Consider the following 140,536-nt stretch of genomic DNA (forward strand, 5'->3'; position numbering starts at 1 on the left):
TTTAACCACTACACCACCAGGCCAGCCCCTAGAGTGTGTACCTTTTATAAACACATCTGTATCTGTGCACCTCCACATCCCACTTTTACTAACAACACCCCATTTTCATTTAGGGAAGCCCCCTGCCTCCACTGCCTTCAGTCTTTTGGGGACAGCTAATGAAGTTGCCTTGCCCTCCTCCAGCCAAGGGGTGGGCTCAGGACCCAAACTAAGTGAGCCAGACTGTCCTCCCCGGGAATTTGACTCTAGCTTCAGTGTCTCAAGAATAGAAGATGAATTGGTACAGCTGAATACCAATGTTGATGCCCTAAGACACTGTGTATTAGTTTCTAAAACATTAGTCTGGAGTGTGACGATAACAACAGTGATATGATGTGAGCTAGGCGCCCTTATCATCCTCATCCCTGTCATCATTAAAGTCACCTGCACCTGGCAGCTCTGATGTGCCAGCTCCTGAACTAGGTGCTTAAGTTGCCCAGGTTCCTTGTGCATCATTTCTTCATCTGTAAAATGGTAATTACCTTGTCCTAACTTCTTCCAGAGTTTTTGTAACGATAGATAATGGTCTTAAGAGCTTTGAGCCAAATAAAGAGTTACCCAAGTGTTTGTTAAAAGTGTGGTTCTCTGGGTATAGATGTAGGGAAATCATGGGAGGGTCTGATGCATGACCCAGTGTCTGGCCCCGGTTCACAAGCTGTGTGACTCCAGGCAAGACACTTAAACTCTCTGGGCTTTCAACTAAAGTGAGATTGAGTTAGACACATCTCTTTCCAGTTTTACCATTTCCTAATCTATTTTCATGTCCCTTCCACTTTTCCTGACACCTATCCCCTCCCACTTCTATGAACACATCCCAGAAAACTCACTAGCCTTGACCCTGCTGGCCTTGTACCCAACTCATTTCTTCTTTCCCCAGCATCTCACCTGACTGGGAAGTTGCCCTGGGTGAGCAGTCCCATAGCTTCCTGTACTAAGTCTCTGGCAAAGCACTTTACTGGAATCATGTAACCCTGTCCTCCACTAGGAGACCATCAGCCCTAATGGCGCAAAGACCATGTCCATCTTGTTTACCACTGTATCCCCAGTGCCTAGTACACAGCTAGGCACACAGGAGGTGCTCCATAAGGACTTACTGTTTGAATGAGTATCCCAAATCTGTTTTATTTGTCATTTCTGGAAACCCACAGTTATTAGTTATCTAATGCTGCATTAGATACAGCTTACTGGCTTAAAACAACAATGATCACTTCTTATGTCTCAAACTCTGTGGGAGAGAAATTCAGACCGGGCACAGTGAGGTTGGCAGTCCCTGCTCCACGTCGGGGATCTCAGCTGGAAGACTCAAGGGCTGGGGGCCAGAATCGTCTCAGTTCACCACCTGCCTGGTGATGGATGCTGGCTGTCAGCTGGGAGCCTAACTGGACATCAGCCAGAACACCTCACGCCACTTCTCCACGTGGCTTGGGCTTCCTCACAGCATACTGGCTGGGTTCCCAGGGTGCGTGTGCTGAGAGAGTAAGAATGAGACAGGAGGAATGTCTCCTTTTTATGACCTGGTCTTAAGAGGTACATTGCATCACTTCTGCCACATTCTATTCATGTGAAGCCAGTCACTTAGTTCAGCCCACATTCAAGGGGAGGGGAATTAGATCCATCTTTTGAAAGAAGTGATAAAGAGCTTGAAAACATATTTTAGAACCACCACCACAACTTAAGTAGCACAAGAGGCAAAGTGCAGGGTCAAAGCTAAGTGTCTGAAGAAGCAAAGTTTCAGTTCAAATTACTAGCTGTGTGAGCTTGGGGAAATCACTCTCTGAGACTCGGTTTCCCCAGCTATACCACGAGCAGGTTGCAGCTGTTGGTCCCCGGTGATTTTTACACGCTTGGCATCTTCCTGCCTATGTGAACATAAGAAGATCCCCTCTTAACCAGCTTTCTTAAAGTCCTGTGACTTCCCATCACTGATCACCCCTGATTTCTGACCCTGGAGGCAGCAACAGGCTGCTACTGAAGCTCCAGGGACCTAGGAAGTTCAGACACCTAGGACTTTAAGGAACAGACAAGAAACCACTGAGGACCTGGGGATTCTCCAAGGCTTCTCTGACCCAGCCCAGGTGTGGAAACTTCAGCTTGTCAGACAAAGGGAAGTTGAGAAACGCAGCAATCACAGATCTAAGGAATCTGAGTCTGCCGGCCAGGGCCCAGGAATCTGCATCTACTCCACCAGGCTGTTATTCCCACTAACTCCCGGTGGCAGAGTGGGAGGAGTCTTAAAGCACACAGGCTGTGTCTCGTTTTAGTGGTTCTTCGCTTCTGCTCCCCCTGTTCGCAGCTTTCCCGCGTTTCTGCTCTGTGGAGGGAGAGGAGGGTGCGCTGGGTCCCCGCAGTCCTGTGCCCGCGCACAACAATGGCTCGTACTGTCACCTTCTTTTGGATGGGCTAACCCTTCCAACCATCGCCTCCCACTCCCCTGAGTTGTGGTCCCAAGACCTTGGGACACAGCATCCTCCCTGCAGGGGGCGCGGGACGGGGTCTCCCAGAGCCGGGTCCGGAGGCCAACTAGGTGCGAAGCCTGCGCACCCCGCTCCGAGTGGTGCAGGTGGAATAGGGTGACTTTTAACCCTTTCACTTCTAGCGGTAGTGACCCTAACCCCCCCCCCCCCCCCCCCAGATAACCTCCTTTAAGGAGTTCCTGTGCCAGGAGGACTCTGCGCTTACCCAGTGAGACAACCTAGGCTGATGGATGGGGGAAACTGAGGCTCACAAAGGGAAGTGATCTGTTAGATGTCCCACAGGAAAACAGACGCTGAATCCGGTCTAGAATCCCGGTCTTCCAGGTCAGTGCTCTCACTTCTACACCAGGACCCCTGCTAGGTACTCCCCTTAGGAAATTCCCGACCGCGGGCCTTCCGAGACCGGAATCTCCGTGGAGTTTGCGCTCTGGGTGGCACGTCGTAAACTTCCTCCGCAGCTCCGCACCGGCTGCGGGGCGCGCTGAGAGAGGGGTAAGCGGGGAGCGAAAGCCCACTCGCATCCTAGAGATAACTTGGGGCGGAGGGATGGCCTCGGGAGGCGGACGACCGGGCGGGAAGGCGCTGGCCCTTTAAGGGGGGGACGGAGCGCATGCGCGGCGCGGGCCGGAGTCGAGCCGGGTGGGCGGCAGGCGAGCTGGGGACGCGGCCGGCGGCAGCTGGGCCCTAGGGCAGGAGTGGCCGCGGCGGCCCGAGCCTCCCCGAGCTGCGGAGCCTTGACCTGCGCGTGGACCCCGCGCTCCGCGGGCTGCTCTCCGGGGACTAGCGCCGCTGGCGCTCGCCGAGGCTTTGTCACTCGCCTCCAGCTTCCCCGGCGGGCCGTGGCTGCGCGAGCCTCTGGGCTTGCCCTCCCCCGCCCGCGGATCTCTCCTCCACCCCTTAGCCGGGGCAGCGGTTCCCACCCCCGAGCAGCCGCGGAGCATCCTTCGCTCGCCCTGGCCGCGCCACCGCCCATGCTGCAGCCAGTTGGGGGCGGCGACCCCGCGGTCGGAGCCCGCCGCTCGGTGAGCTCAGCCTGGCCCCCGCGCGCCGCCCGAGTCGGCCCCGCTGAGCCCCGGGCCCCGCAGCGGGACCCGCGCCCCGCGATGGCTCGGGTGGCGCAGCGCGGCGCCGGGTGCCCGCCGTCCGCCCGCTGAGACGCGCCCGGCTGGGGACCCGAGGGGCCTGGGCGCTCCCCGCCGAGCCCTTCCCCCTTCTGGGAGCTCCGCGGCTGCTTCCCGGGGGCGAGGGGCCGGGGGGCTGAGACAAAGCCCACTTTGTGCGGGGAGCTGACCGCGGGCGTGGAATGTGCGCGTCGGCGCGCGCCCCCTCCCCGCGCCCCGCTAGCGGCGGGTCTTGGCTCCCGGACTCATCACCTCGGAGAATTCGCACCCCCTCGCCGCCCTCCCGTCCTGGGGTCCCGGCTCGGAGCTGAGGGGGCCTGGAGTCACTTCGGTGCCCCCCAGAGCACGCGCAGGTGTGAACGTGCGATATTTTGTAGAGGAATTTGTTCTCTCCAAAACTGGAACCTGGGGCATCCGTGCCTTGACCCTTTCTGTGGCCGCAGGTCTGAGCTGTCTGGCCTCAGTTTCCCTGACTTTTCTCCTCTCTGCCAGTGCAGACTGCTGCCCGTTATTGTTCTCGCTGTCAAATGGGGATGCTTTGTGAAGGCTGCCAAGTTCGGGGGTGTTCTCTTTATCCCGTTTTTCAAACAGAACGAGGCTTCTAAGGCTGACTCCGGACAACCAACCCCCCCCACACACACCCCCCCCCCCAACCTCGTTGAGGCACTGATTTTTTTTCTTATCTAGTAGTAGTTTATTGTACTGGAGCCACGCCCTGGTTTCTTAAAGGCGCCGTGCACTCTTTTGGCCATGTGTTGTCTCTGCAGCTGGTGTGTGGGAGGCCTCCTGTGAGCCACCTACTTTTTCCTGCCTCCTGATACATTCTCCTGCCCCCGTCAAGAATTTGGGGATGCCAGGGGGGAAGAAGGTGGTCGGGGGTGGCGGCAGCAGCAGTGCTGCCCCCACTGCCCCTGCGGCCCCCTCTGGGGTCAGGCGCTTGGACACCAGCGAGGGGGCCTCAGCCCAGAGAGACGATGAGCCAGAGGAGGAAGGAGAAGAGGACCTGCGAGATGGAGGCATCCCCTTCTTTGTCAACCGGGGTGGGCTGCCCGTGGATGAGGCCACCTGGGAAAGGATGTGGAAGCACGTGGCCAAGATCCACCCCGATGGAGAGAAGGTGGCCCAGCGGATCCGTGGGGCCACAGACCTGCCCAAGGTGAGGGGTTTGGGGGGTGAGGGGTGGGGATATCTAGGGTTTTCCTGCCCTTGGGACTGGGAGAGTAAAGCCATATTTTCCTTGGGGAGGTAGGGGACCAGTGGCACGGTAGGGTTTAAAATTACAGACAGATTGTACCTGTCCAGAAGAACTTTCTCTCAGCTGCCATTGAGGTTGTTCTGTGAGGTCCTCATGCCCTGTTTCCAGGAGGCTCCCCTCCATCTCTTTTAAAATGCCCACGTTTATGGGCAGAGCAGCAGATTAACATGTACAGCACATGAGTGTGGCTTGATATCTTATTTGCTAAACCAGAGGCCTGTGGGCAGAGAGGTAATGCATGACTAAGGAGGATCCAGGGCTTCTGATGTGGAGAAAGTATGCTCATGTGTTACCTCGCTGAATTCTGCAATAGCCTTGTGAAGTAGGTGCTGCCTGGGACCCCACGTTAGAGATGGGTAAGAGGAAAACTCAAGTCGGAACTCCGGGCCCCCCAGCCAGTGAGTGACAGAGCTGAGACTCAGCCCCAGGTCTTCAGGTTCCAGGTCCTCTGCTCTCCTGGACACTAGATCAGGGCAGTTAGAAGAGAGCCTGTGGAGAGGGGTACAGTTGAATTACTTTGCTGTGTATGCCTGGATCTCCTCCATGACGGCTCTCCTGCAGCTGTGACACCCCGGAAGGCCAAGGCTGTGTCTCATTCATCTTTGTCTTTCCGAGGCCTCCTGTGTGCCTGGCACAGATCAGGCACTTACATGTATTTGCGGAATGAAAGGCCGCTTGAGACATCCTGTGCTGTACAGCGCTATGTGGAAATACATGCCCGACTTTTTAACATTATGGTTGAGACTGACGAATCACTCTCAGATGCCGTGGCCTGAAATCCCCAAAGAAAAGCCCTTTGGACAGAGGTCAGAGTCCAGTGCTTAGTCGTAGCTGCTCAGGAGAGCACGGAGGTGGCCAGGGAGAGTGGCAATTAATGTGGATTAGACAAGTGGCTTGTTTCGTTTTTACCAAGTTATTGGTAGAGCCATCAGAAATTGCCTTCTGGGAAGAGAGAATTCAAAGGTTGAAGGTTGAGCGACAGCCTAATGTTTCCAGGGGAAATAAAGTGTGGACTGATTTTGAATGGCTACGTAATTGCCCTCTGTACTTAGAATTTATTTAGCTAATTTATTTATTCCGTTATGGTTGGACATTGTTTCCAATAATTTATTCTTAAAATGAACACTGTGGTCAACATTCTAAAACATAAATTTGGGAGTCCATCTCTGATTCTTTCCTTGGGATAAATTCCTGGAAGAGAAAGTATTGTGTCAAAGACTATGACCGTTGGTTCGGATCACCTCCTATCTATGTGACCTTGGCGGTTCCCTTCAACGTTTTTGAGCCACAGTTTCTCCTCTGTGAAATGGGCTTGACTGTGGTGAAGGGTAAACGAGAGACTATGTGTTCAAGCATTTGACAAACTAAAGCTTCAAACCAATACTGGTTATTGGATGTTCAATACTTGTCTTCATGTCCTTCATTGGGAAAGGAGGCTAGATTGCACTCAGAGCATGTCTAAGGCCAGAGCCACACGCTTCTCCCACATGAGCAAGTTGGTGTTTAGCAGATGGCTCTCCAGCCAGCTCGCTTATGTCTATATCAGGCTATGGAAGAGTGTGAATGCTTCCCAGCAGAACTGTCACCACTCCTGCAGACTGAAAAGATCAGTGAGCTCATTAGTGACTGGTCTGTAATGTCATCTTCAACCTTCTTGTATAGGAAAGACATCAGTGAAGGAACGAAGCTGTTGTCGGGGTGGGGCGGGGGGTGTCAGGATTGACAGGAGTGTGGTAGTGTGAAAGGAAGCTTGTGAGAGGCTTGGGAAAATTTGGAATTTCCCCTCCTCAAACCACGGGGAAAAGTGTTGCAGAGGGAAAACCCACCCAAGTCTGTGTGGGGTTCCTCCTTGACCTTGGCCCAGAGTAGAAAGGAGCCCTAGAGTCTAGGAGGAGCAGAGGAGTCGGGCATACATCAGTGGTTGGATGCCAGAATGCCAGCAGCAGAGTGGATGGACCCCTGGGCTGGCCCCTCCCTGAGGGCCTGTGCCCTTGGAGCTGGTGCAGAGGCATTCTCAACAGAGGTCACACCGTGGTGGGCCCAAGAGATGTTTGGGGATGGCATAATGCTTTAAAAGACAACTTGAGCCACAATTTAAAATTAGGAGATTTTACATAAAGATCTAGACTTTTGGCAACTTTTCAGAAAATGAGCGAGGTGGGAACAGAGATTCTGCGATCCCACATGGCAGCTGGCGCTGGGAACTGGTTACCCCTCCCCCAGTTGGCCGTAGTCCCCCCACTGCCTCTCAGCCTGCCCTCCCTGTTTATTGACCTGCCCGGCCCTGCAGGTGCTTCAGTCTGGGACCCCTGCCATGTACTGTGATAAAAAGAGAGAGCTCAGAAGTCCAATCCACCATGTTCACGTCCTGGTTCTCCCACAACTGCTTCTGTGAGGGAGGCGTGCAACCTCCTTGTGCCTCAGTTTCCTCAGCTGTAAAATGGGGGTGGTAGCAATACTCACTTCCCAGGGTTGTTGGGAGGAGTTGGTGAAGTAAAGCACGTGAAACAGGTGAGCGTGTAATACCAAGCCAGCAAGGAGTGAGGGTGCAGCAGACCACCCCCTGGGCACTTCCGGGCAGCGTCTTTGAGTGGATGATGACCAGATACTAAAGGGCAGCAGTTTCCAAAAGGATCCCAGATCCAGGAACGGTGTGTGCTCCTTCGTAAGAATCTCTCCTTGGTGTCTCAAGCTGCCGCGACCTTTAAAAGCTCCGTGGCCACTCCTCCCAGGCCTGGCTGCCAAAGGTCTTCTGACTGTGGCGCTGGCCACTGAGCTCCTGCAGAATGCGAATTTGGACATTTCCTCCAAAAAGGCCACATCACTGGGGTCAGCATGTGCTGACCGATCTCTGGCACACACTGGAATAACGGTGACAGTGAGCAGGAGTTGAGCCTTTGCTGTGTGCCAGGCCCTCGACGTGGCAGCGCGTCGCCTCTGCTCTGAGGTTGGTTCTGGTATGGTACCCCTTTTACAGGTGAGGTGTCCGAGGCATGGAGATGTTAAGGATGTTGATGCCAGACAGCACATGGCAGGTTGGGGATTTAGATGGCTATGGTCAGGTTCCAGTGCCAGCTGTGTCAGCCTCTAGGCTGTCTTGCTTCTTGCCCGCATGTTCAGCTGTCCCACCTCCCCCAAGCCTCCTTTTTGAGCTAGACTGAACAGGCTCCACCAGGGAGGATGTCAGGACTTTAGGGGGTTCCTGGAGCAAGGATAACCCTTGGCCTTGGTATGGAGGAGGGTTGTCCCTGAAGAGATCTGGGTAGCCGGCATCCCTCACCCGCGTGGCACCCCACATAATCCCACTCCTCAGCCGTGAGGAAGTATTTCTTGGCTCCTGGTTTGGGGGCGGGGGGACAGATCCAGGCTCCCAGTCCTAAAGTGAGCCTGGTCAGTTGGACATACAGAGTCTTATTTGTTTTGAGCGAATGTGTGTGTGCTTGTGCGAACATTCAGAAGAAAGATATTGGCGCTGTCTGCCGGGGTTACAGGAGTTGCCACGAGTCACGGAGCTGCCAGACTGCTCCTTCCAGCGAAGCCTCGGTGGTGGCGGCCTTTAAGGCCCTGCTTGTGAATCCCTGGTCTTTTCTGACCTTTTGGAGCCATTTCCTTCTCCCAGAGCAGCTAGTTCCTTGCTCCTCTGTCTGGATGGCAGGTGCCAGTGCCCTCGTGGGTACTTCCCGGGCCTGGCCCAGACCTGGCTCTGGTGAGCTTCAGCGGAGGACTCTCAGACGACTCCTTGTTTGCGGTGTCTCAAGGGAGGGTGTACTTAGTGTCTGTCCCAAGCTCCTGGGAGTCCCTGGGTGCCCTCTCCTCAGAAGTGATGACCCGCCTGCCTCTCAGGGACCTTCCACCTGAGGAGGTCGGGTCCATGCTGTTTAGTAAATTTGGAAGTAATTCCTCTAACTCTGCTCCCCACCCCCCACCCCCATATCCTTGACCCAGGGAGGCGAGGCCAGGCCCTCAGAGAGTTCTGGAGCCCATCTGGCACAGGCTGGTCAGGCAGGAAGAGGGAGAACCCCCCATCCCGGGGGTTTTATCCCCCCGGTGGCTATGAGTGGTGGCACCAGTTGGGACAGTGATGTGATGTGAAAGAGGAAATAGCTTCCTCCAGACAGAGGTGTCAGCTGCTGGGGACTGCCCAGGCAGGAAGGAAGGGACCAAGGAGGGAGGGAGAGGAAGTCCACGCAGCGCTCTCGCTCCCAGACCAGGCCTTCCGTCCTGCCTTTCCACCCTTTGGAAGAGTACGCATCTGTTAGAGGCTGTCCTGTGCCCCTGCCCTCAGCAGCACCCCAGACACGAGTGTGTGTGATCATGGGTGTGTCACCTCCCCCCATGTCAGAGCCCCACCCCCTGTATCCATGTTATTGAAAAGGCTGTGCCCTGTGGGCTCGGCATCACTACAGGGCGAGCCTCCCCCACCCCAGCCCTACCCCGAGTTCACAGGGGCTCCTGCTGTTCCCAGTCCCGTCACACACACCCCTGCCCATGCAGACTGAGACTCGGCAGCTCCAGCCTGCTGGGTGGGCTCCGTGTGGGCTGGGGGGCTGGGCAGAGGTCTGGGGGGCAGAGGGTGAGACCTCTGCATGTGAAGAGCCTGAGGCCACCCACAGCTGGCAGTGCCGATGGCCAAAAGGGAGCTCAGAGGGGTGGGCCTTATCTCTAGGAATCTGGTTCTTCTGCCCAAAGAAGTATGTTCTGTAATCCCAGAGGACCCTAGTTGATGCTTCGCTTGGCGGCCTCAGCCTCACTGACTTATTGCAGCCAGTCTGCCAGGATTTGGTCTCCCCTGGTCAGAGACGGGGCCCTGCGGCCTGGGCTCAGCACCTGTGCGTGGTCCCTTTCCTGGAGACTGCCTAATGGCTGAGGGCACAGCCTCGGGGTCTGTGGCTTCTGACCTGACCCCAGCAACCTGGCAGCCCATGGCTTGTCAGTTCCCAGCCACCAGGAGGTGCCTGCCTGACACCCTGTCCCTCTTCCTGGGCCAGGCGCTGTGAGGACAGCTTACAGGCGTGGAGTGGCAGGAAAGGGAGGTATTGAAGGGGACCCGGGCTCCTGTGCCTCCGTGAAACCCCTCAGAGCAGCTTGGCTGTGGCAAGTAGATCCACAGCAAGACCTGTCCCAAAGCTTGTCCCTCTAGCCTGCTCGCACTGGCTTATTCCTCGACAGTTCACAGTGGAGCCTAGAAGGCCTCGTCAGTATTCCAGGATACGGGGTGGGTGACACCTCTTGCCACAGGTGTGGCCACCCCTCGAGGAAGGGCTCCCCCAGCCCAGGGCAGGGCCCTGAGAGGAGAGGACACTGGGTCAACCGGTTTTGACCCAGCATTTGAACCAGAGTGAACCTTACACCCAAATGAACTTAACCCCCACGTTAACATTCTTGTTAAGCTTTGAAGTTAATGAATATTTAAAATTCCAAACAGTTGGTGAGTCAACCTGTGTTTTTCTAAAATTATTAAAGCAGCATAAAATTGGACCATCAACATAAGCTGCAAATTAGGAACAGCTATCAAATGCCAGGAGGGAGAGGAGTGGCCTTGGTCGGGGCCTGAAGGAGCCTCTGGAAGGGGCTGCGGAGGAGAGAGGCTTAGGGTACGAGGGAGCAGGGAGGCCCTCTCTGGGGCGTGGCTCTCTGGGGGCTCGTGTCAGTGTCCTCCCTCTGTGACCAGAGCTCTCTGTCCCTCCCCAGATCCCCATACCGACTGTGCCTACGTTCCAGCCCTCCACACCCGTCCCTGAGCGCCTGGAAGCCGTGCAGCGCTACATCAGGGAGCTGCAGTATCCTCCTGGTCCAAGGTCAAGGCCGCTGGCGTGGGGCTGGCGTGCGGGTCCAAAGGCCGAGCAGGCTTGTTCTCAGACAGGGCTGGGGAGGTGTCAGCAGCACAGCCTCCATCCACACCACAGCAGCGCCGTCCACACATCATCTCCACGCCCTGGAGTTGTGCACATGCAGCCCGTGCCTGCCCTGGGTGTCAGAGGGACTTTATCTGATGAGTGCCAGACCCACTCTCTGCGCCTGCCTCCTCCTCCTCTGTGGGATGGGGTGAATGTCTCCTGAGCCACCCTCTGGTGGATGGCCAAGTCTGGACCTGCCAGCCCACACGTCCTCTGCCGTCCATCCAGCCCCAGCAGAGGGAGAGAGGGAAAGCTCCTTCGGGGCTGTTTAAAAACTAGTTTTAAAGGTGGGGTGGGGTGGATGGAGGAGAAAAAGGATTTTATGCTCCAGGAGGTAATTTCCACGTCTTGGAATGGTCTCCCAGTTCCTTGCGGTTTTCTTCCCTGGCAGGAGCCAGTGGCCCAGTGTGGAAATAGCTGGACTCCCCTGAGCCTCGGTCTCCCCCGTGTCCCTGCTCTGAGCCCCTCTACCCCCTGTGCCCTGCATGGAGCTCTGTGTCCTGGGTTCCCTCCCCCAGCCCTTCTAGCTGCAGATGAGGCAGAAGTAGAAGGACCAGGCATGCGTCCTGAGCGGGAGAAAAGCCAGGCTGTTAACTGAAAATCAGGTCCAGCCCTTCCCTTTGCCAGTAGGGAAATCGTGTCCCGAAGAGGGGAGGCGGTTGGCCCAGGAGCAGCAGCCAGCAGTTTAGCTGAGCTAGTCCCCCACCCCAGCCTTCTCCTCTCAGTCCATGTTGCTTCTCAGCTGGTTGAAAGAGAGCTGTCCACAGGTCAGCCTCTTTCCCGGCCCTGGCTGGCCTGGCTGCCTGCTCCACAGCTCCCTACCTAGGAGAGGAGGCCAGGAGAGGGCAAGAGTGGAAGATAAAAAGGATGAAAGAGAAGGACAGAGGGGCCATGTGGGGTGAGGAGAAGCTCACATGCTGTGACCGCCTCTCCCCTCCAGACCATCAGGACTTGAGCATCCTCCAGGGTGCCTTGCGGGAAGCACTTGGTGGGGTCTTCACCCAGCCTGCACCCCTGGGAGTGCTGGGCCCTAGAATCTGGAGGATGGGTCGGGGCAGAGGGACGTGCATCTTCCAGACCAAGCCGGGAGGCCCTTAACCCACACCTGCAGGTACAATCACACAGGGACACAGTTCTTTGAAATTAAGAAGAGCAGACCTCTGACAGGGTAAGTGCGTGGGGCACCCTGTCCCTTTGCACCGAGGCTGACAGTGCCCCCCGGCTAGTGGAGCCCCTCGGGAGCCTGGGGTGGAAGCCTGGGAGGCAGGCAGGGACTCTCCCCAGGGATGCCAGCCAGTGGGGGCAAGTACCACCATGGGCCCCTAAGAATGTCATAAAGAGGGAACTCTGGCTGAGATGACAACCAAGGCTCCCTTGATGAAAAGGAAACCCCAACATCCATGCAGAGCTACAGTGGTGACCACAGCCCCCCAGCTTGCCTTGGTGCTGGTGGAGGGTGGTCCTAGGTAGATTGTCCATAGGTGACCCTTGGATCATTTTTTTTAATTGAAGTGTAATTGACATAGAATATTATATTAGTTTCAGGTATACAGTGTAATGGTTTGATATTTGTATATATTGTGAAATGATCATCGCAATAAGTCTAGTTAACATCCGTCACCATACATAGTTACAATTTTTTTTTCTTGTGATGAGGACTTTTAAGATCTATTCTCCTGGCAAGTGTCAAATATGCAATACAGTATTACTAACTATAGTTACCATGCTATACGTTACATTCCATGACTTCTTTATTTTATAACTGGAAATTCTTATCTTTTGACCCCCTTCACCCATGTGGATTTTTTTTTTTTTTTGCTGAGAGGTGGGCCTACCTGGAGAGAGCCCTTGCCGCTTGCCTCCACTCCCTGCACCTGCCTGGGCTCCCCCCATTGCAGGGAGCCTGTGCCATACCCCGCTTGCCTTACTGGGCTCTTCTCGTCATTTAGGACAAGGCCCAGTGTCTAAGCAGCAGGGACCCCACTGGAGAGCACACTGCATCTCTCACTTCCTATTCCACCACCCAAGTTAGACCCCTGGCTGGATTCACCCCAGAGAAGTCCCGAGGGCCAAAGAGAGTGAAGAGTGAATGTTACAGCTACGTCTGGGGGCTCAGCCCGGAGCCGCCCACAGGCTTAACACCTGGTGCTTTAAAAATTAATGTGAATTTTACGTCTTGTTCCACACGCAATCTTTCCATGTTCACTGTCTCATGAAAAATTTTTAAATGGTTTATTAGCTAAATTACTTAATTACCCCCTCGCCAAGCCCCTGGGTGGAATCCAGCCTCTCTAACCCCAAAGCTTTGCTCCTGTTGTCCTGTGGCTGCTGTGTTCTGGGGGCCCAGCTCCAGCCTCAGTGGGAGGGAGGAGTCCAGCACCTGCCTGGGCAAAGCCAGTGGCCAGGCTGCCTTCCCAGGCCGGGGGGCACCATTTGGTGAGAAAGGAGGAACCAGGCCTCAGGGAAAGGCTGTCCTAAAGTGGCCTGAATTCCAAGTTCAGGAGCAGGCTGGGGAGTCACCAGGCTACCACTTGTCCAGGCCCTGGGCAGCAGGCCAGCGGTGGGGGAGCAGTTGCAATCAATTACAAGCTCTTTGGAGAAGCCGTGGTTGGGTCAGGCGTGTCCACTGAGCTCTGGAAGGGATGAGGTCAATGCTGAGATCCTCAGCATCCTTGGTATGCTCTCCCGCTGGGCCGCATCACCATCACAGAAGGCCCCAGCCCAGTGTCATAGGACCTGCCTGTGACTGCATGACCCCCTTCCATGCGCCCCTCCCCCCAAGGTCTTCGGAGCAGGAGCCTGGGATGGGAGGAGGAAGTGTGAGGAAGGAAGGGACGAGGGGAAAGGGCCTCCTTCCTTATCTTCACTGGCTGCCTCTTCTCTGCCCGCCTCCCCCAGGCTCCCGATGGACCTAGGGGGAGGGGAAAGAGGTGCTGGGCCTGAGCTGAGGCAGCTTGGAAGGCAAGGGGGCCTCTGTCCTTCTAGCATTTCCAGTCTACCCTGCCCCAACTTCTGACACCCCCAGAGAAAGGGGCTGGAGGCTCCGTCCTCATGGCTCCGCCTCCCTTCCCCCCAGGCTGATGGACCTGGCCAAGGAAATGACCAAAGAGGCCCTGCCAATCAAATGCCTGGAAGCCGTGATCCTGGGAATGTATCCTTTCTCGGGTCTGGGAGGGGGGCCCCGGCTTGCTCCTGGAAGAGGAAGGCTGAGTGGGCTCCGGGGCCCTCCCAGCCCCCTCTCCCAGTAGTCAGGAACTTGGCCCCAAAGCGAAGGAGCTTAAGGGGGCTTCGTCCCCCAGGCCTCAGTTGCTACCTTTCCAGGCAGCTCTTTGTTGAGTCTCGTGGACACAGCAACCCTGTTCTCTGATCAGGGCACATTGCCTCACAAAGGCTGTTGTGCCATTGCCAGGAACCAAACGGTCTGGGAGAAGCAGGTTGAAGGCCCAGATGTTGGCGGTTCTCCGACGCATTGATTTGTGGAGAGAGTGGATGGGATCTTTGAGACACAACTGCCTTTCAAACAAACAAGCAAAAACCAAGCAGGGTTTCTCGGTCACCCCCCCCAAAGGGCAGAACTGGGGCGTATAGCTGGGTCACCAGGGTACTAGGTGGGACAGACAAGCTCCCTAGAGAGGGCCCCCCAGTGTCCATAGTCACAGCAGGGGGAGGAGGCAGGTGTTTATGGCCAGTTCCGTCCTAATTGGCCCATGCCTGAGCCCTGCCCTGTTGTTAAAACTATTTTATTATAGGAAATTTTAAATGTGTACAAACATAGAACAATGTAATGCATCCCAAGTGCCCATCGCTCAGCTTCACCAGTTACCAATTCAAGGCCAATCTTGTGTCATCCCTGCCCACCCTTCACTGCTCCCTCTTTCTCATAGCCCTACTGGCTTGTAACTATTCTGTCTGCCACCCTTAGTGGAGGTGCCTGGCTGGGTACAGCAGAGCAGGGCAAGGGGGAGGGCGTCTAACAGAGCAAGGACTGTGCTCCCTAGGAGCTAGGACAGGTAGGAGGAGAAGATAATGGTCCAAGGTGACAAGCAGCTTCCCCAAGGAGCACTGTGATCCGAGGGGCACTCCCCTCTCCCCTCCCCCATAGACATACCTGCCTTAAGTTATCCAAAGGGGCTGTGGGGGGAGGGTCTATTCCCCCTCCCCCAGAGGTCCTGAGAGCTAACCCCGCTGTGACAGTTGGGCAGGCCCATTTCCAAGGACCTGACAAGCATTTCCCTGCCTACGGGTTCTTTGCTGGGAGGAGCATGAGGCCGGGCCCACGCGAATGCGTCCTTCAGGGCCACACACCAAAGTGGGGCTCCTGCCCACATTGTTGGAGGGAAGCTCTGCTCCCCTCCTCCCAGAGCACACTGAGAAGCTGGTCCAGGCAGGATCACATGGTCCCAGAGGCCCTTCAGAAGTTACCTGGTGACTTGTGGGCAGGAAGAAAAGGGCAGCCCCTGTCTAGGCGAGGGGTCCCTCCCCGGTGTCCCCGCAGCACTGCCACAGCTCCCTGGGTCGCTGCACACATGGTGGGCGCTGTACTGAATTTGTCCCCATGTCTCTCCTGGCTGCCCCCTGTGCCTCTGCCTCCTCGTCTCTGTGTCCGCGGCCACTTGCAGGGAGTCGGGCCCAGGAGCGTTAGAATGCATTTGGTGCTGAAGGGAGCACGCTGGAGTGGCTGAGAGCACAGAGTATCTGGACCTGAATCCTACCTCTGGTGCCAACTCCCTGTGCGACCCCGAGCAAGTTCCTTAGCATCCTTAGCATCTCGGAGTCGTCCTCTGCAAAAGGAGATGATGGCAGTGCCTGTCTCATGAGGTTGTTAGGACAACTGAAGGAACGGTGCCTGTCGCACACTTGGCATGGTATCTGTCCGTGGGACCTGCTCCAAGCTTTTATCTGTTCATCTCCTTCTACTCATTCATTCCAGAAGAGTTTTACTGAGTAACTAGGATGTGCTAACCCTGTCCTGGGCCCCAGAGCTACAGCACAGAGCATGACAGACAAGGTCCCTGCACCTCAGAAGTTTACATTCTAGCAGGGGAAACAGAAAATAAGCAAGCAAACAAAGAAATAAGTAAAACAAGGACACACTGTGGTGAGTGTGCTGTGGGGGAAATAAAGAGCAGAGCGCACTCGCCTGAGAAAGGGAGGCCAGTGAGGACAGCCAAGCCTGAGGCGTGAGAAGGAGCCGGCCATGTGCAGGTGGGGCACAGCCCCGGGGGCCCAGGGAAGAGCTAGTGCAGAGGGGCCTTGGTGCAAGGAGAGACTGAACAAGCGGGGTGGGCGGGGTGAGAGCTTGCAGTGGGCAGCGGGGCCGGGTGGTGTTGGCCTCCCAGACCGTGCAAATGACCTTGGTTTTATTCGAAGGGCAGTGTGTGTGTGTATGGAGGGGTGGGCAGTGAGAGAGAGCAGAATTGTCTGCATCTGGGAGGAAACATGTGCCAGAGGAGAAAGAAAACTGTGAGAGAGAGTGTCAGAGAGAATGTGGGGTGAGGAGGATGGGCGTGTGACTGGCAGGAGGAGGCCTGTGTGGGGTCCACAGGCCTCGCTCATCCTTCCTTCAGCGACAAGGACTCTGGAAAGCCCTGCAGTTTGGGGTGAGGGACTGCCGTTTATTATTTTGTGAACCCTGCTTCACATTATGGCAGCGGCCTCTAAGCTCTGAGAGCCAGATCCATAGAGATTCAGTTCCTCGCTAGACGACAGGAATATGGCGATAAGTGAGACTCGCGCAGGGCCCCTCCCACAGCATCGCGCTCCGGGTGGGCTGGGGGGTGTGCCAGTCCTGCTCCTGTCTGTCTGCTGGTTCCCGTGCCTCTCCCTGGCCGTGTCCTTAGCTGGGGTGCATGGCCAGTTACCTCACCAACAGCATGCCCACCCTGGAACGCTTCCCCATCAGCTTCAAGACCTACTTCTCAGGGAACTACTTCCGCCACATCGTGCTGGGGGTGAACTTCGGGGGCCGCTACGGCGCCCTGGGCATGAGCCGGCGCGAGGACCTGATGTACAAGCCGCCGGCCTTCCGCACGCTCAGCGAGCTCGTGCTGGACTACGAGGCCGCCTACGGCCGCTGCTGGCACGTGCTGAAGAAGGTCAAGCTGGGCCAGTGTGTGTCCCACGACCCGCACAGCGTGGAGCAGATCGAGTGGAAGCACTCGGTCCTGGACGTAGAGAGGCTGGGCCGCGAGGACTTTCGCAAGGAGCTGGAGCGGCACGCCCGCGACATGCGGCTCAAGGTCAGTGTGGGCCCCCGCGCCACCCACGGGCATGCAGGCCCCGGGCCAGGCTGTGGAAATGGAGGGGCTGCTGCTTTCTGGTGCTCCCGTTTTCCAGGGTGTGCTGCCCCCACCCCCCGCAGAGGTGATGTGAGGAGCAAGGGAGGTGACCCGTGTCAAGTTTACACCGTGTCGGGCTTTACTCAGTGGTCCTTACTGTCGGGAGGGTCCCCTCACGTGGGCAGCCAGGGCAGGCTCCGGAAGGAGGCAGCAGGTGAGCTGGGTTTGGGTGGACGGCAGGTCTTGGGCATGTGGAGAAGGGCAGAGGTGCGACAGTGCCCGGGTGGAGGGGACTGAGAGTGAAGACTGGTTGGTGGGAGAGAATGGCCTGCCTTGAGGGAGTGCTGGGTGGTATGGTGAGTAGCTTCCACCACCTGGCTCTTGACCCCCCCAACACTCAACATCCAGTGAAGGGCTAGGAGGAGGTCAGAAATGGAGGAAAGTCAGACCATGGGCATAGAATGGGGGTGGTTGTCCCCTCTCCCTCCTTCCCAGCCACGATGCCCAGGTCAGGAGGGGCTGTTGTACCTGGAGCAGGAGGGCTGAGCTGCTGTGGAGTTTGCCCCTGAGCCAAACAGTGGGCAGAATCTTGGTCTCTCCCTGGGCCCCTGGACTGGGGGGGGCCTACTGGGCCCCTCCTGGGAGTTGAGCCCCTCCCCATCACTCATTCACTGCTCACTCTGCGCTCCCAGCAGCCTGGTGCTGCAACCGCGACCGTGGTACTGTCACGTCCATTGCTGCTCCCCACGGCCCTGGAGGCCGGCGGGCAGTAGGTGGGAGCTCCATTTTCAGGGTGGGAAACTGAGGTGCAGGGAGCCCAGAGGCTTCCTCACAGGCGGTGAGGAGATTGGACTGGAGATCAGTCTCCGGATGGGGAACCCAGGCATGTTACAGGTGCCTGTGGTGCCCCAGCACGGGGTCAGAGCTAGGGCCGCCCAACCCCGCCAGCTCCCAGGCCACAACCTTGTGGGGTGACAGCACTTTCCCCCCAGGCAGAAACCAGCTGCAGGCGACCTTGTCGCTTTCTGGGGCTGGTCCTCCCCTGCGTCGCTCTGGCTGCCCAGCACGCTGGTCCTGCTGTTCAAGGCTTAGTGTATCTTCAAGGGAGCTGGTTGGGTCGAGAGTTGGAGCCAATAGTTACCTCGTCCTTAGTGCTGTGATTCCCAATCTATTCGGTGCTAAGGACTCCCCATGTTGTTTGTTCTCTCCAGCACCCCCGTGGTGTACCCCGTGTTTTGAAAATGCAGGTCAAGCTGGCAGTGCCGTATAAGGATGATTCATTTGCTCTTCTCGCTTGTACTTAATCAGACACGCAGCCACCAGTCTGAGCTTCTGATTGGCCCGAGATCACCAGTGTCACCCTTGGGGCTGGTAGGAGGATCCCAGCCCAAAGCTCAGACACGGCTGCTTCCCCAGGTGGCACATCTACCCGGCATGGGGAAATGGCCCTTTCCTCAAAGGCGTCATACAGTCGCATGAGAGCACGGTGCCTTGCCCACGGCCACGCTGTTTCAGGGGCCTGGGGAGATTGGGCAGCCCCACTGAGGAGCCACTGCCCTGGCTGCTTAGGGCCTGGGAGACAGGTTTGGGAAGACCCAGAGACAGGATCCAGTGTTGCTCCCTTGAGGCTTTCTGGGTCTTGCTCAGGGCGGCTGCCAGGCTTGTGGCTCCGGCAGGGTGGGACGGGCTCTGGGGCCACCCTGAGTGAGTCTTTGTTTCTTCCTTCCCACCAAGATTGGCAAAGGGACCGGCCCTCCCTCCCCAACCAAGGACCGGAAGAAGGACGTGTCCTCCCCCCAGCGGGGCCAGTCCAGCCCCCACCGCAGGAACAGCCGCAGCGAAAGGCGGTAAGGGACGGGCCGTGCCTCGGGGACCCAGAAAAGGCTTTTCCTTTCCTCTGATCTCCTGGGTCCCCCACTCTTCTCTGTCCCACCCTTCCCTTTCTTCCCCTATCGGAGGGAGGTGATTTGGGATGGGGGGTTTGGTGTGGTGACACCTCTCGCCCCAGCAGCAATGCAGTCCCATTTCCCCAGAGAAGATTCTCCCTGGGCCACCGGTTCCCCTGGGGCCAGAGCAAGAGGGCCATGCAGCAGTCTGAGGCAGCTTCTGTGGCAGGGAGGGGAGAGGGGTGGGCCCTGCCAGTGAGTGAGTTCTCCCAGGAGTATCGCTGGGAAAGGTTTAACATCAGGTAGCGGCTGGTGGATGGCTTTGAACGTAACTTTTCCCGTTACAAGTCTGTGGGTTTTGCTTAAATCTAGATAGCCAGAGCAGCCCCTTAAAATTGCCAGGCCACCTCCTCTGATTTGTCTCCCGCGTGTCCAACTGGCTCTTTCTTTGAATATCGCCGTCATTCATGGGGTACCCCTCTGGAATGGTTAAGGGGCACCGGGCATGCCTCCCATACCCGGCATCATTGACGCTGATCCGGAGGCTTTTGTGGAGAACAGGTTCCCCTTGGAGAGATTTACAGGTTAAGCTGTTGCAGCCGACTGTGGCCAGGTTCGCTGACCTCCGGGGAGGGGCAGGACCCTGTAAGACAGTGCAGGGGCTACACTCAGGACAGCACAGGCAGGTTGGGGGTTCCAGCAGACATGCTTCCACGTGGACTTTATGGCTGCATTTGGGGCACCTTGGAGAATGGTGGGGAGAAGGCACCAGGGGCAGCCGCCGCTTGCTCTCTCCTCCCTGCCTCCCTGACGGATGACTCACGCCTTCCCCATCCTCTGCTCTCTCCTCCCTGCAGGCCTTCGGGTGACAAGAAGCCTTCCGAGCCCAAAGCCATGCCAGACCTCAACGGGTACCAGATCCGAGTGTGAGGCGGGTGGCAGCGCCCCGGCCTCGCACACCTCTGCGGGCCAGGATCCACCTGCCAGAACCGGCCTCGGTCACTCATGGGGAGGGGGGCAGGTGATGGGCGGGGCAAGGGGCAGCAGGAAGAGCGTGTCCGAGCTCAGCCACCCAGGCTGCTGCCCCTCCCGCTGGGCCAGGCCCCCTAACTTTGGGCCGAGAGGCAGTTAGTGTTGTATTTGGAGGTTTTAACTCAACAACTGAAGTTTAAGGTATTTGGGAAAAACTTAAAATGAATGGATCTGCCAGTGGCTGGAAGGCTAATGCTTAGGAGATCTAAGTGCCATGGGGCTCAGCAAGGAGGGGTTACTGGCTCTGCTGGTGCCCCTGCCCCTGGCGTCCCTCTGGGATTTGGCTCCATCCTATCTACGGGAAACCTCCCAGCCCCACTGGTCCTGTGGCGGGACGGTGGTGCGCGGGGGGAGGGACGGAAGTGTTTTTTCAGTTATTCCTGCCCTGGCAGGATCTTGACCCAGGGAAAGGGAACCAGGGTAGGAATCACACTAGGAAAGGTCGCTGTGGCCCATATCTAGAGCTTGGCACAGGCCACACCTGCCCCAAGAGTGGGAGCCCCTGGCCCTGGAGAGCCCCATGGACGGTGTATGGGGGCCGACACTGCCTATTGGCACAGCCCCGTGCTGGGGTGGGTTGTGGGCGAGCCCAGGAGCGAACCACAGGGGACGAGTTCCCGGGCCCCTGCTTGTCTCCTTGTTCAGCCCAGCTCTGCCTGTTGCTGAAGCCGGGGGCTCCCTGCAGAGGGGCTGAGCTTTGCTGAGGGCCCAGAGTTGCGCTGGGCTCAGAATGACTGTGGGGACTGAGCAGACCTGGGGGGTTCAGGAACCATGGCTGCGGATGGGGTGGGACACTCAGGCCTGGGTCTGGCCCCCGGCAGCCCCCGGGGTGGACACTGCTGCTCCCCTCTTTCTCTTACCTCAGCACTGGCTGGGGAAATGAAGACCAGACCAGGATGCTTGTGCCCCGGGCCCGCCTGCTCTCATCTGGCGGCCTGTCTGGGTTTGGGGGTCCTCGGGATGGTCAGGGGAAAACCTAAACAGCTGGAGTCTGCACAGCCTGCACGTCAGGCATGAGATAGCTGGTAGGCAAGTGAGAATTTGTAGAGAAAGGTTGGCTGGGGGAACGTTCTGGTGGCTCAAGCAACAAGGAGGTGTGTAGAGCAAGGGTGCAGTGTGGCCATGGAGGAGGGGCAGAGCCAGAGAGCTGGGGGGTGTAAGTGAGAAAAGGATGTGGGGGAGAGTTTAGAATCAGGCTGCCTTGGGGATTAGTGAGTTCCCTATTACTGGAAGTATTCAAGCAAAGACTAGATGGCTCCTTGTCAGAGGTCTGTAGAGGGGATTCAGGTTATGGAAGGGTAGCTGGATGAGATGACTGTTAGGTTTCTTTTTACTGAGAGGCAGGGGCAGCTGGCTGTAAGGCTGCAGGGTCCTGGGGCCTGGAAGAGGGAAGATCAGAACTAGAGTTGTCAACTCAAATGCCTACAGGGCCAGGTGATTAAAAGGAGAGCTGCAGGGCTGGGTGGGAACTGTGGCCAACTAAGGAGGGCATACCCCGTAAAGTGGCTGCTGCTGCTCAGCTTTCTCAGAGCGCAGGCCCTGCCTTGCCAGACTGTCTGATATTTTTCAGAGGCCAGAACTCCGAATTTTTACGTGAAATACCTGATTTTGAAATGTTGGCAGTCGGTTCAGAAAATTTAAAAACCCAACATGAAAGAGAATGCCAATTTGTAATCTCTGAAGGAGAGCGAGCTTGTGCTGGGGAGAAGTCCACAGAGATACTTAGAGATGGCTGTGAAAGTTCTAGGCCTCCTGGAGCAGCCTGGGCCGGAGCAGCTTCCACGTCACCGAGGCCCCTCCCAGAGTGGGCAGCTGCCCGTGTTCATCCTGCTCACTCTCCCTGCAGACCAGAGACAGATCAGAGACCCCCTGCGGCTGCTGTGTCAGCAGAGGGAGGGGAGCAGAATAGAGAGAGTGCGGGCCTCAGCCTGGCAGGGCGATGGAGGGTGCCTGAGAATCAGAGAAGGAGGGAGGGAGGGACAGGATGCCTGTGCTGATGTGAGTGCCTGTCAGGGAAGGCACCAGGGGCTGGCAGCTCTTCCAACCAGCAGCTCTTGGCCTAGAGCCAGGCCCAGGAGCAAGGCCAGCTGGTCAGTCCCTTGCCTCGCCAACTTCCTAATGGGGTCAGTGGGCCCTGGGGAGGTGCCCGACCTTCCCCAGTGCCACACCCCGGCCAGACCAATCTGAGGGGCATTGTGACCCCTGATTCACCATCCCATCCCATCCCAGCTTTCGGGGAGCACAGATGGTGGTCCCTGTCTTTCCACATTCGCCTGAGGCAGAGATGGCTCACTTTGGGAGGCATGAGGCTGAAAACGAGGCCTTTTCTGGGTCTGAAAGTGGGTGCTCCCTGTGGGCTGTTCGTAGGCAGGGGAATGGCCCCAGATGCCCCTGTGCACAACAGTGCTTGAGGTGAAGAGGTGTGCGAGGGAGCTGGGGTCAGGGAGCTGGGGAAGCTGCTCCTGTGGGGGAGCCCAGAAGCCTCTGACCCACAGGCTCCTTCCCGGAGTCTTGGGGAGGAGGAAGCCGAATGAAGCCCCGTACCCTACTGTGTCTGCCAGCAAGGGAGCTGATGACCCCACACGCATAAGCCCCTAGCACTCCCCTTCCTAGCGGAGACCTCGGCCTGTGGGGACCACCACAGGAGACAGTGGTGCTTTTTAGTTTATTTTTAACTGTTTCTCATATGTAGCAACCTCTCCTCCCCACGCGGGCGGGCGTGTTTACACGGGCTCTGCTCCCTGGGGCTGCCTGGCTGCAGAGTTTCCGGGGACGCAGAGGCAGGGACTTTGGGGCCTTAGTCACCATCACCTCATCTCACTTCCCGTGAGGGACAGGGGCTCGCTCCCCCACCCCCTACCCCGCTCAGGACTGCCTTCTAGCACTCAGCCAGGCCCCTCTGCTCGTGGGGTGGGGGCTGCCGGCTGAGGAGGGGCCAAGGTGAGGTCAGAGGAAGCGGCTTGAGGGTGGGTCGCATGGGGGTGATCACGTGGTCTCCCCAAAGCCTGGCTCCTGTGCTGAGGGCTGGGTCAGAACACTGGGAAGCTGGGTAAGAGAGCCTTCCCACCCACCTGACTGCCGGTCCTCTCCCTCCCATGGCCTCAGCACATTGTCACGTCCCCTCACCCATCACGCCAGCCGCCCCATCCTTCCTGGGCGTGGCCAAGGGGGGATAGCAGCAGCCCCCGGCCCAAGGGCGAGATGATGAAGCCTAGGGCTCTGAGCAGAAGAAAGAGCCTGAGGTTGGCCTTATCTGGTTTCCAGCCCTCTCTGTCATCTCATGCCCCACCCCTTCCAGCTTCGACTTGACTTCCTGGCTCTGGGACAGTCTGATTCTGGCCAGTAGTGTGCCCAGAGGCCTGTGTGCCCCTGTGCGCCTGGTTCTCTGCTGGGATGTTTTCTGGTTTAGCTGTGTTGCATCCCCAGGCCCACCCTCTGGCTTCAGAATGCAGGGCCGTGCGAGCTGGGCCTGCATATTGACTGTGTTCTTTGTGCAAGAGCTCGACTGTGTTGAAATCCCCACGTCCCTGTTCCCACTGAGAACCGGGTGTGAAGGGCAGGGAGAGGAGTGTGCGTTGGGAGGCAGGAGGTCTGTTCCAGGCCAGGCAGCACTGCCCAGTGCTAGCTGCCAGTCCGTCAGGATTGACCCCTTGCCCCGTCTTGGTGCTCCGGAGTCCGAGTTTCCCTTCTTAAAGCCTGATGAGAGACGCAGCCAGTGTGTTTGTCCCGGAGACCTGGTGATGGCGCCGCCCCCTCCCTTAACTTTGTGTTGGGCTGCGTGTGGTCCTAGGCTTTGTTCTTCTCATATCAGTATTGCCCTCCCCTTTCACTTTTACACTTCGTCTCATTCCTGTTCTCACTTTCCCCTGAAATGAATAAAGTGCCCCCAGCTCCGCTGTGTGCGCTGGGCGGAAACCACTGCATACGTGTAAGCCTCGTCTCCTTTCTTCTGGAAGCTGGGGCTGGAGCCCGGCCCACTGGTAGCTCTAGGAAGAACGTGACCAGAGGTGAGGGGAGCCCCAAACCAGCCAACAGAAAACCTCGCAGCCCCCGCAGTCGCAATGAAGCTTCTGGGGCCCCAGACTGTCACCCTCAGCCTGCCGAAGCCGCTGAGCTCTTGTTAATCCTGATCTGGAGATCCTTCCTGCTGGCTGTAAATGAACCCCTTCTCCCTCACATAGCCAGCTTGGCTGGAGGCCGGAGTCTGCTCCCAGGATGCATTCCAGAGCCCTGCTCTTCCTGTCCTAGTCCCCAGCAGTCCATCGGGAACAGAGGAGGAAGGGTGAGTGTTCTCTTGGGAGATGAGGTTGTTTCGGGAAACCATAGCAACGAGGATCTGAAATCTCATCTCAGTGGCCAGTGCGGGATCTATGGTGCTTAAAAGCTACAGCTTTGGAAAACACTTCTGGTTCCCGTCACCCCTCCCTCTGCATCATCCCTCCGGCTCTGGACGTCTTCCCGTGCTTTAAGATGAGGCCAAACAGTTGCATCCAGACTTGCACAGAGATATCTTTCAGGTCCCACAGCACTTTTCACTTTTGTCCCCTCCTCCCCATTTCTCTGCTCTCCTTTCATTCAGCTTAAAACTTCTAAGGGAGATAGGATATTTCCTACTTCTCATCATGGCCATAAAGTCCTGACCAGAAGTGTCATTTAGCACAAGACCCCTCATTTTCAGTAGCGTGGTGGTGAGACAGGGTTACTGGAGAGAGGAGAGGCCGTCCTTTGGAATCCACATCTTGGGCTGTCCCCCATCAAAGAGAGAGAGTTTTATTACTTACGAGCTCATTTAAATCCAGTTTAAATAATACCAGAAAAGGGTCTTGCACTAAAGGTAACCAGAATTGGTGAATATCTTGGATTGTAAGCCCTTACACAGAGGCACTGTTATAATTCACACGTTCAAGTCCAGCTAAAATACCAAGTAAAGGGCCTCTTGGTGGCGTTCAGTGAGGTGGGCTCGTACATGGTGGCCCTGGACTGCTCGTGCAAACGAGGGCGGGGTAAGTGCCGGGCGAGAGTCTGCCATGAGTCAGGCAGGCTCATCATGGACACTGCTTGGCCAGTTTCTTAGCACTGACACAGAGGTAAGTGTCATTGTGGACTCCTGGGAGGATCAGAGCCCAAGTTACTGGGGGCGGCTTAGTTCATTTTCTGCCACTCCATTTCTTTCAGGCTAACGGCATGTGCCTGCCTGCTTTAGGCGTGTGACTGATTTGGGTGGGACCTTTGGATGGAGGTGGCACTTTGCAGAGGCCTGAACGTGCAAAGGTTGAAGCTCTGCCACCCCCATCTGCCAGGATCTGACATCTTGACCGCTACCGTGGAGGGCAGTGGTGACAAGAAGCGGTGGTCACATCAAAGGCCGAGCTGCCTGGCCCAGATGCGGGCTGCTGAGGGTTTGCCAGGGGGCGAAGGGACCAGCTGCTGAGGCCCGGCAGGTGGCGGAGATGGGCCACCTTAGGTCAGCTGGAGAGGCAGCTCTGGAGGCCAGCCTACATGGGAGCGTGCACACGCTCCAACCCCCAGGCAGAAAGGACTTGCTTGGGGGAAAAACAAAACCTCCAAGAATTTAAGAGGAGAGACTCCATTCTCTCCGCAGCTGTGAGGCGTCGGGCCTTAGGGGCACAGGAGCTGAGCGGATGGGCAGAAGGCAGAGTTCCCTTTAAAAAGTGAAATTCACATTCTCCTAAGGCAAGGGAGATCTGCACCCCACCTGGTTGGCCCCTGCCTGGAACGGCTGTGTTTTGCCCATTTGCTCAGCAGGGGAGGGAAAAGGAGAGGAGCGGTGCACCTGCACCAGGAGGAGTCTGGAAGCGGAGGGCCGCAGGTCAGCTCGCTGGCCTAGTGGAAACTAGAGGTGGGCCACTCCTACTCCGGGAGCAGAGGAGTGACGCTTTGCATTACGTAACCAATCAAAAGCAACCCTCTCATTAGCAGCTACTCCAGGGCAAGAACTGGAGAGAGAAAGAGTTTAAACACAGAAGCGGGCAGCACCCAGCTCTCGCTTCCCTTCTTGGTCGCCAGCTGAAAGCTGCGTCCACGCTCCCTTTCCCAGGCCCACCCCGCGTGTGTCCGCCTTACAAGACATTCTGTCTCTCCTGCTCTTGGAAAGGAGCTTGAGGTGGAGGAAATAAAGCAAAGGAGATTCTCAACTCACCTAGTTGGGATTTCTGTTCCCTGAGACGTGAGGGTACTGTGTGAACGCCTGCACTGCCACCTCATAGTGCTACTGGCCACTGATAATGGAAGCACCGTGCAAACTGCTAATCAAAGTGCTGTGCACGTGTTGTGTGACTCAGGCAATTACGGGGAAACCCTCCAGGCCAGGACGGAGGGCCCTGGAAATACACCTCAAAGCTCGGGAGCTATGAAGTACCAGCCATGGGCCAGCCGTCCAGCGTTGCCGGGAGAACTACCCCCTCCCCTCCCACCAACAGTACTCTGGGATTCTCCGCATCCCTTGCTTGCCAAAGCCCAAACAACGCAATTTCAGGTCTGAAAATTCCTCGCCAGTGGAAAGGATTATTACTTTAATTTCCATTTCACCGAGATATCTGAACTGAGACAGGGGGCGGTTAACCTACCCAGTCACCAAGTGACCCGGCCAAGATGACAAGTGGGGTTTCTAATCCCTGCCTAGGTTTTTCTCCTGCTGAATCCCAACCCAGGTGGTTCAACAGAAGCCCCCAGATAGCTTTAAATAATTCAGATTCTCAGACTGGTTCAGAGGTGTGGGGTCTGGGATTCTGTTCAGATAAGGCAGAAAGCCACGCCTGGTTTCGGGGCTTCCCATGGGCATTTGGACTTGGTGGATTTGCTGCATAAGGAGGCTGGAGGAAGACAAAAGTACCAGCAGAGTGAGGCCCGGGAAAGAAGAGAAACCCTTCCAGCAACAGATGGCCCACAGCTCAGCCCTGGCTCCAGAATGCAAAAGAGATGATCAGAAATAGATAAAGCTCAGCAAGAGGCATCTGCCACCAGCATCACACCTCCTGTAGCTGCCAAGCTTTGACCAGGAGAAGGCCTCTGGTCCACTGCGGCCTGACCCTCCTGAAATGCAGTGTGGAGTGGGGGCAGCAGACGGAGTAAGAACGAAAGGAGCAAAAGAGCTCTTTTCTAGCCTTGCAAGGATGGAGAAGAGAGCTGCACCCCACAGAAGTCAGGGCAGGAGTTCGCTCAGGCCCCGTTCCTCCCAGGCCTCAGAGCAGTTATCAGAGGGAGACTGCAACGCCTCTCTCTGGTCCAGCTTTAGGACGGAAGACCCCACCGCAGGATCAGTCTCTTCCTCTCTGCCCACTGCATTCTGCAGGCCTTCTCTCGCCTGTGCCCTTCTGGGTCCTAATAAAATGACCAACAGTAGGGGGAAAAGGTAAACCTTTATTTGGAAAAGAGTTTAAATGACCATTTAAAACCCCCATTTGATTTGCAAAACATAAACAAATAAAACAAGGAAAAGATCATCTATCAACCTCCTGGCCTCTGCCACCTTTAGCCATTTTTAAACTGCATTTCCTGGCAGAAGACAACGGTGGTGGGCCATAGTCCTAGGAATCAACAGAGCACTGTCTCAGACCATCTCACGAGGTGCCCAGGGGGAGACAGACAGTGAACAGGGGGTGTGGACAGACAGGCCTGGGCGCAGACAGCACATGCCCAGTACCAGGCAACAATGTTTAAAAATACACACACCTAGATAAAGTCCCCAGAACCTAGGCATGGAAAGCTCGTAACCATGAAAGCGGCAGCAGTGTTCAAGCTGGGTCTTTGGCTTTCATAAAAGGGAGAGGACATTAACCTCTGCCAACTGTCCCTAACTCCAGCCTCTCAGCTATTCGTTTAGTCCCATTCTGGAGGCTGAGCGGGGCAACACTAAGCCACACCTGCAGGGCCGGCGGCTACTCTGAGTTACAGGAGACGTGAAGAGGAGCTGGCCCAGGGACACTCCAGGCCACACCCCAGCAATGGAAGATTAAGGCATGCAGGTGACGTGTGGGCACAGGAGCGCCTGGAATGGGCCAGGGCACCCGTGCACTAGGAGAGGGAAAGCAGAGGCAAGGGGCCGCCGAGGCCTTGTTGACCAGAGCAAACCCTCAGGCGCTGCCACCGGGAGCTCTTGTGCCAGCTTTGCCCACGGCCACCTTGCTGCTGAGAAGGTTTGGCTTGAGCTAAGTACCTGACTTTTCTAGGGAGAAAATGGACGGGAATGGGGGAGGCAGCAAAAAGTAAAATGAGGGAGGAGGGACAGAAAGCTGCTTGTCGGCGTGCAGAGGAAAGAGAACGAGGCCCTGAGCCTGGCGTCCCAGCTGAGGCAGCTACGGAGCCTGTGGCTCTCCCCCGCGGGCCCACCCTCGCCCCGGTTCTGCAGGCTGCGGAGTCCAGTGAGACAAGAGCTTCCTGAGCGCTTTCTCCTCATCCTTAAAGGGTTTTAAACCTCAAACCACTCTCCCAGCCCACTGACCCCACACTCTGCCTCCCACGGGGCAGCCTGTGGAAAGGGACGAGCCCTAGGGAAGCATGCCAGGCCTGTGGGGAGCTCTGGGTTGGAGGCTCAGAGGCCGCTGGGGCAGGGAGAGCCCCCCCGAATCTGCCACCCCAGGCGTGGGGCCCGTTCGTTCCCAGAGCCCCGATGATGAGTATGCCCTAGCTGGCACGATGAAAGCCTAATGAAACAGAAAGATAAGGCAATGAGGGCCCACGGCCCTGCCGCCGCCTGGCAGCACAGCTCCTGACCCACCCCTCAGCAAGTGGCAAGCATGGCAAGTGGACTGGTCAGAGGCAGGGATGGCCGCACAGAGCAGTGCCACCCTGAGAGGATGCACGCACCCTACACACATTTCACATGGCTGTGCCTGGCAAGGGTGCTGGGCCCAGAGGTCTTGAAAGCAGGGAGAAGGTCGGATCAGAAGGTACCACTAAGAAACGGCCTGAAAGCAAGTAACCAAGAGATCAGTAGCTCCCACAACCCTGGTAATTAAGAATCGAGGGGGAGCGCTGGATACATGGAAGGAAGGAGGACCCCCCCTTCCGCCTCTCCCAGGGCCACCACATATGCGGCACAGGATTAGGAAGAGGTTGGGGCGGAACAGGGACCACAGGCAGAGAATGTGGACGGGCCTGGAGAAAATCTAACCATGGGAGAAAGGGAACAAGGAGGGGGAAGGGAGGGGACGAAAGTTTCTTGGATCTAAGTTTCCAGAAGCATGGGATATTTCTGCAGTCTCCGATCCACTGAGCTCTTCTGGAAGAGAAGCTCTCTTCCCCTGGGAGCCCGTCACGGGGCGGTGACTTTCATCCCAAAGCTGGCCAGCAGGCAGAGGTGGTCTGAAGAGCAGAAGGGGTTGGGTAAGCCGTTGGCAGCCCAGAGGATCTCTTCAGAGAGGAGGGAGAGACGGCCCAGGAGTTTGAGCGTGCCATCTTGATACAGCCTGCGATCTGGGCACAAAGCAGAAGCCAGTGGGTAAAGTGGCCACAGCCGTGCTGCAGGGCCGGGTGCGGCCTGTGGGAGCCACCCTCGTGGGGGCTGCATCCCCTTGGCTGCCCCACCCTCCCTTCGCCTCTCCTGCTGCCCCCGGCTGAGGCCTCATTGTCTCAGATACTCGCGATATATGCCAGAATGAAGCAGGGCTGGGTCAGGGGACTGAGGTAAACTGGAGAATGTATGCCAGGCCCAGCATTACAAGATCGCCTGATTTTCCAAGAGAAGCTGGAAATCCAGATTTTCTAAATAAAATCTGATTTTTGAACATAGGCAATCAATTTAAACATTTTAAAAGACATGCCTTAAACAAAATTGGCATGGGACTAGTAGATTGCTACACTGTGACTATTGGTATGGGGTAAGGAGGCAGGAAATAGGGTCTCTAATCCAACCAAGTCTCTAACTGGCTGCCGCTGAGCAAATGCAATCACCTCCTGGTGCTCTATCCTCCCCTCTCGAACAGGGGTGGAGAGTGCTTGATCTGCCCACCTCTCTCTAATGCCACAAGGATAAACAAGAAGGCAGGCAAGGGGCCTAAGGGGAGTATGACGAGGATGACCAGTGCCAGGGAAGTATGAAATCCGCTCCTTTCTGCTCAGGTCCCAGCAGCCCAAGCCATGCGACCAAATGCCTAACCTACCATCAGCCATTCCCAGGGACTCTTGAGGTGGCTTCTAGGAACTCAGGACCCACCCAGCTTACCAGTTCTGTTCTCATCCTCGGAGGACTCAGCTGAGAAGAAGATGTAATCCACTGTTGTTCCAAGACCCAAGGGCATTGTGGTGACCTCTGGGCGGCCATGCTGGGGCAGGAAATGAGTATATACTGAGGTCAGGTGGAGGCAGTGCTGGATAGTGCCTACAGTCCTACAAGGATGGAGGAGAACATGATGTCAGTCAACAAACATGATTGAACTTTTCCCAAAGTCACTTTCTCTGTGGGTTTTATAAAGCTTTTTAAGGGATGATCCCACATAAGTCAATCTCAGAAAATTCTTTCCCATGCTAATAAGGGGCTGGCAATCTCAGCTAAAATTAGCCTGGAAACAGACACACGTAAACTCAGTCCCCTGACAGTCCCCATTCTCCTCTTGCTACGTGGAGAAATACGCCTAAGCTTCCCTGTCTGTGGGTCAGCCAGCTCTTCTGTGAGGCCTCACTCCCTGAGGAAAAGTGCATGGGATTTTCATCTGCAAGGAGCTGGGTGATTCACCCCTGGCGTCTGCACACCTGTGTGGGCCTCCATATGCTTAGCAAGTATTAGGGGAAGAGAGAGCTCAGCAGGAAGTGCTCCCCCAAATCAGCCTCAGGAAAGCCCAGGGGAATCTGTCTCCTGCACCCAGACAGGGGCTGGCACGCAAGCTGTGGGGAACGGGGAAGATCACCTGGGGAAGGCAGGCTCAGGCTCACGTGCGTCTTCCTCGAGGACGGCCTCGGCCCAGCCGGCAGGTCGCTCTGTAGAAGACCAGAGAGAAAAGGTTTTATCTTTTAGACCATGGCGCAGGGTCAGAACCTGGCACCTTGAAACCCCTCTCAGATCCTGGCCTGGATTGCTGCAGAAGGGGCAAGGGAAAGAGAGAAGGGAAGGGGAGGAAGAAACAAGGGACCAAAGTCAAGAACCTCAGGAAGGCAGAGGCCTCCAAAAGCAACATTTCTTCCTTGGCTCAGCACCTTTTTTTAATGTAAACTTATTCTTTAGATTAGGTAATATAGTCACATGATACCAATGTCAAAATGTAGAGCAAAATATTAGTGAAAAGACTCCCTCCCACTCCAGGGCCACTGCCACTCGATCCCCCTCTCCAGAGGCAGCCAGTGGACCAAATTCCTGGTGTAGCTTCGAGATTTTCCATCACTCACCATCCACTGTGTACGTGCATGTATCTATGTATGTATGGTATACACACGTATGCATACACACATACATACATGTATACATACTTACACACGCATATATATGTACACACACACACATAAAGAAAAAAGACACAGGGGCCGGCCCTGTGGCCGAGTGGCTAGAGTTGCACATGCTCTGCTTCAGCAGCTCGTGTTTGCAGGTTCAGATCCCGGGTGTGGACCTACTCCACTCATCAGCCATGCTGTGGTGGCATCCCACATACAAAATAGAGGAAGACTGGCTCTTCCATGTTAGCGCAGAGCTAATCTTCCTCCCTCAAGCAAAAAAGGAGGACTGGCAGCTCAGGGCGAATCTCCCTGCCTCCAAAAAAAGCAAAAAGACACACATTACCAGTATCAGGAAAGAAAGAAGGAATGCTATTAGAGACCCAACTGACATTAACAGGTGTTATGGACTGAATGTTTGTGTCTCCCCAAAATATGCTGAAATCCTAACCCCCAAGGTGCTGGGATTAGGAGGCGGGGCATTTGGGAGGGGATAGATCATGAGGGTGGAGTCCTGTGAACACGATTAACGCCCTTATGAAAGGATCCCAGAGCCAGCCCTGTGGTCAGAGGTTAAGATGCGGTGATCTCACCGCCGATGCCCAGGTTCATTTCCCAGTCGTGGAACCACCACCCGTCTGCGAGGTGGCATACTGTGGCGGCAGCTCACACAGAGAACTAACACTAACGAGGAGGATACACAACCACGTACCGAAGCTTTAAAAAAAGTAAAATAAATAAACGGGATCCCAGAGAGCTCTCTGGCCCTCTTTCCGCCATGTGAGGATAAACAACAAGTTGGCAGTCAGCAACCAGAAGAGGACCCCCACCAGAACCAGACCACGCTGGCACCCTGATCTTGGACTACCTGCCTGCAGAACTGTGAGAAATAAATTTCTGTTGTTTATAAACCACCCAGTCTGTGGTGTTCTATTATAACTAAGACAACAGGATAATAAGGAGCAACCAAACTGACAAATCCTTAGCTAGACTGACCAGGGAAAAAAAGAGAAAAGACTCAGATTACGAAAACCAGGAGTGAAAGAGGGGCCAGCACTACCAACCTTACAGAAATAAAAATAAAAGTGTGAGTACTATAAACTGTATACCAACAAATTAGATACCTTAGACGAAATGGACGGATTCCTACAAAGACACAAATTACATAAACTGACTCAAGAAAAGACAGAAAATCTGAATAGGCCTATAACAAGTAAAGAGATTGAACCAGTAATTTAAAAACTTCCCACAAAGGAAACCCCAGGCTCAGATGGCTTCACTGGTGAATTCTGCCAAACATTTAAAGAAGATGTAATAGAGTTTCTTCACAAACAGTTCTAAAAAATAAAAGAGGGAACACTTCTCAACTCATGCTATGAGGTATTACTCTGATATTAAAACTAGACAAAAACATCATAAAAAAAGAAACTACAGACCAATATCCTCTATGAATATAGAGGCAAAAATTCCCCAACATTTGTGATATCGTGGTTTATAAGAAATACATATTTGGTCATTCAGATCACCAAAATATATTATTCATATATATTTGGTCTTTCTCCATGTTCCTGGCTCACTGCTCCCCAAACCCTTGGAATTTCTTAAGTGATGAGAGTGATAAAGGTGTCTTTTGTTATGTTAATGAGGTGACCTTTGAACAGCACCTAAGGATGGACACTGGTTGCCAGTACAGCCAACCGTGTGATTAGAGAGTCAGAGCTTTCCATCCGCCCCGCCTCAATGACCACTGGGGAGGGGAGAGGGCTGGAGGGTGAAAGAATTGCCAGCGGCCAATGGTTTAAGCAATCACGCCTATGTAATGAGGCCTCCACAAAAAACCCAAAAGGACAGCGTTGGGAGAGCTTCCAGGTTGGTGAACGCATGGAGATGCGGGGAGAGTGGCGCACCCGGAGTGGGTGCAGAAGCTCCACACCCCTTCCCACACACCTTGCCCTGTGCATCTCTTCCATCTGGCTGTTCCTGAGAGACATTCTTTTACAGTAAACTGGGAATCTAGACAGTAAAATGTGTCTCAGTTCTGTGAGCCGCTCTAGCAAGTTAATCAAACCCAAGGAAGGATGGCGTCACGGGAACCCCTGATTTACAGCTAATGCATCAGAGGCACAGGTAACAACCTGGGCTTGCAACTGGCATCTGACCGGGGGAGGGCAGTCTTGTGGGACTGACCCCTTAACTTGCAGAATCTGCTGCTGTCTCTGGGTAGACAGTGTCAGAACTGAGTTGAACTGTTTGTTGGTGTGGGGGAATCCCCTTCCCTCAACATTGGAAACTGAGTCTCAGAATACCAAAAGGACAAGACACTAGCAAACCAAACCCAGCAAAAGATAAAAATGATTATATACTATGACCAAGTACAATGTACCCTAGGAATCTAAGGTTGGTTGAACATCTGAAAATCAATGAGTGTAATACACCATCTTAATAGAATATAGAAGGGCAGAAACCACATTATCATCTGAATAGACACAGAAAAAACACTGGACAAAATCTAACACCCCTTTATGACCAAAAAAACACACTTGAAAAACTAGGAATAGAAGAACTTCCTCAACCTGATACAGGGAATCCACAAAAACCCCATGGCTACCATCATACTTAACGGTGAAAGACTGAGAGCGCTACCTCCAAGACCAGGAACAAGACAAGGATCCACGTGCTCGCCACTCAACGCTGCACTGAGTTCCAGGCAGGGCAATTACAGAAGAAGAGGATGTAAAAGGCATCCAGACTGGAATGGAAGAAGTAATACGATTGCTATTTGCAAGATAACATGATCTTACATATAGAAAATCATAAGAAATCCACTAAAAAACTATTACAACTAATAAATGAGTTCACAAGATTGCAAGATACAAGATCAATATACAAAATCACATTTCTCTACACCAGCAATGAACAATCCAAAAATGATATTAAGAAAACAATTCCCTTTACAACAACATCAAAAAGAATAAAGTAGGAATAACTTTAACAAAAGAAATATAAGACTTACACACTCAAAACTACAAAACATGGAAAGAAATTAAAGATCCAAATAAATGGAAAGACATCTATGTTCATTGACCATAATATTGTTAAAATGACAATGTTTCCCAAATTGATCTACAGATTTGTAGATCCCTATCAAAATCTCAACTAGCTTTTTTACCAAAACTGACATGCTGATCCTAAAATTCATATAGAAATGTAAGGGACCCAAAATAGCCAAAATAATCTTGAAAAATAACATCAAAGTTACAGGATTTACACTTCTCTATTTCAAAGTTATATAAAGCTAAAATAATCAAGACAGTGTCGTACTGGCGTAAGAACAGACATATAGATGAATGGAGCAGAGAGTCCAGAAACCCACACAGCATGGTCAACTGATTTTCCACAGAGGGGTGAAGGGAAACGACTGCTAATGGATGTGGGATTCCCTCTGGAGGCGGTGAAAATGTTCCAAAATTAGATGATGGTGCTGACTGCACAACTCTGAATATACTAAACGCCACTGACTTACACACTTTACATGGGTGAATTGTACGGTATGTGAATTTCATCTCAATATACAGCTGTTTTTGAAAAAAGGAAAAGGGACTGTTACGGACAACTTCATGCAAATAAATTTGATAATTTAGATGAAATGAAATATTCCTTTATATACATTTTCCCTGTTAATTTCTGTTTTTTCTTTTTGTTGCTATTATAAATAGGGGTTTTTTCATTACATCTTTTAACAAGTATTATTTTTATATATAAATACTACTGATTTCTATATATTAATATTGTACCAGCTACTTCCCAGGATTATCTTAATGCTTATAATAGTTGTTTGTTGATGCTCTTGGATAACCAATTATATAACAAAATTAGCAGCGAGTGATAATTTACCCCCTCCTTTCACTTTTTTTTTTTTTTTGCAGGAAAAGATTCACCCTGAGCTAACATCTGTTGCCAATCTTCCTTTTTTCCCCTCCCCAAAGCCCCAGTGCATAGCTGTACATTCTAGGTGTAAGTCCTTCTGGTTCTTCTATGTGAGCTGCTGCCACAGCATGGCCAGGGACACACAGTGGTGCAGCTCCATGCCCAGGAACCAAACCCGGACCCCTGAAGCAGAGTGCGCCACACTTTAACCACTAGGCCATCGGGGCTCACTCTCATTTTTTTACTTTTATTTTCTTATCTATATTTCTAATTTCTATTTCTAATCCTATTGGCTGGTATCTCTGAACACTGTTGAATAATGACAGTAGTCATCCTTGCCCTGCTCTGTTGACAGGAATGCTACTGGAGTGTCTTCTTTAAGCAAGATGCTGATTTTTGAAGTGGAGATAAAGTTTTTTTTCAGACCCAAGGGAGCTCTATGGCCTTCCTCCCACTCCTTGCTCCATCGCAGCATGCTCCGGCTAACTGAGATAGGTGTATTTTAATGGTGTAAGGGATCACCTATTTTTTGTTAATTACTTTATCAAGGTCATATTGGCTTATAACACTGTATAAATTTCAGGTGTACATTATATTTCAGTTTCTGTATAGACAGCATCGTGTTTACCACCAATAATCTAGTTTTCATCCGTCACCATATATATGTGCCCCTTTACCACTTTAGCTCTCTCCCCACCCCCCTTCCCTCTGGTAACCACCAATCTGTTCTCCTTATTCCTGTGTTTATCTTCCACATATGAGTGAAATCATATGGTATTTGTCTTTCTCTGTCTGACTCATTCACTTAGCATAATACCCACAAGGTCCATCCATGTTGTTGCAAATGGCACAATTTTGTCTTCCTTTACGACTGAGTAGTATTCCATTGTGCGTAATTCCACACAATGACAATGGAATATATATACACATCTTCTTTATCCATTCATCCGTTGAGGGGCACTTGGGTTGCTTCCCCGTCTTGGCTATTGTGAATAATGCTGTAATGAACACAGGGGTTCATATATCTTTTTGAATTATTGATTTCATGTTCTTTGGATAAATACCCAGTAGCAGAATAGCTAGATCATACAGCATTTCTATTTTTAACTTTTTGAGAAATCTCCATACTGTTTTCCACAGTGTCTGTACCAGTTTGCATTCCCACCAGCAGTGTATGAGGGTTCCCTTTCCTCCACATCCTCTCCAACACTTGTTATTTATTTATTCATTTATTTGCTTATTTGGTGAGGAAGATCAGCTCTGAGCTAACATCTGTGCCAGTCTGCCCCTATTTTGTATGTGAGACGCCACCAAGCATGGCTTGATGAGCGGTGTGTAGGTCCGCACCTGGGATTTGAATCCATGACCCCAGGCCACCAAAGTGGAGCATGAAAACTTAACCACTAGACCACCAGGCCAGCCCCACACTTGTTATTTCTTGTCCTGTTAAGTATAGCCATTCTGATGGGTGTGAGGTGATATCTCATTGTAGTTTTTTTTTTTTAAACATTGGCACCTGAGCTAATAACTGTTGCCAGTCTTCTTTTTTTTTTTCTTCTCTCCAAAGCTCCCTGGTACATAGTTGTATATTCTAGTTGTGAGTGCCTCTGGCTGTGCTACATGGGACGCCACCTCAGCATGGCCTGATGAGCGGTGCCATGTCCGCGCCCGGGATCTGAACCGGCGAAACCATGGGCTGCCGAATCAGAGAACACAAACTTAACCACCTGGCCACGGGGCTGGCCCCGAACTGTAGTTTTGATTTGCATTTCCCTAACAGATTACCTATTTTTTCCTTAATCTAACAGGGCTCTTCTTAAAAGAATCTAGAATAGATGTTGAATTTTAACAAATGTCTCTTCAACATCTATAGCATGATGTGTTTCATATATTTCATATATACTAGCATGATAAGTTATATTACTAGATTTCCCAATATCAAACTACCTTTATATTTCTGATAAAATCTATTTGGTCATGGTATATTGCTCTTTCAAAGTGCTGCTAGATTCTGTTTCCTGACCTTCTATTTAAGTCTTTTTGTATCAATATTCATAAGTGGAGAATATGATTCTGTAGTTTTTTCTGTGTAATTATTGTCAGGTGTCATAAATGCAACAAGTATTTTGGCTTGTTTCATAAGTTGGCCCCTTTCTTCAGCTGTGTTCTGTAACAATTTAAATAGTAATGGAATTACAAGTTCTTTAAAGGTCTGATACATTCTCCTATCAATCTGAGCCTGGTATTTCTGTGGGGCTGCATCTCTGAGAACTTTTTCTCTTTTTCCCCCTGTGGTAGTTAGTCTATTTAGATTATCTCTCTCTCCTGCAATCAGTTTTAGTAAATTACATTTCTAAACTATCTGCCATCTAAGTTTCCAATTTCTTTTGCACATAGATGAGCAAAGAACCCCCTTACAATCCTATTAATTCTTTGGCATCCGGATACTTTTTTATTTTTATTCTTTTGGTGAGGAAGAGTGGCCCTGAGCTAACATCTGTGCCAGTCCTCCTCTATTTTGCATGTGAGATGCTGCCACAGCATGGTTTGATGAGCAGTGTGTAGGTGTGTGCCCGGGATCCTAACTTGCGAACCCCTGGCTGCTGAAGCAGAGCTCACGAACTTAACCACTATACCACTGGGCAGGCACCTGCATTTGGATGCTTTTGTTCGCTCCTCCCCCGCCCCCTTAAATCGGTTAGCTAATGGGCTTATCTAAGTGACAGCTGTTTTTCACCCAAACAACCAATGCTTAGAGGTTATTAGTCTACTCTTTTTCTGTTTTCCAAATCATTTCCATTTTTATCTTCTTTCCATCTGGTTTCTTTCAGTTTATTTGTTCCTTTTTCTAACTTCTTGAGTTGGATGCTTAATTTACTTCCTTTCATCTTTTCTTATCTATTAATACAATTCTATGATTCTAAATATTCTATATACTTCTATGAATTTTTCACTCAACATTGTTTTAGCTATATCCCACAAATATATGGTATTTTAGTTATTGCTATTTTCTAGATATTATGCAGTTTCACTTTATATTTCACCTTTGACCCAAAAGTTTGTTTGAAATTTTTTAAATGTCCAGATGATGATGTTTTCCTTTTTGTTTCTAATTTCTATTTTTACTGCAGTGTAATCAAAGAAGAAGAAATTTCTACTGTTTGAAATTTATGGAGGTTTTTTGGGTGGCCTAACATATGATCAAGTGTTCAGAATTTCCTGTGGATGCCCTGCTCTCAATGTTCGGAGTCTGATCTACATCGGATGTGCCATACACGTCACTCAAGTCTTCTATATTCTTACTCATCTGTTACCCACTTGATCTCTTACAGACTGAGAGGTAAATTAAAACCTCCTACCATTAGTTATTTTCTGACTACGATTCCTTGTTAAATCCTGCAGTTCCACTCTGTGATTGGTGATGTGACATTATTTAGAGCATGGACATTCACAACACGAGTATCTTCATTTTGAGTCACATCCTCCGCCGTTACAGTGCCAGAAAAGTCACAGTGACCAGCAGGGTGCTGAAGAGGGCTTCCCTCAGCGCTAGGTCCTGCGCCTGCAGCACTGCGTGCAGACAGCCCTGCCGTGGCCGTCACCCAGGACTCGAGGCCGCCACCCGCCCACCAGGCCACGTGAGCACCTGGCCACAGCTGCCTCTTCCTGAGCTGCAACATCTTCCTGGGCCGTCGGCACCGGCAGCAGCCCAGCAGGGAAGGTCTCCTGCAAGTACTTGGGAAGAGGACAGTACGGTGGGTCAGGTATGGGCCAGTGGTGAAGCTGGATCCAGAACCTGCCGGGCTAGGAGGCTCATCAGACACCCTTCGCTCTGTGGTCATCTAGTCAGTTTGCAAACAGTGGTTTACAGAAATCACCTAGTAACAGTTGCTTTTTCCTATAATGCACTTTGGTGGACATATGGTTTGTTCCCTTGTGTTAAAAGACCTGAAGCTCCAGGGTTCAATGTAAACATGCACATGCTCACGAGAAAGAAAACACAGGAACCCCTGTGCGTGTTTAAGAACCACGTTGGCAAGAAGAAATCATCAGTAACTGAAAATACTAAGAAGGGGGGACTTAAAATTTAGATTGCCTTCCTAGGAATTATTTCCTCCCAAAGGGAAGGGGGAGAACGAGAATCACAGTGGTTTTTATCACACAACCCGGGTGGTGCAGAATGTGCCAGCGCAATGCCGTGTCAGCCTGTGAGAAAGTTAGACCATCACTACTGGCACCCTGGCTCCTTTCACAACCCAGATGCTTCCCTTAAAGTCAGCGTCAGAGTCAAGTCTGCAAGTTTTGATGGGCGCGGATGGGTTGAGTGACTCTGGTATTGGACTGGAAATAGTATTTCTTAGCACATCTAAACACATCCTCTAAAAAAAGAACTCACACACTATGATCTCCTTGAACTGACTGCTGAAGTCTTTCTACTCATGGTCTAAACATGGTGGTAGTTTTTTAGATTTGGAATCTTAAAAGAGCTTCATCAGGAGCCTGTTCAGCCCTGGGTGGAGATAACACACAGATGGAAGGGCATGTTCACAGAATGCAGTGGATGGCTGTGTTTACCCAAACTTAACAAACTCAATTTTGAAAATACTGCCATTATTTTGCGCTGTTAGTGACCTAGATACTTCCCCCATATAAGGATTCTACTTACAAAGTGATTGTCAGTATGTATTTTAAAAGTTCTTGGTTTGTTTGTTATAATTTGAAATGCTTATTTTATGCTTCAAGTACAGCACTGATTCTTTCTCTAATAACCTCTTCTTAACATGATATGACCCACGCGAGATCCTGCTACTGATTAACTTTAGAATTTTGTAACCTCACAACACTGAGCCACTGTGTCCCTGCTGAGCCCAACTGATACGGGCACTTATCCCAGTTCCTGGTACATGCCAGTCGCTCCATGCTCCCTGCACAGTGGCCACCACTGTTATTAATATTGTTATCGCCACAGTTGTAATAATACACTTAGCTTTGCAATTAAAAAGGAAAAGCGAGCCAGTGAAATGTTCACTGCTCGGTGCAAAATGCCAATTCAAATTAAATTCCTACAAGAAATAAATGAATGCATTGCTTACCACTGGTCCTTTTACTATAGTTTTTCCAGTCATTGCTAGGTTGTCTTAAGTTATTCCTCTGGGAGTTTCTTCAAGAAAGGCTTTTGGTTGAGTACAGAATTCTTGAGTCAGATCGTCCTCCCTTGAAGCCTTGCTCCACTGTCTTTTGAGTTGAATGTTAATATTAAGAAGCCTGAAGCCAACCTGATTATTTTTACCCTTAAAAGTAGCTTGATCTTTTTGGTTCAACTGCCCAAATAATTCTTTTATCTTTGGCTTCTAGTAGCTTCACTAGGACGTCTAGGTGTTGACTCTCCTGTGGCATTTTTTACTTAGACATGGTATAGCCCCTCAATCTGAAGATTCAGATCTTTCCATTTTGGGAAAATCTTCCTTGAATCATACCTTTAAATGTTTCTTTGTGCCATTATATTGGTTTTCCTCTTCGTGACCTGCGATTACATGTAGGTCAGACGTCCTTATCTTCCACTCCTGTTATTCTCTCTCTAATCCTGTTTATCCTTTCACTTCCTCTTCACGGTGCCTTTCTGTGTCCTGGCCTCTGTCTCTTGCCTTATTGTCAGCAGTATCTATTCTCTCTTGTGCGGCAGCCCATTTTGCCCTCATTTTATGTGATGTTTATTTTTTTATTCCACTTCTTTCCTGAGCTCTGCAGCTTACATTTCATCTTCTAATGTCGTGCCATGTGCCTGAACTTATTATATAAAGGCAATTATTCTATTTTAGTGCTCTTATTTTATAAAGGCAATTGTTTAATTTTTTTTATTCATGGGAAAATAATCATAATTTTCCTATGCTCCATGGCAACCCTCTTTATCTTTGAAGTAAGGATTCTTTATCTGCCTTTTATGTTTCCCGCTCCTTCCACCTTTTTTCCGTGTGGTATTTTAATATGGATCTCATGCCAGTTCCTTTGGGCAGCCCAGCTTTGAATTAGCTGAGGTTTTCCTGTACCAGCTATTTGTACAAAGTTTACGTAAGGGAAGAACTGAGTAGGTATTCCAAGTAACAGGAGTTTCCTTATGATGCAGGGCCGTGGATAAGCCCTTTCAATCTTTACTCCTCTCCAGGCAAACGAGACAGGCCGCTGTATGAGCATCTCCTCTCCTCTCTGCTTTATGCAAATACGGCTTGATTCCTTATCAGTCCTTCCTCCACTGCCTCTTTGGACCAAACAGGTTCAGAAAATCTCTTCTTACAACCTGTGCATCCTATTCTTGTTGATGAAACAAGGGATTTGGGTTTTGCGCCTCAAAGTACCCTCCTCACCTTGAAGAAATGCACTCTGCTCGTTCCTTCTGAGATCCATACAGCCCCACGGATAAGTCTCTCCATACTTCCTCGAGCACCCTTGGCACCATCTCCAGCGCTTCCTGCAGCCATTCCACCTGTGTTGTGCTTCCTGGTTTCAGGTATCTTCAGATCTCCTACTTTTCTCAAAGGTGGAGTTTGCATTTCTTTTTTCCATTCTCCTTGTCGCTTTGGAGCGGTTTCAGAGACAAGAAGGGGAGAGTGTCAAGTATACTCTGAAATGTTCAATCTGGAAGTTCTCAGTAGGAATAACTTTTTATGACGAGCAGGACTACTGTCACCTTATGATTTTCAAAGCCCCATCATATGTATCTTCTCTCCTAAATATACTACATACATGCTAGTCATTAGCAGCTTACTCAAGGTCTCAGAGCTGATTAGAAACTAGGTCTCTTGCTTCCTGGCCCATGTTCTCACCACATTGCACATCCATGTATGTATATGGCCAGTGAACTCCACTGACCTTCCTTCTAAGCATACATATTACCAGAAGCTGATCTCTAAGAATTATACCTAGCAAACACCAAGAAACCACATAACTGATAGATACCAGGGGTGAAGAGGAAAGACCAAGAAAACAAGCTTAGTTCCATTACCTGGCTTAGTGTCTGTCACTCCTTCCATGAGAACCAGTCCTACTGGTCGCTGACAGGCGATGCTGCAGAAGCGGAAACGCAGCAGGAAGTCTCGGCCATACTTCCGTCTCTCTGTAAACCAGGAAGAGCCAAACAGTGAAAGAAAGGAAGAGAGCCACCTGCTGAGATCTCCTCAGCACCGATGCCTCCGGCACAGGGACACAGAGGAAGTCTGGCTCTGAAGACAAGGAGATTTTCCAACCGCTATGATGTAACTTTGTCCATATCATCGGGTGACCATGAGGAGGACAGTGAGGAAAACAGAGGAACTTGCTAAGAGAATTGAAGGGATTACACTTTCTCTTGCCACTGAGGTACCAGCTTTCTTCCAAAATGGGCATGGAGGCACAGCCAACCAAGAAAGTGGCGCATGCTCACCTGCTCTCTTGGGGCGACAGGACGTGACATACTGACAGCAGTCAGTGATGCCCAGGGAGCTGGGCCATAGTGGGGCCTGCAGCTTCCGCTGGTAAAGCTGATGGGAGAAGTCTTCCTGTCCAGATACCTACAAGGAAAGAGCAGGTGGGAATGAAGAAACCAAGATGGAAAAAGGAAACAGCCCATGTTTTGGGGCATGTGGACAAGCACACACACACAATCACACACTACATACACAATGTAAGCAAAACACATAAGTCTCAGGGGAAGGTTAACAATAAGGAGCTAATTAAAACCCCTACTTTTTTTTTTTTATTTTACAGGAAACACTGAAATTTCCATGAGACAGGAATGGGGGTAAGAGAGTAAGGTGTGCAAGTCAAAGAGAACAGAACCCGTGAGAACATTTGGTCCCCTAAATTTCACCTGAGAAAAATCTACACGATTCTCCACAGGCAACATCAACTTTCAAGGGCTTTAACTTCCAGTGGGAAAAGGGTTATCCTGATCTTTGGATCTTCTGCATCGAGGTCTAGCATCTTAAGCCTATTACTGGGAAACCACAGGGTCAAACCGAATGGGAAATGCACCAAAGCACTTTACCGTATCTACATCCCCGTCCTCGGTCAAAGACAGTGAGCATCCTGGGAGCAGACAGAACGCAGGAGGGGAAACAGTCGGCAACATGAGTCATCTGCATATCTCCAACATGTGCAGCAAAATCCCCTTTATTTCATTTAACAACAATAAATACCTGAATGCCAACTATGTGCCAGACACCAGCTGAGTGCTGGGGAGAGAGCAGTGATGAACAACCTCTCTGCCCGTTAAGGAAGTCAGTTTTCAGTACGCCATCTGAGGTAAAACAGACCTGGGACTCAATGGTCATCTACTAGCTGTGTGACTTCGAGCAAGTTACTTAACTCTACTCTCTTGGGTTCAATATCCTTTACTATAAAATGGAGTAACAACACCACATACAATTAAGAATCTTGATGATAATAAGTATTCCCAACTACTGAAGCAGGAACTAGAAAACACTTTATGTGCATTATCTTATTTAATCCATCAAACAAAAATAAACCCTCTGAAGTTGGTCCCATTATATCCCCAAAGTATAAATGAGGTAAATGGGGCTTAAGGAGGTTAAGTAGCTTGCCCAAGGCGGCAGAGCATGGATTTGAACTCAGGACTGTCTGGTTTCAAAATGAGTGCCCTTAACCTCTATGCCTAATGGTGCCTCTCACACGGCAGGCACTCAGTAAATTCTTTTTCCCATTCCCTGAGCTCCTTGATTACAGCCACCTTTGGCAGGATGATGCTCGCTCTGCACACATGGCAACCAGGACGTCGCTGGCGCTTGAGTAACCTCATTAAAATAAAAGCCGAAAGTGCTCAACAATAATTCAGTCACTTTGTGTCCTTTCCCCACTGTGCCTTGCCAAAAGTTAAGCAATAACTTGGATCAGTAGGGGCAAAACAGAGGAACAGGGAGATTAAGTGACATATAAAGAAATCAGCACAAGCTGAAAGCCCGTGAGGGGGGCCAAACTAACAATGATAAAACCATGGGATTGCTATGCTGTCAACAGTCAGCAGTTAAAAGAAATGAGACAGATCCACATACACACTGTTGAGTGAGAAAAACCAAGCTACAAAATGAAACATACAGTAATATACCATGTTTATAGATACACACACGATAGAGTATAGATCAGCTGTTAGAAGCAATCACAGCACAGTACTGGAGGGCAAGAGCTCTGGGGCCAGACCACCTGGTTACAAATCCTGGCTCCACCACTAACTACCTGCATAGCCTAAAGCAAGCAAATTACCTAATTTTTCAATGTCTTAGTTTCCTCACTTATAAAATGGAAACTACAATAGAAATTGTGAAAATTAATGAGTTAATACACACAAAGTACTTAAAATAGCACCTGGCACACAGTAAGTGCTTCATAAATGTAAATTATGATTACAATTACATATTACAACATGAACACAGATATCACTGTAAATGCATGGAAAACGATCTAGAAGACCACCACCAAACTTCGAACAGTTATTACTTAATTCTAAGGGGAGACGTGGGGAACGCAGGTAATAAAAGGGGCTTTGGTCTTATTTTATAATGTTTGAATTCTTGCAAGGATATACTTATGTATTACTTATAAATTAAAAATAAATTAATGAAAAACAGAAAGGATTCCAATATACCCAAGGCACTCAAGAGTTCCTCACTTCCAGGCTTGGGTACAAGCTATTCAACAGAACAAGAAAAGCAAGAGAGAGCCAGAACAGGCGTAACTGAGGTCCCTGCCACAGAAGCAGTGCTGGACGCCAGCACCCGAACCTCTCCCTCGGCTGTGTTCCCATCCCCACAGCAGCCTCCCTCATTTCACCTTCCAGGCTGGCATTCCATGGTACTGGAGCTCTCCATCCCTGATGAAGTTGTAGAGAGGTGACTCAGGGACGGAGTTCAGGTCCCCACACAAGATGATGGGGCAGTGGCTGCCATCCGACAATCTGGCCACCTTGTCCACTTCAGCCAAGAGAACGGCCATCTGGGCCAGCTTGACATCGCCCCGGCGTGGGTTGTACAAGACGTGGGTATTTGCCACACACAGAGGGGCCACCGACACTTGCCCCAGGCCTTCTGGGACTAGTGGCTGCAGCAGCAACACCAAGCCCACGTTGTCCCGATTGAGAAGCTCCAAACCAGGCCGGAAGTACTCCACAGGGCTGGCGCAGAGCAGACGGAATCTCGTGGGCTTGTAGCAGACAGCACAGCCATCTGTCTTACACCCAGTCCTCCTCTTGTAGAAACAAGTAAAGCCTGCAAGGAACACCCCACCAACAAGACGGGTCAGAGTCCTTGAAGCCTGAATCTCTCCAACCAGTGGCAGGAGCCCGGGCCCGTGCGCCTAAGGCTCTGCTCCTGCTGCTCAGTAAAGGGAAGTCCTTGCCCTGCCAATTCTGGGTCTGCAGAGGTTCCCTTACAGTTGCAACTAGATGACTGAATGGCTAGAAGGGGAAGGAGAGACAGAGGGTAAGAAGCAACATAACTTGATAGGAAAAGCATGGAGTCTAGAGGTCGAGGGCCCAATGTGGGCAGCTGTCCCCATGCAGACCGACCCCCAGTATGCAGACTGTGCTGTTCTCCCAATGGGTGGCCTGGCTGCAGACCAGTGGGAAGAGGATCCCGCAGTGGTGGCTTGGAGCATAGCACCCAAGCCAATGCCCCAGGAGGAGGCTCTCATCTGGCCCTTTGAGGGCTGGAGCAGTTGCAGCCTCCCCAGATGGAAATCCCATATCACGGTGAGTCTGACAAGTGGATGAGTGCACCAGTGCACCAGTCCTAGTTTTGTAGCTTTGTGACCTTGAGCAGGTCACACAAATATTCAGAACCTGTTTCCTCACTGTAAAATGGGGTAACATAGTCAGCCTCACAGGGTCGGTGACTTCAAAGATTAAACAGCAATATAGGTCAGAACTGCTTTAAAACTGCAGAACTCTACTTTCTTTCTCACCCACGCAAAGAAGGAGCCAGCTCACAGTGAGACTGAGGGTTTACTGAGACAAAAGAAAAAGACGGTGCCTTCAGGAGACAGCAGACAGGGCTGTAGGAAGAAAGACTGGCCAACATGCCAGGGGGCTGCATTACCCATCATTCGCAGAGAGGGCTCCAGCTGCTCCCAGTAATGATCTTCCTGGACTTCCTGGAGACACAGGATCTGGGAAATTGACAAGGAGACCAGTCATTCCAGAGTACTCAGAGTGTGGAGTGACTCCCACCCTAGGAGCAGGCGCCGAGGCCCGGGGGGAAGCTGCTGCGGGTCTCAGGCAGGGTCACACTGAAACTTCCCACAGGGCTGACTCTTCCTAGATAGTCACCAGCAGCAAGATTGGGCCCAGAGTGAAGCTGAGACCAGACGCGTGCGCTGGACTCTCCCGCTCCTTGAATCCCTCCGGGCTCCCTCCCTGCAGAAAGGTGCTGCGAACTGTGCACCTGGGGAGAGTCTTCTCAACATCTGCCAGAGACTCATTCACTCCAGGTAGGCCAGCTCCAGGCCTGGGCAGGATTCCAATCATATGAACAACTATGGGGTTGAACTCATTTTCTAGGAGCACTGGGAAACAGGCCAGAGCCACAGCAAATGCAAGACAGCGCGTCCCCCCCTTCACTCACATCAGGGTCCCAGTGCTGGAATTCCTGCATAAGATTCGCAAAGCGATAGTTCCAGTTGAGGATGTCCGGGTGGCAATGCAGATAGAGCTCTGAGCTCTGCTGCATCAGGTCCTGGGCCAGGATGTTATAGGACATGAGAGTAAACTGGAACTGAGGACCATCCCCCGCCTCCAGGCCCTGAGCATCTGACTGAGCGGAGAAATCCTCCCATTCTCGCCATAAGATTTCTGCAAAGGGGTTGGGAAGAAGTCCACAACAAGGACACGTTATCCACAGGCCAGCTCCACTCCGGAGTAAAGTTCCTTTTCTCATCTCCCCTATCACCCATCCCTCTGCAGCAGTTTGAGCAGCATTCTAAGGACATTCTCAGACTAGACCGTAAGGGCAACAAAGCCAGACAATCTTGGCCTGTATCCCCACTGTATCCCCAGTACCTAGCACAGTACCTCACACCTAGTCCATGCTCAATAAATATAGGCTGACAAGTTCTTACTTTTGATAAATCCCTGGGTCTCTGGGGAATCACTCAGATGAATGTGCTTAACAGAAGTTAAAGACATTTCTAGAGTAATCTCAGCCTTGGGTGTTTTCTGGCCTCTAAACCTGGAAGAAGCCTGTGTAGCTAGAGACCACAACGCCTCCCCACCTCCCCTAGAGCATGGAGCTGCACAGTGGATTTCAAACCTGTGCGAACCACGGAACTCATACCTCAAATTTTCATGGAAGCCCACTATGTAATACAGACAAAACTGGAGTTCTTCTCGTTGAGGCAGAGAGTGGAGGCCCCGAGAGCTCTCCATCCCTACCCCCAGGGAGCCCCAGGGTCACCGCCAGAGAAACAGTAGCATGCAGAATCAGAACTAGGGTCTGCTCTCAGTTCTGCTGCTCCCTAGCTATGCGACTTTAGGCATGTCCCGCTACCTCTCCGCACTGTGCTTATTTCACGTATGAGATCACGGGGCTGGATGAGATGATGTCTAAGGCCCCTCTAGATCTGATACTGCGAGATTCTGAGAAAAACAGAATGCAGCAGCAGAGGTCCCCACAAAAGAGTCTTCCCTTTAGCAATGGCTCTGCCCACACCTGACACAACATGCTGCCCTGGTGCACACAGCCAGTTGTCAGACTCACCGTGATATGGGATTTCCATCTGGGGAGGCTGCAACTGCTCCAGGCCCTCAAAGGGCCAGATGAGAGCCTCCTCCTGGGGCATCGGCTTGGGTGCTATGCTCCAAGCCACCACTGCGGGGTCCTCTTCCCACTGCTCTGCAGCCAGGCCACCCATTGGGAGGACAGCACAGTCTGCATACTGGGGGTCGGTCTGCATGGGGACAGCTGCCCACGTAGGGCCCTCGACCTCTGGCAGTGGCTCCTCTCCTAGTTCCCTGGCAAAGGGCTCCTCCAGGTTCTCCGCAGCCCGCAGGTCACTCAGCTGTCTGCTGGACCACTTGTCCTCTGAAGCAGCAGCCTGCTCTCCGGAATTATCCATCAGGAGTGCCAGACTGCTCTGGGCTAGTCCCTTATCCACGAGGGGACCCTCGTTCACAGTCGAGAGCACCTGACTCGACCCTTCTTCTCGCCACTGCTGCAGCAGGCCCTCGCGCTCCTCCTGGTCAGGGCCCCGAGGGGCCATGGCAAAGCTGCCCTCTACCTGGGGGGACGAGCTCTTCGCCCAGAGGACATTTTTTCGACATGTGAAGAAAGCATCTAAGAAGAAAGCCAAAATACCATGTTAAGATGACAGCATCACCCAACCCACACTCTTCTCCCAACTAGAATGTAAGTCCCACACAAGCAAGAATCATATCCACTCTGCTGGTCTTTGTACCATCATTGAGCCTGCCCATTTTAGTGCCTGGAACAGCATCATGAGAGAAGGGCTTACTATGTATCAGGCACTGTTCTCGTGTTTTACACGTATTAACTAATTTATATGGTAGGGATCTGATAAATATTCAGTGCATGAATGAAAGAATGGCTGGCCCACATAACCTAGGACAGAGACGATCACATATAACCACATCCTGTTTATCTGGAAGTTAAAACTTCTATTAAACATCGACTCTCTGATTCTAAGAACCATGTTACATTGGAACCAGCGCTTGACCATGAATCAAAAGTGTGGGTTACGGTCTAACACCAAAATTAACAAAACGATATGACTCTGGACAATGCCCCTAGTCAGATAGACTCACTCTTGACCATAACATGAGGACAAGAGAAGTTTGAACTAGACAGTCTCCAAGAGCTTTTCTAGTTCCATAAATCTCCTCAGCTATGAATGCATTCCAAAAGAAAAATCCTAAAGTAGACAAAAAGTTGTCTCAAAATCTTAGCAAAGGTCCGTGGTCCTCTTCTCAAAGTGATTTCTTCTCATAAATCTTCACAAACTTCATTATCAGCTTTCCCCTTCCCTAATACATCAGAGGCTGTAAATGAGAAGCTACCAAGTGACAGCAAGAGACAGCTGTCATTTCTCTGCTACACCAGCCACAAATGACAGCCAACAGGCAAGAAAGCAAGAGTTTCACTCTGAAATTACAGCCCCCAACTCCAAGCACAGTATTTTGGTGCAAGTAACACCCCCCGACACACTAAATCACTTATTTACAGCACAGGACAATGACCTGCGATCACCAGAGAATCATTTGATCACTCTATCTTTTTTTAAGGCAAGAAAATTTTCAAAATGTTTCCAATGTTGAAAGACACTATCTTATTTACGGCCTATGCAGATTTCCCTCTAAACCCGTGGTTTTCAACCAGGGGCGATTTTGCCCTCAGGGGACATGTGGCATTGTCTGGAGTCACTGTGGGTGTCAAACTATGGGGGTGCTACTGGCATCTAGTGGTTAGAGGACAGAAATGCTCTTGAACAACCTACAATGCACAGGACAGCCCCACAACAAATGACCCAGGCCCAGGTGTCAACAGCGCCCAGTTTGGGAAACTCTGCTTTAAACTCAGGGGCTAGATTGCTGGCTTTGGTCTCAGGGACATGCTAATTCCCTGCCCTTGAAATATCCTCTACGTATACCAGACGGCAGAGGTTCTTGGGTTCACATGTGTGAGGTTACCAGCTTTCAAACTTAGGTTTTCATTGGTGGTGGTGGTTTGTTTTTCTGCAGCAGAATCCTTTTATTAAAAAAGAAAATATTCTGTAGAAACCAAATACACAAAGTTAATACAAGCGGGACTACTTTAACAGGTGTGGGGGCGGGGGGAAGGGGTAGGTAGCCCCTCCTCTGAGATCCCTAAAACTCTGCCCACTGGTCTAGAAACATCGGGACTAGTAGAGGCCACTAAGGCTGCAATTATGCACATGGGAAGAGTTCCAGAAATGACAGCAACATGGTTAAAGGAATATGCTTTAGTTCTCTGAAAACACTTCCTTCTGTGGAGCTTCTCACTCCTGAGAAGCATGGACACACAAGATATTCCTGAACTGAGTGCCTACTATATTCCGAGCAGTGTGCCAGCACTAGAAATGCAGGGAGCAAAACAGACAAGGCCCTGCCTCCTGGAGCCCACATTCTACTGGCAGACACACAGTAAAAAATAAACAATCTTTTATATGAAATATATATATCATAAATTACACACACACGGTGTAAACTTCCAGAAAGGAAAAGCACGGAATACACAGTTGGACCTCTTATTTCTAAGAAAGTCCCTCTTAGTTCTGCTCCTTAAGTTGTCAGAGAAAGTCTGGAAGTTCTGTGGGATCTGAAAGAGGAACTGATGGTCTTCCAGGAGCCTCGGGAATTTCAAAGACTAGGAATGGGGAGAGCAGGCAGATCAGGAAGAAGTGAAAGAATAAATCTCTCCTCCCTCTAAGGTCTCAACTGGACATTGCCTCCACGCCGCCACATCTCTCCCTCAACGCACCGGAGAGAGCTTCAAAGCTGAGGTCTAAACATCGGATTCTGAGCATCCGTTTTTCAACCAAAGACTCGGCTGAGCCAGGAGAGCAGACAGGCGGCAGTGAAAGGTGAGGGTGGAGCGAGGCCAGGGGAAGGCAGGTACGTCCAGGTCTGCACCCGGGAGACCCCAGGGCCCACCAGCCCCTCTCCACGGAGGATGCGGGCATCCTCCCCGACCCCGAGGTGCCCACCCTCTCCCCTCCCAGGGCAGTGACTCAGCGGGCGCCAGAGCATCTCTGCAACCCCGGGCCAGAGGGAGGGTCGGCTCCTGCCTCTCCCCAGCCCCGTTCTCCTTAACTGTGGCCCAACGCCACCAGGCCACCGGCGTGGGGAGGGGGCGGCCCGCGAGGGTCGTCGGCCAGGCCGGGGCGCCCAGGGGTCCAGGCCCCGCGCCCCGGGCCGCCGGCCGCCTCCGCGCACTTGGGCGCTGCCGGGGGACGGGGGTCGAGGTCCGACGCGCCCACACCGCCCAGGCTCCGCGGGGCCCCGCCAAGGCGGACCCGGGCCCGGCACCCGCCGGGAAGGACGCGGGGCCGGTACCTGAGAGGGCGCGGAAGAGGCGCGCGGCCGGTAGCAGCAGGTAACAGAGGCACGACGCGATCATGGCCGGCCGCCCGCGCCAGCGCCAGCGCCCGCGCCCACCTCCCAGCCTCGCGTCGGCCGCAGGCTCTCCTGCAGCTCCGCCCCGCACTCGCCCCGCCCCCGACTCCGCCCCCGGGCCGCCTCACGTGGGGGCGCTGCGCTTCAACAACAACTTTATTGGGAGCTGAGGGCCACGTGTGCGCCCGCGGGGAGCCTGTTCCCATGGCAACAGGCCGGCCCGGCTCCCGGCTGCCATCGGAGCGCCGGAGTTTAAAATTAAGCATCTCTCTGGCGCGTGCATAGTATTATTCTGAGGCCACAGTTTTATTCTCACTTCTGCCGCCTAACTAGGGGGTCCCTCTTGGGTCCACCATATAACCTGTCCGCCCCTCAGTTTCCGCATCTGTAAAATAAGGGGGGGCGGGGAGGGAGAACTTTCTCTGAGGCCTCACCCAGCCCTGACTTCGTAATCTCACCCCTCCCAGCCCAGAAAAGAGAGCGAATTCTTCTCTATTTTTCTCCTTTTCCTGACTCTACCGTCTTCCCCAGCTTAGGTGTAGGTCACACATTGAGTCCACACCTTTGTCTCCTTCCCCGTCCTGTTCCAAATTGACCCTCTTTTTACCGAATTTGGAAAAAAGGGGGTGTCCCATTGGTAACGGAGTCAAGAAACGGGCCGGAAAATACTTCCACAAGGGCAGGGACCAAGCCTGGTTGGTTGGTTGGTTTTCATCGAGGTATCTCTACAGTACCTACAACAGTGTCAGACACGTAGTAGGGACCAAGTAAATCTTTGTTGACTGAACAAAGCATATGTCACGAAAGGAAGATCAGGTCTCCCATCACATCTGTGCTACCCAGCCATCTCTTTGAGTCTCTGCCAAACCCCACCTTCAATCTTCTGCCCCAACCACACTCTGAAGAAGTAAGGACTGTATAATACTCCCAATTTCAGTACCCAGTGTCTGAGCTGTGCAATTTCCAATTTGTGGCTGGAGCCTCGGTTGTTCAGGGAAGCCCTCTGGGGAGTCACCAGATCCAGGACCAGCCGGGTACATCATAGCACTGAGAGGCTAAAAGGAGAAAGAAGGAGAGAGTCAGTATTGTGGCCTTCCCACGGTTTTTCCTTACCTTGAGAGGCAGTGTCTATCTTCAGGCAACAGCCCTTGCCTAAGATGACACACAGGCCCCAGGGGCCATCTGAAGGTTGGGGAGCCTCTTAGAAACTAACTCAGAAGTGTTAGCTCCACCTAAGGAGGCCCTGAAGTCAGGCCCACTCCTTTGATGTGGCCTAAGTAGACTTTCCTTGTACCTTCCTTCCATTTTGTCCCAGTAGTTACCCAGAAGTCCAAGTTCCAAATCAGATCCTTAATCCAGGTACTTATCTAGAGATTATGTTTATCATTTTGTGAAATGAGGATTCCCTTATCCTCTTCGAAATGTCTTAAAAATACAAATTCCTAGGCCCTACTCCCAGAATTCTCATTTAACGGGTCCGGAAAGGGGCCCTTCAACACTGACCGGGTTCCTCTGGTGTACAGTTTGGGAACCTCTGCTAAAGGACCTACCCTCAGCTGGGCTGTTCGATGCATGTGTAGGCAACATGTGTCAGGCCAACTGATGCAATGTTCTTTCAGAGGCTTTTCCTGAGGTCAATAAGAATGCCCTCTTGTTTCCTGATCCATAAGCAGCTATGTTGGAAAGCAGAGGATCATGTGAGAATCACAAGCTTTGGAGTTAGACCATCTGAGTTCAGATCCTGGCTCTGCCACTTCCTACCCATGGAGCCTCTCAGGTCACCGGACCTCATGGAGCCTCCGTTTTCTCACCCAGCATAAGCTCTCAGTGTTTACTGTTACATATTTTGAATTTAGGTCAAAAACAGCTCTGCTACCGCTAAGTAGGGTCATCTTCCACAATCTCTGGCAGAAATAAGGGCTTTTCAAACTGTAATATGGCATTGCTAAGCAAGCCATAACTGCAGATTCCAAGGAGACTGGGCCTGGAGAAAGGCAGCCTCAGCCTTCCCCAGAGGAAAAGTACAGGTATAATCTGCACCATGTGGAGCTCATCACGTCAGAAACGTTCCAAGAAGAGAGACCAGATGAGCCCCTCAATTCATCTCAACTGTGATAACCATGAAGGCAATGACAAACATCTCCATCAACCGTGGAGTGGTTTCAAGGATGCAGACCTATCTACAAGGTAAGTGGGAGGTTTGCAATACTTTAAGGGATTTAAAATGTTCTTTTAGAGGGAGATTTCCTGTTTATAGGAAATTTAAGCCCTTGAGAGTTCAGATTTTACTTATGTCAACAGGTGTGTGTGGAAGTTCAACGTGGTGCCTTTATTAATTTATTGGTTGAACACGTGCAATATACAGGGGCTTCCTTCAGGATTGCAGAGGCTACTGACCAAGGCCTAGAGCAGTGCTGCCCAAGAGAAATATAATGTGAACCACATATGTAATTTAACATTTTCTAGAAGTTTCATATAAAAAGTAAAAAAAAAAAGCAGGTGAAATTAATTTTAATAATGTGTTTTATTTAACCCATATATCCAAAAATTTAGCATTTCAACATGTCATCAATGTTTAAAGGTGAGATATTTTATGTTCTTTTTTTTTTGGACTAAGTCTTCAAAACCCAGTGTGTGTTTGACATAGACAGCACAGCTCAATTCAGACTAGCCACATTTCATGTGCTCAACAGCTGCAAGGGGCTGGTGGCTACCACACAGAACCCACGCAGGACTAGAGGGCTCAAACAGCCTCTCAGCTAGGCTAGGCTGTAAAGAATTGCCTATGTTCAACTCTGCTGATAACCCGAGACCTGTACACTCCTAGTAACTTGGCTTCTCTGAGCCTAGTGTTTCTTCTGGGAATCTCAGGATTTATGGCTAGATGTTCCCAAAATGTGTCAGACCGGTCTGAGTTGATGCATTCATTCATTCACTTATTCACTGATTCACGCATTCATGTATTCATTAGAGATGTATCAAGCACTCATCAATGTTTACCCCAGCCTCACCCTTGTCTTTTCCTGACCTCAGGCCCAGTCCTCCTCTTGCATTGAAGACTCTAGCCCTGGACTCACCGTCTTCCCTACCTCAAGTCTTCTCACCACCAATGTGGATGAGTCATCCCGAATCCTAGAAGCTCATTGTCACCATCTCCTCAAGACCTCATTCCCTCTGTACTTCAGACAGCCTTGATGTGTCATTACTGGGTACTGCTCCATCTCTGAAATCATGAATTCACCCACTCTGATGGATCAGCTCATGGCTTTCTGCCTCTCCCACTTTCACTTCTGCTTCATCTGTTCTTTAACTCCATCAAATCCTTGAGTTCCCTATTCTGTCCTCAGGCTTCCCCTCACTCATCATTTCTTTCTCTATCCAACATGGAATCCCCATGAGCCATCTTTTAAATCACTCTCTGCCCAGTATCAACTCTCTTGCCTACTGTTCTTTGATTACACCTGCCTGGGTCAGTAAAACCATTCTCCTTTTTGCCTCTTATATCTGGGCTGCTGAGCACGGGCAAATAAAATTACCAGCCACACGGATTGGAGCTAATAGTGTGCTGGTCCCATCTCCAACCTCACTTCAGCCCTCAACCCTCCCCAGGAATCCTGTGTTCTTTTTTAGCTTTCTCTCTCATTTCCACGATGACCATTCTTCTCAAACTTGCTGTCCTATCGCCTCCCTTCTTGATCTCTGGAGATCATCTCCCTACCAACTTTAAAGAAAAAGTAGAACCACCAAATGAAAACTCTTACTTCCTGTTGCCACGCCAACACACTGACCAGCATCCGTAACTACCTTTTCCTCCTTCCCTCCCAACACAGTGGCTGACCCTCCACCATGCTTGGGATCCCGTCCCTCCTGCCTCCTCAGAGCACATGGTCTTTTGCTCACCCCTCTCCTTTTCGTCCCTGACTCCTTCTCATCAACATTTAAACATGCTCAAATCTCTCCTATATTATGAAGCCGTGCCTCAGCCCGTGTCCCCCTCCAGCCATCCCTCTGTCTCCCAACTTCTCCTTCACAGCCAAGCTTCTTGAAAGAGTTGTCTGCTCCTGCTGTCTATACTTCCTCACCTCTCATTCATCTTCGCTCCACTAAACTATAGCTTCTATCCCCAAAACTCCACTGAAACTCCCCCACCAAAGTTCCCAATACCTTCCTTCTTGCTAAATTCAACGGATACACTCCAGGCTTTATTATTTCTTGAATATTCTGTAATTTTGCATAACTCTCCTCGTCTTGTAAGATTCCTTCCCTTGGTTTCTGCGACATTCTTGTTTTCCTTCTAACTCTGTGGACATTTTGTCGTAGTGTCTCTCATTTCTGTTCCTCTGAACAACCCGCTTTCAATGATGGTGTTCCCAGGACTTCATCGTTGGCCTCTCTCCTCTTCTTCCTTGAAAGTCCCTCCTTGAGAAATTTTCACCACTCCAATGGCTTCAAATACTATCTATAGATGGACAACTCATCTAAATTTTTAACCCTTTTCCTGGGCCACAGACTCATAAATCCTGTTGCCTGTGGACCTCTCCAAGGATGTCCCAGAGATACCTCAAGGACTCAACACACTCAAAGTTGCACTCACCACCTTCCCTCACCGTCCCCCAAAAGAACACTGCCCCAGCCCCTCTGTCCTCTTCTTTATGAATGGCGCAGTCGTGGCCTCCTGCTTTGTCTTCTCCCCTTTTACCTTCATATCTGATCTGTCCCCAAGTCCAAGTGGCTTGTCTTTGTGTTTATTCAGTGATCCACGTCATCCTTGCAGCCGCTCCTAACTAGTATTGCCCCTTCTCCTACCCTCAGTCCACTTTCCACACCGCAGCCGAGCAGTCTTCCTACTACAGGAATCATGTCAGGTCACATTGCTGCTTAAAACCTCTCTGCGAACCCCACTATCCTCAAAATACAGCCCAAACTCCTTAGCGTAGCATTGAAGGGCCTTCACCATTGGCCTCTGCTCACCTCCCAGCTCATCTCTCAGCCCTTCTTTCCCACCACCACTCTCCCCACAACGAGAATCACACTCCAGCCTTCCTAAACTCCCTGCGTCTCCCTCAACATGCTGTAGGGACTTCCTGGATGCTTTTTGCTCAGCCTCAAATGCCTCTCCTCCCCCACCGGCTCTACCCCATCCCTCTGCCTTCACCTGGCTCCTGCCTAATGGACCTTCAAGGCTCAGCCTAGACACTCCTTCCTCATGGGAGCTTCCCTAGATCTCCAACGCCCACGTACACACAGACACACCACAGCTGCCAGTCTGGACCAGAAGCCTCAGTCCAGGTTCAACACGGTCACTGTCTGTTTACTCATCAGTATCCCTCAGTAAACTGTGTACTTCGTGAGGTTGAGCACTCTATCCCCATTGCCCAGCTCAGTGCCAGGGCTTTCCACACACTGAATGAGTGAACGAATGAATGAGAAATTCGTCTTTCTGAAGAGCTTCAGTTTCTTAAGGAAACCAAGCATAATAAGATCCAAACTTGCAAAAGTAGACACATAATGGGGAATTTCTTTGCATTTTCCAAAGCTTTTTTTTTGCTTTACAAATAATTCTGAAAGGCAAGTGCCTTTCTTTCAAAGACCCTGCACATTTGAAATCTGACTTGATTTACAACTCTCATTTTAAAAAAACAGCTCTTGCATAGAATTGGATATTATTACATCTAATAATAACGGCACCTATTTCTTTTTTTGGTTGTGCTTGCTTCCTCATCTTGCCTCCTAATACGGTTTCTGCCACCTTTCTTTGATTCTTTCCTCTCCATTCTTTCCCTTGGAAAGCTAGGCCCTTCAGTAATTATCTTATGCTAATGGCCATCAAATATAAGGGCAAACCTTCTCTTAAAGGGCCAGATCGGAAATATTTTGGCTTTGCAGGCCTCAGGCCTCTCTAGCAACTGCTCGACTTTGCCCCTGTAGCATGAAAGCAGCCACAGAAATACCTCAATGAGTGGTCATGACTGTGTTTCAACAAAACTGTATTTACAAAAACAAGCAATGAAGCAGATTTGGTCCTCAGACTAGTCTGCCAACTCCTAAAATACATCACCTGAGCCCAGACCCTTCTGAGCCATGGGCAAGCAGTTGCCCTGAGTAAGGAACAACCTCATCATGTTCAATGAACAGAAAGGGGGTCAATGCAGAGAGGCAGCATGGGCTCTGCAGCCAGACTGACTTCACTGATATCCCAGCTCTGTCACGTTCTAGCTGTGTGACCTTGGGCCAGTTACTTAACCTCTCTGTGCTCAGTTTCGTCATCTGTAAAATGAGAATAAAAATAGAATCTCGTGATAGCATACTAATAGATAGACAATTTAAATTTGTTAATACACGTAAAGTCCATAGAACAGTGTCTGCACTTATAAATGCTGTATAAATGGTAGTTTATAGGATAGTAAAGGGTACCTCTGTCTTGATTCCCACTAGTGGAAGTGTTGTAGCAGGAATATTGGCAATAAAGAAAGAAATTTATCTTTCTTTTAGCTTTTGGCTATACCTTGCCCTGGGTGACATTCTCTTTGACTTGTTTCAAGTCAAAATCATAGCTCCCCTCCTCCCTTGGGACGGTCTCTTTTGCCCCTGCTGTGTGGATTAACTGAGAGTCAGTTCACCTCCCACCCACTAAGCACCTTAGGGCTACCTCGCAGCGCCATGGGGGCTCGTCTCACAAACTGGTAGTTTAAAAGTACAACATTTAGATGAGATGGTATAGCGCATGCTGGTTATGTGGTTTCTCAAATGCTACCCCACAAAAAAACCAAAAGGATACAAATAGTCAACTGACTTTTGACAGTAGTGAAAAGACAATTAAATGGAGAAAGGACAGTCTTTTCAACAAATGGTGCTGGGACATTTGAACATCCACATGCCAAATGACCTATACCTCACACCTTATGCAAAAATTAACTCAAAATGGATCATAGAAAATGTTCCGGAAATGGATAGTGGTGATAGTTGTACAACATTGTGAATATACTTGATGTCACTGAATTGTCCTCTTAGAAGAGTTAAAGGAGGGGCAGCCCCAGTGGCCTAGTGGTTAAGTACAGTGTGCTCCACTTCAGCGGCCCAGGTTCAGTTCCCAGGCGCGGGCCTACACCACTCTGTAGTGACCATGCTGTGCTGGCCGCCTGCGTACTAGAAAATAGAGGAAGATTGGCGTGGATGTTAGCTCAGGGAAAATATTACTCAGCAAAAAAAAAGAGTTAAATGGTAAACTTTGTGACAGTATAGATTACCAGAATAAAAAAAATCTTTTACTGGATCACAGACCTAAATGTAAAAGCTATAACTATAAAACTTCTAGAATAAAACATAGGAGAAAATCTACATGACCTTGGGTTAGGCAGAGAGTTTAGATATGACACCAAAAACATGATCCATAAAAGAAAAACATTGATAACTTTGATAAAATTTTACTTTATCAAAATTAAAATTTGTACTCTATGCAAGACACTGTCAAGAGTAAGAAACCTAACCAGAGACTGAGAGAAAATATTTGCAAATCACATTTCTGACAAGGGACCTTATATCCAAAATATATCAAGAACTTTCAAACCCAATAGGAAAATAAACAACCCAATCTAAAATAGGCAAAAAATCTAAACAGTGAAGAAGACAGGATATGAATGGCAAATAAACATATGAAAGTATGCTCAACATCATCAGTCATTAGGGAAATGCAAATTGAAACCACCTTGAAATACCACTACACACTTATTAGAATGGCAAAACAAAAACAAAACCAGCAATATCAAGTGTTGGCAAGAACATGGAGCAGCTGATGCTTTCATCTGTTCCCAGTGGGAATTCAGAATGGATTCTGAATTCAACAACTTGCTGGCTCACTACAAGGTTAAGCATACATCTGCTATATAACCCATCAATTTCACTCCCTAGGTGTTTACTCAAGAGCAATGAGAACTTATATTTACACAAAACCTGTGTAAGATTGTTTATAACTGCTTTATTCACAATCACAAGAGAGAGAAAATATGAAGATGTCTTTTGGCAGGCAAATGGATAAAGTGTGGTACATCCCTACAATGGAATATTACTCTTCAACAAACTCTAGCTACTGCTTCATGCAATAACATGGATCAATCTTCAATGCATTTTGCTAAGTGAAAGAAACCAGACCCCAAAAAACTAGACTTTATATGCTTTCATTTCTGTGACTCTGGAAAAGGTGAGACTACAAGGATGGAAAATGAAACAGTGATTGCCAGGGGTTAGGGTGGGGGATAGGGTTAATCATAAAGGGGAAGCATGAGGGAAGTTTTAGGGTGATGGAACTATTTTGAATGGAACCATGGTGGTGGATACATGACTCCATGCATTTGTCAAAACCTATAGAATGTGCACCACAGAGAGTGATGTTACTGTTTGTAAATTCAATAAAATCAACCAGGAAATGGGAGGAAGATGAATGCAGACTGTGACAAAGGAATCCATTTACAAATGAGTCAGCTAACCACATTGAAGGGGATGGGAAGAAAGAGTTGACCTAAAGAATGGGAGAAAATTGTTTTGACTGGACACCATAAGGAGAAATACACACACGAAACTATATACTAACAAACAGTGTACTCTAGGTGGTAAATTTGTTTCCAGGGATGTGGTTTAGCAATTCAGAAACTACTTTATATGTATACTAGAGGTGAACAAATAAGTAAATATATTGTAGAAAATGAGAGCCGAGTTTCTTGAGGAGAAGAAAATGACCAACGTGCAAAGGAGGAAGGCATAAATCTCCTGTGGTGCTGGACTCGAGTCAGAGCTATCAGTATGCACTCATGGTTTTTGTTTAATATATATACAGATAGATGGATATAGAAATAAACATAGATGTGTGTTATGCATGGGTTAGTATACATATATACATAGATTTCCTAGCTCTATCCACTGGAAGGGACTAGAAGCAGTGACCACCCAATGGTGATGAGCATGCCAGCGCCCAGATCCAGGTTCCCATTCTCCTTGGAAAAGTGGTTGATTCTTGTGGTACCAGAAAAGAAGGAAGGGATCAAAAAATAAAAAGAGGAGTACGCATGTCGAAAGGGCACAGGAGCCAACCTGAATGAGCTCCCCTAACCAAATTTGGAAGTTGAACAGCAAAATAAATGATAGTATTGTGACCTAAAAAATAAAATGAACATCCATGAGTCCCTCATTAATATAAACAAGTGAATAAATCAACGAATGGGGGAAAGGGACCACTTTCTCCTACAGAGGAATTCCAATGAACAAATGTAGAAGGGAAATAGAAAATCACCTGTAGAGCACCACGGTAATCATTGTTGAGGCAAGACCCATCAATGGATGCTAAAATTAGTGAGCAAAAAGCTTAAACAGAAATAGGATATTTGCATAGAGTATCTTCTCCAAAATATGTATTCATTACAAAGGGGAAAATAGTAACTTTACAGTAGAGAAACCTGGCAGGTACCACCTTGACCAAGCGATCAATGTCATACTTATCACCATCGAGTATTCCCAATATGCATCGAGAAGGGCACAGCAGCTCTGGTACCCTTCCCAATACTCATGACAAAACATCAGACGAACCCAAACTGAGGGGCATTCTACAAAATATCTGACCAGTACTCCTCAAAAGTGTCAAGGTCATGAAAGACTGAAGAAATGTCATAGACCGGAAGATTCTACCAGACATGATAAACAGTGCCACGTGGGATCCTGGAACAAAGAATGGACATCAGTGGAAAAACTGGTAAAATACAGTCCATAGTTTAGTCAGTAGTACTGTACCAGGGTTAATTTCTTAGTTTTGATCATTTTTCCTATGGTTATGTAAGAAGTTAAGATAAGGGGGATTTGGGTGAAGAGTATATGGGAACTCTACTATTTCTGTAACTCTTCTGTAATCTAAAATTATTTCAAAATAAAAACTTTTGTTAAAAAAAGGATACCCTTCAGTAATAGAGAAAATTTTAAAATAATAATATATAAAAAGAAGTTGTAGATATTACATGGCATGATTTTTTAAAAAGATATGAAAATTTTAAAATTATGATTCTTGAAAATTTTTATTTCTCTAGAATTGGCTCTTTGTGCAAAAAAAAAAAAAAAATTCCTGTCCGCCATTTAAAAAAAGCTCTGATTAAATCACACTCCTATTCAATAATCTTCAGTGCATCTTTATTGCCTTTTAATTGCCTTTGAAACCATCCCTGAAATTGCTCTGGTCCTTGTGGCCTCCCTTTTCCATGTTACCCTTTGCACCCCTTACTCCCCCAAATCCACTTTGGGCTCTGCTGCCTTCCTTTATCCTGCATTCCCAGAGATGCCTTTTCCCAAGGCTCTACTAGTCTAGAGCCCATGGACGCTCCCCAGCATGGAGAAACCTCACCCTCCCTTGAACTTGCGGAGAATCTCCCTCATGACCCTTATCAATTTCCAGAACTGCCCTTAAACCCTGGTGAGCGGTGCCTCTGCCTGGTAGCTATTTGGAATGCCTTCCTCCCAGTTTTCTAATTCTTTGTACCTGAGACCACATGGTGCTGGCCAGGTGGAGCACCCAGAGCTTAGACCAGGACCTACCTACACTCTGGTCCCCATTTCTCTCCTTTAAGGACACTTTCTTAGCCTCTGCGCCAGCATGGGGTCGACCAGATGTCCCAAGGGTCTCCAGGACTTGTTTCTACCAAGTCAACCTAGGTCATGATCACTCCCTCTGGCCTGTGCAGTATTTCTTTCAAGGACCCACATGAGACTGGACCACTAGAATGGTGTTGCCATTCTGATTTAGGGTGATTCAAATTGTTTATATGAACAGGAAGGCTTTGCCAAAAATATTTGCCCAAGACCCTCACATCCTAGAGGTGGCCCTGTCAACTTCTATCTTGTATTATACGTGCCTTGAAAGGTCCATGTCTTAATCATGTCTGCATCCCCTCCCCTATACTGGTGCCTAACTTAGTGCCTTCTACTTCGCAGATGCTGCATAAGTAGTTTTCAGAATAAATGCCTGAAGGAATGAGTGACGTCTCAGATTTGCATATTTCTTTTGATCCAGGGTTCGAACTATATTTTCCCTACACAAATGTCTAGATCTTCATCATCTGTCTGCTTGGCAAAGAAGGATTTTCATGTCCCCAAGCCCTCTAGTCACTGACCTGACTGTTGATGAGCTGAAAGCTTATCGAGAAGGAACAGCACGCCTCCAGATTCTCTTGACAATAAACTGCAAATGAACTTTAAGTCCAGAACATGTGAGAATGGCCAAGCGTGGGAACGATGATCGAATGGCTTCAAGTTAGGCAGCCCAGTCGTTGGGATTGAACAATGCTTTGGCTGCAGCAAATTGTAGTGATCGAACATATGTTTGTCGTTCTTTGCTTTTGATCTTCTGCTCCAAGGTTGAGGATACTCTCCCAAGGGGGAAAGGAAAAAGGAAGAAGCTGGGTAGGAGAAAACTGACTTCACCCATCACTGAAATATTTCGTACCCGAAACACAACCACCTTGAGAGAAGAACATGGTGGTGGCTCTTCACAGTCACCTGATTAAGGGGCTTGGGTTTGGTCCTGACTCAGAGGGAAACACAACACCACTGAGAGGCCCCCCCACAGCACCTGCACACGCACAGCCAAGCCTGAGCTTGGCCCCAGGGGACATATGAGAAAAGATGACTGCCAGAGCCACCAAGAGGGTGGGAGACTTGCTGTTGCCAGGTCCACCCAGATGGATCACAATGACTGTGTGAGGTCATGGAATGTTGAAAGTGAAATGAAAGTGGCTCCTAAGTCACAAAGTCACAGGCGGGTGGGCATCCTTTCAACAGGGCTCCCAGGAATAGAGCTGTGCCACTCTCCCTGATGATCCTGGGAAGTAGCTACCTCTCCCAGATGGAGTTGGGGTCCAATCCATGCATGTCCAATTCCCAGCGAAGCCCACTCTCCCCAGGGCTGGCTGGGATGGAAGGATAACTACAGGCCCCCGTGGGATTTGTCTATGTGAGGGCAGGGTGTACAAGGTTTGAGACAGTGGTAAAAGGACAGGTGTGCTTCTTAAGGAAGCAGCAGAAAGGTGGCAAGAAGCTGGCAGCAGCCCCCGAGAGGGCCCTGGCACCATGGACGATGAGGAACCTCTTGAGCCTGAGACACAAGGTGAAAAGGCATCCCATCTCTCACCATTCAGGCCCTGCTGGGCTGCCTCAGCACACCATCCAGGGACCACGGGGACCCTGAAGCCCCCTTCCCTCCCCACCTGGGACCCTCTAGAATTGAGATGATGTGTTGCCTTGACTTGCCCTCAGGGCTTGCCAGACAGGGAGTGAGAGAGTCGGATGCAACGCTGTGCTGGAATTGGCTCATACCAGCTCTAGGCGACTTAAATTTTCATTTTGTGAGCTAGAGGATGTCACGTTGGTAGTTTGAAGTCAGCCATGTTGGGAATACTTACACCGCCTGAATTGGCTAACACTACAAATCAGGATTTTTTTTTTCCTTTGGTCTGGAGAGCCAGTTAAACATTTGCCAGCACCCCACTGGTTGGATGGAATTCTAAAGTTGTTTGGCTAATGAGGAAATTAAGATTCAGAAAGTCATCACTTTTGGATGTGAAGTTTGACGGCTACACAGCTGTATGTCTTCCCTGGGTGGTCAAAATTTGGGACCCCCGCCACGAATGCCCAGCCCACCCACAGAGCAAGTTGGCTAAGTTCTGAAAGGTCCAGTGGCAGAAAAACCACATCTAGCAAGTGCAGGGGGCTGGTGTGAGGGAAGCTCAGGACACATGTGTTTAATCATAGCCATTGATTTCCACCCCAGGGAGATTCTGCAAGCTCTTCCTTCTGTGTGGGCATAAATGTCGAACTGGAAGGAAGAGAAGCTAGGTCAAATTCTTAGCTATCAAAGTCATCCCTCTTGCTCCTGGACTGCTCCTGCTCTGTTTTATTTTACATTTGATCCAAGTCACCTGCCCTGCCCTGCCCCTCGCCCTCCCCAGCATCATTTGTGCCCGCCATTGAGGAAGCCTAGGCATTGGTGCCTATTCTTTCCCCAAAAGAGTAAAGTAGACCCTGAACCCCACCAGAGCCATAAAGGAGAAAAAAAGGGCGCAAGGAGCCAGTCTTTGAGGCAGGCCCAAAACGGGGAAGGGGGCAGGAGCAGCGAGTCTCCAGAGAACACGGGGGGTTATTAGCACAAGAGCCCCCAGACCATTCAGCTGGGAGGCAGCACCGTGTTGGGGAGCGAGTGCTTGTAGAATGGAGTCCCCCCACAGGACTTATACACCCTGCGGTTCCCCAACACCTGGAGCCACGTGAGGCTGGGGGACAAAGACTGCACCCAGGTTCTGGGTGGCAGAGGAGGGGAATAGAGAGAGAGGGAAGCCGGCAGTGGGCTCCACCTGAAAGGCTGGCAGGTTTCATTTCCAGAATCAAGGAGATGAGTTTTTCTTCCAGATGAGACTGAAACAGTGGCAGCATCAGAGAACAGTGACGAAACACTCTACTGTGAGGCCGGAGCCACCCCGGCTGTCGAAAAAGAGAAACCAACCCACGAGAGTTCAGAAACAGACCTTGAGATGGAAGGTGAGGCTGGGGCTGGGGGCTGGCCTCCTTCCTCAGACGCCAGAGACATCTGGTTTCCCCAGTGGGCCGTGGCGCTGCCTGGCGGGACATCCTGCGGAGGGAAGGTGGCAGAAATGCCTGTGCTCAATTTTACGCCATTCCCTCCTCAAAGCTAGCCTGGAGGCAGCAGCTGCAGCTGCCCCATGCTCGTGTCCTGCCTCCTGTGCAGAGCGGCCACATCAGCTTGATGAAAGCTGAACCAATCAATGCACAGGGATTTCTGGTTTTCGAAACGTTTCCACACGTGGCATCTTCTGTCACCTTTGCAATAGTCCCAGGAGGTAGACATCATTCCCTGCCTTTTACAGAGGAGGAAACTGAGGCTTATAGAGATTGCATGAGTTGCCCAAAGCCACGGAGAGCTTGCCAATGTTTGCTGAGCCTGTGTTCGCCCCACCCTGCCAGTCTGCCTTCCACATTCCATAGACCAGGGGCCCTGGAGTGTTTGTAGCCCATCTTGCATCCCAGCGACTTTCCTCTACTCACACTGAAGTTCTTGCTTCCCCTACTTGAGAGCCCTATGTTTTCCCTCGAGGAATCCAAGCTGCCTGGGTGCGTGGGGGCGCAGGCTGAGCTGCCGCAAAGACTCCTTGTTGCAAACACCTCTCCACCCTCTTCTCCCTCCCAGTTTCCCCAGGGAGGAAAGTGCCCAAAAAACCACTGAAGTACGGCACGAACAACACTGGCTCCACCTAATGGGCCAGCCTCAAACTTCCCAGGCTGAGGCTAGCCCAGGGGCCCTCCCTCTCCTGTGTCCTGATGGCTGCCCGGTGGGCTCTACCGAATTCAACTGGGAAGCTCCTCTGCACGGTCAGCTCAGGTCAACACACAACTGCACCCTCCACACCAACCTCCCCTCCGCCACCCCCAGCAGCTTGTTGCTCTTTTTCTGATTTCTTTTCCGCTTCAAGTCTGCTGCTAATGTCACTTTCAACATGGAATTGCACCTGGTTGCCGGAGGTGGCAGATAGGAACACTGGATGTTTTGTCCCAGGCTCCTGCATCTATCTCATTCCCCCTCCCCACCTCCGCTCGTTGCAAGTGATAACGCAGCAGTTGCAAGCTGCCTCTAAAATGTAACCACAGGGAATACAGCTCGACAGGGTCTGCAGCCTCAGAGCAGCTTTTGCACCAAGACAAAGCTGGGGGCGATCTACCCTGCTTTGGCAAATGGGAACCTCCAATGACTGAATTTGGCACCAACAACTCTGTGCGGGGACAGAAACCCGGGACTCAGCTGCTCTGGCTCCTAGTGGCCCTGCAGCTGGTGCTGAGAGGCTGGGAATGGGGCAGGAAGGGCTTTCTGGAATGGCCTGAGACATAAGCCGGGTTGGGAACAGCAAGCTGGTGGTGAGGGGACAGTAGAGTGAGAGAAGCCGAAAGTGGTCCCTCACTGTGTGCTGTTTTTCCTACACAGCAGTGGTTCTCACTTGGAAGCGATTTTGCACCACAGGGGACATTTGGCAAACTGGCGAGGGGCGGTGGGGGTAGGATGCTACTGAGATCTCGTGGGTAGAGGCCAGGAATGCCACTCAATCTCCTACACTGTGCAAGACAGCCCCTCCCAACAGAGAACCATCCAACTTAAAACGTCCACGGCGCTGAGGCTGAGAATCCGTGCTCTACAACTGTCCCAAAGAGAAGCCACTTTGTAGCTGTGCCTGCAGAATCAACTTCCTCATCAAGTTGTTGTCCTTTCGCCAACAAAGCTCTCACTGTCTGCCGTGGAAATGTTTGGGGTGGGCTGGCCAAAGGGCTCCAAAAGAAAAACAGATGCAGGCTTAGATCCCAGCTGGCCATGGGAAGCCCTGCCATCGACGGGGCTTGCTTCATGAGGACACAGCTGCGGGGCAGCCAGAATCCAGGGAGGCCCACTGCCCGTTGACCACCAGCCAGGCGGATCTAAGGCCCAAGGGACAAAGGCCCCGAGGGGTTGGAATGGAGAGGCAAAGTCCTTCATTCTGTCCGCTGGTTTCAGCGCTGATCAGCTGTTTGTAATCTTGGGCTAGATATGTCATTGATAAAGTAGAGATGACAGTCCTTTTTGTTAGGAAAAACGAAATTCAGGTCTTTGAGAAAGGAAAGCCCACTCCAACGCAAGTTCCTTTGTTTCCGACTGATTTGGGGGTCTCTATCTCGCACTGATTTGTCACCTTGGGAAGCCTGCTCTGTCCCACATGGGCTTTTTTATAAATTGATGCTTCTTTAAATCTTTAGTAAAGCTTTATTCATGGTTCACAACAGTTTAACAGTGGTAGTAAAACTAAAGCTGAAATGGAGACTCCCTCGACGATCGCATATCATCAGCTTTTTGTCCGTTTGGCCTTTCAGAGCTGGCCCAAGGTGGGCTAGAGAGCAGGGCCTTCACACAACCTGATGATCAGGCTAACCCGGGAAGGCGGGCATTGGGCACACTCTTCTTCTCCCAGGACAGCTTGGGGCCTAAAACCAGGGGCCTTATCTCTTACCTAAAGGGAAATGTTCATTTGGGGCTTTCTAGGGTTCAGATCTCCCTCTCCCACCACTGGCTGACTTCCCAATTGGAGTTGCCGTCCAGGCCATACACCCATAGGGAAAGATTCTCAGGCAGAGGGGACACCAGTCTGAAGCACACGTGGCCTGGAGTTAGAGGGGAGATAAAGCAAAGGTAGAAGGGAAACCCTACTTCATCCACTTTCATATTTCTCTGCAGATACTGAGAAATTTTTCACCACTGGACAAAAGGAGCTGTACCTGGAGGCCTGCAAACTGGTGGGTGTAGTGCCTGTCTCCTACTTCATCCGGAACATGGAGGAGTCCTATGTGAACCTCAACCACCATGGGCTGGGCCCCAGGGGTACCAAGGCTATTGCGATTGCCCTGGTGGTGAGCATCCTAGTGGGAGCCCATGAAGCTTGGCAGAGGTGGGGGGTTGATAGGGTGGTGGGCCCAAGAGTCAGTGAGCCCCCTAATGGGACCCTAAATTGAAACTTTTATGCCCACCTTGCCCTAGACTCTGCTTGACTGCCGGTTGATTTCCCCAACCAGATGGATGCCCCATTAGCTCCTGGGAAGCAGGCTGCTAGAGATCTGGGCCTTGGAACTCTATGCGCTTCCTAGGCAGGAAGCAAAGGCACCAGCCTGTGGGCCCCAGAAAAGTGACTGGGCTGGGCTTGGGCCCAAATGCTAATGTGAGAACACAGTCCAAAATGTCAGCCTGGGTCTCGATTCCAAAGCTTACCTTTGCCATAAATGGGTTCACTACTGAGCCATTCCATTCAGTGTCTGCCTTTTGAACGTCATAATTCTTAAAGATCATCCTGCAGAGTGGATCATGTTTTCCCACAGGAGTAACATTCCCTCTCTCTCTGCTTGGCATGAGCGAACAAGGACTTGACCTTGAATTCGTCACAGCTTTATGTAATTAGAATGGAGTATATACAAAACTGACTGCCATCCCAGGAAAACAGAAAATGTAACAACTGTGTGTCAGCACTACACTCTTGGTTCACTTAGGATGGTAAAGAGAAAGTTCGATTGAAAAAAAAAGCACTCCCTCATTTCTGGATATATAGCAGCATTTGCATTTAACACATGCCTGTTAAGAAGTATGCTGCTTTCTAGGGAGGGGGAGGGGAGGCAGGGAAGAGAAGATAGAGAACAAAGCCATCTTGAAATTTATGGAGCTGTTGAAAGGCTGATTAATGAAGTGTTAGGAAGGCGCCATTACCTCATGAGTTTTATGGAAAAAAATGGATAATAATGAAACCCTCTCAAGACTTGGGCCTCTTGTTTCTTAGTAACAGCAGTTTCTGTTTGGGGGCGTTTTCTCTTCTTGATTCTCTGCATCACTCATTCGACGGTTAATCACTGTGCCATTCTGGTGGACTGAACTTTATTTATCTTTCGTACTGTTTAACTGTTTACATGTTGCATTTCCCGGGCTTGGATTAAACGCACCCTCATGGTAGGGATCCTATTTTGTCCTCTCCACATCTGTCCGTCACCTGCCTATCTCCATGCCCTCGCACTTGGTGGGGCGCGGGCCCCTGGAGAGCAGGGATGTTCTCGGTTCACCCTCGTTCCCCAGCAGTTAGTACAGAGGGTGACAAAGAGATCCTGGCCTGTGCGAAATGAATGTGGATGGACTGGGTGATCGGGCCCCCACTGTGCCACGCACTGTGCTGGTCCCCAGCGTGACTCTGGAAGCGAGCATTCAACTCACATTTCTGGACACTGCTAAATGACACCTAGACTGGGAGACACTTGAGCCATCTCCCTTGCCTTCGAGCATGACGGAATTTTGCCCGCCCCGAGAGCCGAGATCGGAAGACTTGTCAGTGAAGGCCGTCGGTGGGCCATTTTGCACTGCAGTAGCTTGAGCTACCCCCTTTGCGCTGTTCCTGGACCTAGAGTTCCTGACCGCCTGCTGCTTCTCTCACTGCTTGGTGCTCTTGGAAAATGCTCAGACCCAAAGATGTGTCTGTTCTCTGTGCCTGTCTATACTGGGAACCAGGTGGAGAAGGGAAAGATAAAAGTGCTGGTTAGAGCTAACCCCAGTGCCTCACGCTGCAAGTCGTTTCCCCTCGTCTTGCTCCCTGTGGGAACGCAGACAAGCTTCGAGGTGGATATTTATCTAAGATTTAATTAAGTCCAGTTCCTTCTAAACAGCCTTGAGCCAACATCCTGACTAAAAGAGAGTGGCAGATAAGCCTGAAGCCTAAAGCAGAAGAAAGGCCTCTGAAGGAAGCAGGCACAGTCAATCCTTTATGCTTAAATACTTCTATTAAATGTGTCAAGTTCTTCTTAATTTTGGAGCCAGTCACAGGCCTCTCTCCTCGAGACTGAATAGTTAATGTCTAATAGTTAATATCTGTTCAGCTCATCCTTGTGCCACTTACTTTTCAGGGCTTTAATTATTTTAATGTCCCTCTTCTAAATTCCCCTGGGGACCCTGGGGAGCCCCCTTTGGCGGAGGTGCCCGGAATAAGCATATTGTCCAAGCAAAACTCTGGGGGGATGGATCGTCCCTGTGTTTCTCTCCGGTTCCTACCCACTCCTCCAGAATTGGCAGTCTGCATCTCCACACCCCTTGAAAGGGCTGGGATGTTCCAGAAAGGGGACAGGTTCTGGGCAAGGGCAGGGAACTGACTGGGTCACCAACTACCTCTGCCTTCCTCCCCCTCCCCGTGGTGGCTGAAGTCCAACACGGCTGTGATGACCCTGGAGCTGGAAGACAACTGTATCATGGCGGAGGGCATCGTGAGCCTGACGCAGATGCTGCGAGAGAACTACTACCTCCAGGAGCTGGTAGGGCGCCCTGCCCCGCTGGTCCCAGCGCCACCCCCGGGGGCTCCGAACGCCCTCGAGACAAGCGAGAGGCCCCTAGGCTTTCTGCAGTCAGTCTGGGGACTTCTCAGAGGAGAGCCACGCATCAGAGGCTGGCAGGGGGACTGTGTTCCCTGTGGCTGTAGGAAACCCTAAGAAACCGTTTCTCTCTGGACCTCTAAGCCCCTAGGTGGATAAACTTACTTATGTAAGTTTTTCACTTAAAAAGTGAACTTTCTTAAAGAAAATAAAGACATGAAATAATTTCATAAAATACAGTGTGCTAGAGATGGCAATGATGGTTGCGCAATAATATGGATACGCTTAAAACGACTGGACTGTACGCTTAAAAGTGGTTAAGACGGTAAATGCGTTATGTCTATTTTGCCACAATAAAAAAAATTTGAAAAAAAGGGGAAAAACAATAAAGATAAGAATGGCTGGTTCATATAAAGGCCCTCCCACCAGCCTGAAAGGACCGTGTCCTTTTATATCCCTACTTGTCCCTGGCACAGAGAGTCATGCTTCACGGATCAATGAATGGAATTTACAATTATGATTTACTCTAAACAAATTTTTCAATTGCTTTATGCCGAACTCTCCAGAAAAAGCTGTCCTGGGTTTCGGAAAACATTTACAATGTGCTTATCTAAAGTACTAGGACTAAGTTGGGGCAGTGGGGGTCACTGAGGCTCAAAGGAAACTGAGACCCGTCCGAGGGCCCCACAGCGAGGCATTAGAAAGGCCCATTCTCCTGCCTCCCTTCTCTCCTTTGCACCCTGGGATCCTTCCCGTCCTCGAAGCCCACCCCCTCTCCCCAGCCCCACCATACTCCCTGGGTGCAGGCCTCAAGTAAGCCCCGCCCTGACATCATCTGTTAATAAGGGCCCTTTGGTGGGATTTCTACATGCATAAGTGTTTTCTTGCCTTTTAGAATCTTTCCGACAATGATCTTGGTTTGGAGGGGGCCAGAATCATCTCAGAATTTCTCCAGAGAAATACGTCTTCACTCTCGAACCTTCAGCTTTCAGGTAAGTCCGTGGAAGAGGAGGGAGAGGACGCCAGAGCGACAGGAGAGAAGGGGAAGAGCAGAGGGCGTCCGGCCGAATTGAACCTAGACCAGGTCTTTGTGATTTCAGAGACCCGAACACTGCGTCTGTACCCTGCTAAACCCTTCCAGTCGTCCTTGCCCCCTCTCCATGGCCACACTGGCTTCCCGGCTTTCCTGAACAAGCGACTTCTGACTCCCTTTGCAGAGAGTCTGTACCCCAGATTTCTGCCTGGCTCGCTCTCCTGCTTCATTACGTCTCTGCTCAAACGTCATCTCCTTAGGGGGAACTTCCTGACCACCCTGTCAAAGCAGCATCTCTCATCATCATCACTATAGTTTCCCTTCTTGGTTTTTCTTAGAGCCATTTATTGTTCCCTGACCCCCTATTGTACACCTGAATTTTAATTAGTTTATTATCTGTCTCACAGAAAAAAGTCACTTGAGAATTCTAGTACGCACAGACATGCTCTCACTCGGGTTTGAGATTTGAATTTATACTCTCTGCAGGGTCCTGGAACCCTTAAGGCAAGACATTAACATAAAAAGTGGTCCTATGCTGGCAATGTCCTGGGACATGCGACAGAAACAATCATAAAACCTCTTTGGAGGAACAAGCCCTCGACCCGGGCTCCAGGCTACTTGGGACTCCCACAGATAAAGCTCCACCAAAGATGGGCTCACAGTCCAAACTGCAAAACAAGGAAATAAAGCACCGTGAGAGGGGCCGGCCCTGTGACCGAGCAGTTAAGTTCACGCACTCCGCTTCAGTGGCCGAGGGCTTCACTGGTTCGGATTCTGGGTGCGGACATGGCACCGCTCGTCAGGCCATGCTGAGGCGTTGTCCCACATGCCACAACTAGAAGGACCCACAACTAAAAATATGCAGCTATGTACTGGGGGGCTTCGAGGAGAAAAAGGAAAAATGAAATCTTTAAAAAAAAAAAAATTAAAAACAAACAAAAAAAACACCATGAGAGTTGCCAGACTCAACAAGTGGCAGCCTCGGACTCTCAAGAGCTTCAGAAAATAGAATTAACAGATGTAGATTATACATTGAATGACCATATAGTTTATCCTCCAAACTGCATAGGAACACCGTTAATTAACTGATACTGCAAGCAAACAGAGATCTTGCACCCAACTATAAACTATGTTTAATGTGACTAAGAACATAAAAAAGAAAAACATACAAGAACAAACCATTGTTTTTAAAAAGACTCCCCCAAAATAGAACTTCTAGAAATGAAAAATATATACTCATTGACATAAAGACTCAATGGACAAATTCAACAGTATATTAGATGCAGCTGAATGAAATTAGTGACCTGGAAGATAGATAAAAGCATATTATCTATCTTGGCAATATGGAAAGATAAAGATACAGAGAATTTAAAAGATGAAAGAATATAAGAGAATGAATAGACCCAAGATAGCTAGCAGGAGTTTCAGAAGAAGACGAGAATGGGTGAGCAACAACATTTGAATAAATTGTAGCTGACATGTTTCCTGAATTGCTGAATTCTCAGATATAGGAATCCTAGTAAGTCCTAAGTAAGGGAAATAAAAAGAAACCCACACCTGAGTATATCATAGTAAAAACACTTAAGATAAAAAAATCTTAAAAGTATCCAGAGAAAAAATACAGAAATAGAGTTGATGTATTTTTTAGTATAAAACTTACTGCATGTCAGACATTATTCACCAATTTCCCTTTTTTCACTGTAAGTATATCTTGGATTTCTTTCTATGACTGAACAAATAGATATATCTCATTCTCTTGAACTCCTCGGTAGTATTCTGTGATTGGATGTAGTGGTATAGTTCATCTAACATCCCCCTGTTTGGGGGTGGGGCACAGGTAGGTCATTTCCAGTTTTTCAATCTTTCAAATAATTTTAAAAGAACTTTCTGGTACATGCATCTTTGGGGCACATGTTCTAGTCTTTCTAGATAGACACTCAAGAGCAGAATTACTGAATATAAAGATATACTCATTTTTGTGAAGTTAAAAATTTATTTCCAAATTTCCCTTTAAGAAGACTGGACCAGGTCACAATTCCACCAATGGAATATGTTTCCCTGTACCATTGCCAGAAGGGTTATTAGCAAGTTATTGGTGAATCAGAATGGTTGTGTGTGTGGTTGTTGAAGTTACAGTACTGGAATTCAAATCCCAGTTTTGACACTGGGCAAGAAATTTACCCCTTCTGTGACTTATTTTTCTCATTTATAAACTAGGAGGATTATATTACCCAGCCTCAGACAGTGATTGTGAGGATTAAGTGAATTAAAATCTGTAATACCTAGAACAGTCCTAGGATACAAGTATTCAATAAAAGTTCACTACTATTATTTTTGTTACAGTCCCACATTATTGTTGAAGTAGAACATCTTGTCAGATGCTTATTTCCATTTTGATTTCCTCTTCCATGAAATGTCAATTGTTATATGGGGTTGTTTGTATTCTTGAATGTTAGGCACTCTTTATATATTACAGATCTCCATACTTGAATGTTATATAACATAATCATATTATAATAATAATAATATAATATAATAATATGATCAAATATTATATTCTCAAAACTGATAGCCAGGTGCCCCAGCACCATTAATTGAATAATCTATCTTTTACTGACTAATTTGAAATGTCACCTTTATAATATATTAAACTCTGATATAAATATTGGTTTCTTTCTAGATTCTCTTTTCCATTTCATTAATCTATTTGTCTGTCTGTCTATGACAGACAAATAAATGTCTATTTGTCCATTAATATTTGTTTAGAATATTAAAATAATATGCTATGTTATAATATAATTAGTTGTAACTAATAAAACATATCAAGTATATAATATTAATATGCTAGTTATGTAATTATATGATGTGGCACGATATGTTGTACATCTGAGTAGGCAAAGTCTGGCTTTCTTTTTCAAAGTCATCTTGGCTGTTCTTATGCAGTTTCTCCTCCAGTTGAATTTTAGATTCATTTTGTCAAGTTCCATTAAAAAAAGCCAGGCATTGGTCCAGGGGTTGAGGCTGCCAATGGATGTGCAGGGTGTGATGTACCAGCTCCTGGAACTCCCTGGACAGTCATGGCAGAGAGAGAAGGAACATTAAAGGGGATGGTAAATGGTGGCCCCTCTTTCTCCTGTTTTCTTCTGTGCCCATACATTCACTTTTAGGACTTGCCTTTTCTATGGCTGGTTGTTTCAAAGGGGAGACCGGCAGGGCTGGGATACGGGAGGGTAAGGCAGCCCTAGTCTGGAGAGCATCGCCAACGCCCACCTTCCCTCCAGGAAATAACTTCAAGGACGAAGCTGCAGAGCTGCTCAGCCAAGCCCTGTCGGTAAGAAGCACGGGGTGGGTGCATCCCAGCCACATGGGAGATGTCCTTGGGAGATCTGGGGGCCCTGGGGTGGCGCTGGGCAGAGGGAAACGAGGCCGCTTACTTGCATGGTTTAGAGAACTGGCGTTTGGACTCTGCTGATCTTGGCAAAAGCCACGTGGTGTTAAATTCTCCGAGCAGTCATTGACACTTAAACAGAAAATGAATATGGAAATTGTCTTGAGTCTAAGAGCCCTAGCCCACCTCATCTTGGGGTGCTGGAGCCTCCATCACGCTGCCCCGAGAGAAGTGAGGTGTTTGCAGTCACAGAGAAGATGCAAGTTACTCTTCCCTCCACTGTTTCTTTCTCCAGTCTGATTACCGAATTAAGTCGCTGGATCTCAGTCACAACCAATTCTCTGACAAAGGAGGGGAGCACTTGGGACAGATGCTGGGTGAGTCTCCCACGGAGCGGGGGCTGGCAAAGGAGGGGTACCTGGCGACAGTTGCTCATCAGAGCTGCCTCTCCTGCTTTGTGTTGCCGTTGAATGTTCTGACGATAAAAAGCAATGTAAACCACGCCTGACGTAGCTTTCAAATGGAGCAAAGCCCTGGATGTGGGAAGTAAAGCTTCAAAACAATTAGAAGAAGATTTAGAGAAATAACTTGCTGACATCAGGGAAGCTTAGGATAATTAAATACACACGGTAGACATAAACGGTGATAAAAACGATGCATATATTCGACAGCAATGTTTAAAACTTGCATGTGATAAAAGACATCATGGGGCCATGTTAAAAGACAAGCAACAGATGGGAGTAGATATTTGCAGCATGTGTATAATATAAAAGATTAGCATGCAGAATATTGATAAAAGTTCCCATAGATCAATCAGACACTGAAAAAAGAAAGTCAAATGCCCAAACTCTTTAGTAATTAGAGAAATGCAAAATAAAACAACAGAAAGATCCCCCCTTATCTACCAAAGCTGCAAGATATTCAAGTCAGAGAATATCAAGTGCAGTGAACGCAAGGGAGAAACTGGAGCACTCAGAGCCAGGTAGGTAAAGGCACTTTGCAGAGCAATTTGACAATATTTATTAAAATTGAAAATGGATATATTCTGTGATGCCACACTTCACCTCAAAATGTCTCAGAGAAGCTCTCACACATACACAGAGGGATGTCTGAGGAGCTTCGCTGCAAAATTGTTATAAAAGAAAAAAAGTAGAAACAACCTAAATGCTCGTTGCTGAGGAAATGAATAGAAAAGGGGAGGACACTACTAGCAGTGGGGAGGGGGTGCTCGTTTAGATGGGGTGGCGAGAGAAAGCCCCACGGGAAAGTTGACTTTTTGTTGAAACCTCAATATCAAAGAAGAAACAGCCACGCTAGGTTCTGGAAGCACCGCACCCCAGGCAGAAAGAATAGAGCTCGGCCTGTTTGACGAATTGGGGGGACGGTGTGGCTGGTGCAGACTGGACAAGGGAGGGGATTGGAAGGAGAAGACGTCATAGAGGTGGCCTGTGGCCACTCACGTTGGGCTTTGTGGACCATGACATGCATGGAGTCTGGATTTTCTTCTACACGTGATGAGAAGTCATGGAAGGATGTTCAAGTGGGGGCGTGGCATGGTTTGATTTACAGTTTTAGAACCGACACATCAAGAATGCACCTAGGAGAACACGAATGGCAGAAGGCAAGCCAGTGGTAGCGGCAGTCTAGGCAAGACAAGATCACAGCTTGAGCTAAGAGAGGAGGGCGTGCTAGAGAAGAGTGGATGGATTCAGAAGATATTTTGGAAGTAAAACCAAAAAGACTTGCTGATGTGAAGAATGAGGGAAAGGGAGAGATTAAGATAGACTCGTGGTTATTTTGTTTCAGTTACTGGTTGGATAGTGGCATCACTTACTTAGACGGGGAAAACTCAGGGAGTCACAGGTATAGAGGAGCAGGAGTTAGGCATCAAGACTTCAGTTTCGCCATGTAACGCTTGTGATGCCCGTTCGACACCTATGATGTCAGGGAGGCGGTTTGCTGTATGAGTTTAGAGCTTGGTGAAGAGATCTGGGCTGGAGAGACACATTTGGAAGTCATGGGTATGTAGATGTATTTAAAACCACGGGACAAGATGAGGTGGTCTAGGCAAAAGGCGTAGACAGAGTTGAGTAGGTGGCCATCCCACTGACCCCGGGTCATTGCAACATTTTTAGGTGTCGCAGAGAGGGAGAAAGAACCTGAGAAGGAGTGGTCAGTCAAATAGGAGAGAAAGTGAGGTATGAAGGAGCCAAGTAAGGGAGTATGTCAAGAAGGGGGAAGTAGTCAGCTGGGTCAAGCGCTGCTTAGAAGTCAAATAAGATGAGGACAGACAAGTGACCACAGGAATTGGCAACATGGAGATAATTGGTGATCTTGACAGATGCTGTGTTATTGAAGTGAGTATGGAATCCCGACTGGAGTGGGTTGAGTTGAAAATGGGATGGAAATGGCAACTTAGATAACTCCAGAAGCTCTGCTGAGATGAGGCTGGAACAGAAAGACAGGTGACATGGAGTCCGGAAGGTTTTTAAGGATGGAAAATGTGGATAGAAAGAAAAGAAAAAAAAAACTGATGATGCAGAAGAAGGAGGAGATAATTACGGGAGCAAAGTCCTTGAAAAGGCTGGAGGCGATGGCATCCAGAACAAAAATGGGGGGGGGGTCCCCTCCGACAGCATTCGTTCATTCAAAGAGGGAGGAGGACGGGTGGGTGCAGGTGCAGGCGGGCTGGTGGGTTTCAAGTTCAGAGGATGGAGCTCTCCCATCCCATTGCTGCCATTTCCTCAGTGAGGCATGAGGCAAGATCTTCAACTGAGAGGGGGGTAGGCTGATAGGTTTGAGGAGCGGGGAGAAGGTATAAAATAGCTTTTAGGAGGGGAGGAGCAAAGTGTGAACGAATTGTTGGGCAACTTGAGTCTCCATTCGAAAACTGAGCCATAAATTTAAAGTGAGACAGACTACATTCTGTTTTAATATGGTTATCATCACACTGTATATGCAGCTTTTAAAAATATTAATATTAAAATATTTACTAGTTCATTATTATTATTAAAGCTACCAAATGTTAAGCGATGGCTCTGTGACAGGCCTCATGCTAGACATTTTACATCAATCCTCACCAAAATCTTGTACAGGTTGATATCTCCATTTTACAGATAAGAAAAAAGAAGCAGGAGAAGGTTAGGAATCCGGCCAAGGTCACACAGCCAGCGAGTGGTGAGGTCAGAATTAAAATTTAAATTCTGTGGACATTTACGAGATGCAGGTGTGTAGGGTATAACTTAAGTGAGGGAATTGGCAAGAAGAGGAAACAAGGGTAAGAAGAGAATGAGAGAAGGGAGAGAGAGTGGAGGCAGGAGAGGGTTTGTTCTCAAAATAACATGAGGCGTTGTGCACTTTCCTGGAAGTACGTCCTGGGGCTTGACGCAGAGAGAGCCAGGATCAGTACCCAGTGCACTGCCCATAAAAGATAACGTAGAAGAAGACGTTTCCTGGGCCCGAGGGCTGCAGGCGACCCCTCCCATTCAGTAAAGCTTCAAGAGTACTTGAGCCTCTCCTTCCAATGGTGTCCTCCCGTATTCGCCCTCCCCAAAGAAAAGGAACAATAGTAATGTGCTTAAATAGGATGTTTTCCCAACCATATGTAGCATGTAAGCAAAAGCATCTTTAAGTTAAAAAAAAGGGCAATTTCTTTGCAAACCAAGTTTCTAGAAAAACCTGTCGCCTCCCCACTTCCAACTGATTGTGTTCCGAAAGCTCTCCTGGATAGAAATCCTGGAGCCACCGCTGCTCCCATAGGTCTCCATGAAAAAAGCATGTCATTTAATACGCCACGCCCTGCACAGCCTCCCTGTGTAAACACAACCCCTGTTTTCCATGCTTTCTCCATCTGTTTTAGTGGTTGGGTAATATTCCACCAGGTGGATATTTGTGATATACTTTACCCTTCCCCTGTGAGTCACAAACCTTACTTTTATAAGTGATGCTGTGGTAAACGTCTGCAAGCATGTAGCTCTTCTCGTATCTGGTACTGTCTCCTTAGGAAGGGTCTCGGAGGTGATATCGCTGTGTGACGGGTATATACATGTTGTAGGAAAATATCCTTGACACGATAGTATTTTCCAAATTATACCAATCTGCTTGCCACCTGCAATATGTGAGTATGATTGTTTCACAGCATCGTTGCCAGCATTGGGAATCGTCTATTTTCCGTTTGAGTGACTGAAAAAATGTGACCTCAGTGTTTTCTCTGCGTGAGCACAGAGGGATCCGTGCGCCCAACATCGTGGATGTCTGCTCACACTGAGCGTGGGTTCTGCGGGATGTGGGGGATGCTAAGATGACTCCCTCCCTCCGCCAGCCTTGAATGTAGGGCTCCAGTCGCTGGATTTGAGCTGGAATCACTTCTACACACGGGGAGCTGTGGCTTTGTGCAATGGTCTCCGGGTAAGGCTCTCTCTGGGAGTGGTTTGTTGATCCCGGTTGGGGGCAGCTGGGGCCTCCCTCCTGCCATCTTGAAGCTCTTCCTCATGGTGGCCATTGATGAGGGCATACTGAGCTCTCATCAAGTGCTCTTCACATTGTTAGTCTCCTTCCCACCACCCCTGGAGGTGCGTCATTCTTTGGTACCAATCCTAACAAGGTAAGTTCACCACGCAGGGGTCTGGGTGGCATCTTTGGGGCTACTTCAAGAGAACAGTTTACTTATCGTGTAGGGAATGACCAGAACCCAAAGGGAATGAGTCTCGAGAGTGCTTGAGACTCCAAGCCCAGCCGGGAGGGCCTGGAAAGATCTGGCAGATCCCTCTTTCCCAGAGACCACTGACCACCCAGTCTGGATGCAGCAGAGGGTAGAAATAGGGGCCGTTTCCTGGATGAGTTGCGTGCACCCTTGATGCTGGTGTCATTCTCCCCTCTCCCTGGAGACCAATGTGACCCTGAAGAAACTGGATGTCTCCATGAATGGCTTTGGGAACGAGGGGGCTACGGCCCTAGGGGATGTCCTCAGACTCAACAACTCCCTGGCCTACCTAGATGTTAGCGGCAATGACATTAGCAACGAAGGAGTCTCCAAAATCAGCAGAGGACTGGAGCTCAATGACAGCCTCAAAGTCCTGAAGGTAAAGTCCTTACCTAATCTGGGAACCGGTCATTTTATGTGTGCATACGTGTGTGTGTGTGTGTGTGTGTCTGTGCCTGTGCATCCATGTGTGTGTCCGTGTGTCTATGTGTGTATATCTGTGTCTACATGTATGTCTGTGTATCCATGTATATCTGTGCATCCATGTGTGTGTCTGTGTCCATGCATTCTTGTGTGTATCTGTGTGTGTCTGTGCATCCGTACACGTGTCCATGCTTCCAAGTGTGTGCGTCCATGTATGTGCATCTGTGTGTCCGTGTGTGTCCATGCATCTGTGCATGTGTGCATCCGTGTGTGTGTGTGTCTGTGTATGTTGGGGTGGGGGCAGCAGGGTGATGGGGCTGACATTGCTGGAGAGCATCACTGGGAAAATCTACCCTGTGCTTCACATGTGCATATGTTCTTGACTGTCTCTCTGCTGTAATCCCAGGGTCACCCTCCACTCTCAGCTGGTGCACAGTAGTCATCCCTAACCACCCTTCCTTCCTCCCATCTGGGTCTCCTCCAGGCTCTTCACACTGCAGCCCGAGTGTACTTTCTGAGCATAAACCTGACTTCTACCTCCACCCCCATCTACTCTCCTCCACCTTAGACCCCCATGGCCTCCTGTTGCTCAGATCCAGTTCTCTCATCCCTCTGTGCTTCTCCAACCTCAGTTTACCCCATGCTCTCTCTCGCTCTCCCACCAAGGCTGGCCTCAGGGTCTTCTTTCATCTCCTCTCCTCCTGCTGCCGGGTCTGGCTCAGGCTGCGTCCTCGGCCTGCAGTGCCCGGGCCCCCTGCTCCCAGCCACCTGCCTTGATTGTCGCTCTGCCTCCTGGCGCACCTCCAGCAGCAGTCCTCAGGGAGCCTTGGCGGCGTCCTCAGAACCCTGCTCACCCCTTCCTGCAGAGCTTACTGCAGTCTCTCCTCACACCCTCATCGGAGGGACTCTGACCGTCTGTCCCCCACTAGTGTGAAAACTTCATGGAAACAGAAACCGTGTCTGAGTTTGCCCATCGTTGGACCCGTTGTACCTAGCACTGGGCATAAAATAGATGCTCAATGAATATTTATTAAATGAATGAATGAATACATATTTCATTTTAAGTTAATTTGCTTATAGATGCTAATTTACAATACAGAAGCTTCTGGGCAGTTGGAAAACAGATGGAAGATGAGGACTTCTATTAACAGTTCCCCTTTCTGGGACTCCAACCACTAGCCAGGTCCCGTCTCATGTGGTTTGCGTCCTCCTCATAGCCCAGCCCTCCAGGTGGGCTCCACTAGCCCCACTTGTCAGATGAGAAAACGGAGGCCCTGTGACTTGCTCAGGACACACTGCAGGCAAGAAGCAGAGGGAAGTCAGCCCCACCTGGCTTTCCACTGCAACACCGACTCCCTCAAGATGTCGGGACGGCCCAAGGGGGACCACTGACATTGGGGTGCTCGTGGAAGAAGAATGGGAGTCAGGAATCAGTAAAGATGAGCCGCCATCCCAGAGGGCAACCACCTTGGAGCTATGAAAGTGACAAGAGGAAGTCAGAGTCCGCCCAGTGGAGGGAGCCTGGTGACTGCAGACCAGACCAGATGTAGGGCCTGGGAGAGCTAAGAGTCTGGCCTGGCTGGAGTGGGACCAATTGTAACTCAGATAAGAGAGACTGACCCAGCCTGTGAATGATTCAGCTTTGGTGGCCAATGAAGCCAAGGGCAGTTCAGAGAACCTGAATTTTAAAAGACTAAACATTGCCTGGGGCTGGCCCAGTGGCCTAGCGGTTAAGTTTCTGTGCTCTGCTTCGGTGGCCGTTTGGTTCCCCAGGCGCAGACCTACACCGCTCGTAGGTGGCCACACTGTGGCAGCAACCCACATACAAAATAGAGGAAGACTGGCACAGATGTTAGCTCAGGGCAAATCTTCCTCAGCAAGAAAAAAAAAGAGAAAGAAAGAAAAGAAGAGAAGACTATAAATTGCCTCAGCAAAATGACAACAGGGGTTTTCTCTGGTTGTGGAGTATAGACAATTTTAACATTTTTTTACCTCTTTTAAAATTTTTTATATGATGAGCACATGTAAGAAATATATTTTGATTTTTAAAAATGTTTTTAAAATGAAAAGAGTTTAAAATGTAATTCTCAGTTTGGCCATAGGTGAAGGCCACATCAATTTTGCCACTGGAATTATCTATGCTTCTCCACATCCAGCCCTAGCCTCCTTTCTCTAATCTTGGATAAATAAAGCGTTCTCCCTGAGAAATGAGTCAAGCAAAGGCTTCTAGATGCTAAGACCTAGGAGGGCAGGGCTCAAGTCTGTCTTTTTTCACTGGAGAACATCCGAGCCTAGGAAACACCTGACACACAACACAGCGGATGCTCGATAAAAGTCCCTGCCTGCCTCATCATGGAACCAGCTGAGCCCCTTGGAGAATAATAACTAACACTTGTCGGCTGCTTCCTATGAACCAAGAACTCTTTTGAATACTTTGCTCGAATCCATTTGTTGAATCCTCAGAGCAGCCCTAGGTGATGTGTCAGGGAACGAATGCCAGGCCAGAGAGCTGTAAGCAGGGTCACTGGGCTCCGTGCTTCCCTCTCTGCACCATGCTCCAGGGGCTCCCAGCACAGGTGGGACAAGGCCCTGAGTACTTAACTAAGCCCGCAAGGTCCTGTGTGGTCTGGCCCATCACAGCTCTGCGGCCTCGTTCTCTCCGCTCCCACTCACGAAGCATCCGCTACCGCCCAAGCACCTTTGCGCTTGCCTACCCTCATCTTCTTTGGTGCATTTTGTTCCCTCCTCTCGTCCTGTCCTCCCTTCTTCAGACCTGACTAATCCCCATTAGTCCTGCAAGGCTTGACTCAAGCGTGCATCCACTGTACTGGAGGCCCCTTTCCTCGCTCCTGTGATGCCAGTGTGTGCCTCTGTCACTGCCATCACGGCACTTCTGATGCCATTTGCTTGTTTGCCTGTCCCTCTCTACAGCCTAAGTTACCAGAGGGCAGAGACCTTGTCATGTCTGCCTGCACAGCTCTCAGCACTTAACCCAGTAACTGGCACATGGCAGGCCCCCAATACATGTTTGCTGGATGGATGGATGGATGGATGGATGGATGAGTGGAGAGTTGGACAGGTGGATGGATGGATGGATGCATGGATGGATGGATGAGTGGAGAGTTGGACAGGTGGATGGATGGATGGATGGATGAGCAGTGAGATGGACAGGTGGACAGGTGGAGGGAGGGAGGGATGGATGGATGGATGGATGGATTGATGGATGGACAAACAGACGGACAGGGAGACAGGTGCTTACAGATAAGTCTGGGAGGGAGACAGAGATTGTGAATTGATGGGAAGAAATGGAAGCTGTGCTCTGAGCCAGCCTCTCCTGGCCCCATCTCAGCCTCCTCCTGTCTCGCTCCTCCTCCCACAGCTTTTCCTGAACCCTATGAGTATGGATGGAGCTGTTTTACTTATCCTGTCCATCAAGAGGAACCCCAAATCCAGTATGGAAGAACTCGACATTTCCGTGAGTGATCAAATGGTAGTCGCTTGCACCAGGGAGCAAGCCAGTTACTGTGGCCACTCCAGGTTGGCAGGTGCCCCCAGCTCTATCCCTCACGGGCCCTCACACAAATGCTCCATGAAAACGTCACTCCTTTGGAGCATAACTCTGCCTTCCAGGGTCCTTTCCATAGGAGTAGCCATTCAGTCAATAACATCAGGGTGTGACATCATGTACCAGATCCTGGGAACCCAGGACCTGAACACCTGAGAGGGAGCCTGAGCGTGGAGATGAGGAAACAGCGGGAACTAAGGCAGAAGGACCACAGAACGGAATTTGTTTACTGTCAGCTTTGCTGATGGATGGAGCTGGGTCCCAGGATGGTTCCAGAATCACAGGATTTTTAGAACCTGAATATAAAACATGTACAAACTTGCATTTTCATTTCATGACCTGGCCTACTCAGAGTGGCATTTGAGGGTAAAAATCCCTGGATGGTGGAGGAAAGCCCAAGGTGACTCCAGACTCCTGCCAGGTGCCCTTGCCTGAATCACCCGAGAGGTGGTAGCTGGTGGTTACAATATCCTACACTTGTCTACCATTCTATAATCTTTTTTTTACCCCAAAGTGATTTTCTGTACCCCAGCTCCTCTGATCCTATTCCGGGAGGTAGGGAGAATGAATTCATGTCCTAGCGCTGCCGTGGCAAAGTACCACAAACCCGGTGGCATAAACAATAGGAATTTATTGTCCCACAGTTCTGGAAGCTAGAAGTGCCAGATCCAGGTGTCAGCGGGTTGGTTCCTTCAGAGGCTGTGAGGGAGGCTCTGTCACACGCCTCTCTCCTCACTTCTGCTGGTTGCCGGGAGGCAGTCTTCGGTGTTCCTTGGCTTGTAGCAGCATCACCCCCATCTCCGCCTTCATTTCAGGTGGCATTCTCCCTGTGTGCATGTCCATCTCTGTATCCAAACATCCCCTTTTTATAAGGACACCAGTCATATTGGAGCAGAGCCCACCCTAATGACCTCATTTTAATTTCATCATCTGCAAAGACCCTATTTGCAAATAAGGTCACGTTCACGAGTACTGGGGGTTAGGACTGCAACATCTTTTTTTATGAGGGACACAATAACAGGTACTTTTCCTCATTTCCCCACTTTACATATGAGGAAACTGAAACAGAGAGGTAAGGTCACTTGTCCAGGACTGCACAGCAAGTGAGAAACATAGCACGGAGTAAACCCAGGGCTTCTGCCTCTTACTCTAGAGTTCCTATAAAGGTAAAGTCCTTTTACATTTCTTTAATGACACACAAATATCACGTTTTGGTAAGATTTTAATGCCTTGCAATTATATCAGTGAGGATATTTTGAATATTTAAACCCAAGCTCCTTGGAACTGAATAATAAGTAAAATCCGGACTTATGTTTGCGACAGATTATAAAACATTATAAAAACATATCAGATTTTCTTCTCACTTTGTTCCCTCGCCCTCTCTCCCCGCCCCAGGCTCCGGCTTGTGTTCATGGTCTTTCTCCTCGGGGCCCTCTCTCCACCCACTTCCTACAGCTCTGGCCTTGCGCCCCACAACACTGCCTTATCCTGCACCCCACCCATCATGACTGTCAGCCACAGGTGCAGGTTTCGTTAGCTCTTGGCTCCCCCGCCAACAGCACAGGCTGGAAGTATGGACACAGGCGCTGCGTCAGAGGGGATGTTAGAAACGCTGCTGTTTAGGCTGCAGACTGCGTATAAACCCATGCGCTGGGCTCACACTGCCCCTTAACAAGCCTACCAGAACAAAGGGATCTGAAGTAGCCTTTTCCTTCCCTTTTGTCAACCATGCTGCCATAACTCTAGATGGTGTTGGAATTCCTTTATTGTAGATGCTTCTAGAACTTTCTCTAGAATATCTACAAAGGGGAGGGACTAAGTCTTCAGCCCTCAAGCATGGGTTTAATTCTTTGAAAAGGCAAAAGATACTCAGAACCACAGCCGAGGGAGGAAGCAGGTTGATCAAACTGGCGGAGGCTGGGGTTGTGCAAACATGATTTCACAGGACACATTTTCCCCTGTGGCCTGTGACCCAAAAGGGGGCTTCCCAATGCATTTCGAGCCATGATGGGATGGTTGGAATGAGGGATCTCCTTCCAGGACTCCTGCTCTGAAGGCCAACACTGGGATAGATCCAGACGTTTCAGGGCCTTTGTTTCGGGCCCAGTCTCACGGCCCTGGACGCAGGCACTTACGCTCGCCCTCTGAGAGCCGAGCTGCGCCGACAGCACGTGACGGACGAGCCACCAGCACCGACTAGAACATCTGACCAAAATCACGTGGGAAACTTCCAGGTCAAACCATGAGCTCTAAGAAACGTCCCATCTAGGAGCAGCAACGCAGGACAAACTGGAAAAGACAGAACGCTCTGACTGTGGCTCGGGTGGGCATGCTGGTCTGGGCAGGGAGACGGCACAAGGGCGGTGTCCACCCCGTGATGGGTCCTCTCTCTCCCCGCCTCAGAACGTGCTGGTGTCTGAGCAGTTCGTGAAAACGTTGGATGGGGTGTACGCCGTCCACCCCCAGCTGGACGTGGTGTACAAGGCGGTGCAAGGCCTGTCTGCCAAGAAAGCCGTCCTCCTGTGGACGAACCCCATGAAACTGATCCAGGTGAGCCCCACTTTCCTCTCAGAGCCCCAGGCACGCCCGGAGAAAGCCGACCTCTGGGTCCCAATCAGCGACCCAGAGTTTCTCCTCCCGAAAGGGGCTGCACAGCCCACTCTGACAAGGAACGTCCCAGACACGGAATGTTCCCTGTGGATTTAGGATCTCTCAGCAGCGCTTCCTGCCTCCAGAGAAGGGAAGAGCTGAGAACTGGCTGCAGTGGGAGGGGCTACCAGCTGGGATCCACCACTCCCTCATGTACCACCAGAGGCAAGGCACTAAAGCTCTCTGTGCCTCAGTCTCTTCACCTGTGTAATGCGCATAATGATAGTACCCACCCTGGAGGGCTTTGTATATAGAAATATAAATTCTATAATACACACGACGTGCTGAGAAGAATGCCCGGCACATGATAAGCGCTCAATAAACACAGGCTCTTTCCAGTAGCTGGTGAGGGTGTCAAGATACCCCTGTGGTCAGGATGGCTATTTGGTGACTTCAGCTAAAGAGGGACCCTCAAGTCCTTTATATCTAGTGATAAACTGCACCTGGCTGAGTCTTTCCTTAGACTGTTTCCAACAATCACAGGGGGCAGACGGAATGATGGAAATAAAAACTCAGAGACCGTTAGAAGTGGAAGGGGTGTTGGAACCCCTCTGGTTGGATTGCCTCACAGAGCAGTGACCAGCCCCAGCTCTGGTGTTTCCACCACTGGCTCTTGCCCCGAGGTGGAGGTGCCAGGGCTGCTCCTGGAGGCAGACTCGTTGCTACCTGGGGAAGCAGGAGCGGGGATGCTGCTGTGCAAATGCGGGTTCTGCAGGGTGTGTGGCCCTGGGGCCGCTTCCTGGTGCATCTGCTCTGTGCCTCAGTTTCCAGGACTAAATGGAAGGGCTCTTGCAAGAAAATTATTGTTGTATGAAAAGTTCTAGAAAGCAAAGGAATATCAAATGTCTTTACGAGTCAGAGGACGTCAGATGAGACCAAGGGGGGAACTTGTGTTGCAAGAGGATCAGGATGCTCCAGGGAACAGGAATGGACTTATCTGATGCAAAGCGATGCTGTTGGTTTAAGACAGAGTAAGAATGGAGTCTCAGAGGAGAGGCCAAACCAGACACACACAGCCCTTCCCCTCAGGGGGCCAACAATCTGGCTGGGAAAACGGATCAGATATGGTAATTTCGAATAGAAAGTATCATATGATAAATAACAAATCAGCGACAAAGGCAGCAAATATAACCAGAATCCAAGTTAGAGGTCTCTGTAAGGTGCGGCAAACAGAAAAGGCTACTTCCTGGCGGAGCTGGGGTTGGGCAGGGCCTTGAAGAGCAGGAAGGATTCAGGGGAGCAAAAGCGCCAGGAAGGGGGTTCCGGGAAGAGGATCCCCACCAGCACAGGAGCAGAGGGGCGACTGCACGCAGTGGGTTGAGGGATGGGAACGGAACCACGTGGCTCCAGCAGAAGAACCGTGCGGCTCCAGGCTCACAGGGAAGCCGGGAAGTCAAGGATGGAAAGGGAGGCTGGAGCTGGATGTGGCCATCCTCCGATTTCAGGCTCAGTGTTCAAGTTTGACTCCTTGGGGAGTAAGGAGCCAGCGAGTGTTGAGGAGTGGGTGTGGTGTGGATCCGGCAGGAACAAGGGAAGATTTTTCAGGCAACAGAGAGGGAAATGGACTGAAGCAGGTAAAGATAAGAGTGGGGAAACCAATGGGGACACTGTTGTGGTATTCTAGGTCTGGAATGATAACTTGGGTGAGAGAGACATTGGAAGTGGAGGGACAGATGTAGGAGACATCATTATGGAGCATCTCCAGGACTTGGAGAATGGTTGGGCATATGGTGCGTGTGCGTGTGCGTGTGCGTGTGTGTGTGTGTGTGTGTGTGTCTTCGGAGAAGGGAGGTCTGTGATGATAAGAGAAAGCCAAAGATAACCCCAACATTTCAAGTCCAAGGGACCAAAAGAAAGATGGTATCATTGCCAGAGGTAGGGAAGTCTGGATGGGGAAAGGGGGCCACCCCCTGGCCCCGCCTCTCTCCAGCCCCAGCCCTCCCCATCCTCCCGCCTTGCTCTCCACATTTCAGCCCCACCAGATTCCTCCATCCTTCTCTGCATCAGTTCTCTTAACTCCAGGCCTGTGTACACGCAGGTCCGTCTACCCAGAATGCCCTTCCTCCTGCCCTCTGTCTCATCATTCCTACTCATTCTCTAGGTCTCTCGTCACATGTCACGTCCTTGGACAGCCCTTCTCAGATTCCCTAGTGATGCAGAAATGCCCTTGCCCCTTGCCATGTGCTCCCACAGCCCTCTGCTTCACCCTTTCACCCCGAGACTGTGCATCCTCCAGGGCAGGAGCTGCGCTGGGTCTCGTCAACGGCATCTACCAAAGGAACAGGCCCTTACGCTGCTCAAGGTCCTTAGTTGCTGATGACAGAATCCGTTCTAGTGGGTTAAGCAAAGAGGGATGCACTGCTGGAGACAGACCACGGAAACATTGGGAGGGCTGAAGAAACAGACTCCTGGTTTAGGGTCCAGAAATGGCTCCCCAAACACCCCAACTGGGTTGCCGGGCCAGGTGCTGCTTCTGCCACGATCAGGAAGCTGCCCGATGAGGAATCCCCCGCTGAATCAGGAAGCCACCCCCACATCTTCCCACGGCCCACTGTCTCCACATCAGACCTCTCACCCGAGCCTCACACAGGTGCTTGGTGAAAGCCAGCCCGTGCCGACCCCTAAGTCAAGGGATTTGGGGAAAGTCGATGTTTGGCTTTCTGGCCTCTGCATTATAGAGGCATGCTGTGAAGGGACTGGAGTGGGTGCTGAGGGCTCACCCATGGCATCTGACACAGCACCCAGTGACAGTGTGCAGAACCGAGCCCACTGAGACTCACCTCGGATGTGTTGGATGGAGGTGCCGGGGGGGCGTCAGCATGGACGTGTGAGCAGCAGTTGAAAATGCAGAACTGGTCGCCCCAGGTGGGGAGAGGCAGTGCACACCAGAAACGACAGCGTGGGGAAAGGAGAAGGGGACCAAGGATGGATCCCTGAGGAGTTCCTCTGGGAGCAGGATGTCTGCAGGAATACCACCAATAGAGCAGGGCCCTGCCGGGGCCTTATGAGATGCAAAAAGAGGACCCCAAAAGAACATCTGAATGACAGTGAAAGGTGCTCACAATGCGTTAGTACAGGGCATTTTATAAAACTGCATGTACAGTAGAAAGATGATGGATGGATGGATAGCTCAACAGATGGATAGATAGATGGACATTAGATAGGTAAATAGATGATAGATAGATGATAGATAGATAGATAGATAGGATACACATCAAGATGTTACCTCTGGACGATAGGATTGGATTCATGGGTTATTTTTAACTTACTTCTTTCTAATATAAAATTACCTTGCAATGTGAGTAATATTTTCAAAATGAAATACTATTTTTAAAATGCTCTAACACAGTACATCTCCATATAAGCCCTTGTGTGAAGTGGCGAGAATTCCATGAGTTCCGAGAGCCTGTCCTGTCTGTGTCACTACGTGGTGGTGGTTTGGTCTTTCAGTCTCGGAGCCAACAAGGGCCCCCACCATCCACAGTGTACCATCTACACTGGTTTTAGTGGAGGCAATTTCAAACCTAGTAACACGTGTGAACACGATCACCCACGCTCTCCCCTCAATGCTGGGGGGCCTCAACCGCATCGACTCCCACCCTCCCACCTTTGGAGCAGCATGGAGATCCTGCTCAGGGGGTGTGGGCTCTGGAAGCTGAGCCATACCCCAGAACCACAGTGGCCCGCAGGGTGCCAGGCCTCGGCGTGGGCGGGACTCTTGATCTACACCCCCAGTCTGTCCTCTCTCACTGCCCCTCCGCCTGCTGGCTCTGGGAGCGCCCACCACCCTTTGGTGGGAGGGGAAGGGGTGTTGTTACAGATGTTACCAGGTCAAGTGTTTGCTCCTGGTGTCCCTGCTTCTCTCAGAGCTATGCAGACCAGCACAAAATCACGGTAGTGGACTTCCTCAAGAACTTGAACCCTACCAGAACGATGAGGATGCCTGTAGGCGAATTCCGGAAAGCTATGGTACAGGTATGCTGATCCCCAGTGGCCGCAGGCACTGTGTGTGTGTGTGTGAGACAGAGAGAGAGAGTGAGCGAGAGAGAGCACAAGAGACAGACACACAGACAGAGACAAAGCACAAGCACTTCATGGAGCTTCCCGGGATTGTCTGTGAGAAGCCATTTATCTGCCTCACTTATCCAGACCCAGAGGGAAATCTCAGACTCCCTCGACCCCCTGCTGAAGTCGTTCTCTGTTCCGTAGACTTGATGCCACCGAGGACCCAAGATGCCACATGAAGACACACACTCTTCATCTTAGAGGTCTTTCTCCCATCGCAGTTGGCTACCGGGCAGACACACAAAGGGAGTGGGAAAAGAGACACATCCCAGAGCCCCAGTATGTCCACCTTTGGCCCTCTCCTCTTGCCTGGAATCCCACTCAACCCCCAATATGACGAAGGTGCTGAGGCCCCTGAAACGCCAACTGGAAGAGGCCCATGGTCAGAGCAGCCCTAGGGAGGAGCTGGGCCCGGCAAGACAGGGGTCAGGAGGGGACGTTCTGTCAGCCGTGGTCCCAAGAGGAGTGAGGCTTTATGTAGAGTGTGTGTGTGCATGTGTGTGTGTGCGCGTGTGTGTGTGTATGTGTGTGTGTGTGTGTGTGTGCGCGCGCGTGTGTGGTGGGGAGGCCTGGAGAGGGGTAAGCAGAAAGCTCCATTAACCTGGCCTGTTCCATCCACCTCCTCAGCAGAAGCAAGTCCCCTTAAACCGGTCCCAAATCAGGGAGCTGATAAAGAAGATTGACGAGAAGACCGGCATGGTGAACTTCAGGTCAGCCCGGGCCCTGCGGCCCATGCCTCTCCAACTTCTGCCGCGGGGAGGTCCCCAGTTCTCTGTGAGGCGCCCTGGCAGGGTGGACCTGGGCTCCGGGTGCCACCCTGTCTTCATTTTATTAGGTGTGACGTCCCCCGCCTGGCCTCCCCTGCAGCAGGTGGCTCCTCTGGCCTGGACCCCAAGGCCAGGCCACTATTTACCCTCCTCCTCCTCTTCCATTCGCTCTCAGCAGAGCTTCGGCCTCAGCCATATACTGCCGCTGGCTGTGGGGCAGATTCTGGGGCACAGGGCTCACAGCCGAATAGGAGGTGACACAGGGAGCAAACAGTTAGGCCCCGGCGTGGTGAGAGGGGTAATGGGGATTTGTGCCAGGTATCACAGTAGCCCAAAGAGAGGGTATCACTCAGGCGGGGGGTGTCACATAGACACAGTCCAGAGGACAGGGGACTAAAGCATGAGCCGGTACGTTGGGGAGCCTCAGGCCATCCAGCTCTGCTGTGGCTTAGGGAGTCACGCAGGTCGTGACAGGCTGACCTCCTTGAAGAGACAGAAAAGGACCCTGACAATAGTAATAACAGAAACCAACCCCCCTGAGCCCTCTCCACGTGCCAGCAGCTCTGCCGGTCCCTAACAGGCACAGGCGCCTGTCCTCTCACAGGGCCCTATGCCGGCCGGCCATGCTGTGCTCACCCCCAGGCTGTAAGTGATGAGACTGGGCTCCAGCGAAGGGAAGCCCAGAACCTAAGTGCCTGCAACCAGGAAGGGGCAGCGGTGGCCTTTGAACCCAGGTCTGAGTGGTTCCATACCAGCCCTCCTTGCCAGGGCCGCAGGACCCCAGTGGGTCTGCTTTTGGCTCCCACATGACTTCATGTCTTGCAGGGTCCCTAAGGAGCTCTGTGAGGAGGCCTCTCTGGTCCTGCCCCACAGCCATCCCCCAATGCCTCTGTCCTGAGCCTCGAATAGCGTCTCCACGTGGAGAAGCCACAGTGCAGACGGGAAGGACAGACTTGCCCAGCTGCAAACCCTACTCTCGTTCAGAGTGTGGCGTGTGCAGGGCTCTCAGTCTCTGAATCTTTAGAAGGGGGTGGTAGCCACAGCACCCAAGAGGGTTTCGTAAGGATCACCTGGGGGAAATGCACATAAGGAACTGACACGGTGGTGTCATTCAGGCATGACACTATCATCCAGCAAGGGGCCCCCCAAGGATGGCTCAGGCTCACATCCTCCCTACACCATGCCCACTCCCTCTAGTGCGGCTTGTGTGTCTCTGTGCCGATGTCCCCGCTTGCTGTTCCTAACGTGGCATCTCTCTCCTTTGGGATGCTGGTGGGAAGGCCCAAGGTGGAGGTCAAGAGACCAGGTTCTGGGTCCAGCAAACCCTCTAGCTTTGCAGATGAAGTCACACAGCCATCGAGAGGCAGAGCTGGGGCCAGGGTCCCCGCGTCTCAGGATCCGAGTAGGGGGCTCTCGTGGGCACCTCAAATTGCCCCTCAGATCACACACCACCACTTTATTAGTCCAAACTGCCCTCCGGTCACACACCGCAGCTCTATTAGTTCTGATTAGAGGGCAGAGTTGTAATTTTTCTTGTTGCAGGAATTTTCTATTTTCATTTTTTTTTACAAATAATATCTGCTTGTGAAAATTCTAAACCCACAGAAGTATAGCAAGGAGAACGTGAAGGTCCTCTTTTATCTCCCCACCCCACAGCTCTCTCTGCCTCCTAGAGAGCTCTCGTGAGCAATTTCAGGTGCACGTCTCCATACCTTTTCCCACGGACTCGCAATCAAGAATGTGCGTATGCGAGTGAGTGTGTGCCACAGTGGTTAAAAACAGGCTCTGGGGTCAGAACACCTGAGTTCCAATCCTGGCTCCACTCCTGTGGAACCTTGGGCAAGTTACCCAATCTCCCTGTGCCTCAGTTTCCCCATCTGTATTATGGGGCTTATAATAATACCCATGGCATAGGAGGTTTTGAGGATTAAATGGAGTAATGTCTGTAAAGCATTTAGAACACTATCTGGCATATGACAGGCTCAAAGTACACGTGTATTTTGTTATATATTATTTTACCCCCCCCCCATACACACACACACACACACACACACACACACACACACTCACATTACAGGGCTTCCTATTTGTCATAAGTAGAATCATCTTCTTGGCTCCTCTGAACCTGCTTTGCCTTATGGTATATTAATACACTGAGCTCCATCTCAGTCTGTTTTAGCTGCCATATGGTATCTCATAGTACAGGAGTCTCATAAGTTAATCTCATTTTTATGGACATTTACGTTATTTCCAATGTTTTGCTACTACAAATACTGTCACCAACATCCTTTTGATGGAGTGTTCGCGTGCACGCGTTTCTCTAACGGGCTCGGTGGAGTGGGGTCAGGGTAATTGCTGGGTCAAAGCGTGTGCACATTCTAAAATTTAAATCTGCTGACAACATGAACCAGCTCTCTGCCCCATCCCCGGGCCGACCCCGAGCCTTACCCACGGTCAGAGCACTGCCAAGAGGAGGGTGGGTTCACGCAGGCTCTCTTGGATTTGAGCCTATCTAAACACGCTGGTCAACCAGCCATGAGGCTGCACTGGCGCTCAGTGCTACCTGCTTACCTTTCAAACCAGTCTCTTGAAAATGGCGAAGCCATAGCAACAAGTCTGGTCTGGAAAGAAGTCTCAGCGAGGAGAAGTCCTGGCAAGTCGGATGGCGGCAAGGAGGAGGCGGAGAGCTGGCTGGAAACTCTGTGCACAGACACCGAGGCCAGGACTGTGAGCAAGCAGGTGAATAAAGTCTGGCTTGGTCTCCGTGTCACCGGGAGGCTGGTGTGCCCTTCACCAGGGGGGCGCCCTCTGGTTCTAGTGACCACCAGGGGGCGCGTGCTTGGCGGCCTAGAAGACAAATTGGAAATGCAACGGGGTTGCTAGGAGGCAGGAAAAGAGCAATGGGGAGGTCAGCACACAAAAGCAGTGGTTCCAGTCAATGCAAACTGTGTCAAGGGGAGAGATCTCTGAGATGCGGGAGGCAGTGGTAGAGGGAACAGATGCTCAGGAAATGAGAACAGGCGCCTTCTGGAGCAGGTGCAGAGGGCTCACGTGGAGAGAGCCCAGGACAGGAGACTGAGAGACCCGACATCTAATTGTGGCCTGGCACTACCTGGCCACCTGAACTTGGAGCCTCATGGTTCCACCTGAAAAGTGGGACAGCTGAAATAAAGGCTGCCCAGTCTGTCCCAGGGATCTACCGTGCTATGTTTCTTTTCAAAACTCCTTGGGAAACGGGGGAGATATGAGGAGCTTAGCTAAAAAGCAAGAACAGCCAAGAGGACCAGGCACTGAGCAGGTGGGGGAATGGGGACCTTAAAGGGTTTAGATTAACCTCACCAGTGTCTTTGTGGACGAACAAGGCCAGCAATTGTCCCAAGCATCTCTGTAGCACCTGCACAGCACCTGGCACACAGTAGGTGCTCAATAAATACCTGTGGAATGAACAGACATGATCACCTGGCAATTGTTTGGGGCAAGTGGTGGGAAAGTGGGGGCTGGATGGGGGCGCATCCAGGAACCAACACTTTGGCGCCCCAGAGGACCGCTGGAACAGCATTGGTCGTCAAGGCACCAGCCCTTGGATTTCACTCGGCTTCTTCACTGAGGATGGAGGCGATGCTGAGGCCTCTCTGCGCAGGTGGCAGAATCATTATTGTAAATAATTTATGTTCCCCCCTCCCATGCACCATATTTTCCCCTCTTCCTTCCTTGTTCAGGGTTCTAGCCTGGAGTTGAATTTTCGTTAATTGGGTGGAATAGGGGCTCAGAGGCAAAATTAGGATGATGAAAAGAAAAAGAAATGCAGTGAGCAGTCTGTGGGATGAAACTCACATCGCTCATACACATCAGGGTAGGTAGACGTCTTTGCTCCAACTCCCCGAATGAATCGAACCCCCTTGAAGTCATGAACGCTGTCTCCTAAGTCTATTATGATCCAAAAGACCATCACGTCCCCTGACCGTAACTAAGGATTCAATAGCTGCTGGTGTCGTGGAACCCTGAAGATAACGAGGCCACGAAGTACCAAAATTTGTCATGGGATATAGGTTATGGATCAACAAAAACAGCAAAGTGTTCTCAAGATGCTTTTATTCATCTTTGGCATAAAAATGAAAACGCAACAATTTTCGTATCAGATGTTATTTTTTGTTTGGGTAGCTTTGGGGGAATGATGGAGATATGGGAAAGCTAAAATCTCCCCTTCCACTCTGACCCTTTGGGCTACCCCTTGACATCTCCACCAGCAAGTTAAATGAAGGACGCCTCCCCCAAACCCTGCCTGCAGCAGCCCCGACGCCTTCCCCACGGTGGGGTAATTCTCACTTGTGGCCACCAGGTGTCAGGTCAGCTCCAAAAGTCGTCGTGAGAGCCCCGAGCTCTTACAGATTGCTGGGCAATCTTTGCAGTACATTTTCTCTGATCTCCCAAACTTCCGCCATGAGGAGCCTGGCATGACATCTGAGCCCCGAAGCGTCCAGCAGCCTGACACCTGGGCAGACCTCTCCAAGGCTCTGTGTCCTCATTGAGAATCAGGGTTAGTAACAGCCACCTTACACGCTTGCTGCCAGGAAGAAAATCAGGCGCTCAGTAAAAGCACCATAAACATTCAGTCTCCTCCCACCGTCAGCCCACCCTGGAGCTGGGTAAGGCCACAAGAGTTGTGCTCCATGGGGGGGTGGGGGGGGGGAGGGGGCGGCTGCGCAAGGAACTTGCCCACTGACAGTGGGCTGACTTGCCCTTTGTCAGCTCACCGAGTCAGGAGGCGCCAGACCAAGGTGGAAGGGCCTTGCAGGAGCAGGAGAGGCCATCAGGGCAAAGATGGCCCAGAGTGGCTAGCCCACAAGCCCAGCACTGAAGGGGGTCAGGCTGCAGCCCCCCGGGAAAACAGCCCCCTGCAAATGCCCCTCCTTCATGCCACCTCAGTTTGGCTTAATGCACTAACTCAGCCTCCTCAGCGTGACCCTGTGCTATGAGGTCTGCCATCACCCCCACTTCACAGTCGGGGAAATGGAGGCACGGAGAAGTTAAGCACCTCGCCCAAGGGCTCCTGCTAGTAATTGGCAAGGCCGAGATTCAGACCCTGGCAATGTGGCTCTGGCTCCTTGAGGTCTCAACCACTGCACTTCCCTGCCCCTCTGTGGCTTCCATGCAGCTCTGTATCAACAGGGGGGAATTTAAATGCACCTGCTCTGGTTACATTCTTTCTGCAACAAAGTAATGACTCAATTGATAGCAAGAGTGCCAGGCCAGGCTGGACTGGCCCATGGGAGGGAGGCAAAGGTGAGCTCCGTTGTGGCTGATCTCACCAGGCCAGGTTGATATGCTCTCTCTGCCCCCTGCATTGCTGAACCGCACCAGGAGAGGTGGGGTGGGAGAAGGAGCGTGGAACGGCTGTGTACCAGAATCGCAGAGCGGTTAAGCAAGCAAATTCTGGCATGTGACAGCTCTAGGTTTGAATTCTTCCTGGCTTCATTAATTGTCAGCTCTGTGACCTTGAGCAAGTCTCTCAACCTCTCTGAATCTCAATTCCCTCATCTATAAATAGAGAAGATAACGGTAACCCTCCCCCACAGGGTTGCTGTGAAAGTTTCCTAAGATCATGCATGTGAAATATCCAAGTACTGGGCCTTTGAAACACCATGGGAAGCATTCTGACCTCAGGCTTGGCTTAAGGCTTGCATAAAATCCAAAGAATTTGTCCTGAATCTTAAGAATTGGAGGGAGGTGGAGGGACCGGGGAGCAGCCGCCCTGTGTGGGCAATGCAGGGCCCACAGTGGACACCTGGCATTTTTCTTGGCTGCTGAGGTCTGAACTCCCTTCCTCGGCCCCACCTTACAGGCCCTGGGAGGGGCAGCTGTGACTTGTGGCGGGGACATAGGATCATGCCCACACCAGACACTGACTCCCTGAGCTGGATGCAGGAGCTGGCACCCCAAAGAACCAAGGCCCGCGGAGAATTCCCTCTGGCAGCTGAGGCCCTGCAGCTGGAGGGAGTCCTCAGGGCAATGATGGTGGCGATGCTGGTGGGGCTGCTCAGGGTGAGAGCCTGCGGGTCAGTGGTGCGAGCTGCAGCCTCTGCTGTGTGGCCGTGGTGGCAGCTGCGGTGTCCTCAGGGGACCAGACCTGCCTTGCCAAGTGGGCACTTGAGATTGGTTTTGTTTTGTTTTAAACAAAAGAATACAATGATTGGCAAGGCAAGTCAGCGTCCTAAACCCTGGCTGCCGACCAGCGGCCTTGAACTAGAGGAAAGGAACAGTTCTTCTTCAGGAAACATCCTGGAGAGGAAGGGAAACCGAGGACAGCTGGGGGTGGGATGGGGGCACTCTGGGGCTCAGTGGTGTCTTTTAAGGAGGGACAATGGTGTGACCCTTGGAGGGCTGTTTGTTGATTTGCCACCACCTTAGGGCATCTGTGGATGACCTAGAGTGGGGCTGCCCTGCTGCCTGCTGTGGGGACCAGGATGAATGAGACATACCTCTTGTGCATGTGTCCGTGTGGAATAATCAAGAACGTAAGCAGGTGTTTTTCCCAGTTCCTGCCACCCAGCTTCAAAAACCCTTGGAATTTCCTGAGTGACAGGAGTGTCTTTGTTATGCTAATGGGGTGACTCAGGCTGGGCCCCCAGAGAGCTTCAGGAGGGAGCTCGTCACCAGAAAGACCAGCCATGTGAGTCTAGGTTGGGACTTTCAGCCAACAGAAGGAGAGGGGGTTGGAGACGGAGCTCAATCATACGGCCAGTGCTCATCACTCATGAAAACTCCAGACCCTGGGGCTCAGTGGCCCTTCCTGGGAGGTGAACACATCAATGTGCCAGGGGGGTGACGCACCTGACCCCACAGGGCGGGGGCACGGAAGCTCTGCCCTCCCTTCCAGATCTTGCCCTGTATGTCTGCGCATTCGGCTGCTCCCGGGTTGTATCCTTTATAGTGAAACTGTAATTGTAAGTACAACACTTTGAGTGAGTTCTGTGAGTCATTCCAGTGAATCATCAAACCTGAGGAGGTCATGGGACCCCGCTACTTTGTAGCCGGCTTCAGAAGTGCAGGTGTCCTGGGGACCCCACTTACCGCTGGCATCTGAAGTGGGGGAAGTCTGTGGGAGGACTGAGCCCTTAACCTGTGGAGTCTGACGCTGTCTCCGGGGGGGTTGGTGTCAGAACTGAATTGCAGTATCTCCAGGTGGTGTCAGCCCAGGTGCGGTGGAAAGGGAACACGTACACAAAAGCATGGTCACATTTGAATTATAGAGACATGATGTGTGCTCGAATATGTCCATGCCCAACAAGAGGGTGTCTGTGCCCACCGAGAGGGGCTTGCCTCTGTGCCCACGCCCGGCCCCACCTGCCTTCCTGCCAGCATCCTAACAGCCCAGCCAGGCTTTGCTGCCGCCCCTCCAGGCTCTACCTCTCTCCTGGCTGTACCTCGGCTCTCCCAGCAGAGAGCGCCCCAATCTCACAAGTCCTCCCACTCGGCCGAGCGTCTTCAGCTCTCCAAGGCAGGGTTGGGGGAAGCACAGAAAATGAAAAGAGCCCCCGAAACTGACGCAGGAAAATCGAATTCTTATTAGGTGCTTGAACGCAATGCCGCTGACTTCAGTGACACGGTCACCCCGGCGGAGCCTGAGCCAGAACTCTCCACCTGCCTGGTTCTGCGAGGGCTGAGCTTGTACAATTTGGGGGCCTCTTTTAAAAAATACGAATTTACAAGTGCAACGTTAGGTATGGAAAGTGGATGTTCATTTAGAAGGAGGGAAAAAATCACAACAAAGGACACATTTTTTAAAAGCTGACAATGGCATAACATCAAGTCCTCCCAGGGCCTCGGAAGGGGCCTCAGGGAGCCAGGCTCCCCACAGCCGGAGCGTCGTCAGCTTCTCCGGAACTCACGTCCGCCGGCATCTCCTCCAACAGCGACCGGACACCTTCCGAATGCAGAGCCTCATTTGCTTCCTGAGCTCATCCTGCCACGGAAACAGGCTGAAAGGACTTAACTCCAAGGGTTGTGCCCTTGTCAGCCGCCCGTCTATTTCTCCACGCCTCTCTCCTCCCGCTGTCCTTGGAGCCGCCAGCAGTCGCAGTCGCCCCACGAACGTGTGAGGGGCGCTGTCTCTCCCTGTCTCTCATGCTCCGGGGCTGCTGCCTCCACCCCCTCTGCCTTTTCTGAGGGCAGGAGTCAGTTCTTGGGTCTTCTCCTTCCTTGATTCGTGGCTCCACAGTGGGTCCTCCATCCACTTGGCTTACTTCAAGACTGTAAATCTCACAGGCCCCAAAAATGCCCTTCTCAAGGGCACTATGATGCAGGAAAAAGTTCTTGAAATTAGTGGGGAAAGAAATTTAGAATGCAAGTCAGGGAGACAGCACGTACATATATTTATACTAAAGCGTAAGTGACTTCAGTTAAATTTAATAACTATAATAAGTGAATCATACAGTATGTCAGAAGACAGTAAGTGCTATGGGGAAAAAAATAGAGCTGAGAAAGGAGGTTCAGGAGGGTCATTGCTGGGCTTGAAGGGGACAGGTTGCAATTTGAAACAGGTGGGAAGGGATATTTGAGCAATGACTTGGAGGTGGTGAGGAAGAGCCATGTGGATATCTGGGGGAAGAGTTTTCTAGGCTGAGCAAAGGCCCCCAGACAGGAACGTGCCTGGTGTGTCCGAGGATCAGTGAGGGGCTGGGGCACTGAAGGAGGGAGAGCGTGGTGGGAGGGGAGGTCAGAGGGAACAGGCCAGATCAGGTGGGGGTCTGGGTGCTGTGCACCCTTGCACGGGTGGGGGCAGAGGCGTGCCATACTCTGACCTCTTTTCAAAGGGCACTCTGGCTGCTGTGTTGAGCATAGATTTTAGGAAGTCAAGGATGGAATCTGGAAACCCCTTGAGAGGCAATTGCAAGAATCCAGGCTGGAGCTGAAGGTGGAAGCAGTGGGGTGATGGGTGTGGGTGGGTCCTGAATATATTTAAAGGTGATGCCAACAAGATTCCCCAACAGACAGGACATGGACTGTGCGAAAAAGAGAGGAGTCAAGGATGAGCCCAAGGTTTGGGCCCTGAGCAACTAGAAGAATGAAATCTCCATCACTGAGATGGGAAACACTCTGGTGGAGCAGATGTGGGCGTTGGGGGTGGAGAGAAAGAAACTCAGGACGAACTTAGGGGTGTCTATTAGATATTGCAGAGAGGGGTCGAGCAGGCGTCAGAAATCCACGAACGGGCTTCGGGGGAGGGGTCTAGATAGGGTGTGTGTTTAGGAGTGCTGGACCTATAGATGGCATGTAATGCCACAAGACCAGACGAGTTCCTGAGGGTCTGAGTGTGGACGGAGAAGTGACGGGACCAAGGCCTGAGCCCTGGGAACCCCAGAATTCTTAAGGAGGCTGCAAGAAGAACCAGCAAGGGGGCTGAGAGGGAGAGCCCAGCCAGGAAGGGCAGGAGGAGACCCCAGAGTGTGGGCTTCTGGAAGGCAGTTGAGGCAAGTGGCCACGCAAAAAAGACTCACCCGAAGCCTTTCCCAAGAACAGTGTGGGTGGGTGGCAGGACAAGGAAGGTGCATGTGGGCCGAGGGCAAAGGTGACAGAGGAAGAAAGGGACAGGGGAGGGGTATGCTAAACATCCAGTCTCACAGCAGGGCCCCCCTCTCTGTTACTCGCAACCCAAAGCCACCTAGGAGACACAGGCCACCTCCCCGTGCTCCCTGCACACACCATCACTCTGTGTGTCCACTGTCTGGTGACACATGGCCCTGCCCTACTGGACTGTGAGCCCTTTGGGTCTGGGGCTGTGTTCCCATCCACGGATCTCCATGCTTAGCACCAAGCCTGGGACAGAGTTGGGGCTCAGAGATGTTTCATGGATACGCTTAAAGGATGGAAGAGAGAGTGGGCAGATCCCTGCCCTCGGCGGCCCAGCTGCGGGGTTTCCTGAGCGCTGCTCCAGCAGACACAGCGCCCGGCAGCCTGGCAGCGCCCGGGATAAACATGTCTGGGGGTTACACCCACGGATGCCTGAGACGACAGAGGCTGGGACTCCAGCAAAGCTATGAAAGCAGAAATTCCAAGTGCACCAGGAAAGCCGAGGTCTGAACTGTCCCACGAGGCAAGACTGGACGCTATAAATGCAGGTGTTTCTTCCAGAAAAGATCTCCCTGTTGAAGCACTTCCTGCTACCCAGCCCACCCAGAGACTCCTGCCTTCCGGGGCCAGGGAGGCAATCAGCCAGCTAGGAACCAGCTGCACCAGTGGGTCTCCCATGGAGGGGCCTCCCCGAAGCCTCAGTGGTGAGGACTCCTGATGGGCTGGGGAGGGTGACAGGGTCTCGTCCCCCTCTCCCCAAACTCCTTCCGTGATGCCAAGGTCAGTCCTGCGCCCTTCCCAGCCTGGGCTGGGTGCAGAGCTCCATTTGGGTTTGCTACAAGGACCTGCACTCGCCTGGCAGAAGTGTATCAACGGAGCCATCTGGTGAGAGGGAGGTAGTATAGCCAAGTGGTTAGGGGCACAGGCTTGGCATCAGGCTGGCCTGTGTTGCAATCCTGACTCAAACACCTCCTTCCATCCTCCATCCTTCCTCCCTCCTTCCCTTCCTTCTTTCCCTTATTATTTATGGAGGACCTACTCTGTGTGGGGCACTAGGAGTGAACATGGCCATCAGCCAGACATGAGGGCAAATGGCAGCTCTGCTTGAGGAGCAGAGCCTAGAGCACTTAGAGCTTAGAGCTTAGAGTGCTGATCCCAGAGGCGCACGTTCCACAAATAGCCACCCGGACGTGGCCATTGTAACGACGCCGTGAAGGGAGAGCACAGCACGGGCTCACGTGGCAGCCGTGTGGCCTGGAACCAGTTGCTCAGTTAATCTCATATTGTCCTCGTAGGACCTACCTCCCGTGGCTTTTGTGGGAATAAACAGGACACCGCGCATAGGCCGCTCGCTCGGCCCCCGGCCAGGCCCTGCCTGGGTGCTCCCTAACGAAGGTGGTGGGCGTTGTCCTGCTGAGGCTGGCGGCAGGCCTGGAAGCCTGGGGATGAGGCTGCAGAAAGGAGTGTGTGCTGGCTGCGGCCTGGGAGCTGGGAGCCTGCCGGGGCAGAGCAGGGGCCGCTTTCCAGTTGCTGTCGGGCCCACCTTCCCTCTGGCCCTGGCACTTCCCTGCAACTGGAGGGATGGTTTCCAGTCCCCAGGCAGGGCCCGCCTGCTCTCCCGGACCTCGGCCCAGCCATCGCAGCCAGGGTCAAGCAGCGTTTCCAAGTCAGTCCACTCCTGGACCCCGGCCCCCACTGTCCCCCTGGCTCAGGAGGCTGAACAGCCCCAAGGGCGGTCACCCTGCCAGGTGGCAGCTGAGCCAGCTGCTGTGCATTGCTGACAAAGAACAAAACAACCAGGCCTGGCTGCACTGAGGCCCAGCCTGCAGCCAGCATAGCAACCCGGAACTCCCCCACACCCTGCCCTCAGGAAGAGTGACACTAGTGGGGAGCAGAAGGCCAGGGCAGCAACTTCTCCGCAATCCACTTCCCTCTACCCCCCAGACCACTGGGGTTGGCATACCATGGGCAGCTGAGGGGAGCCCCTGGACCCAGTCACCACCACCAGGCATCCCTTGGTCATCTGGGATGGGTGGTACTGCATAGGATCGTGAGGCTCAGGCCTCCCTGCTGCCTCAGTTTCCCTGGGAGGGAGGTCAGGGTGGGGCATCAGACATGCCACTGAGGACAGTGTACGACGTGGGAGATGAGTGCCCAGCCCTGCCTTTCAGCCAGGGTCTCCAAGACATTCTGCGGTCCAGGAGAGGCCCCACCGGGGGTGAGGCTGAGGACGGCCAAGGGTTTTCTGGGAGCAACCTCTGCAGTGCAGTCACACGGGGGGCCCTGTACTTAGAAGGGCCTGGGGCTTGTGTCATGCTCTGTTGTCACCGGCTTAAAATTCTTAACGATTTGTTAACAAATGGCCCCACAAATTATGTAGCCAGTCATGCCTGAGGGAGAGCACGTTTATACACAAAGGACCTTCCTATCTGGGAAACAGAACGGGAGGGTGGTGGAGCAGCCAGTCCATCCTCCTCCCGGAAGCACCACCGACGAAGGTGGAGAAACTGCAGAGGCCTCCTCTTGACTTTGGCCAGATGGAATCTGTGTTTCTGGAAGAGATGAGAGAAAAAGAGCAGCCCTGAGCTCAACAGGTTGCAGGTGAGGCCAGAAGAAAGGAAGGGCAGGGGTCAGGGGAGGACATGCCCTCCTCCTGAGGCCCTGGGTTGCCTCCTCCACAAATGGAGAGCATTGATGACACCCTTTGCTGGAACTTGCCATTGGAGGAGGCTGCAGAGAGGAGCGGGCGCTGGAGGGCAGGAGGTAGGGAGGCCTCGGAGCCAAGAGGCAGGCTCCTAGAGGGCCTCAGCCAGCAGGGCCAGCCCAGGCCCGCTCTGGCCTCTGGTCTCCAGCCAGTAGGTAATTCAGAAATTGCTCCAGAATGCTGCCGGGGGCTACTCGCTCTGCTCCCCCAGCCTGGACCTTGTTTCCACCTCCCAGAGGCCGGCCAGCTGCTCCTGCAGCCTTCTCCTCCCTCGTAGCTAGTCCAGGGTCAGATGGTGCAGGGAAATGAGCTGGCAGGAGGGGAGGTGGCCCTGGGTCCCGGGCCAGCACTGGGGAGGATCCAGGCTCCACAGAAGAGGGTAGAGAGGGGGCCCATCCCTGTGTGTGTTGCGGGTGAAGAGGCGAGAGACCTTGGGGATCTGCCTGGAGCCTGGCCCGGCTCTCAGAAGCCAGGCCCCACAGAGTCTGCCCATCCTGCGGAGACCCCGGATGGGAGCCAGGAGGCCCTGGCAGGGCCGTCTTGACACCCCCACCTCCTGCCCCTGAGGCTGAGAACTGGGCCACCGGAGACTCCCTCCTCTGCGTGGCTCAGGTTCGGGGCAGCTAATCCCCTCGCCATTAAAATGCAGATTTTCCCGGGAGGCCGGGAGAGGGCAGGCCGAGTGTCAGGCTTTCATTCTTCACACTTGTGGGAAGTTTGTGGCCAGCCAACCTCCAGTAAAACCCAGAGAAAAGGGCAAGGGAGAGGATTCAGTGGGACTGACAGCCAAGACCTGCTTCTGCAAGGGAGGAAGGAAAGGGTCAAAAAGGGGCCGATGAACTTGCCAGCTTCAGAATGGGTCCAGGCAGGCTTCCCCACCGGCCCAGCTCACAGCCGCAGGCCAGTCTCTGCCTCCACGCCCCCACCCCGCCGCCTTCTCCCGGCCCAGGCCCAGGCGGCCTGTGGCTTCCAGGGCCCTCACACTCCTAAGGCCTCTCATGGTTTGCAAAGTTTTGCCAGGGCTGCTCCTGCGTTGCTGCTGTCTTTCCACGTATCCTCCCATTTTCACAGACAGGAAAATGGAGGCTCTGAAACGTTAAGTGAGGTTAACAGCTAAGTGATGAGTCACAACCCAAAGGCAAGGCTTCCGTCGCCAGCTTCACGGAGGCCCTCCCTGGGCAGAGCGGCAAGGACACAGAGCGGAGCAGAGTTCTGGAGCCAGCTCCTGTTACCAAGTGTAGGTTCCCTACCCCCCACACGAGAGGGGCGAATAAAACTGGAACACCAGGCTTATGGCGAGGAACGCGTTTTTATTTTGCATGACATCAGCTGGGAGATGAGAGTGAGCCCTCAAATTTGTCTCATTTTGTCTCGTCTCCCGGAAAGAAGGGAGGAGAGGGGTTTTAAAGGTTTTATGAGGAATGTGGCTGCTTGTAGAGAGGTGGGGGGAGTCAGTGGCCTTGCTGCTCAGAGGTTTCCCAGCAGCCTGCATTTGACCTTGGGAGGCAGAGGAGATGATAAGGAACCCAGGTGGGCGACCTTGGCTGTTTGTATCCATGGTGGATAGTGGATTCTGGAGCCAGGGAGCTGGAGAGTAAGCAGGGAAAGAGTGCTTTGGTTTTAACCCCACATATGCTGGGTTTAATGTAGGGGGACTGATATCAGGGCCGCCATCAATCCTAGCTGGTCACTTACTGGCTGCAGGACTTTGGACCAAACACTTGCCAGCTCCCAGCTGCAGCTTTCTCACCTGAAAGGGGGAACCAAACAGCCACCTCCCAGGTCCGGTGAGTGCAGACTTCACTCGGGATTCCGAGGCGCCTGGAGCCGTCATTCTGCGGACACTGCCCCGTTCCATCAGCAGTCACTCACCCACCCCTAGCTTGAGCTGCATCCCCCACAGTCCTACTACCCAGTGGCAATTCCAGGCCCAGTTCTCAGACTCAGGGGGTTAACAAGCTAGAAGGAATCTGGACAGGTCCTTGGAAGAGCTCCCCAGGCCCCAGCTGGAGCTTGGGCCAACAACGCAGTGGAGCCAATGTCCGTCTCCCCTCCCCCGCCCTTCCTCCATGCCATGTCCAGCCACCACAGACACAGATGAAAGATGAACTGGCTCTGATGGACCTGATTCCAACTGCTTTCCACTGTTGGAAGAATCCCAAAGTACCTTGACTCACCTCCTTGTCTAACAAATCTACAAAAACTGCGGGACACAAATCCTCATTTGTCATCTCCTTTAAGAATAACAGTGTCCCCGGATGGGCCTCTGCATCGCAGGGCCTTTGAGGATGAGAAAGCAAAGCCCCATCCTCTCTGCCAGCCCTGGAGGGCACCTCTGCCAGCTGCTGCCACCGACCAGACAATGATCCTCCACTAACAGGCCCCGGCCAGGCCCTCTGACCTCCACCACCCCCACCACTACCTGCTTCTGAGAAACCCCACCTGACTCAGTTTCCCCAAAGCACAGCTTCCTCCTAATTGTCCTCCTCTCCTGTTTTGACCCCTGTTCCTACCTGAGGCCTGACCCTTGGCCCCAGACCTCCAGCCATGAGCTGTGCATGTCTGACCACACAGGGACCTGGTGACCACTCCCACCTGTCACCTGGTCTCCTTGATACTCACCTCTAGTCACTGATGCAGGACCCAAGGCCCCTGCAAAGCGCTCCCAAAGCCTTATCAAGAACTTCTGGAAACCTCAGGCCATCTTGTATGCACTCACAGACCGGGCCAGTCCATCACATGGGGCACCTGTGGGTTAACTCCTCCTGCCCACTGTGTGGGCACCGTCACACTTGTTCCATCCCCGCTCCTAGGGGCACTGCCCCCCCCCCCCCGACACTGTTGCAGTCCTGCTGATGTCCGTGTAACCCATCGCAGGAGGAGAGCATCTCTCTCCCCTGGCTGTGTGTCACTCTGTTAGGGGCCCCAGCACAGGGCCACTTGTGCTCCTAGTGACACAGACAACTTTGAGAGAGTTCCTCCCATGACAATTTACCACATCCCCTCCGTTTCTGCCTCGTTTCCACAGGCTCCAGTGTGAGCCCCGGGAGCCGAGCCAGGAGTACAGTCTGCTGACCTTTCCCGGGCGGCACCCGGAATCACTCCTCCCCTTGGGGCCTCAAGGTCCCAGCGTATGGGGCCTTTCCTGTGCACAGACACATCTTGGACTTAGACTGGGACCCCAGTACACCCCCATCAGTTCAGCCTGGCTCCAAGGCTGTGCCTCCCCTCACGGAACCCCTCCGCCTGCCTGGGCCTCACGCCCCCTCCATCCGTCCCTTCCTACAAGTGCTCCAGGCCTTTATTCTTCAGTGTCTGAGACAGTGCAGATTCCTGCCCATCTCACACACGACCCAGATCTGGAAACCCACGTGACAGATCCCGCACACCTCCCAGCACTCCCCTCTGCCCTTTCTGCCCATCTTTCTGTCCGTCCCATATGATTTTCTTCCACATCCGCAGCTTCTGGAAATAAGGTGAGAATAGCATCCCTTCCTGTGCAGTGTGAAAAGCTCGTGCAGAAAGCCTGTGGCGGCTGGTCTCTTTCCTGCTCCTGGTGGTGAATTAAACGTGCCACCTGCCCAGGGGCGGGGTATGGTCTCTTCTCAGCCATCCGCCCCACTCTCCCTCCTGTCATGGGGGAGGGGAGCACACTACTGCCAAGCCCCGCTGTGGGGCTTTACTCCCCCAGAGGACTTAGAGGTGTTTTGAAAAGAAAAAGTCCTATTCTCTTTTTGCCATGGAGATGGCACTTCCCATGTTGGCACATGCCAAAGGGGAAGATGGTCACTTCTCATAGGAACAAACCTACTGAACGTCACGTTTACACGTGTCCTCTGCAAAACCCCATGGTGGGTGTCAACTCAGGGGACACAAAGATGTTTAAGATAAAGTCCCTGTCCTTAAACCGTCTCTTAATGTTTCAGGTCAAAGACTCTTCAGAATCTGGTGAAAGCCATGAACTTGCCCCAGGAAAATCCAGCGCACACACACGCATCCAGTTCTGCACACAGTTTCAGGGGGGTTTGTTGACCCTCTGCAGCCCATCCACGGACTTCCTAAGGGGCCATGGACTCAGGCTTAGAAATCCTTCCTCAAGGAAGCATACAATCATCCACGGAAAAACACCAGATCGGCAATTTCAAAGGAACGTGGAAATGAAGGCAGTCCTACAATAACAAGCCACGAAGTGCTGTGGGATTGCAGTGGACGGAGCAGTAACTCTCCATCAGCAGGAGTAGGGAGCTCCCCTTGGAGGAGCTGGAACGGGCTGGCCCTGCAGGGCTCACACTGAGGGGGAAAGGCCCGCAGCTGGGGTGCAGTGTGGCTGCACATCTGAGGTCCCCCCCAAGCTAGAGAAGCAGCAGGTAACAGCCCCCAAAGACTCGGCCAGCCCAGAGAATTCCAGATTGTAGCTGCAAACAAAGACACCACTCTCTGGATGTCACTGGTGGGAAGGTGGGAAAGCTTATTAGAGCATCTGTTAGCTTTATCCAAAGTTCTCAAGCTTCAGTGCGGCAGAAGTGCAGGGGAGGGAAGACTGTTAAAAGTGTAGAAACAAGCCCTTCCCCCCCAGCCTAGGGCCCAGGACTCTGCATTTTACAGCAGCCCAAGTGATGCAGCTAATCTGCAGATCACACGTGTACGGCCGTCGAGTGGGGGAAAAGCTCCCATAGCCGGAGGACTTCATCTGTCTGGGTTCCCCTTCTCCCTGGGAGCAAATCACGGAGCCCCTACCCTGACGTGGCACAGACATAATCTCACCACCTCTCCCTGTGGGAGAGCCCATCACCGCCAGGCCTCTGGGACGTGGGGCTCTGCATGGAAAGCTGAGGACAGGAGGCCCAGCTTGCCCTGCACTCAGGGAACGGGGGAGCCAGGAGCTCCTTCTCTGCCGGCCCCCCAGAGCAGCCCACACTGCAGGAACAGCCCACTCCTCAGAGCTGAGCAGCCCCCACAGCCTCTTCCCCGTCCAGCTCTGACAGACCAGCCCTGACACGTGGGTCATGCCCACTCCAGTCCTACCCTCGTCTAAGCCTGCACTTTCAGAACATCCAGTTCTGGTGCTCACGGGGGGCTCCCAAGCTGGGCTCTGGCTGGGCTGAGCCCTGGCCTGGGGTCGGGAGGAGGAGGTAGATGACAATGAGGAAGGGGAGAGGCTCAGAGCGAAGCAGCCTTGCCCAGCTCCGCCTGAGGAGCCGGCTGGGCTGACAGAGGGTCTGAGGTCCTGCTGTTGTGAACTGCCTAGGCTGAAGTGAGAAGGGGACACAGAAGAGGCTCAGGGCACAGGCTCCAGGCCCCACCTGTTCAGAGACCATCAGGCATTTGCCCTGGGCCAGAGGTCACCTTCTTGTGCAACCTGAAGTCCTGGGAGGCAGCAGGTCTTGTCACTCCTGGAGATGCAGCTCAGTGGCAAAGAAACGGAGGATCTGCCACACACACACACCCCACACATGCACACACACAAATACGCACACGTGCACACACACACACACCCCACACATGCACACACACAAATACGCACACGTGCACACACACACACACACCCCACACATGCACACACACAAATATGCACACGTGCACACACACACACACCCCCACACATGCACACACACAAATACGCACACGTGCACACACACACACACCCCCCACACATGCACACACACAAATACGCACACGTGCACACACACACACACACCCCACACATGCACACACACAAATACGCACACGTGCACACACACACACACCCCCCACAAATGCACACACACAAATACGCACACGTGCACACACACACACACACCCCACACATGCACACACACAAATATGCACACGTGCACACACACACACACACCCCACACATGCACACACACAAATATGCACACGTGCACACACACACACACCCCCCACACATGCACACACACAAATATGCACACGTGCACACACACACACACCCCCCACACATGCACACACACAAATATGCACACGTGCACACACACACACCCCCCACACATGCACACACACAAATACGCACACGTGCACACACACACACACACCCCACACATGCACACACACAAATATGCACACGTGCACACACACACACACCCCCCACACATGCACACACACAAATATGCACACGTGCACACACACACACACCCCCCACACATGCACACACACAAATACGCACACGTGCACACACACACACACACCCCACACATGCACACACACAAATATGCACACGTGCACACACACACACACCCCCCACACATGCACACACACAAATACGCACACGTGCACACACACACACACCCCCCACACATGCACACACACAAATACGCACACGTGCACACACACACACACACCCCACACATGCACACACACAAATACGCACACGTGCACACACACACACACCCCACACACATGCACACACACAAATATGCACACGTGCACACACACACACACACCCCACACATGCACACACACAAATATGCACACGTGCACACACACACACCCCCCACACATGCACACACACAAATACGCACACGTGCACACACACACACACACCCCACACATGCACACACACAAATACGCACACGTGCACACACACACACACACCCCACACATGCACACACACAAATATGCACACGTGCACACACACACACCCCACACACATGCACACACACAAATATGCACACGTGCACACACACACACCCCCCCACACACATGCACACACACAAATATGCACACGTGCACACACACACACCCCCACACATGCACACACACAAATATGCACACGTGCACACACACACACACACACCCCACACATGCACACACACAAATATGCACACGTGCACACACACACACCCCCCCACACATGCACACACACAAATATGCACACATGCACACACACACACACCCCCCACACATGCACACACACAAATATGCACACGTGCACACGACACACACGCGCGCACGCACATACACCTGCTTTGGAGAGAGAGGGTGGAATCACGGGTTCTGTCAACACCTGTGGAGCTCACCCAGCCCAGCGCCCTCGTTCTGCAGATGAAGGAACTGGGGCCTGAAGAGGAGAAGGCTGTGCCCAAGGTCACACGGCCCGCTGGTGATAGAACTCGAACCCAGAGCCCCTAATTTCTCCCTAGATGGTCTTTCCTCGGCCCTGAGACAGTGGGTCTTGCCAGGGGTGACATTCAAATATTTTAACAACCTGAACAGCACGGCCTCCGCAATCAGAATGGACATTGGCCTTGGCGCTGGCTCAGGGTCCTGGAGGCCCCAAAGAAATCCCTTTAGTTGCTGGATCTGGGAGAGGTCCTGGGGTCCTGGGGAGAGCAGGCTGGGACAGTGGGGGGGGTGGTGTTTGGGGGATTTGGGACAACTATTTACCCACTGGAACAGAAGTATTTGAATATCCCAATAATGCTGTACCAGTTAAACATCAGTCAGGAATCCCCTTGCCAGGGCAGCCAAGGGTCAGAGAGCCCTCCTCCCCTTTAGGACAGGTCTCCTGGGAGCGTGAGCACTGGACCTACCTCCCTCTCTGTGAACACTAAGCCTCTGGCTTGCCGGGTAAAGTTGGCACCTGTGTACACAGGGTCAGGGAGGGGACATAGCACTCAGTGAAAACCAAATAGCAGGGTCCGCCTTTAGCCGCTGGACACCTGGCCAGGTCACCAAATAATGGGCGATCCACAGCCCCAGCCTGCTTTCCCTGTGGCCAGAGGTTTTGCGTGTTAAGCTTGGAAACAGCTGATAAAATGGGCGTCGTCATCCCCTTGGCAGTCACATTTGGCTGCTGGCGGGTGCAGAGTGAGACCGTGCTGGCTCGTCCGCTTCCCCAGTCTGTAGGGTGCCCGGGGGCTGGGCTGAGGGGGCACCAGCTCACCCTGGTCTGTAGGGTGCCCGGGGGCTGCGCTGAGGGGGCACCAGCTCACCCCAGCCTGTAGGGTGCCCATGGGCTGGGGCGAGGGGGGCACCAGCTCACCCCAGCCTGTAGGGTGCCCATGGGCTGGGGCAAGGGGGGCACCAGCTGAGCGTCTGAAGGTCCCTCAGGCTCTGTGATTCCACCCAGCACAGGCACCTCAGAGAGGGGTGAGTCCCACAGAGGGACTGGGCAGGGAATTTGACCCCGAATGAATGAGCTGAGGAAAGAGAGATGGCACGGGCTTTGTCGTCCATCCAGCGGGGTCCAAACCCTGATTCAGCCACTCACTTTAACCTCGCTGAGTCTCCGTTTCTTCATGTGTAAAATGGGAACAGTGATACTGACCTCACAGGTTGTGGTGAGGAGTGAATGGCGTGTGTGGTCCTCAAGCGGGATGGCGGGTCATGAGAGATCATTTGTCAATTATGCTTCCTAATGTTTACACGAACTTGACAGAGATTCTCTGTGCATGTGGAGCCGATGTGGCTTATGATCCAAATTAACAAAGCTCTGAAACACAGCGGGTGTTCGGGACGTGTTAGGTTTCTCTCCACTGGGGTGTCACGTGGTGTGTATGATTATACATATGACGTATACATTATTATATATGTATTACTGAGGAATGTATTATTGCAGCATCCCCCGTGGGCTTGTCACTTTCTCCTTCCCCCAGAAGGAACCAGAAAGAACCCCCCACCCTTTCCAGGGAAGAACCGTGGGGGTGAATCTTAGCTTGACAGCTCATAGGATCCCTTTGTTTCAACAGACCCACGGGAGTCCCTGCGTGGTCATCCTGGGATGGGCAGGAAGGCTCACGCTCCTGGGATCCCCAGGGCAGAAATTCCTGGAAAAGTCTGGACTCAGTTTTCCGGGGACATTGTTCTACATTCCTTACACTCTGACATGTAAACATGTAACTTTTCTTTTTCCCGTTACTAAGCTTAATTTTGATCATAAGCCACATTTGCGTCTCTATTATCTCAGATAACATCAAACTGAATCTGATGACTTCCAGATAAACTTAGTCACTGCAATGATTTCCAAGTTGTTTTATGCTTAACTCCATTAAAATCAGGATTTGCCTCCTTATCCTCCTCCTCTCTGAGGCTGATTCTAACTTTGGTGGTCCAGGTGGTTCCCCTGGGTTGGTGTGTTGGGGCCCACGGCTCAGTCTTGATCAATCCTGTGTGGGTTCATGCTCCGTGCCCTGGCCTGCTTCCTTCCTCAGGACCCTCCAGCCCTCAGCCTCCCTTAGGGTCATCCTTGTTCCTGCAGAAAGACCTTGGAGAGCATCCCTGGGTCGGGGCGGGGGGACTCCCAGTGGGGCTGCCCAGGACCCCATGCAGCCGTCACTAAATCTCTGGGACTGGCCTGCCTCCCAGAGCTACAGCCAGATAGCAGGACATTTGTCCCCCTACTCTTGGTTATCCAAGCATAACTGGGGCTTCAAGTGTCTGCCCCTCAATGATTCAGCCCAGCTGTTGGGGAGATGAGAAGGTCCAGGCATGGTTCCACACCCTATACCCAGCCTTCTCCCTCCCTCAACTGAAGACTTCTATCTATGGGGTTGGTAGGAAAAGGGACAAAGGAGGGAGGAATTAGTCTTGCCTGATCCTATCTCCCAAATCATTGCATCTTTCACCTTACAAAAAAAAGTAAAAGCCCCAAGTCTGACATCTTCATTCATCATCTTGCAGCTCCATGGCTGAGCCGTGTCCTGGGGTTAAATCATCAGCGAGTCCAGCTCACAACCCCAGCAAGAGAGCTGAGCGCAAATCCGCCTGCAGGGGCCAGTGCGGAGCAGTCGGACCCTGACAGCGTCCCCCGCAGCGAGTTTGGGCCAGAGCCTAAGTGTGACCGCGTGGAGGGGGAGCCTGAGGGCTGCCTCCTTCCTCTTCCAAGGTGATGAAGAGACGATGGTCTCGCAGCTCCACCCGCTGCCTGGTGACCAGAAAGGGCTGCCCTGCAGCCCGGCTTCTGCACCGTCCCTGCCCAGCTCCTTTCAGAGAAACTCGCCTGGATTCTGCTCTGGACTCTTCCACACCACGCACTGGAGCCCCCGGCACCCTGGTCCAGATCACGAGGTCAGAGTCGGACAGACGTGGCTTTACATGCCTCTACCACTGACCCCCTGGGTGACCTCGACAGGTTGCTTAAAGCTGAGCTGCAGTTTGCTTGTCTGTCAAATGGGAGCAGTGCCCACACTTTCCTCTTAAGGTTGTGAGAATTAGATGAGATAAGGTGCGTGAAGCGCTGAGCACAGGGCCTGACTCAGAGTCAAGAGCCGGTAGTTGCTTTTATTATTATCATTGTCCCCTTCACAGCAGGGAAAGCTGTCCAGGCGCTAACCCAGGAGGAGGCTCAAACGCGGGGGACTACAACATCACGGGTCCTGTAAGGGGACTGAGAAAGCTGTGTTCTCCACAGCTCCCCAGGACGACCCGCTTGGACAAGCTGCTTGGGGGTGGGGAGAGACCCTCGCCAAGGAAGATGCGCAGTACAAGAGCCGTTTACTGAAGTGCCTTCCAAGGAGGATGGTGTGGGCACAGGCGGGGCGTCTGGGGAGAGGGCTCAGGAACTTGGGGCAGGGCCCAATCGCCCAGGAGAGTAAAGGACACACGGAGGCAGCTGCCAGCCTGCCCTCCTCTTCTTCGCTGTGTCCCTCAGGCAGGGCTCTCCTTCAAGCAAATGTTGAACAAGGACTTAAGTAACACAATGTGAAGGCATTCTGAATTACGAACATGCCAGGGCACCCCCCCCCCCCCATATCCCAGCCTGGCCCTCCTGCCTCCCCAAGGGCTTCTCTTAGGACCCCGAAGTGGGTAGGGGCAGGGAGTCGGGGGCAATGTTTTCAAGGCCCCACCCTTTGGCCATCTTCTCTGAATGTTCCCATCTTGCTCTCTCAGGCTCTCTCTGGAGCAAGGCTTCTCAGAGCACGGCCTGGAGCCCTCTGCAAACGGCTTGCTCAGATCCAGGATGAGATAGCGCAGAAACTGTCAGCAAGCATTTAGACACTTTCATAGCAATTTGACGGTCACTTTATGTCAGTTGAATCTAATAAAAAATCGGGGTTTGTATTTTGGATGTCTCTTGTTTATTTCATTTTTTTCCCCAGCCATTCTTCTGTGTTATATTTTACAACAGAAATGGCCCGTCATTGATTAGGAATTAAAAAGAAAACAACTGGCCCTCAACCACAGAGAGTGGGAGAAGCTCTGCCCCAGATGTCTTTCCATCTTGGTCTCAGCAACCTTCGTGGCAACATATTGCATTAAAACGTGCACAGGAGGTGCAAAACGCCCCATTCCCCGGACCTCAGCAATGCGCCTCACCCTGGTCACCTCCCCCACCCCAGCTGTCCGGCTGGGAGCCTGCCTCCTCCACCAAGCCCTGCCTGCCATCCAGCTCACAGCCCTCTCTCCTCCACTTCCTGTCTCCACCACTCATTTGGCAATTTAGCTAATAAAAAACTAATAATAACTGAGTGCAAGTCTCTGTACTATGGAGCTAGACAAGCAACTCCTCGAGCGGGTCTCTGCCGTGTGGCCTCTTGTGGCGACTGTTCATTCAGCCTTTGCTGCCGACCCAGGACTGCTTGTGTGTGTGGAATCCGGCACTCCGACCTTCGAGGCTCCGAGGGGCCAAGTCCACTGCCCACCCTCCTCGGCTCCCCAACCCTGCGGGCTCGGGGCACTGCAGGAGGCAGACAGACAAATAGACACAGACTAGACCCAGCAGCAGAACCGCCGGAGGGGGCTGGCAGCGGGTGGGGAAGGGGAGGAGCAGAGAAAGACATTCCTTCCTCTTCCTTGCATGTTTGTTTCCAAGTACCACGGGCTTTGTTCTTTTGGTTTTAAAAGATATTGATTTTTTTTTCAAGTCATGCATGCACAAGGTGAAGAATTCAAAAGCTACAGAGAGCAGACAACAGAAAGGGAGGGTGCAGCCCACCAGCCCCGGGAGCCCCCTGCAGGGAAAACACCTCCTGGCTTCCCTTCGGAGACGTTTTATGCATCTACCGGCACTTTCGTGCAGACCTATCCCATTGTTTTCACAGAACTGAGGAGGCGCCAAATGCCTCTTCTGCCTGTAGCCTGTTCTGCTCTCACGGTAGATCTTGCAGCCAGCTGCCTGTTCTCTGGCGCTCCTCCCAGAACCTTCTTTTTCACAGATCTGGAGCTGGAAGCTTCCTCAGAAACCTGCTGTTCCAATGATGCCCAAATGGGGCCCCAGATGCGGGCGCCTGCCTGCTGTGTCAGTGACCTGAGACAGATCGGGGGCCACACCCCCAACCAGGGGTTAGTGGCGGGCACCTGGGGGCAGTATTTCTTTAAATCGTCCCACCTAGGGAATCTCAGGTGAGCCTCATGCCCTGCCAGATTTGGGGCTGGCAGGTTATCTACTCCCATCTAGTCACCAGCGAGGAAGCTGAGGCTCAGGGTGGAAAGGATTGCCTGGGTCACACAGGAAGTCTGCGCAGGGAGAGGTCCGGCCTGGAACTTTACCCACTGCACGACTGAGGGGCTGTGTTCATTTCCTAGGACTGCCAGAGCTAATTTCCACAGATGGGGGCGCTTAGGACCACAGAAACTTATTCTCCTGCAGGTCAGGAGGCCAGAATCCGAAACCAAGGTCACGTTCCCTCTGAAGCCTCCAGGGGAGAAGCCTTCCTTTCGTCTTCCAGCTGCTGGTGGCCACCAGTCTCTCGTAGATTTCATCCCTCGGATCTCTGCCTCCCCATCACTTGGCCTTCTTCCCTGTGTCTCTTGTGTCCTCTCCTCTTGTTATAAGGACACCAGTCATTGGATTTAGAACCCACCCTAAATCGAAGATGATTTTACATCAAGATCCTTAACTTACTACATCGGCAAAGACACTATGTCCAAACAAGGTCACACCTGAGGTTCCAGGTGGACATGAGGGGTGGAGGCATTATTCCACCCACTGCAGAGCCTTCCTGCATAAACAGCTCCCATGGGCAGACTCGAGGCCTGTTTTGAGGCTCCCAGCCTCAGAGGTTCCTGGCAGCCTTCAACCCTGCGGACCCAGAGGGGCAGCTTCAGGCCAGGAGCTGCACGTCTGCATTGTTGGGCCCAGGGACCCAGACCACCTGTGCCAGGCCGGCTCCCACCCCCAGGGGCTGTGAGTGTAAGCTGCTCACACTGACTCCTTCTGAGAGTGCCCTGGCCTCCTGGAGCTGCCTGGCCTGAACTGCTGGTTGTCTGCAGACAGAGGTGATGACTGAATGATACTGGGGTGCAAAAGGCCAGTCTCCTTGCCTCAGGAAGGGGCAAACCTTGTGTTACCATCTCCATCAACTCCAGAGCTCCCCGTAGGACCAGCTGAGGCTAGACCCCACCTGAACCCTCCTGTTTGCCAAGCACCTTCCCTGCCCCCTCCTGCTTCCCACGCTCCCTGAGAATTGCACCCAAGCTTGCCCTCGAGAACTCACTTGCACAAGCATCCCTGCCTCAGACTCTGAGACTCTGAAGCAATCAACCTCAAATAGTGGGAGAGCGAGGCCGAGCGTGACAGGTGGGGGAACAGAGAGGGTGGCTCTCCTTCCTGAGTCAGCAAACCGCTCAGCCCGCCTCGTCACTCAGCCCTCCCTCTGTGCTCATTGGGTGAGCACACCTTGGCCACTGGGAGGAGAGGGTGGAGTGGGCGTGGCAGAGGAGGAAGGGAAAAATAAACAGACGTCGCCATGGAGCTGTATTATGGAAATAAGATGCACAGACATGAGCCGACTTGAGAGCAATTACAGAGCGACATGTCAGCATGCCCAAACCAACCAGCGTCTCTTGCTCATCTCGGGGACAAGTCACAAAGGGTTTCTGAGTAGGAATTCATTTCTAGGTACCCTCACTACCCATCCCCCCTCCTTGGCCACATTCTCTTGGCTAGACTCAGGAGATGAGTGTCAACGGGGCCAGCTAGAGTCTGTCTGCCACAGACCCCAAGGGCTAGCAGGACTCAGGATCCACCAGTCCCTAAGCCATGCTTGTTAGTTAACTGGTTGGTTGGTTACTTAGTTAGCTAGTTAGTTAAAGGAAAGAGAAAATTTGGGGCAACCCAGGCAGAGAGAACAACTTTGACAAGAGCCAGAGAGAGCACGGCCTGGTTCAGGAAGGCCCAGGAGCTCTGGATGAAGGAATGTGAACAGCATTGCTGGACGGGAAGCTTAAGAGCCAGGCAGAAGGACCGCGTGTGACAGGGATGGCCTTGAGCACTAAAAAGGGGTTAGGACTTTACCTGGAAAGCTGTGGGTAGCCACACAAGGATTTTAGAAGGAAAATTACTTGATCGGATATTCGTTTTATGGCTGTATAACATATTACCCCCAAACTCAGCAGCTTAAAACAATGAACGTTCCTTATCTGACATGGTTCCTTAGAGTCTGGATGATTCTGGGTCAGGGTCTCTCTTGAGGTTGCAGTCAAGATGACAGCAAACCATGGAGCAAATTGAAGGCCGGGAGGTGGCTGTGAATTGGCGGGGAGCAGAAGCCAAAGATGCCAGGATCCACGGGCCAAACAGAATAGGCAGAAACCAAAGAAAAGAAGCGGCCAGGGTCCAACCAGGTGGGAGGGAGCTGCCCCACAGGCACCAGATCTGATCCAAACATGGTCTCCTCATCTGGCCTCACTTAGGGCTGTCCAGTTTCTGCTCAAACTCTCCTGTGGGTGAGGACTGCCCTGACTCCTGGTCAGCTTTTCCATTGAGCCAAGAACCAAGAGGACAGTTTGAAGTTTCTTTCTCCATCTGACTGAGCGCATTTCTGTTTTCTCTGAACCTTCCACAGTTCCTAGCAACACAGGAAAAGTCCAAAGACAGTCCTCGGGCACTTAAGGAGAGCTGTCATGTCCCTTTTTACTAATAAAGATTGAGTTCAGCCGCATGAACCAGAAACCAGACTACAGCAGCTTAACCAAAGGCAGAGAGAGATTTCTTCACCTTACAACAGGGCCGGGCGGGGCAGCCCAGAGCTGGTGTCACAACTCAACGAGGTCCTCAAGGTCCCCGTTCCTTTCTATCTTTCTGCCTCACCACCCTTAATAGGTAACTTTTACCCTCATGGTTGCCCCTTAGTTGCAAAATGGCTGCTCCACCTCCAGACTTCAATCCACATTCCAAGCAGGAAGAAAAAAAGAAAAGCTACAAGACAACAAAACTTTCCAAGAAATACCTAGCAGACTTCTGTTGCTGCCACATGAGCCAGAATTGTGTTGTGTGGCCTCTACTAGTTGCAAAGAAGTATAGGACATCTTTTGTTTATTTGTTTAAATCTGGACTCCCTGTTGCATCCAATAAAATGATGGTGCTGTTGGTAAAGAAGACAGGGGAATGGGCGTTGGGTAGGCAACTAGCAGTTGCTCTAGAAGCTTTCTCCAGACAAAATTCTTTGATGGAGAAGCAGAATTGGAGCGAGGCTGTGGCCTTGACTCGGGCAGGCGGTCAGATGGAGCCCCATCCCCAAGTCCAGCCCCACCACTTTCTTACCCAGGTGACTTTGGACATAATCTTAGGCTCTTTGAGCTCCTGTTCGCTCGTTTGTTTAAGGGGATAGATGTGCTGTTCTCAAGGGCTTCTGGGGTGATTAGAGAACCTCCATGCAAGGCACCTTAACGTTTAGACACTCAACACATGCTAATTTTTCTCTTAACTTCCTGTAACTGCTCATCATGTGACACGTTTCTAATCCTTTCCTCCTGGACGTGCTCCCAGGATCTGCTCTGTGTGGCTCCAGGATGGAACACAAACCTCCACTGTGTCCCACAGCACAGAGCACATGGGGCCGCTTACCTCTCCAGCTCTGGGCACCTCACCTCCTTCTCACGCCACCTAACCCCCTTTGGGGGTCTCGTGAGTCCACGATTGTGGCAGGTACAGGGACCTCCACGCTTGTTTCTCCCCTTGAGCTCTTGGCACATGGAGAACAGACCAGAAGGAGCTAAACAGAGACCTGCACACAGGGTCAGCTTTACTAACGCAGAGCTCGAGGCAGAATTGGCAGGGCCTCCAGCTTCCCTCCTCAACTCTAGACCCTGCACAGCCCTGACGGCCCCTCCAATCACAGCTGGAGAAACTGGACCCCAGGGAGCAAGTCTGGCTGGACCTGGCTGTGGAGAAGGCCTGCTCAGTCTGCTTCCTCCAGGGCAGCCAGAAGTGGGGCACAAGCTGCTCCCCCATCACAGCGGAGCCACGCCCATTCCAAGAGTGCCATGCCCTCCCCAGGCTCTCCAACCAGATTCGTGGCTTTGCCTCCAGCAGGGAGGAAAGTGAGAAGGGTGGTAAAGGATGCTGTGGTAGCATCCCCATATAATGGTCCCCAAGCATGTCTATGTCCTCATCCTCAGAACCTATGAGTATGTTACCTTACGTGGCAAAAGGTACTTTGCTGATGTGGTTAAGGCTCTTGAGATGAGAAGATTATCCTGGATAATCCAGATGGGCCCTATGTAATCACAAGGGTCCTTACAAAAGGGGGATAAGAAGGTCAAAGGCAGAAGGAGATGGGATGATGGGAGCAGAGGTTGGAGGGATGTACTTTGAAGATGGAGAAAGGGGGCCACAAGCCAAGGAATGCAGGCGGCCTCTGAAAGCTGGAAAGGCAAGCAAATGGATTCTCCCTTGGCCAAACGGGTTCTCTTCCTTGATTTTATCCTTATCAGATTCGTTTTGGACTTGCGGCCTCCAAACTGTAAGAGAGTAAATTTGTGTTGTTTTAAACCACTAAGTTGGTGGCGGTTTGTCACAGCGGCCAGAGGAAACCCCCACAGGCGCTGAAAAGAGAGGACACTGTGGGAAAGGGGAAGAAGTAGTGCTCCCAAGGATGTTGCATTTGAAGTCACCCAGGACGCCGGGGCTTTCCGCGGGCTCAGGAATGGCCTTCTTCACTAGGTCTGCCAACCAGATGTTTCCTCTGCTCTTCAAGGCTCAGCTCGAATGTCACTTCCCTCATGTCGTTTTCCCTGACCTGGCAGCAGTAGTTGTCCCCTCGTCCTGGCATGCTCAGGGCACTCTGTCTGTACCACTGCTCTGGACATCCCAACAGTTTTCTGTCTGTGTGTCTGTGTGACTCCCTCATCAGACGGGGAGCTCCCTGGGGATCGGGGAGCCATAGCAGTTTCTCCTGCAAGTGTGTTGGACTGCAATGAATTAAGCCCGGCCATCTCCATCCCAGACTTGTGCTGCAGTCTCTGCTTTCATTTCTACCCAGCCCAGCCGTTCACAGCTCATCCCCCCGCCATGGGAGCTCGCCCCCTGCATCTTTGACAAGCTCTCTTTCAGCGTTCTGTCTTGGCCATCTACATAAAATGTCGCCATGGATACCTAGGGTTTCATTTGCATACCTACAATCGAAATCCTTCCCCAGGAATTTTGAATCAGGACCAAAAGGCTCCAGCCCCGGCTGGTTGACCTTTGAATGGAGGACAGCTGCTGTTGTTTTCATTGAACATTTTCTACCCCGAGTTCTGTATATGCCAGAAAGCAGGGCTACCGATGGGGAGGGAGAGGCAGGAAGCAGAGGGCAGAGAGGGGAGAAGGACTGACTCTGCGCTCCCACGGTGTCCCTGTCCCTGCTTTCAGTGCATCCTTGAGGCCCAGAGACAGGCTTGCCTTGAAATTCTTGAGATACCTCTGGGGTCTTTCCAATAGAGTTCCTGTTTTGCTTAGCCCAGTCACATTTCATTTCTATCACTTGCAACCAAAGAAGTCCTAAAAAATCTGGAATGAGCAAGCCTGAGCCAAGAAGAGAGTGTTGGCACATCATATACATGGTACATTCCCAAACCAAATACGGTAAAGCCCCATTTACCCAGAGGTCACCCAGTGGACCCCTTGCCTATGCAGAACACTCTGGAAAACCCAGAGTGAAGAAAGAGGGCCTATTGTTCTGTCTGCCTAGCTGCAGGAGGGGGGCCAGGAGGAGCCGAATCATGGAGCAAAGTGAAGCCCAGGGGGTGGACATGAATGGGAACATTGGGGAGCAGAAGCCAAAGATGCCAGGATCCGCTGGCCAAACAGAGCAGGCAGAAACCAAAGAAAAGCAGAGCCCAGGGCCCAACCAGGCAGGAAGGAGCCGTCCCTTGGGAACCAGAGAGGCCCTGATGAAAGTCCAGGGCTGGTCTGTTCTGTGCATATGGACACCCCTCCTGATGGCCCAGGACCATTGTCACTGGTACATCCCTGCCTTTCTTAGAGCCACTGAGTCTCAAGTTCAGTTTCTGAGCCCAAATCCAGCCTAAGTCAGGCTCCCTAAGCTCCTGCACTTGACTCCTGAGTAGTACACGGGGCTGGATCCTGCACTGCTTTCCTCTTAGGAACCAGCCCTAGCAATTTGATGAATTCATTTCCCAGCCCCCAGTGGACTAGAAATCCCACATTAGAAATGGGAAGAGATGCCATTAGAGGAATGACACTAATAGCAGCCAGAACTGACAAGCTGCAGCAGGGTTTCTCCACCTCAGCACAAATGACGCTGGGGCCAGTGAATTCTTCGTGCCGGGAGCTGTGCTGTGCACTGCAGGATGTCTGCCAGCACCCTCTGCCCACCGGGTGCCAGGGGCACCCCCGCCATTTGTGTCAACCAAAAACATCTCCCTCGGGGCCGGCCCCGTGGCCGAGTGGTTAAGTTCGCACGCTCTGCTGCAGGCAGCCCAGTGTTTCGTCAGTTGGAATCCTGGGTGCAGACATGGCACCACTCATCGAGCCACGCTGAGGCAGCGTCCCACATGCCACAACTAGAAGGACCCACAACTAAGAATATATAACTATGGACCGGGGGGCTTTGGGGAGAAAAAGGAAAAAAATAAAATATTTAAAAAAAAACAAAGAAAACCACAAAAAAGCACATCTCCCTCACTGCCACACGTCCCTGGGGGACAAAATCACCCCAGGTGGACAACCACTGTGCTCCAGAGAGAGTGAGAACCAGTTAAAAAACATTCACAGGAACCAGGACTAGTAACAGCCCAGGCCAGTTAGTTGACGGGCAGAGCTCAATATTCATGTGTAGCCATGAAGGGTGAGTGCTTTATGCAGAGAGCCGAACCGCAGTCACGCTGTCTTGCCCCTGACCCCGAGCTTCCCTGGCCCGGCTCTCTCCCCCTCCCCCATCCTGATGGAAGCTCCCAGGGAGCCACAGAGTGGCGCTGACCAGCCCATATAAGAAGGGCCCGTCTCAGAAAGAAAGTGGGAGATGGACCCCCAAGGGGTGACCACGCGTCCCCAGGGAACATGGAACACAGGATCTTTTTTCCTCTCTTTAGCACCCTCTGACAGTGCTGACACACAGTAAACCCTCCCTCAATATTCATTGAGTTAAATTCGATTTTAAAGGTTTCTACAGTGATTCTGTGTTGTTTTTGGACTTTTCTCTTTTTTTTTTTTTTTTTGAGGACGATAAGCCCTGAGCTAACATCTGCCACCAATCCTCCACTTTTTGCTGAGGAAGACTGGCCCTGAGCTAACATCCGTGCTCATCTTCCTCTACCTTATATGTGGGACACCTGCCACAGCATGGCTTGACCTGGGATCCGAACCCCCGAAGCGGAACATGCGAACTTAACCACTGCGCCACCGGGCCAGCCCCTGGACTTGTTTTCTGATGAGGTCCTCTCAGTGCCCCAGGCCCATCTGCCATCCTACTTCCTTCCCAAGGCCCCCTTCCCCTCCCGCCTCAAGGGCACGGAAAACTGAGCCGACCTATGAGTCCTAATCAGAAAAGAAGGACTGCGGTCTGGCATCCGGGGCTCTCAGAGCACATTCTCCTCGCTTTTTCCTCAGGACATCACGACCAAAAACCTAAGCTGAGTTAGGTCAACTGCCGTCTGGCACCTGCCTGGGGCGGTTGTGCGTGCACACATGTGTGTGAGAAAGTGTTAGTGCTGTGAGTGTGGGAGGAATGGGGTAAACTGTTTGTGCATGTGCACGCACACACAGGGCCTGTGCATGCGTTTCCCACTTGGGGTTCATTAGAGCCTGCATCCCAGTTGTCGGAAGCAGACCCCTCGACGGGGTCCTCTTCTGCACTCAGGGACATGGCCTGGGCAGCCCTTTTGCAGCAGAAATGGTGTTTGAGGAGGCACGCCAGTGGCTGGGCAGTGGGGAAGCCTGGCTGGAGAAGCAAGGCTCCCCGAGCTGCTCCAGGGCAGGCACAGTCATCCCCTGAAAGAACCGCCTGTGGTGGGTTTGCCAGGCTCCTGGACCTCGGCCGCTGTCCAGGAGGGTCCCTCTCTGGACGTCAAGGTGGGAGCACACAGCAGATCTTTGCACTCACCTTGGGAGAGGGGGATGGGCGGTCATTCCTGCGAGCCGGGAAATATACTTCATGGGAATTCCCAAAGGCCCTGCCCTGAGAGATCCGATTGGAAGTCCAAACGCAGCCAGGGAAGGAGTTGGCCTGGTCATCAGTCCAGTCCCCACTGGGTGCTGGTTTCCAGTCTAGAGTCCATGACAAGCTCTCGTTCCCGCAGCCAGGAGACAGATTTGCACACTGAGAATGACAGTCATGGGAAGAGCCTGGGGCAATTTTTCAGGGTGGCCGAGAGGCACGGAGAGCCCTTGAATAAGCAGAAGAAGGGGCAGCAGAGAAAGGGATGAAGACGCACATTGAGAAAACTCCTTGGGGGCCGCGTCCCAGGCACTGTGCCACGTGCTTTGTCATACACCAGCTTGGGGCTCTTCAAAGCAATGCCCAAGGGCATGGGCACATCAGACGCCTCAATGGACAGATGAGCAAACCGAGGCGCAGAAAGAACAGGTGACTTTCCTGATGTCACATAGCTTTTAAGCAGAGAGCCAGGATTCAAACAAGGTCAAGAATGAGGGATAAAGTGTCCAGCAATCAATAAACTGGTTAAATAAATAATGGTTTATTTATGGAATACTGGGCAGCCATTGACATCTCCTGTTAGAATATTTAATAACCTGGAAAGATGTTTAAGATATAGAGTTGGATGGAAGAAAGAAGGTTACAAAATAGCACGTGCTGATGGATTGTTAAAAAATAAAATAAAATACAGAGGTATGATTTCCAAGAAAAAAAGGCAAAATATTCACACAGGCTTTCTCCACAGGAGTGGGGGTGATTTCTGTTCTGTGAGTTTGTCCATTTTTTCTTACAATATCGTTTTGTGACAAGGACACATCTGACACGAAGAGGCCAGGCTGTGTTTCTGGGGTAGAAGGGGAGGAGTTGGAGTCAAGACCGGCACCTCGAGATGCAGCATCCCAAAGCCGCGCGGTGCGTTGGGAAGCAATGCTTTTCCTCGCAACACCTTGGACTTTTTTCTGGATCAGGCAGCAGGCAAGTGAGGCTGGTACCTGCCCCAGCTGTGGGGACCCCAAGCCTGGCTCTGTGCACACACTCCATTGAGTTCCACCCTTTTGAGCCTGTCCTGGCAGAGCTGGGGTCTCCAGCCAGCTAGGAACAGGCAGGGGTCGGGGAGGGCAGAGTTGGTCTAGGTTTATCCTGGGGTACATGGAGGGGCAGGAAGAGCTGGAGAGGGTGGCTTGAAGGAGTGCCTTTGTGTCAAGTGTCCAGTTGAGGGGGGCAGGGTGCCTTAGCTCAAAAAGAGAGGGGCAGGGGCCGGCCCAGTGGCGCAGTGGTTAAGTTCGCACGTTCCGCTTCAGCAGCCCAGGGTTTGCCAGTTCAGATCCCGGGTGTGAGCCTACGCACCACTTGTGAAGCCATGCTGTGGCAGGTGTCTCACATATAAAGTAGAGGAAGATGGGCACGGATGTTAGCTCAGGGCCAGTCTTCCTCAAGAAAAAAAAGAGAGGGGGGGGGCAGTATGAGTTCAGTCATCCAGAACTCTGGTTTGCAACCCCATGAGACTCAACAATGCTCATTTCAAAACCTATTTTAAAATATTTTCTAATAACCTAACAATCTGAAAGTAAAGTTGTTGATAATATAACCTACCTCCAGCTATAATATTTTTCATCGATCTAATGCCCTAACTGTATTATAAAGGAAAAAAATAGTTTATAATAAAATAACATGTATTTCAATATGTAAAAGCTCAGGTATGACTGCCGTGGAAGACAACATCCCCTCCTCTAAAGGCACACACAAATTTTCAAAACTCTCCCTCGGGGAGACTCAATCCTGAGAACCACTCATTAGAGGAACAATAGCTGGCCTCCAGTGAGTGCCCTCTCTGAGCCGCACTGTGCCAAACTCTTTATAGACATGTTAAGTCACCTACTCGTCACAGCCCTGTGAAGTTTATCAGCCCTGTTTTACAGATGAGAAACACAGGCCCAGAGAGGTTGAGTTGCTTGCCCAAGGTCACCCAGCTAGTGAGCAGGGGTGCCGGGATTTGAACCAAGGCAAACTGGCTTTCTCTGGGGAGGAGGCTCAGCCTAAGAGAGCTGGATCAGAGCTGAGGAGCTCTGCCCGCCCCTGGAACCTGCAGTGTTTCTCAGAAACTATTCACATTATGGGCCGGACAATTCCTAGTTGTTGGGGGTGCCGTCCTGTGCAGTGCAAGATGTTTACCTTCCAACCATTAAAGGCCAGTAGCACCCCCTCCATCTGTGACAACCAAAACGTCTTCAGACATTGTCAGATGTCCCCTAGGGGGCAAAACTGAAGCTGAGAGCCACTGGGTTAGAGGCATCCACGCGGAATACCAGCGCAGGCACAACCTGAGCCAGGTCTGGCGGTACGGGTAGAATTTCTGGAGCTAGAGAAAAGCAGGGCAGCGTTCCAGGGGGCGGGGCCTTGAATGACGGGACAGCAGGAAGTGGGTGATCAGTCACATGGAGGACATGTGGAAGTGGGGGCCGGTTGGCTGTGTGCACAGGGACAAAGGAAAAGGCGGAGGTCACCTGACACAGAAGGCGGGAGAAGCTGCCTCCCTTCCTGGTTCCTCTCCTGGCTTAATGTCCTGCCCTGGAGGAGGACCCCTGATGAAGATAGAGCCTGAAAATGATTTGGGTTGAGGATCGCATGTTGATCAGGATTTACCAGGTTTTTCCAAGCCCACTCCACCCCCACCTTGAGGAGGCGAGCCTTACTTTCAGACCCTCCCGGGAATCACACAGACCACACGTGCAGGCCCACCTCCGTTGTGCAATCACCCCTCATTCTTAGCCAGGCTCCCAGCTACACCTTCCTGGGGCCTGACAGCCACTTGCAGTCTCCTTGGCCTCAGCAGGCAGCGCAGGGCTCCTGCCTATTAATCCTGAGAAGGGCGAGGAGCGGGGGAGACAAACGCCTTTGGGCCGAGCAGTAAGGCGCCTCCTGCAACGCCCTCCTCCCCTCCTGGCTCTCTGCCGAGACCCTGTGGGCGAAGAGGGGATCTCAGACAACCCTTTGGCCACTGCACTTGGCCCTCGACTGGAATAATTAGAGACGGAGCCAGGAATGATGTCATGCCTCTGCAGGAGAACCCAGGATGACCTTGAGCAAGGCGCTTACCTTGGCCTCAGCTCTCTCGTTTATCAAATTTTAACTTTCCTGCACTGACGTTCTGGTTTGAAGCCGAAAGTCCTCCGGGGCCAGCTCATCTGAGAGGAGTCTGGCCGTACATACGGGCTTTGCACACCCAACTCACTTCCCCTCCCCCTTCCTCTGGAAGAGCTTCTCTCCCTCTCTGGGTAGTACTGATGCTGCTGTCAATTACGGTGCCCTACCCCCTTCCAAGAATGTAGGGGTGGGCAAGTGTCCCAGGCCCCCCAGAGGACCCTCCCTGTGTTGATGGGTTCATTAATGGACATGCTTCCAAGCAAGCCAGTTAGGAGTCCTCCCTGGGATATGAAAGTCAGAAATGATGTTTCCAGGGACATATTAGTCTGGAAAGATGCAAATCTAAGGCTTCCAGTTGTCATCTTCCTGACCCTGGAAGAAGGCCCATCTGCAGCAGAGAGCCGGTACAAAGAGTGAGACAAAGCTGAGAGCCCAAGAGTGAGAGAAAGCCCTGATGACACTGTTTGAACCCCTGGATCAAACTGTGCCTGAAAGTGATACCCAGTTGTGGGTTAATAAACTCCCTTTTTACTTATGCTTGTTTGACTCGGGTTTCTGTAACTTACAACTGAAACAGTCCTAACAAATACAACCCTTCAGCAACAGGGCTGTGAGAGGGGATGCTGAGCACATAGAGGGGTAGAATCTGCCGGCTTATACCTCCAGCCTGAGCCAGTGAACCCCAGAAACCCCTGCACCTCTCTCCTGCCACGTGCTTTGACCTTTGACCATCTCTTAGCTTCAGCCCATGGAGGGGAGCTCCACTCACCTAACCCATGGCCCAGTGCCACCAGGCACATTTTTCAAGCTGAACTTTGATAGCAGCCTTGAGAAAGGATGTCCTTGCCCCCAGCCACATAGCAAACCAGGAAACAGGGAAGTGAAATCTGTAATGCACAGTCTGCAGCAAGCTTTCCCCAGACTGGAAAAATGGGGAGCAGGCATTCTTAGGGGTGTGGTACACATCAGCATGGGCTCTGCACTCACTGCTGGCCCCCGTCATGGGAGGTCTGCTCCTCTGGCCCTGGCACTGCAGGGACCAGGAGCTTAGAATAGCCCCCGGGACAGGTTGATGCCCGGCAGGTGGGACTCATCCTTCCCACTGCCTCAAGCCTCTGACTGGGGAAATCAGCCCAGCCACAGGGCCAAGAAGAACCTGGGTCTTCGTGTCACTGGTTGGTATGCCCGCAGCATCTGGGTTCTTGGAGGAGTGCTCCACTCCCCTACAGACTGAATTGTGTCCCCCAAAATTCAGAGGTTGAAGTCCTAACCCCACTGCGACTGTATTTGGAGACAGGGCCTTTAGAAGGCAATTAAGGTTAAATGAGGTCACCAGGGTGGAATCCTAACCAATAGGCTTGTTGTCCCTATAATAAGAGAAGAGAGAAGTCTCTCTCTCCAGTAGATGCATCGTATGAAAGGCCAGGTGAGCTCGCACCGACAAGGCGGCCGTCCGCACACCCAGACGAGGGCCCTCACCAGCACCCAGCCATGCCGGCACCCCGATCTCAGACTCGTGGCTCCTCAATCCACAGTGTTTTGTTATGACAGCCCAAGCGGAGCAAGACACACTCCCCGCCACCCCCACAGGAAGGCCCCATGTGCTCCCTTCTGTGGGGTGGGGAAATAATTCTCCGCCAAGAGCTCTCAGCAGTTCCCAGGTGCCGGGCACTGTTCTAAGCACGTCCATGCCTTAGCTCCTGAATCCTCATAACAACCCCAGAAGGCAGGCAGCATTATAACCATTATACAGATGAGCAACTGAGGCACAGAGAGGTGAAGGAACCAAGGTCACACCGCAATACTGTAAAACTGGATTCCAATCCCAGCAGTCTAAACCTAGCACCCCTCGACACTAAGAAACGGAGACAGGAGATGAAGACGAGACTGCTCACGACGGCCTGCGAACTCCACAGGAATGGAGGACGAGGGCTTCAGCCCGGCATTTAGACACCTGGCCACGCCGTGCTGTGCAATGAACTGGGTCCCTGGCTCCGCACAGTCCAAAGGAAGTGACCTGTCACCGTGTGCCCTCAGGAGGTGCCCCTAAAGCCTGGTTCCCATTCAGTCGCTGCCTGACTTTGCCTAAGTCACGGCATGAGAAAGAAGAAGTGGACGACAAGCCTGCTCGAAACCCTTCCTGTTCATTCCGTGGTTCTAAAAACACGTAGGCACAGGACCTCAGTGTGGGTGGTGCTGCCAGGGGGACTGTGCGTAATCAGTTCGCCCAGCGTGTCCCCATTGGGGTGTGGAAGCCCAGATCAGGGTCTGGCACGGATTCCAACTCGCCCCGAGGACGGCAGCAGAATGTGCTTTGCACCAAACATCCCCAGGCGCAGGAGCTGAGGGCTCACCCCAGCCCAGTCTCTCCCAGATCTTTGTCATCGGATCCCAGTGGCCAAGTGCTACATCACCACGTGGCCAGGCCCACGCAAGTCCTTGTGTGATGGGACGTTGAGTCCTTCCAAGCCTCATCTCCTTGTCTCCAGTGGTCCCCATTACCCAGGACTCTGGGCTGGGGCAAATGGTGCGTTTTAGCCCCCGGGGGGGAACAGACTGAGACAGTCGCCCCGGAGCCTGGGCTCCGGGCTCAGATGCCCTCCAGGATATGGGAACCATGGGTTTGGTCTGCAAGGGGCCTCCGGCATTTCCTTGTGATGATGCCCGAGACCCACCAGGTGTCACTGTGTAGCCAGCGAGATGATGGGTGCTGGCGGGAGAGTTTTTCTCCAGCAAGGCCCTAGGGACTGGGAAGCAACGGCCGGCCAGCGGGAGGCCTGGGTGGAGCAGAGAAGTGGCCCTGTCCCCTTAGCCTCGAGGCCAGCAGAAGCCACGAGCCTGGGGACAGCAGAGGTCTCCATCCAAGGGCTGAAACGCGATGAGGGTGAGGTGAAAGAACAACTCCTGACCTGTCTACGGGGCCACACCTTCTCATCCCAGCAAGCCACTGGGTGGGACTGGAGGCTCCCTCCACCCTCATCACACCCCTCTCCAGGAGTTCAGCTCAGCTTTCCAGGGCCCTGCCTGGGGCTACCCCCACCCCCAACCCCTCAGAGAGCGTCAGTGGGCCGTGTAGACCTACAGTAATGGGAGAGGCACCTCATCAATTCCAGACAGCAGAGCCCCGCCCCTCACCAGGAGCTGGTTCAAAGTCAGGCAGGGCTAGGAGGCTCAGACTGGGCATTTCCAGCCTAACTGAGTCCTGAAGGCACATCGCCTAGAAACCAGAAGGCCCCAAACACTGGTTTCTGTCCCATCCTCCTCCAGCCTGGATAGAAAGACTCACCTGTTCCAGCTCCGCACACAGGAGACCCTGGACATGGCAGGGGAAGGGCCTGGAGCACTTTACTCCCCTCAGCTGCAGAGGGCTCCCCCTGCAGCTCCCAGAGGCTCAGGGACAGACCTGGCAGTTCGCGTGCCCCAGTTGGGCCTCAGAGGAAGGAAGGTCCAAATGAGGAGGGGCTGGGGGTGTCCCCAGGCCCGGGGTCCAGCCCCTCCAGCTCCAAGTCCTTCTCTCTCCAACAGCTGCTCAGAGGACTCCATCTGGCTCTTCCTGGGCAAGGAAAATCAACAGGGGCCGAGGGGAGAAGAAAGACAGTAGTGCAGTGAGTAGATGCAAAGCCCCACATGTGAGATGGAAAAGGACGGTGGGGGACAGACGAGGACTCAAGAAAAGCAGGGGATGTGGGTGCCCCCTTCACAGGGAGGTGGGGGAGAGACTGCTGAGTTAAGTTGCTTTGGCGTTTGGTCTGGATGATGGCTACTGAAGGTATCATGGGGATGGTGGACGCATCTAACAGAAAAATTCCGTTAGCATACAGCCCCAGTGTCTTTCCTTTATCCCTCAGTGCACAGATACAGACCCACCACCTGCTAGAGGTGGCATCACGCCGGGTGATACAGGGAGACACCAGCAAACATCCCGTTCCGCAAGGCGGTACAGCCTAGGTCGAGGCAGGAAGACAAGATGTGCGAACAAGAACACACATGCGTGTGCATTGCACACAACACTGACTGTGAAAGCCCGTTGACCACTGTGCAAGTGTGTGAGACCCCAAGTGTTAAATGTTTGCCCCAGCTGCTCCCTGAGCATTCCTAACATGAAAAATACAACCACCATGCAAGACTCCCGAAGCTCTGCCCAATTTCCATAGTGTCTGCGACTCTGTTCAAGATTTTGCACCATATGTGTGTGTGCACATGTGTGTGCACAAGTGTGTGCATGACCAGGCATGTCGGTAGCATCTGCAACTTTGTGCTTGGGAGCCCTGGAAGAAAGGAGTTTCTGAGAATTGTTGCCTGTTGAGCAGTAGAGGGACCAAGGGGTCCCACAGGGTTGTCACTGTGCAGAAGGGGAGAAGGAAAGGTCCAAGGGGTTGAATCATAAGCCTGGGGTCACTCAGCACTGAACAAGTTAATACAAGTGGCCACCAGGCTTTTTGGCTGATACGGGAGCTCCCTGGAGGTCAGAGCTGGAAGCAGCATTGGAAATGGAATATTGGAACCCATGTTTTCTCTTCTGTCTGTGACAACAGTGGGGAAGGTGGTGGCACCTGGTGTCAGCTGTGCCAACCTGGAGCATGACAATCAGTGGAAGACAATGACAGGAAGTGGTTAAGGGCTGGGCTCCGGAGAACTAAGGCTGGAACCCTGGCCCTCCTACTTAGTACATGCTTCTTAGCATCTCTGCGCCTCAGTTTCCCCATCCGGAAAATAGGGACAATGACGCTATCTCCCTCATGGGACTGTTGTGAAGATGAGATGGATGGATAAACACAACAAGTTTAGCAACGTGCCTGGCATGCAGGAAAAGCTGGATGGGAATGCATGCTTATGATTATTCTCTGCTTGCACGCTGGCCAGCAGGATTCCAGCAAGCCCACCTCAGCCCCGAGACCGCTGCTGGGATCCAGAGCTCACCCCTCTGGACTGCCCAGCTCACAGGCTTCCTTTTTTTTACTGAGTTACCTTGTAATTCCCAAACCTGAGCGGCAGGCAACTCACAGAAGCTCCAGCCACCTCCTGGTGAACGTAAGGATGGCAGGCAAGGTGCTCAGGGCGGGCTTTGTCCTGTGGCTGGAGTTGGGGGCATGGCTGGGCGGGGAGGGTTGGGCAACAGACTGATGCTTCCCAGGTGGGGAGGCTGGTGGCCTCTGGGACTGTTTACTCTTTCCTGGACTCCTGTGGCGCTATACAAATTAGGCATCAGTAGAGTTCATGCATCCAGAGCTTACATTAGGCTGTTGACATCTGCTCAGAGTTGTCTCTTTACACAGCTCACTTTGATTTTCGTCATTTGTTTTACTCTCTGCATTTCCACCCCCGCCCCACATCATTGCATGTCAAAACCAGCAGGAACCGTGGAGCCGGCCTTGTCTTCATTTTAGGACTGAGGACCCTGAGCACAGATGAATGTTTTTCTTGTGGCTAGCGTGAGCCTTGCCGAGCCTGCTGAATCCGGGCTGGCCACAGCTCGTCCCTAGAGGCCGGGGACCAGGCCTTCCTTAGCAACCGCCGCTGAATCACAGCGGAGAGCGCTCGCGGGATCTGGCCCCCGGGGTGGGTCCATGTAAAGAAGCCACACTTGAGCCTGAGCCCGGCGGCAGAGCTGGCGAGAGAAGGAGCGTGGGCTCCGTGCTGGCACCGGCTCCCCACCCCTCCGCCCCTTCAAGAACCCGTGACAAACAACCTTGCCTGGTGCCCAAGCGCCTGCCAAGCCCTGTCACAGGAAAACCCTGGCAGACTCGGCAAGGAGTCCAATTTCAGCCCAGCGGGTGGGGAAACCAAGGCAGCAAGAGCCCAATGTGACCGAGGTCACACACAGCGCTGGCAGCCAGGGGCCGGGCGTCCAGGGCTGCATGCTAAGCCCTGAGCACCAGGCCACCCAGCCAAGGCTCTGGACCGGCACAGAGGAGGAGCAAACATATCCCAGATTCGCGTCAGCAGCAGAGCCCCGAGAAAGGCCCAGTGCTTTCCATCCGCAAGTCCTCACGGTGGTCCCCTCTCTCCAGGAGAAACTGAGGCTCCCCAGGAGCCTCCTCGGGGTGTCAGGTCCAGGCCAGGAATCCGGCTCTAGAGGATTCCAGCTCCCAGCTGAGTGCCTGGAACAGCAAACATCAAAACCATGGCAGGCTGAGGGAGAAGGGAAGATGAGATCATTGCACCAGAAGGAAAGAAACCAAGACACCGAGGGAGGGCAGGAGGGACAGAGGCCAAGAATGTTTCAAGGCAACCTGAAAACTCCGTCAGATTAAAGCAGGCCCAGACATGGGCGGCTTCCCCTCCGCCTGAGTTACAGGGCCTGCGGAAACCTGGCAGGCCGCCGCCCCTCTTGGGGGAGCTGATGCTGGCCCACACCCGTGTACACGGATTAGTACCTGAGTGTCACGAAGGCAATGGGAACAGTAAGCACGTTTTGGTGCTCTGTGCACACTGTGCATGCACACATTTGGGCACACAAACACGCATGTGCAGGTGTCCGGGCTAGGCGTGCGAGCCCACAGGAGGGTATGCGTGTATTTGCATGCCGTCTACAAACATGTTTTCACCAAGCTCAAGGAGAAGCAATCAGTCATCTCCGAGGAATCTTAGCAACAGCCATCCCCAGAAAAGGCTTCTGCCAGCTGGAGCGGCGATGAGTCAGCAGAGGGGCCGTGGGAGGAGGAGAGCTCTCACCCTGGAGCCGGCCTCTCCCTTCTCCCGGCCTGGCCGCCGCGCCTGGGTCACCGCTTTGGCACTGATGACCGAGAACACATTCCTGGAACTGGCCAGCACAGGCGGCTAAAGGGTTTTTCCCTCCTCCTCCCTCTGCCTCTTCCCTCTTGTCCCGCCCCACACCCGCCCTTTTATTTTTCCTTCTTGCTGCAAAACCAAAACACCGCATTCACGAGTTCAGGAGCTGCAGCCAAATGGCAGGAGCCAGTGGCGGAGGGGTTAGGACACAGGAGCTGCCTAGGCCCAAGCAGGCCAGGGGACGAGGGACGAGGACACTGAGAGGGCCTCGCTGGGCACTGCGGAGCTCTGCTGAAGTCCTACAGGGAACAGGAGGGCAAGGTGTAGGCTCCCAGGAAAACAGATGCGTCTGCCTCCGCTCCAGGGGCAGAGCCTGAGGTCGCTAACACAGAGGAAGGGGTGGGAGGGTGACCAGAGGAACAGAGAAGCACAGTTATCAATCGGGCTCCACGGCCTGAGTGCATGCTCATTTCATCTTCACAGCAACCCTCGGGGTCGGTAGAATTATCTCCTTTTACAGATGAGGTGATGGAGGTGTAGACAGGTAAAGGGATTTAGCCCAAGGTCACACAGCTATTAGCAACGGAGCGAGCTGGAAGGAATTAAACCAGGCTGGAGCCGCCATGGGGGTGGGGCTTTAACCACTGGGCCACCCGGCCTTTCTTCCTGGGCAGCACCTACACTGTGTGTGCCAGGATCCCTGCGCCTACAAAAAATAAAGAAAATAAAACCGAAAAAGGCTAGTGTGGTCCCTATCCCTCTCCCCTCCAGCAAGCAAACAGATCTGGGTGAAGAGCCATCTGCAGCCTCAGCAGCAGCAGCAGCGGCAGTGGTGGTAGTGGCAGGGGCAGTAACAGCCTGGCCCAGCCTGAATCCCTGGCCTCTTTACTGGAGGCAGGAAATGAATAAAAGCTAAATGAGTTTGAAAATGCCAGGAGGCAGTGTTTAGCCCCTACCCCCTCCCCCTCCCCCTGGCAAGGACCGTGTATAGTTACAGTTTAATCTTGGAGATGCCAGACAGCTGTTCCCCGTTGCTAAGAGACTGGCCCACATTATGCAGATGTCAGGGACCTCAAATGTCTGCCGGAAATTACAGATCATGTCGGAGGAGCAGAGGGGCCTTCTCTTGGCTGGGGAAGCACAGCAGGAGAACGCCCCCTTGGCGGGGGGTGGGATGGCAGAAATAAGGGACCCACCCCTTCCCGGGTCTCCCCCTAGGCGGCTCTGGATCCTTCGATGTGCCCGCTCTGCTGCCCTGGCTCCGCTCCCTCCTTCCTGCAGCTCCCACCCCACATCCGGGCCTTCTTCCTTTGACAACTGTGCCAATGCCCATCTCCACCACTCTCTCTCCAGTTTTCCTTCTGGGGCATCTTTCTTCAGGCCAGCGTCCCTCTGTCTGTCTTGCAATCTTCCCTGCCACTGGGATGCAGCTGAGCGGGCTGAGAGGGAGCTGGGAGGATGGGCTGACCCCACCCTAGGAGGATGGCATCCCCCTCCTTGAGCCTCCCTCACCTGGGGCCGAAAATGAACACACAGCCTCCCCGACATCCCCCACCGCCCCCGCGGAAACCCCCGCAGGGCCGTTGCCATGGCAACTGCAGGCTACCAGAGTGGCTGCATCCCTGGTCCCTGGGGAAGGGGAGCTGCCATGGGGGTGGTGGGGAAGCCCTTTTCCAAACCCACACTCTACAGGGGACCCTCACTGAAGGTGACAGTAGAATCCACCAGGGTCCCGGGGTGGGCGTGGAGCAGGCACAGCTCCTCATTCAGGCTGGAGAGGGGCGTGGAGAGGCCGCCAGGTGGTGCAAAGGGAGCAATAGCATCACAGGGTCTACAGGAGACCCCAGGTATAGGGTGGGGGTGGGGGGCCTGGGTACAGAGTGGGTGCTGAGGGCCTGCAGTTTCCCTGAGAGCCCACGAGGCGCCTTGAGGGCAGAAACTTTATGTCACTGCCCACGCATCCAGGTGGCATCCCCTCTCCCTGGGGCCAGCTGTGTGACCTTGGCTTCCTCCAGCCTTATAAATGAAGCCAGGCAAACTTTACGTGCCATGGAAGGTGGCTGTGAAGCTAAGAATAGTGTGTGTGTGTGTGTGTGTGTGTGTGTGTGTGTGCAGCCATATATGAAAGCATTTCAGAGAAAGGTTCATGGGAGCCCCATGAAAGCAGGGCTGTATTACCACCCATCCAGCCTTCCCTGGAGATGCCGGTGAGGCTGGTGGGAGGGGACACTACTTACAGCTGTCTTTCCTCACACCCAGGTATTCCTCCCTGCCAATGGACACCATCCTCAAAGAGTGCCTCACTGATTTTTGTCCTGTCTCCTCTGGCCATCTCCTCCTCTGGCACATTCCTACAGCAAGACACGTCAGATGGGGAAACTGAGGCACAGAGACTTCTGAGAACTGCCCAAACCATCATAGACCTTTAGCTTCTCCATGGCCCCTCAGAACTGCCAATCCCCTACCTGTCCCCTCCAGCCTCAGCCCCTGCCCTGAGTTTAAACCTCAGGAGGACCACGACCTCTGTCCTCACCAGCTGGAAGCCCAGGTCCCCCTCTAACTAGCCATGCGAACTGGGCAAATAACCAGACCTCCTTAGTTCTGATTCCCCTTCTGGAAAATGGAAACAATAATAGCACAGACCTCTCAGGATGCTGTGAGGACTGAATGAGATAAAACATATAACCTGCAGAGCTCCTGCTAAGCTCTCGATACATTTTAGTTCTTTTATTAAGGTGGAGCCAGTTCCTGGGCACTTCCTCCTTAGAAAGGGGCCAGGCTTCAGCAGCGAGAGGAGGGGGACTTCCTTGGGCTGCGTGCACACCTGCTCCCCAGTCCCCCAGCACTGTTTTCTGCCTCTTTGGAAGGTTCTAGAAGGGTTGTCCAGGACAGCGCACCTGGGAGAACTCTGAGGGCAGGCACCAGCCACAAAGGCCTCAGAGAAGATGCTGCACCAGACAAGGGGTGGACGGTGGAGGATGGTGACCCCTCCCCCATGCAAACTGCTGAGCCAGAACGGATTTGGCAGCGGGCAGGAGCGCCGAGACTGAGTCATGGCTGGCTCCCAGTTCATTCAGCACTTGCGGCCCTCCGAGGCCTGAGGCCTTCGCTTGGCGGGAGGGAGGCCGGGGCAGCTGCTCAGTCTTCCTCTTTGTTCCTCTTTCTCTCCCCGCTGGGCCTCTCCCCATCCTTTCATTTCCTCTCCCCCAGCTTGCACTCTCCCTCGTTCACTTTCTCGCCTCCTCCTCTTTCTCTCATTCTCCCACCAACCTCAGTACCCTCCCCCTTTCATCCTTCCCTTGAAGCTGATTTCTTGCTTTCTCATCCTTTCTTCTTCCTCAGAGCTCAGAATCACACTTGGCAGCCTCCTCCCGGCTCCCTGCTCTGAGTCCTTCCCTCCACCCTCTCCTCCAGCGGTCTCTTTCCCTGCCCCCCTCATTTCCTCCCTCCTGCTCTTTCCCTTCTGTTTCTCCCTTCTCTTTTCCACCTTCGCCCCACCTCTCTGTCTCCCCTTCACCTCAAGGAGACACTTTGAGTCCCTAGACAGGCAAAGCAAGGTCAAGGTCATCCATTAAGCCCTCACCAGCCCTTGTCTGGGAGATTGGGGTCCAGAGACCAAGGTCAGAGCTGAGCAGAAAATCAGAGTGGGTTGGGGAGAGTTTGTCTTGGAGTCCAGACAACTCGTACTGGCACCTGGAACCCTCTCCTTACCTGGCCACCTGCTCTGCCAGGTCCCCTCCTTCCTACAAACACCCTGCCAGGCTTCCAGCTGCCTGCTGCACCAGCTCGGGTGGAGCCGGGACCATCTGAGTCCTGACCTCCCTTGTTCCGCTTACCCCCTCACTCTCTGCCCTGGTGCATGGAGTCCACGCGAGAAGAAGGCAAGAAAGAGATCAAAACGATAATAACCTGCTTTGAACTGGAAGGACAATGGCCAGGGGAGGGTTGCACCATATATGAAGTGCACGCTGTGGGAGAAAAAATGCAAGGCAGACAGGCTGACCTTGAATCTTGACCCTTCTTCCTATTAGCCAATGACCTTGAGCAAGAGACTGGCGGCACCTCAGTGTCCACCTCTGTGGAACGGGGATGATATGAAGAGCACCACCCTCCCAGGGCTTTTGTGCAGGAGAAGCACATGGCACTGGCCTGCGGTGGCTGCTCCTCAGCACCAGTTCCTCCCTCTTGAGAGAAAGGAAGCCTTCACGGAGGAGATGGGGCTTGTTCTGGGTGTTGCGAGATGGATAATAATAGTCATCACACTTCTGTTTTTGTTGACAGCAAGTGCTATGCTAAGCACTGTGAATGCATTGTCTCCTTGAATCCCCAGCAACATAAGAGGCAGTTATTTTCTTATCCCTGTTTCATAGACGAAGCAGTTGCAGCTCAGCAAGGCTAGACAATTTGCCCCAAGTCACACAGCAACGTGGAGAAGCAAAATTCTTAATTCCTCTGCAATCAGCTGGGATGCGGGTATCGGACATAGCAAGAGTGACAGCAGGCAAGACCAAGAGCAGCCCCTAAACCAGGTGTGAGGAGAGCTCAGTGAGGGTCAGGGTGTAGCAATGGGGAAATTCTGATGGAGGCCAATGCAAACCCCTCTGTCACCCTTGGTCAGACCCAGAGCCTGCCTGTCTCCTGTGTCAGTGCTCAGCCCCTGGCCAGCCTGCCTACATTCTTGCTGTGGAACCATGGTGGGGAGAAAAAGGGTGGGGTCCAGGCTCCCATCTCTGGAGCACCTCGTCCCCGACACTCCCCCTTCCTTCCCACACACACACCCTGTAATCCAGATAATCCCCGAGGTTCCGTCCCGCCCCATGAATGGCAAAAATGATCTCTCTTGGTTTTTTGCCACCCTGTGTTATATAACAGAGAGAATCGCTCCTTCTCTGAGGAATCAGGACAGGGCCTGCGGGGACAGGCCTGCTGCCTGAGATGACAAACGGGCATCAGGGAAGAGGGCAGTGGGGCTGTGGGAGGCGGTGTGTCATGGGAACAAGGGAGATGAGGCCTTAAAAGCGGTGGTTTCTGCTGGGAAGAGGTGAGCCGGGCGGACCTGAACAGGTGTAGCCGCTCCACCTCTGCGTCCCAGCCGCAGCGCCCTTCCCCCGCCAGCTCCAATTACTCCTGGCTGCTTTCAAATAGAGCTCCACAGTTTCCATGGCAACTCACCCACGTGGTCTCTGCCTTGGAAGCTGAAGCAGGGAGCGGTGAAGGGCAGCTGAGGGGAGGCAGGAGGCCTCCTGGAAGGTGAGGGCAGAGTCCCGCCCTCCCAGACCCCTGTTGTTCACCTTCACCTCCAGACCCCCGGCTGAGGCCGCACAGCGCCCCCAAGGAAAAAGGAGATGGAGCTCCAGGACAGAGAGGCAGCAAGATCACCTCCCCTAAAATGTGCCCTTGACTTGTGCCATTCTGTGCCACTGCCGTGGGCTCTGGGGCAGCATCTTGTCATGCTTCTGGGCTCTTCAAGGAGAGGCCAGGGGAGATCCTGAGCAGGAAAGAGGGCTTTGATTATGCCTCATCTTCCCTTCTTTTGAAAGGGGGTTGGCATTCTGTTCTGGAGCCAGGGTTTGAATTCTTGCTTAGCTGCTGTGAGCTGTGTGATCTGGGGCAAGGAGCTGAACCGCTCTGAGACTGTGCCTTCATCTTTACAATGGCGATGGGCACATCTGCTTCTACGTGTTGTCAGAGGGGAGCAAACGGGATGGAATTTGGGAAAGTGCTTTGGGAAAGGAAGAACAGAAAAGAGATAAAAGCAGAGACGCTCCTGGCGAAATGGGAGGGCACAGCCCACCAAGGGCCTCCTGTGTCTGGCCAGGGGCCCAGCCAGACTACATGCAACCCTGCCATTCAGAAACCCTTGGATTAAAACCCTGACTTTTTTTTAAGCCCCTACCTTCTTGTACCATCTTTGTCTTGATTGCTCTCCCCTAGACTTGACGCCTACCAAGAGCGTCTCCTTCTGGCCACATCTCTAGCCTAGAACCAGGTGCCGGGGGGGACGTGCATGTGCCTTGCTATCCCGCCCGCACCACGCTCATCCTTTAGGCGGTGAGGCATCCCTGGAGAAGACGGCACAGCTTCTCCGCGCATCCCTCACCCTTTCCCCCTCTCCTGTCTGTAGACTGGGAGGCTCCCTGGAGGTCTCCAGCAGACAGTTTCTCTCCAGCTGATTGGCAACTCCTCTGTGCTTGGTCCCCTGAGAAACAGCCAAAACCCTGGGAAGCCAGCTTAACAGAGGGGTGGGGTAAAGGGATGGGGTAAAGGGAGCTCCTCTCCTTTTACCCCACCTACCCAGCTACCCAGCTAAAGGGGCTTGAACTTGGCCATTTGTGTCTCTCTTCCTTCTCCACCTCCACACGCTGGCTCATAAAGAACCCCCCGGACTGCGCTCAGCTACCCCAGAGAACCAGCCCGTCCCTCCCCTTCTCCCGAGAGCCCCTGGGTCTCCCTGAGCTGCTCCCTCCTGCCCGGGGACCCAGTGTGAGCCTCCCGCCTCCTTCCCTGGGCCTCCCTCCCTCATCCATCGAGTGGGGGTGATCTCCAGGCCCCCTCATGGCTCTAAAACACTGACTCGGCAATTCTCTGCAGCAGACAGAAGAGCTGGCCACACAGCCTCCTCGCTCACAGCCCAGCCCCTCCTCTCCGTTGTCACCTCACTCAGCAGTGCCCCCGAATCCCAGAGAGGGTGGCTTTCATTATTTTTTCTTTATTTTTATCAAAGGGTATTTTTTTGTCAAAAATTGTGTCTCCCCTGAGACAGTGCAGCCTCTGTGCAGGCTCTCCTTGTTTCCATGGAGACAGCAGCTGGCTCACATGTGTGGTTGCTATGGAAACGAGGCTGGTTCTCTTCCTCTCCCTCCCCTCCCCTCTCACTTTCCCTTCCTTCCTCATCACCTCACCTCCTCACCACCCCTCCTCCTTCACACCACTTGGGATGCAAGAAAGGGCAACAAGAGGCACCCCCAGCAAATTAGGTCCTCGCCCCTGGCTGAGCCGTCTCCACGTGGGCCAACCCGTGTGACTGGTCCTTTCTCCCTGCCCGGGTGCACTTCTGCAGTGGCCCTTCCTTCCAAACACTGGGATGCAGCTTTTCTGATACAAGACATGGGGCACAAGCAGCCTTGAGCGCTCTAGACAAGGGAAT

At 52.0% G+C, this 140,536-nt stretch overlaps 3 protein-coding genes and 1 long non-coding RNA gene across 21 annotated transcripts; 3 read left to right on the top strand and 1 right to left on the bottom strand.

Annotated features, from left to right (window-relative positions):
- The first annotated feature begins 2,288 nt into the window (after window positions 1-2,288).
- On the top strand, window positions 2,289-23,905 carry VASH1 (vasohibin 1). 5 transcript variants are annotated; one of them, XM_070250228.1, is made up of 8 exons: window positions 2,289-2,837; window positions 4,402-4,790; window positions 10,581-10,669; window positions 11,898-11,954; window positions 13,863-13,937; window positions 16,644-17,025; window positions 18,799-18,911; window positions 19,808-23,905. In XM_070250228.1, the coding sequence occupies exons 2-8, from the start codon at window positions 4,485-4,487 to the stop codon at window positions 19,878-19,880; spliced, it is 1,095 nt and encodes a 364-aa protein (XP_070106329.1). In that variant the 5' UTR covers window positions 2,289-2,837; window positions 4,402-4,484; the 3' UTR covers window positions 19,881-23,905. The 5 variants fall into 5 exon arrangements, with proteins under 5 accessions (XP_070106329.1, XP_023483928.1, XP_023483927.1 ...); XM_023628160.2 differs by lacking the exon at window positions 2,289-2,837 and adding an exon at window positions 2,841-3,005; XM_023628159.2 differs by lacking the exon at window positions 2,289-2,837 and adding an exon at window positions 3,133-3,535.
- Window positions 23,906-27,342: 3,437 nt separating this feature from the next.
- ANGEL1 (angel homolog 1) lies at window positions 27,343-93,666 on the bottom strand. Of its 11 annotated transcripts, none has more exons than XR_011432248.1 (12): window positions 62,565-63,119; window positions 52,361-52,475; window positions 48,029-48,604; window positions 46,898-47,124; window positions 46,373-46,442; window positions 45,111-45,544; window positions 42,709-42,835; window positions 42,292-42,402; window positions 41,654-41,863; window positions 30,848-30,917; window positions 30,166-30,329; window positions 27,343-29,417 (listed from the first exon to the last, which is right to left on the bottom strand). XR_011432248.1 is itself a non-coding variant. In XM_070250226.1 (11 exons), exons 2-11 carry the CDS (start codon window positions 52,461-52,463, stop codon window positions 29,257-29,259), a joined length of 2,043 nt encoding a protein of 680 aa, XP_070106327.1. In that variant the 5' UTR covers window positions 52,464-52,475; window positions 93,532-93,666; the 3' UTR covers window positions 27,343-29,256. The 11 variants fall into 11 exon arrangements, 4 of the variants coding, with proteins under 4 accessions (XP_070106327.1, XP_005605423.1, XP_023483922.1 ...); XR_011432246.1 differs by lacking the exon at window positions 41,654-41,863 and adding an exon at window positions 34,008-34,113 and having other exon boundaries at window positions 62,565-63,101; XR_011432250.1 differs by lacking the exons at window positions 52,361-52,475; window positions 62,565-63,119 and adding exons at window positions 34,008-34,113; window positions 51,361-51,524.
- Window positions 63,168-94,155, top strand: LRRC74A (leucine rich repeat containing 74A). 4 transcript variants are annotated; one of them, XR_002803575.2, is made up of 15 exons: window positions 63,168-63,556; window positions 64,855-64,983; window positions 67,715-67,887; window positions 70,204-70,311; window positions 71,264-71,360; window positions 74,569-74,732; window positions 75,085-75,166; window positions 79,111-79,196; window positions 79,676-79,870; window positions 83,294-83,389; window positions 85,883-86,029; window positions 89,996-90,103; window positions 90,821-90,903; window positions 93,544-93,699; window positions 93,997-94,155. XR_002803575.2 is itself a non-coding variant. In XM_023628156.2 (14 exons), the coding sequence occupies exons 1-14, from the start codon at window positions 63,520-63,522 to the stop codon at window positions 93,566-93,568; spliced, it is 1,530 nt and encodes a 509-aa protein (XP_023483924.2). In that variant the 5' UTR covers window positions 63,168-63,519; the 3' UTR covers window positions 93,569-93,730. The 4 variants fall into 4 exon arrangements, 2 of the variants coding, with proteins under 2 accessions (XP_023483924.2, XP_014591224.2); XR_011432251.1 differs by having other exon boundaries at window positions 74,683-74,732; XM_023628156.2 differs by lacking the exon at window positions 93,997-94,155 and having other exon boundaries at window positions 93,544-93,730.
- Window positions 94,156-129,432: 35,277 nt separating this feature from the next.
- Window positions 129,433-130,793, top strand: LOC138920670 (uncharacterized). Its single transcript, XR_011432252.1, has 3 exons — window positions 129,433-129,541; window positions 130,183-130,262; window positions 130,506-130,793. It is a non-coding gene; the product is annotated as an uncharacterized lncRNA (long non-coding RNA).
- The last annotated feature ends 9,743 nt before the right edge of the window (window positions 130,794-140,536 follow it).

Source organism: Equus caballus, chromosome 24 (assembly GCF_041296265.1).
Source record: "Equus caballus isolate H_3958 breed thoroughbred chromosome 24, TB-T2T, whole genome shotgun sequence".
Taxonomy (NCBI): Eukaryota; Metazoa; Chordata; class Mammalia; order Perissodactyla; family Equidae; genus Equus; species Equus caballus.

What these genes read in the sequence shown, in the direction of transcription:
- VASH1 (XM_070250228.1), top strand. Translation starts at nt 4,485, where the DNA reads ATGCCAGGGGGGAAGAAGGTGGTCGGGGGTGGCGGCAGCAGCAGTGCT. An exon ending in GAAGCCGTGATCCTGGGAAT is followed by an intron (nt 13,938 to 16,643) that starts GTATCCTTTCTC and finishes GTGCATGGCCAG; the next exon opens with TTACCTCACCAACAGCATGC. An exon ending in CCCGCGACATGCGGCTCAAG is followed by an intron (nt 17,026 to 18,798) that starts GTCAGTGTGGGC and finishes CTTCCCACCAAG; the next exon opens with ATTGGCAAAGGGACCGGCCC.
- ANGEL1 (XM_070250226.1), bottom strand. Translation starts at nt 52,463, where the DNA reads ATGATGTACCCGGCTGGTCCTGGATCTGGTGACTCCCCAGAGGGCTTC. An exon ending in GATGGAAATCCCATATCACG is followed by an intron (nt 47,125 to 48,028) that starts GTGAGTCTGACA and finishes ACCCCTTTGCAG; the next exon opens with AAATCTTATGGCGAGAATGG. An exon ending in GCCCTCTCTGCGAATGATGG is followed by an intron (nt 45,545 to 46,372) that starts GTAATGCAGCCC and finishes TGTTCCTTGCAG; the next exon opens with GCTTTACTTGTTTCTACAAG.
- LRRC74A (XM_023628156.2), top strand. Translation starts at nt 63,520, where the DNA reads ATGGACGATGAGGAACCTCTTGAGCCTGAGACACAAG. An exon ending in TCTTGAGCCTGAGACACAAG is followed by an intron (nt 63,557 to 64,854) that starts GTGAAAAGGCAT and finishes TTTTTCTTCCAG; the next exon opens with ATGAGACTGAAACAGTGGCA. An exon ending in ACAGCCTCAAAGTCCTGAAG is followed by an intron (nt 79,871 to 83,293) that starts GTAAAGTCCTTA and finishes CTCCTCCCACAG; the next exon opens with CTTTTCCTGAACCCTATGAG.